Source organism: Canis aureus, chromosome 15 (genome assembly GCF_053574225.1).
Source record: "Canis aureus isolate CA01 chromosome 15, VMU_Caureus_v.1.0, whole genome shotgun sequence".
NCBI lineage: Eukaryota > Metazoa > Chordata > Mammalia > Carnivora > Canidae > Canis > Canis aureus.
The window spans coordinates 5,013,450-5,121,922 of record NC_135625.1 but is presented as its reverse complement, the minus strand read 5'-3'; the positions used below and the strand labels follow the sequence as shown (position 1 = coordinate 5,121,922).

Here is a 108,473-nt window from a genome sequence, read left to right as displayed (position 1 = left end):
CACGTCGACTTAGGATTCTTGCTAAGTTCGGGGGGGGGGCGCTGAGTAGGGTTTGCTCAAGGGGAGGCTCTTTGTCAGGAAGGCGTGGGTTACGGCCTTGGGGACTCTGCCCAGGACGGGAGAAGGCGCTTCTCTGAGCCAGGACGTCTGGCCTGTCACCCCCCGTGCGGGGGCCCAGCGGGGACCGAATGCCCTCGCTACCTTGAATCAGCGACCGGACAGACGGTTCCACCTCACTACACCCCTTGTCTCAGTCTTTGCGGTCGGGGTCTTTGGGGCACCAGCGAGACACACAGAGGGAAGGGCCAAGGCCCTGGAGGCCGAGAGCCCGGGTTGGGGGGGGTGCCGCACGTGGCCCCTCACAGCCAGGGGGCGCGAACCCCTGCAGGCGGCCCAGGGACCCGTCAGAGAAAGGGCTCGGAGGGTGTGGGCTCCCTACCTCCGTCTCCGCATGGCCTCGTCTGCGGCAGGTATTCCGACCTCGTGTGCTTCCGACAGAAGACGTGACCTGACTGTGGGCACCGGCCCAGCTCCCAGACGTCAGAGGCTACGCGTCTCTCCCTAGAATATTAGTAATCGCTTAAAAAATATTTTATTTATTTATTTGAGAGAAAGAATGAGCTGGGAGAGGGCCAGAGGGAGAGGGAGAAGCAGGCGCCCCTCTGAGCAGGCTCGATCGCAGGGCCCTGAGTCTGACCTGAGCTGAAGGCCGACGCTTCACCGACCGAGCCGCCCAGGCGCCCCTCAGTAGTAGCTTAAAAGCCGCTGGCTCAGCTCAGCACCACATTGTGCATCCAGTCTGTTGGCAGTACTGCCTCCGCGAGTCGCCCTCCCCAGAACTTCGGGCGCCCGTGTCACTCCGTGGTTTCGGCCCCAAGGGTCTCTCTCTTCCGTCTGCTGTTGCACCTGCCCGCATGGTTTCCTTCACTTAAGGCTGCTTCCCTTCCTTCGTGCCCCAGGAAGCCACACGGGGTGCAGGAAAGGGACTCCCGGCGTCCTTAAAGAGCTGGGAAACCCAGGCTCTCCAGAACCTGCAGGGAGTTAGGGCTGATGCCCGTGTTTGTGCAGCGGTTGCACGCTGCTTGTGGCAGCATGTGTCTTGGGGACTGAGTAAGCCGGTGGGTGGCGCGTGGCAGGTAAACACCCAGTGAGGGCAATCGAATTTCTAGTTTTTTCCTGGATGGCCAAGGATTGTACTTCCATAAGCAAAGCTTTCCGAAGTCCCATTTTGCTTTCATTTCTTCTTATTTTGCTTTTTAAAGTAATCACCGCACCCCGACGTGGGGCTTGAATTCACGACCCCCGAGATCCAAAGTGGCACGCTCCACCGACTGAGCCGGCCAGGCTCCCTCCGAACAAGCCGTCCTGGAAGCAGGTGTCCGTGGGACTGCTACGTGCCCCCTGCCTTTCTGGCAGGACAGCCTGTCCCCTGCTCACGTGGGGGAATCGTGAGTCCTGCTGCAAAGTTGTGGGGTGGAGTTCTGGAAACCGAGGAGAGGCACCCCAGCTGGCTGCATCTGCCCCCCCCGGGAGGGCGGCTGTTGGGCCCCGGAGAGCCCCTCTGTGCTGCTGGCGAGGACGCAGCCAGCCGCGGGGTGACCGGGGTGACCGGCCGGCAGCCCCAAGGAAGCGAGCGCCTGGCCCCTGCTCTCCTCCTACTGCTGCCTATGCCCGAGGACGGGAGGATGCGACCGAGTCCTGTGCAGAAGAGGCTCCCGCGGCCCAACAGGTGCAGACCCCCGTCCGGGGGGAGCAGAGTGACGCCACCATGCGCTCCCCTCGGCCCTTGTCTCTGTAGGAGTGCCCCCACCCCACGGCTGTGGCCACTTAAATATGCGTCTGCTTCTCATTGTCTTGCACCTTCTATCTACAAAGTCTGACTGCGAGGGGACAGATGAGATCATAACGGAGGCGAACGTCAAATCACCGTGATGTGCACCTGAAACTGATAAAACGTGTGTCCGGTTATACCTCGATGTTTACGAAAGCACAACAGCTTTGTGTCTTCCCATGACCTCAGGAGGGAGCCTCGGACAAGGGCAAGTGTGGAGCACCTTGTCACAGCTGCTCTGTAACACGCGTGGAGCGCTACACCTGCAGAGGGACCCGATTTGAGGAGGTGCGGGCAAGTTCGCACGAGCCACGGGTGCCGAAGAAACACGGGGGCGGCCTAAAGCAGCAAGCACTTGGGCTTCCCTCCGGGGCCCGGGGGTCCCCAGGGCTCTGCTTCAGGCTGCCGGTCAGAGGCCGTGTGCCCCACGTGCCCGGGGGAGGGGAACAGTGGACGCGCTGGCCAGAAACTCCCCAAGGACCGGGGGCATCGTGTGCCCTGCCAGTCCTGCCCACGCTCCATGGCCTCAACGAGCCGTGTGGCCAGGCCCAACGTCCGTGGGGCGGGGGGTAGCGCGGCGGTCCCCCACTGCTGCCTCGTGTCCCAGGGTCCTGAGCCCTGTGGCTGCAGCACTGACGACAGCAAAAGGGGTTAATGCACGCCTGATGAGGCTCTGGATTTATTTATCTTTTTAAAATATTTTATTTATTTGTTCATGAGAGGGGCAGAGACCCAGGCAGAGAGAGAAGCAGGCTCCCGGCGGGGATCTCGGTGCCACACTCGATCCCAGGACCCCGGGGTCACGACCCGAGCCGAAGGCAGATGCTCAACCCCTGAGCCCCGCGGGTGCCCCAAGGCTCAGAATTTATAAATCCAGAGGCAGATGCTCTGCATATCCCAAACCTCGGTGTTAGCGACTCCGGAGAGAGGTTCGATAGTCGTGTCCTGGAGAATCTCTTGAGAAGCCAGAAAACGAGGTCCCGCACAGCTTCCCCTCACCTCGCCCCAGGCCCGCCCGGGGGTTCCAGACCCAGTCCTGGCCCCACGTCCTGGCCCCACCGCGGCCGCATTGGCCTCAGTTTTGACGCTGTGTTCCTTCCCTCCCCTTGATCCCAGGCAGCATACCAGTCCCGAAGGGCGGTTTTCAGAGCCCTTGAGGAGGCAGCCAGAGCAACTGCGGGAGGATCCAGACGGGGCCTCGGGGAGGGCAGTAGGTGGGGGCTCAGGTAGCGAACCCCAGCTCCCAGCTCCCCCGGTGCGCCTCCGACTGCCTTCTCTCCCGCATCCCTCTTGCAGAGACCAGAGGTGTTTGCAGAGCAGCCAAGATACCGTGCAGAGGCCCGGGGTGCCGGAACCCTTGGCGGCAGCCTCCTGGGGGGGCCGACATCCCCGTGCTGTGCCTCCTTCTGCTTGTGCCTCCAAAAGACCAGAGGAAAAATTAAAATAAATAAAAAAAATAAAATAAAATAAAATAAAATAAAATAAAATATAAAATAAAAATAAAATAAAAATAAAATAAAAATAAATAAAATAAAAATAAAAATAAAATAAAATAAATAAAATAAAATAAAATTAAAATAAAATAAAATAAAATAAAATAAAATAAATAAAATAAAATAAAATAAATAAAATAAAACCGGAGGAGAGGTTAAGCTCTGAAGTTGTTAGCCAGCATCATAGTGGTTGGCGTGGTTTTTCACATTACATCGTGCCGCACAGTCAGGACATTCAAATGCTCTTTTTGGCTGTTTCCTGAATAAACAGCTAAATGCTGATTATACTTAGATATTTTAGGCATCAAGAAAGGATTGTACTTCAAACCTCTGTAAAACAGGCTAGTACTTTTCTGCCCTCCTGAATTTAATTCAATTTTCCATACTATTTAGGATGACCAACCATCCTGGTTTCCCTAGGGCTAGAGGGTTTTCTGCGATGCAGGATTTCAGGGCTGACACCAAACCGCCCCCAGGCCAGTTGGGATGGCTGGTCACCCTAATACCCTTCAGCCCTATTCACTTTTTGTCCTTGAACGTAGCCACCGGCCCAGAGAGCAGAGTCCACCCTCCCTGGCTAAAAATCTGGGAGATGGTACAAGTTTCCTGACACCAAATCCCTACCCCCTGTCCTCATCAATCTTGCCAAAAAATCATTTTGACTAAGATCCCCTCTTGCCCATCATGATCACCAGAGTCCATATAATCACCAACTTCAAGGTATCTGGATGCCAGGGGAGATCCTGCTCTAAAGTCAAAGCTATAATCCAGATTTCAAGCTCACATCTCTCAGGGAGGAAATCTCCCATGGAAAAATACCATGGAAAAATCCGTGACTTTGACCACACAGATCCATTCATTATGGCAAGGCTATAATCACAACATTGCCCGTCAGGGTTTCCATTATAAACGGGGTCTGAGTCCTGGTGGAGCACAATTCTTTCCAGCTGGAGTAAACCGTGGACAGGTTTTCAGCCCATTGGGGATTTTTCTGATTTGTTTACAAATTGGCAAGGCTGGGGTGGGGGCGGAGGGGGCGAGGGGGAAGCTGAGGCCAGGAACGGAATAAACACTATGGACTTTTGTTCTTACTGTGTTCTTTAAACTGAAACTAAGAAAACACAAACAGCAACCCACCGAGGTCAACTAAGGATGTCGTGTAGACCTGATAATTGTGCATTTAGAGGCAACACTTAAATTCACTTTAAAAGACAGAATGTTTGATAAAAGAACAGAAATTTGCCTTTTTTTTTTTTTTTTTTGCTTTTTGTCCTTACACCTGAAGTTTCGTCCGGCACAGACGTGAGCTTTGGGCTCTCTGCACCTGGAGCGACGCAGCGTGGTGGGGGGACCGGGTGGGAGATACTCGACGGGGCCTCCGTCTGGACTCCTTCCCTAATTCCCTGACCCTCAGGCTCCTCTCCTGTAGGGGGTACCATAGGTTGGCCTGGCTAGGTTATAGGATTCTCACTCAGGCCCACCGAGGCGCAGGGTGAGCCATCCTGCCCACGGACAGGAGCCTTCTGTTCCTTTCCATCCCTCACGCAGACGACCTCCGGAGAGTTGCACCCAGTCTGACAGGCCTCCTGGGATCACGGACCACGAGAGCCCCCTCCACCCCCATCCTGGGTGTTGACTGGTCCTCAAGCAGATGCGTCCTGGATCCTGATGAAGAGGCACGCTGGTTTTCACTAAAAGCTTCCCTGTAGTTGCTCCAAAGCCGTAACATCGTTTGGGGGCCTCTTGCTTTGGTCTCGTGACCTTGCTTGGCCCAAGAGGCAGAAACCTCATCGGTGGCTAGAGGGTGGGCCAGAGACCCTTCCCAGGCCCTGCAGGCCTCACAGGGCGAGAAAGTGGCCCTGATTAGATGAGCGGCACACGACATGGGAATCCACATGGTGTCAGGCGCCTGTGCCCCCCGCGTCGCCGGAAGCTCTGGGAACACGGAGGGGATCAGCTGTAGCTGTGGACCACGGAGGCGGCTGCTCGGGATGCCAGCCACCCCGGAGGGGGCAGCAAAGCTTCGGAGACCCTCGGGCTCCACCTCCCATCCTCAAAGGTCTCAGAGTCCGGGGGCCGATATCTATTTCCACCCAGTGGCCAGGGAGGAACGGGGCTCCTCTGAGTCAGGCGGACACAGACAGGTCCAGGGTGCATCTTGTAAGGTGCTAGAAACTTCCAGGATCTTGGGGCGATCTGTCTTAACTGCCTGCCAGCCGAAAGCTCCGTCTGGCTCGGTTTCGACTCGGGTTTGAAGTAAGTGGCCAAGGGCCTTCTTCTCTCACTTCCCCCCAAGGTGACCCTGTTGGGCCACAACCAGGGATGCTGGGTGGGAACCTGCAGCGCGCACAGGTGAGCGCCCTGGGAGGCCGCGGGCCTGGCTGACCCTGCGGGCGGAGGCGTTCTGTGCACCTCACAGTCCTGAGGCACTTGGGGTCCCCGGGGGGGGGAGGGGGGTCTGACCCCGACCCGGAGCCCAGCCCTGGGCGGCCCAGCCGCGGCCCCTGCAGGTGCACTGCCCACACCCCCCACTCCACCCCCGCACGCAGGGCCGCGCGCTCAGCAGGTGGCGCTGTGGCCCCTCCAGCCGCTCCAGGCTCGCCACCGGTGCTCCCCCTGCAGCATCCTCCAGGTGTCAGCGCCTCACCTCCAGTCACCCACCCAAGCACCCCAGGGCTGCACCCCGACCTTGCGGGCGCTCAGGGCGCTGGGGGCCTTCCGCGGGGGACCTGTCCTTGTCGAAATCCTGTGCTTAAAGGTTGATTGAGATAATGAGGTGCTCCAAACCGCGGTTATCCATTTCCCAGGAAAGGAGTCCGAGGAACTTCCAATTTCAATAGCCAGTGCCCTTGAATTTGAAGTCAGCATCTGTGAAATACCCTGCAGGCCCCTCAACTCATGGAGCTCAGCGTGCTCAGTCTTGATTCCAGACGTGCGGGACAGCGGCCTGCAGGTGGGTGACCTGCCCCACGGGGTGCGTTATTATCACGGGGACCTGTGGATCAGGCGCCCATTGCTGCTGCCACTGAGGACAAAAAGTCATTTTCCATGTCTCGTTAGGGACAGAGGAGTCCGGAATGTGCCCGCAGCTCTAGGGCGTTTCTGGCTCCCACGTTTAGTCTGAAGTCCACGGAGCTAGAGGGTGCTTCCCATTTCTGCAAGGGGAGACTTAACGCTCTTCTTAGCCGACGGTGCTGAAGACAAATGAGCCGTCAAGCCCTGAGGAGACACAGGGAAACCCGAAGAGCAAATCACTAAGTGGAAGGAAGAAGCCACACACTGCGTGATTCCAACCACAGGACGTTCTAGAAAAGGCAAAACTATGGAGACAGTAAAAAGATCAAGGGCTGCCAGGGGTCTGGTGGGGAGGGGTTAACAGGCCGAGCACAGAGGACGTTTAGGGCAGCGAAACTCTTCCGTATGATACTATATGGTGGATCCACATCATTAGACCTTTGTCTAGACCCGTAGAATGATGACATCAAGCGTTGTCCTGCCCTGATGGAAACTCTGGCCTGGTGATGGTGATGGTGATGAGTCGGCGTAGGTTCATCAGTGGTGACACGGTACTATCTGGCAGGGATGTGGAGAGCGAGTGAGGTTGTGCATGGTGGGGACAGGGGACGTGGGAAGTCTCTGGACTGTTCCCCAATCTTGCTCTGAATCTAAAACTGCCCTAAAAAATAGTCTATCAAACAACAACAACAACCATCTTAATTATGCTCTCTTCTCAGCAATGGACCAAAACTTAATTCCTATCGAAACAATAGATCAAGCACCTGTAAGTGCCAGGTGCTGGAAACATGAAGTCCAGCTCTTGGGTATGGAGCCCAGCAGAAGAGGGTTACACGAGAGGCAGAGGCTTCACCTCCTCTGTAGGCTCGCCCGGAAGATCGGATGTGGCACATCACGAACAGGTTCCATTAACTCATCACAGGTGCTTCGCAAATGTTGGCTGGGAACCCGAGGATCGTTGGAAGAGAATCCTGGGTGAATAGGATACAATCCTGAAAAGCCCTCAGGAGTCACACCATCCTCCTTGGGGGTAAGGAGGCATCTCCGTGGAGGCCCGGGCCGGTGGGTAGCTGGAGGCCCAGGCTGGTGGGTAGTGCACCATGGAGGCCCAGACTGGTGGATAGCTGGAGGCCCAGGCCAGTGGGTAGTGCACCATGGAAGCTCAGGCCAGTGAGTAGCTGGAGGCCCAGGCTGGTGGGTAGTGCACTGTGGAGGCCCAGGTCGGTGGGTAGTGCACCATGGAGGCCCAGGCTGGTGGGTAGCTGGAGACCCAGGCTGGTGGGTAGTGCACTGTGGAGGCCCAGGCTGGTGGGTAGCACACCGTGGAGGCCCAGGCTGGTGAGTAGTACACTGTGGAGGCCCAGGCTGGTGGGCAGCACACCGTGGAGGCCCAGGCTGGTGGGTAGTGCACCATGGAGGCCCAGACTGGTGGATAGCTGGAGGCCCAGGCCGGTGGGTAGTGCACCATGGAAGCTCAGGCCGGTGAGTAGCTGGAGGCCCAGGCTGGTGGGTAGTGCACCATGGAGGCCCAGGCCAGTGAGTAGCTGGAGGCCCAGGCTGGTGGGTAGTGCACTGTGGAGGCCCAGATCAGTGGGTAGTGCACCGTGGAGGCCCAGGCTAGTGGGTAGCTGGAGGCCCAGGCTGGAGGGTAGCTGGAGGCCCAGGCCAGTGGGTAGTGCACCGTGGAGGCCCAGGCTAGTGGGTAGCTGGAGGCCCAGGCTGGAGGGTAGCTGGAGGCCCAGGCCAGTGGGTAGTGCACCGTGGAGGCCCAGGCTGGTGGGTAGCTGGAGGCCCAGGCTGGTGGGTAGCTGGAGGCCCAGGCTGGCGGGTAGCTGGAGGCCCAGGCCGGTGGGTAGTGCACCATGGAGGCCCAGGCTGGTGGGTAGCTGGAGACCCAGGCTGGTGGGCAGTGCACCGTGGAAGCCCAGGCTGGTGGGTAGCTGGAGGCCCAGGCTGGAGGGTAGCTGGAGGCCCAGGCCAGTGGGTAGTGCACCATGGAGGCCCAGGCTGGTGGGTAGCTGGAGGCCCAGGCTGGAGGGTAGCTGGAGGCCCAGGCTGGTGGGTAGCGCACTGACATTCAGCAGCCTCCCTGAGTTGGAATCCCTGCTCCCTTCCTGGTGAGGTCCATGACTTCACCTTCCTGGGTAAAGTCTCCGTCTCCACAGCAGGGGTGACAGTGACAGCCGACATATTAGGATTGTGTGTCAAATCAAGTAGGCTAAGACCCAACATGCTTTTGGCCAAGTATTTGACACAGATTACAAGCACAGCGTGTAGTGAAGATTATTTTTCCAGGTGGCAGATATGTGAAGAGATGTAAGCCATGACCTCCTGGTCTTTGTGACTACATGTAATGACACAACTTTCCTCCGAGACGTGCGAGTCCCTCAAAACTTACCATACCCCGTCGGCAGCCTTTGCCTGCGCTGTCCTCTGCGGGAGGGCATGCCCCACGGTAGGGACAATGATGACACCAAGCCTCCGTCCCGCATCTTTCGGGGCTCACTGTCAACCATCTGGCGGGCACGGTCAGACTTTGCTAAGGCAAACGTGAAAATCCTATGGGACCTTTTTGGGCCAAAGGTAACATCAAGGAGCAGCTCTCATAGAACTTTCTCCTAGAAAGAAAAAAAAGGTTACAGGGTTTCTTGGGGGGTTTTTTTGTTTGTTTTTTTCCTGGTTTAGAGAGTTCCTGACGTGCTTCTTCTTGTTTTTCTTCATACTTGGGGACAGGAGAAATGATACACAGCCTCCCCGTAATTGTGGGGCGCTATCCGCTGGACCGTGATATATTTACTGAGAAATTTTTAATAAATAAACTACAGCCATGAACCCGTGTGCCCTTATAAACCAGCCGTTTCTCATGGGGAGAGTTCAGGAGTTTTTATGGAGCAATACTATGTTCTCATGAGAATTTTATTAGAAATCAGAGACTTGAAATCCATCAAGCAGGAAATTTATGAGGTTACATGGGAACTATCCTTTCATTGTGTCATTCTGGGTTAATTTACTTCTTCATATTATGTTGATTTACTTCGTAAAATTCGGCCATGAACGTTGTTCTGAATTTCTCAGCAGATTCAAGCCAGCTAATTGATTTCTTGAACTTTTCACTTTCCATTTTTATCCTTAAAAGAAGATAGATAATTATTGATGGTCTATATAAGAAAGCCCCCAAATCTGTGGGAAATGCATATTGCTGGTCAGAAACGTGTCCCAGCAGGTCTTTTCAAATGCCAAGGAATAAACAGAGCTTAGTGGAAAACATTTTTATAACCACTTGCAACTCTTAACGTCTCTAACTTTTCCGCTCAATGGTTTCTCCAAATAACTTTCTTTTAATTGTGTTTTGTGAAGTGCCCGGTTAAAATTTCACTTACCAAAAAAACCCAAAAAATAACAACAACAAAAAAAAACTTGTTTATCATCATGTAACCCAGCTTGGAAAACAGCCCAAACCCAGAATAGATGTTTGTGCCGGTGAAGTGGAGAGGAAGTGCTCTAAACAAGTGTTTCGTCTGGGCCTGGTCCAGCACTTCATTAATTGTCGTGTTAATGGTGTGAGGAAGGAGGCCAGGCCAGGGCTGGCCTTGAGCGGAGTCGAGAAAGTGAGTAAGAGCCACAGGAACCCGACTTCCATTAACCAGCTGACCCCTCTGCTGACATTTCAGCTTGACTCCCGGGGTGAAGTCCCAAAATTAGCTTAATTTCTCTTGCTCTCTGAATTTAATTCTGAAATTATAACTTGTGTTTTTCCAGCAAACGCTCGCTTTGGGAGTTAGACTGCGGTGAGCTGCCACCATGGCGTGTTTTTTTTTTTTTGTTTGTTTGTTTTAACCTTTTCTAGCCACCCATTACCCAAACGCTCCTAGGCCGCCTCTTTTAGGAAAAAAATATTTGTAAGAAAACAATGCAAGAAATCACCCCACTTGCCGGCTTCACGTTTCTTGGTATCGGAGAATGGTATCGGCTGCCCTGGCTCGGCTCAGCTCTTCTTTGAACTCACAGAATTTAGGTGTTCTTCCAAAAAACGAGCCATCAGCTTGTCCTTCCTGAGTGTGGCCCACGTGCCGGGCTCCGAGCTACGGTGTGTATATTCTTAGCAAGCTCTCTAAAGTAGGTCCTGTTATGCTCCCGTTTCCCAGATGAGGGGCTGGAGGCTCAGGTTGGTGAAGTAGTCTGTGACCACACAAGCAGACACGGCCCAGAATATTCGGGCCCAAGCTGCTACCTAGGCAGGAGGTACAACCTCTGTCTTCAGGAAGCTCTTGTACTAATTTCAGGAATGGAGAATTTGAGAACACGGCCAATATCCAGGTCCCGGTGACGGCCCAGGGCGACTCTGTCGTTGCATCTGCCTTTGTGTGGGGAAGAAGCTGTCCTGATGGCAAATAAGCCACGTGAAAAGACGCTCCACGTCGCATGTCGTCAGGGAAATGCCGCTGAAATCCAGGAGACAGCCCTCCCCACCCGCGAGCGTGGCCGAAATCTGGAAGCCGTGGCCACACCCGGCGCTGGGGAGGCCGTCGGAGCCACAGGAGGGCTCAGCCCTGGGGCGGGGGGTGCTGGGGAACGGGCCGCCACCCCGGAGGAGCGGTGGGCAACTTCTCACAGATTACACACGCTCTCACGGCGCCACCCAGCAGTTGCCCTCCTTGGAACGTACCCAAAGGGGTTTTCAGCTTACGTCCACACGAAACTCTGCGCGTGGGTATTTATAGGAGCTTCGCCCACAGTTGCCCAAACTTGGATGCAGCCAAGATGTCCTTCGGGAGGTGACGGACACAGAAACAGCGGTCCATCCAGACAGGGGAGGAGTGTTCCCGCTGCAGGGAGGTGAGCGGTCGGGTCATGAGAAGACACAGAGGAGCCCTAACCGCAGGTCACTGCGGGGAAGAAGCCCGTCTGAGAAGCCACCCACCGCGTGATCCCACCTCTGTGACAGTCCGGGAAAGGTAAAACGATGGAGACGGCAAAGAGAGCAGAGGCTGCCGGGGTCGGGGGAAACGAGGAGTAAGTAGACCCAGCACAGAGGGGTTTTAGGGCAGCGAGACTGCTCTGCATGATACCATGATGGGGGGTACGTGTCTTCATGCCTTTGTTTTTTTTTTTTTTTTTTTTAAAGATTTTTATTTATTTATGATAGTCACACAGAGAGAGAGAGAGGCAGAGAGAGAGAGGCAGAGAGAGAGAGGCAGAGACACAGGCAGAGGGAGAAGCAGGCTCCATGCAGGGAGCCCGATGTGGGATTCGATCCCGGGTCTCCAGGATCGCGCCCTGGGCCAAAGGCAGGCGCCAAACCGCTGCGCCACCTTTGTGCAAACCCAAGGAGCGTGCAACGCCGACAGTGGACGCGAATGCACACCAGGGACTCCGGGTGATGGTGACGTGTCCACGCAGGTTCATCGATCGTAACAAACGAACCCCTGTGGTTCAGGACGCGGGTGGTGGGGGAGGCTGCGAAAGCGGGTATGTGGGAAATCTCTGCACCGTCCTCTCGATTTGGCTACGGACCTCTAAGGCCTCTAAAAAATCAACTCTGTTAAGGAAACAAAACAAGGAAACAAGGATGTCCTTGACTTTAGGAAACGTTCCCTCCACTGGCTCGGGAGCGGGGCCCTTGGAAACGGGGTTTACCGTCTCGAGAAACGTAAAAACAGATCAGAAGGACAGATCTGGCTCATTGGCATGGAGGACGTGTCCCGGAGGGGAAAGAGTGCTGGTGACAAGGTGGAGAACAGCAGGAAGGCTTCCTGGGGGCGGAGGCCTGGGAGGGCCGGAGGGTGAGTGTCGGACTCGTGGCCAGACTAGCCGGCGCAGCCAGGGCCTCTCGCGGGGCCGTGGGCTTTGCCTTGGGGTTTTGCCTCTAGATTCTTGCCCTTCCCTCCTCTGGCCTCTTTTTGTGACATGTGTTGACCAGTTGGTTAACCCAGGCGAGCGGTGTTGGGTGACGGCCAAGGAAACCCCCGCGAACACGAAGCACCCCCAGAACAGGCCCGGGAAGGTGCGGCGGCCCGTGTTTGGCGAGGGCGACGGCAGCACCTCCCTGCCCTTCCTTGGGGCCCGAGGACCCCAGGGGACACACAGGACACACAGGACACACAGGAAGGACTCAGGTCTAGGCAGCGCCTCCGTCCCCCTCGGTCGGGACCTGGGACGGTTCCAGCATCACACCCTGAGACAAGTCCTCGGCCCTGGAGGAACCCCCCCCCCCCGGGAAGAGCTCCGGGGCGCGCACCTGCCAGCCCGGGCACCACCCGCTGGCCCCTGCTTGCTGGCAAGGCGAGGCCCGCAGGTGCGTTCCTTCCGTCTACAGCCAGTTCTGGAACCTTTGAAAAGGCTCTGAGTCAGCAAGAGGCCAAAGGACATGGGGGCTGAGCAGCGTCTTCTAAGGTGCTGACTCACCCTCGATGGCCCGTTTCCCTCCAACACCCTCTGCCCTTTGGTCCAGAGGGTCCAGAGGGTCGAGCTGAAAGCGGGACACGGGTCAAAGCCACTGCACCTGACACATTCTGACCAAACAGAACGTGGCACAGGCCCGGGCCCCAGCCCAGCTGAGGGCGAAGCGCTGCCGCTGAAAATCACGCTGACTCCTTAAATACGCTCCTGCTCCGCCAGGAGCCAGGGCCGGGCACTCAGGGCAGCGGGTTTAAGAAGGTCCTGCCGTCCGTGAGCTGCTTTGCTGCGCAGATGACCGTCGTGGGGTCCCCTCTCCCCAGAAGCTTCTGGCACCAGGGACCCCGAGGGCCCTGCACCCCTGCACCCCCAGGGCTTATGCCATGCCCGGGTACCCTGCGTCCTCAGTACATGTTCACTGAATGAGACAATTTTTAAAAAATATTTTATTTATTTATTCATGAGAGACACATACACAGAGAGAGAGAGAGAGAGAGAGAGGCAGAGTCACAGGCAGAGGGAGGAGCAGGCTCCATTCAGGGAGCCCAACATGGGACTCGATCCCGGGGCTCCAGGATCACACCCTGGGCCCAAGGCAGGTGCTAAACTGCTGAGCCACCCAGGGATCCCCTAATTTTTTAATACCTTTGTCTCTGCAGTGAAATGGGAAGGATCCTAAGCTGTTCCTCCTTCATGAGGCGCTTGGAGTGAGGAAACCCTGACCCTGCCGCCAACTGAAGGTCCCTGTGGGCTGGTGGCCCGGCCCGGGGGCTCGGGGCTCGGGAGGGGGGGCAGCACATGCTACCCAGGGGCCCGTCCTCCCCCGTCCCCATCCCTCCCCCTCACCCCCACCTCTTCCGGGCCACCGGGGGCCCAGCTGACTCAACATGCAGGACAGGCGACGGCAACACGGGCCTTCCGCTCGGCCATCGGCACCGTCGCCTAGGCTCCTGGGGAAACCAGCAGAGCGGAGGCCAAGCTCACTAGAAGTTCACCCTCTTGATTCCAAGTGAGGATCTTGGTGCTTTTTCGAAAATGCTTGATCCACCTCCCATCAGACCCTAGGACATGGCCCAGGACGTTCACCCCAACACCTTCCTCTGCCCTGAAGATAGAACGGGTCTGTGTGGAACCCCTCAGCTCCCCGCGTCTTCCCGCTACAAAGGGTTTGAATTTTCGCTCATCCTCTCCTCTCTCTCCTGTCCCTCCTCCTTAGGAAGACCCCAAACCCGGCTCCCACCCTGGCACTTACTTCACCCCTTCCTGCTTCCTCCCTCCCTCCCTCCCTCCCTCCCCCAGTGACCCCGTTTCTCTCCCTCCAGATGCTTCCCCTACGATCCCCCGGCTTGTCCGAGTGTCCACCAGGAAGAAATCTTGCCCTAGGCCTTTCCCCGGGCCCCTGCCCCCTTCCCCGGCCTCACCACCTCCGGCTCAGCCCCTGCCTCTGTCTCCATCCCGGGGACTCACCCAAGCAGGGGGGCCTCGGGCTGACACCCAGAAGAAATGAGAGGCCACGGAGCCCAACCCTCTCCTTTCCAGGCTGAAGGGCAGAAGGAGGGGACGGTCCTGCCCAACCCGAGGTCACAGGAGTCAGGGTGAGCCCGGGATCAGAGCCCTGGCCCCCTTTTCCCATTCAGAGCCCCTCGCTGGCTCCCACAGGGCTGCCCATCCCGGGGGCCCCCAAAGGCCACACGCTTGCTCCCTCCGTCGCCCGCAGCCCAGCCCAGCTGCTCCTCTTCCTGCTCCGACTTGGGCTGAGTTCTCACGGCCTGAGGCGCTGCCCTCTGTGCACAGACAATCCTTCACTCCCCCAAAGGTGCCCTGGGTTGGGCCTTCCAACCCCCCTTCTTGTTCCATTCCTGTAGGAGTTACGAAGGCCGTGTATACAGATGGCCCCCGTGTTACCCACTCAGTGGGGAGAGGGTTGAGGCAAAATAATCCAATATCCAGTTATGGGTTTGTTGCGCATGAGTATTTTCATGATTTCCTTTAAGCGGCATACGGGTCTCCTCCGGGAGGGCAGGCTCGGCAGTCCTCACCAAGTGCTGGCAGCAGCCTTCCAGAGTCTTGAGTTACAGGAGCCCTCTGGGTTAGTCCCGTGGAAGAGGGAACTGAGGCAGTAGCATCTGATTGACAATTAGGGTCAAGACCCCTACAGAAGCAACGCCTCAAAAAAAAAAGGTAGCAATGACTCTGGTCAGTTGCACCATTTTAGTCATTTGTTTTCCATTTATTTCTTTAACAAGTTGTGTTTCAGGGGGTTGGTTTCTGTCTGGGTGGAGCACAGGTACGTGCTGTACACACCGTGGACAGCCCCTGCCTGGGCAGCTGCTTAGAGAAGTCCCTTCTTCCTTTCCTTTCCGTCCTGTCCACAAGTCAGTCCTTATGCAGAAAAAGGAAGAAAAAACCCAATTCTAGAACCTGTTTACTGCATCCTAATAACAGAAACCATCAGCCTTTGTGGGATCAGCTGTAATGAAGCCTTTTGCAATATCATCTTTGCAAACACTTCGCTTTTTCCAAGATGCTTTCTTCTACTTTTGCATCTCACAGAAGGATGCTAATTTTTTAAACATTTACATAATATGCATAAATGCAGGGTGGAAAATAACACAAGTCAGTGAGCAGCAGAGACCTCCTTGGGCAGGGGTGGGGGTGGGGGAGGCGGTGGGGGTGGTGGGGAGCAGACCAAGTTCTCAGCTCTCCGGTGAGGGCCGTGGCCAGGTCACCTCCCTTGGGCCTGAACCTCCTCTTCCACAAGGTGGGCGTCATCAACACCTGCCCTGCCGTGAGGCTGTCAGCAATTTTGAGATCACAGAAGTAGGACACCTACCATGGGGCTTGGTGTATTAGATTCATAATAAATAGTAGTGACTGGAAAAGAAAAAAAAGAGAAGAGAAAGAAAGAAAGAAAGAAAGAAAGAAAGAAAGAAAGAAAGAAAGAAAGAAAGAAAGAAAGAGAAAGAGAAAAAGAAAGGAAGTGAAGGAAGAAAGAAAGAAAGAAGAGAAAGAAAGAGAAAGAAAAAGGAAAGAAGGAGGGAAGGAAGGAAGAAAGGAAAGGAAGGAAGAAAGACAAAGACAGAAAGAAAGAAATAGAAAAAGACAGAAAGAAAGAGAAAAGACAAAGAAAGAAAGACAGAAAGAAAGAAAGAAAGAAAGAAAGAGAAAGAAAAAGGAAAGAAGGAAGGAAGACGGAAAAAAGAAAGAAAAAGAGAAAAAGAAAGAAAAAGAAAGAAGAAAGAAAGAAAGAAAGAGAAAGAAAGAAAGAAAGAAAGAAAGAAAGAAGGAAGGAAGGAAGGAAGGAAGGAAGGAAGGAAGGAAGGAAGGAAGGAAGGAAGGAAGGGATCCCTGGGTGGCGCAGCGGTTTGGCGCCTGCCTTTGGCCCAGGGCGCGATCCTGGAGACCCGGGATCGAATCCCACGTTGGGCTCCCGGTGCATGGAGCCTGCTTCTCCCTCTGCCTGTGTCTCTGCCTCTCTCTCTCTCTCTATGACTATCATGAATAAATAATAAAAAAAAGTTAAAAAAAAAGGAGGGAGGGAGGGAAGGAAGGAAGGAAGGAAGGAAGGAAGGAAGGAAAAGAACAAATAGACCCTGGGAGAATCCTGACTCTGGGAGACAAGGAGGGGAAGGGGAGGCAGGCAGGGGTTGGGGGGGACTGGGTGATGGGCACTGAAGGGGGCACTTGACCGGATGAGCACCGGGTGTTAGACTATATGTTGGCAAATTGGATTTAAACAAAATATGAAAAAAAACAAAAACCCACTGAGGGATCCTCCCAGCTGGAGCTGAAGCCACCTGATGGCCACCAAGGGACCAGCTCAGCCAGACCCTCAGCTGCCGAGGACACTCCCTCCACACCCAGAAGGGTGTAAATTTGACCCAGCCTGTTACTGGGCTACGTCTCAAAAAATATTAGATGCTGAAATATTTGAGAAATTCGAGAATTGAGATTTTAGACAAAGATTCAATTACCTGCATCCCTCCCCCAAAAAGGTTTATGCACCAAGTGTTTTTTTTTTTTTAAGATTTTATTTATTTATTCATGAGAGACACTCACAGAGAGATAGAGAGAGAGAGGGGCAGAGACCCAGGCAGAGGGAGAAGCAGGCTCCGTGCAGGGAGCCCGACGTGGGACTCGATCCTGGGGCCCTGGGGTCACGGCCTGGGCTGAAGGCGGCGCTACGCTGCTGAGCCACCCGGGATCCCCAGATGGTGAAACGTTTCAGAAGCTCTTTCTTGATTGAAGTTATATCATTTAAGAAATGTAAGGGACACCTGGGGGGCTCCATGGTTGAGCGTCTGCCTTTGGCCCAGGGCGTGATCCTGGAGTCCCAGGATCGAGTCCTGCGTCGGGCTCCCTGCATGGGGCCTGCTTCTCCCTCTGCCTGGGTCTCTGCCTCTCTCTCTATGTCTCTCATGAATAAATAAATAAAATCCTAAAAAAAAAAAAAAAAAAAAAAAAAGAAATGTAAGCCTTAGGGATCTTCCATCTTAGACGACGGAAAACGTCTGGAGGGGCTCGCGGGGCATTTTGGATGCATGTCACCAAGGGGACGACGCCAGCCTGCAGGGCTTTCCACGCCACGGCTCCAGCCACGCGCCGGCCGGGAGCAAGCAAAGCCGTGGAGACCTGGCAAGGCCACAAGTTGCCAGGGGCAGGAGGAGGGATGAACGGCGCCGTGCGGGGGGCTCCGACCGGGGACAACGCTCTGTGTGGCACCACGATGACGGATCCTTGTCACCGGGCACGTGTTCACGCACATAAGGTGTGTCACAGCCACACGGAGCCCTGACGTGAATGCGGACTCGGGTGATGATGACGCGTCACCGTTGGCTCCTCGGTTGTTAACACATGTCCCGCTCTGCTGGGGGGGGTGTTGATCCGGGGGGAGGCTCTGCGTGTGGGAGGGCAGGGGACCCCTGGGAATCTCGGTGGCCTCTGCTCAACCGCGCTGTGAACCTAAAACTCCTGGAAAACGTAATGACTTTTTAAATTTTTTTTAATTTTTTTTTTTCCGTAACATCTTTTTAAAAGGGGGGAAAACAGTTTCTGGCGATGGGCAGTGATGCTGATGCAGAACAGCGGGACGGTGCTTGGCGCCACCGAACTGTGCCCTGAAACGTGGTTAAAGGGGAACCCACACAGCTCAACGGCAAGGGAAAAAAAATCTCATTTAAAAACAGGCAGAAAAAAAAAATTAAAAATAATAAAAAATAAAAACGGGCAGAAGCTAGACCAGTAGCCCCGGAGACAGAGCGGCGAGGACGAGTACGGGCCGCTAGAATGAGAGCCGTGGCTGTCCGCGTACCGCAGAAACGATACGGCACTTCACCTTCTACCCTAAAGAAAAATAATAATTAAAAAAAATTAAAAATGGGCAGATGTAAATAGGCATTTTTTCCAAAGAAGGCCTGCGGACGGCCAACAGGTCCGTGAAAAGACGCCCAGCGCCCCTCACCAGGGGAAGGCAAGTCAAAGCCACGTGAGGTCTGGCCTCACGCTCCGCGGGGCTCGTGTGGAAAACACGAGAAGTTACAGGTGCTGACGGGACGCGGAGAAGGAACCCCTGTGCCCCGTTGATGGGAATGCGAATTGGTGCAGCCACTCCAGAAAAGAAAATATTGTTTTTTGCGTGGAGGTTCCCCCAAAAAACTAAAGATAGAGCTCCTGTATATCCCGGCAATGCCCCCCCGTGTATTTGTCCCCGTGTCGCTCAGCGCCCCCCAGTGAAGGGGGAAGTCATGCCTTCAGGACAACAAGGATGTGATGCCGAGCAACCGAGGAAGAGCGAGGCATGTATGGGGGCAGCGGCGGTGCTTCCGCAGAGCACCCCAAGAATGGGGTCAGGACAGTCCACGGCCACGGCTCATGGAAGGGGAGCCCCCGGCGTCCCCGGACAGCCCTGGTGTCTGCACCGAGTCTCCCCTTCGCTTCCACGGTCGCGTGTTTATCGCCGTCTGCGCGGCCCGGAGGGTGGGGTCCCAGTGCGCCCCTCGGGGGACGCAGCGCAAAGGGCCCTCGGGGCTCGCCGAGCAGCACTGCAGGCCTGAGGACGACGGCCACCGGGCAGTGCCGTGTGCCACCCACAGCAAGGTGAGCTGCCCCGGGGCCTGGCCTTTGCCGAGGGGGGAAAGCGGGGCGTGGCGGGGGGGCTGCCGCTGGGGGGTGGGCAGGGAATCGGGGCGATGGGGCTGCAGTGGGGACAGGGCCCCAGTGCCTGAGGATGGGGATGGCCGGGGGCGCTGGAGGGGGCAAGCCGAGGGCGACGCGCATGTCGGACCCTGGGATTCTGGAGGGGTGGCTCCTGTTACCCGGCAAGGCCAGGGCGTGCCGGGCGTGAGTGGCCGAGGAGGAAGGCGGACCCGCGGAGAGGAACGAGGTGAGGGGCCCGGCCTCAGGAGCACTCGAACAGTGGGCACCCACGTAGGCTCTCATCCACACGCCCCCCGCTTGCCGTGCACGAGACGTAGCCCCCGAGGGCAGGGACCCGGCTGTCACACCCGCGGGAGGCTGGCACAGCTCCCGAGACACGAAAGGAGTCGGACGCGTGCTTGTCGATTGAATGAATGCAGTTCGGTTAAACAAAAGCCAGGTCGGGTGGAGACATCGGCCTCCCCCGGTCATCAGGGTCCCCTTGGCTGGTGCGCCCCCAATTACGAGTTGAGTCGGGTCCCGAGAGCAGTCATTTGATTGTGGTGACAAGTGTCTATTGGCACAGGAGGGAGGACATCCAGATGGAGCTGGTGTGAAAACTCTCTTTGGGGGGGGGCCCTGGGTGGCCCAGAGGGTCAAGCGTCTGCCTTCGGCTCAGGTCATGACCCTGGGTCCTGGGATCAAGCGCAGCATCGGGCTCCCTGCTCAGCGGGGAGTCTGCGTCTCCCTCTCCCCCTGCCCGCCCCTCTGCCCACTTGTGGTCTCTCTCTCTCAATCTCTCTCTCTCTCAACTAAATAAATAAAATATTTTTTAAAAAAAAATCTGTTTGACAAGATGAGTTCTAGCTGGCGGGCCCCATCAGTCTCCCTGGCGTTGGGGCGCCCGCGTGGAGTCAGGGACAGGCCCCAGATGGAGACACGGAGGCCGTGCTGGAGGGAGAGGGGAAGGGCAGCCCCGAGGGGCTCACCGCGGCCCTGCTCCCCTCCCGCCTGCCAGCATGGGGGGTGGCTCTTTGCCTCTCGAGAAAAAGCCAGGGTCGTGTCCTGAAACAAAACTAGGCGATCCTCGGCCACGCCAGTCACTCCCCCGCCCGCAGCCCGCCTCGGAGCCATGTGGCAATCTCCCGGGCTGGAGCCCACGTTGCCCGGCCGCAGCGTTCCTACCCGATGTCTAAAATAGGACGCAGGGACCTCAGGGAGCCGCGCTTCCCCAGAGGGCCGGTGGTCACCTGCGGCCTGCACCCTCCTGCCGCAGACGACCCCGCGTGCCCATGGCACGCTTATCCTGCCTTTGGTTTTTACTCTTTTTCCAGTTGCATGAGCAGAAGTAAGTCTTTGGGAAAAGACACTGATTGCAAAGGACAGCTCTCGTGAGGACACACGAGGACTCGTGAGAAGGAGGAAATGCCCTACGGCACGCGGGCCGGGCTGGGGGTGAGTGAGGTCCTCAAAAAGGTAACAACGGCCCAGGCGTAGAAACAACCCCAGTGTGCATCCAGGAGGGAAGGACGAACGGAATGTGCTGGAGCCGACCAACGGGGTAGGGACAAGCCTCGGAAAGGAATGGTCCCCCCTCCTGCTGCTGCGGCCGCGCAACGTTAGGGCAGGCGACAGGGCCTGGAAGGGCCAGGGCCGCGTGGGGCCCTTCCGCGACGTCCCCAGAGTGGCCACGCAGATAGAGCTGTTTCCAGCAGCTGGTGGAGGGGGGTGCAGGGCCAGTGTCCAGGGGGATGGAGGGTCAGTTTGGGGAAAAGGACACGTTCGGGCGGTGGACGGAGGTGATGGCCAACCAACAGCGCAAATGCACTGAATGCCGCTGAACCGTACACTTTTAAAGATGGTTAAGGGATCCCGGGATGGCTCAGCGGTTGAGCGCCTGCCTTTGGCCCAGGGCGTGATCCTGGAGACCCGGGATCGAGTCCCGCGTCGGGCTCCCTGCATGGCGCCTGCTTCTCCCTCTGCCTGTGTCTCTGCCTCTCTCTCTATGTCTATCATAAATAAATAAATAAAATCTTTAAAAAAAATAAAGATGGTTAAAATGGTAAATTTATGTTACGGATTTTTTTTTTTTTACCATAATCTTAAAAAGTAAATAAGAGAAGAAACAGGTACGCAGGGGGCGGCCCACACTCCCTGGGCATTGACCACAGGCAGCGGGCCTGTGCCAGGCCCTACACGGTGCCCACGCGGGTTCCGCACGCACCCCTCCCGGGGTGGTCTGGGTAGCAGGCCTCCATGGGGGTGTGCAGACCCGCTGATCTCCGCTGCCAACCTCCCACCAGGTGAGGGAGCGGAGACGAGGACGCCGGAGGCTTCATTAAGAGCAGGGGCTGGGTGCTGATGGGCTGCTGGTGTAATGGAAGCCGGTGCCAAGGGGGCCCGTCCCGTGTCGGGGGCTTGATGTGCATGTGAATATTCAACACAAGCCTGCAGGTAGTGTTCTTAGCTCCCACACTAGGCTCCAGGCTGAACTGTCCCCCTACACTCGTAGCTTGGAGGCCCGACCTCCAGGCCCTCAGAACGTGACCTGATTTGGAGAACGAGTCTCTGCAGAGGGGGTCAAGTTCAAATGAGGCCGTTGGAGTAGACCCCAATCCAACATGACCAGCCCCGTCGTTTCCCGGGGCCACGTGACACCCTGCCACGACGAAGGCCGGGGGCTTACACGGCCGGAGTGCATTTGTCACGCTTCTGCGAAGTGCGAGCGTAAGATTAAGGTGCTGGCTGACTTGGTTTCCCCGAAGGCTGTCTTTCCAGCTTGCAGGCGGCGGCCTTCCTGCCCTGTGCTCACACAGCTTTTCCTCTGTGTGCACGCATGTGTGTGGGTGCAGAGACAGGGAGCGAGCTCTGGTGTCCCTTCTTAGCGGGACACTCATCCTATGGGATCAGGGCCCCACCCCTACGACCCCATTTACCTGTGGTTACTTTCTGAGCGGACCCATCTCCAAATACAGTCACCCAGGGGGTTGGGGCTTCAACACGTGAATTTTGGAGGGACACAGCCGTTAGTCTGTAACACCGGTGTCCTGATTAAAAGGGGGAATTTGGGCAGAGAGCCCAACACTCAGAGGGGAGACTTTGTGATGAGCTACGAGCCAGCGACAGGGGCCCGCGACAGATCCTTCCTCGCAGCCCTCAGAGGGGACCGAGCTCGCTGGCCCCTCGAGCGCACGCCCCCAGCCTTCAGAACTGGAATTTAAACCCCAGTCTGCGGTCCCGGGTGGCGGCAGCCCAGCAAGCTGGGGCGGGGGACGGGGTCACGGCGGGGCCCGTCCCGTGATTAGCTGAGGATCGCGGGGCGAGCAAGCGGCAGGCGGCCCGCTGTGCGCTGGCAACACTAAACTACGGGCTCCCGGGCGGGGTGTGGGGAGCCCTGCCCCGCGGCTTCGGCCGGTCGGCGTGGCCTCAAGACCGCCACCTGCTTCCAACGACACCACACTGACCAGGGCGCTGGGGAGAAAGGGGGCGGGTGCTCCCAGCGATGCGTCGTGGGTGCTGTGGTGCTGCTGGCGCCTCGCTGCCGGGGATCCCGCTGGTTTGCCCAGGCCGTCCTCTGCAAGTGCTTTTGGTTTTTGTTTTCTGTTTTTTCTTTCACAAAAATGCTTTTATATGTATGGGCTGGATAGGGTAGAGATTGGGATAAAAACCTGGAGACTATTTTCCCATTACCTCCCCTTACACCGTGTTAAAACAAGAAGGACTTTGGGACGCATGGGGGGCTCAGCGGTGGAGCGTCTGCCTTCTGCTCCGGTCGGGATCCCGGGGTCCCGGGATCGAGTCCCGCAACGGGCTCCCCACAGGGAGCCTGCTTCTCCCTCTGCCTGTGTCTCTGCCTCTCTCTGTGTGTCTCCCATGAATGAATAAATAAAATCTTTTAAAAAAATAATAAAAGAAGAAGGACTTTGGCAGCTCCAAGGCTTAATTAACATTGAGACTTTGTGCAAGGTCTTGAATATCTTGTAGCTTTTCTGGTCATTTATCTAAAAAATAGGGTAGGGGGGAAATGGGGAGATGTTGGCCGAAGGGCACAAAGTTCCAGTAATGCCGGAGGAAAGAGTCCTGGAGATGCTACAGAGTGATGACGATGGTTAGCGATACCGGATTGTGTACCTGAAAGTTCTCTAAGATTTAAGAATTAAGATCCTGAATGTCCACACACGTGCACCCATGCCAGCTGGGCAGAGGTGATGGGTCGTGTGACTGTGGTGCTCATGTCAGGGTGCGAACCGATGTCAAAGCATCACACGGTACACCTTAAATACGTACACTTTTCCTATGTCGAAGATATGCCAATAAAGTGGCTTAAAATAAAATAGTAAAATAAGGCAATGGGGGGGGCAGCAGTAACAATTGTTAAGATAAGTGGGTGAGATAAAGTCTGCCCCTTGTTTTGGAAATACGAGATAAATTAGCCACTTAAGAGTGTCTCTGAAGTCTAGTCTACCCCATGCACACGGGGTCCTAGCATCATGAATCCCTGCCTCCATTGTGTCAAAACGGCCACATCAAGACGCGTGTCTAAAGGCTCCTGGCAGCCGCGTGGCTGTGTCCCCCGGCACCCAAATCACCAGGAGGGGCAGGTTCCCGTTGTCCACTAATAGCACCACATCTCCTGCAGGTCTGCACCATCATTTCCGTAACAGCTATGTCTCCTCCCGAGCTGTCCTCACCTATGTCCTCAAATAGCCCATCCGACACGTAGAGGACCTTGTCGGCCACCTCTGGGGGACCCAAGGACCCAAAGAATGTCTGTCCAGACAGGATGGAGACATTGGGGGAAAGCCATGTTTGCTGACCCGGCTGGCCCACAGTAGGTCACTAAGTGGCCACAGAACAGCCCACTCTGGCCTGCAGGTGCCCAGCAAGGATCTCCTCAGGCTTGGTGGCATCACAAGGAAGAGAAAGGAATGATCCGATGCTAACACGGTACCAGGCTTGGCAGAGAAGTTGCTTAGGAAACACCAGCTGCGTGAACACAGAGCGGGGTGGATGAGTGCATGAGCCATAGACTTGCAGGGTGACGTAGAAGGTGGCACCGCTGACGGCCCTGGGTCCCAGGGGTGGGGCTCTTCCGAAGCCGTGCGGAGCGCACCTGTGACCCGTGGCGGAGCATCTCTGGGGATTTTCCTGCTGCGTGTTGCAGGTGAATCCTCATCTAGGGCCAGGACTCTATTTCCCAGGAAAAGTCATCATGGAGCGATGGAGTGTTCCACTTGGTAGGAAAAGATGCAGCCTGCCAGCTGGAGGTGTCTGCCGTCCGCGTGCCCGTCCTGCGAAATCTCTTCTCGGTCTGTATCAAATGTGCTTAAAAGTGAGGTTTTATGATTAGTGTTATCATAATAACAGGAACCAAAACAATTCAGTTTTTCCTGAGATTAACAGGGAGATGATCTTCAGGGATGCAGGAAACGTTAGAGGGGACATGTTGAATGAACTGGTTTTTTTCTAGGAGGGTGAGCAAAACACTCATCAGATACATTTGCCATCTACGACAAACCCACGCTAGACTGAACTACTGATTTTCAGGTAACGCATATAATATAGTTCCTATAATTCATATATATTTACGTCATAGATATGCAACTCACATATTTGTATAAACAAAATACTATTGGTAACAAAGTAATCTAGAATTCTTTAGCAAGGTTACTATTTAAAGGCTTTCCACTCGGGGTGCCCGGGTGGCTCAGTCAGTAGGGCGTCTGCCTTCGGCTCAGGGCATGATCTCAGGGTCCTGGGATCCAGCCCCTTGTCGGGCTTTCTGCCCAGTGGGGGCATCTGTGTTTCCCTCCACCCCTCCCTCTCCTCATGCTCTCTCTCTTTCTCAAATAAAATCTAAAAAAAAAAAAAAAAACCTAAGGCATTCCAAACATTTTTAAAGCAAATGTTGGTATTTTGGAAGGAAATGATGATTTTTCTAATTTACCTGTTTCCGCTCACCCCAAAAACTACGTATATGTGAATCCTGCTACTTTACAGGTTTTGGTCTGAGCAGCCAACTTGCAGGGCTTTATCTATTGTTAGAAACCTCCCCTGAAGACTGTGTTAACTGCGTTTCAAAGTAAGTTCTTCGGTCCAATAATTTGACTACCCAGAAATGTTCCGGAATTGTTCATCGGACCTAAGAGAACCTCAACTTCTCCACTTAATTTTCTTCTCTGAAGAGTTAGAATTCCTGATCAAATTCTGAAAAGGAAGCCTGTCTCAAGATGACACGGTCTGTGAGCAACCCTTAGGGCAGCTTGTTGCCCGTGCAAAAGCGAACGCCTACTCATCCTGGGAGCAGCGGGCACGGTTTGCACGAGGAACATCCACGCGGCCAGCGCTGGCCCACCGAGTCCCATGGCCGTGGTTGGGGAAACATTCGAGTTCTATCAGATGGACTCTCATGTTTCCAACAGGGTCAACGGTCCTGTGGTCAGACTCCGGGGAAATGAAGTAGGAAATGCTTCTGACATCATGACGTGCGGAGGACTCCAGGGCTGTGATCTCTGCCATTCGATGCGGTTTTTCCATGTGGAAAGAAAGCAGTCACCTAGTCACCAGCCTCAGATTGCTCGGTGGCCAGTGGGAACCATCCTCACAGCACCGCAGACGTCACACGTGGAAAATCGTCCAGTCCCAGGAAGGGCATCTTGAATGACTCCACGGGCTGGGGCGATGAAGCAATGGGCTTCCACCCTGTCCCGAGGGAGGCCTGGAAATTTAATGACTACCCGCAATTGTACATTTCCTCTAGTTCATTTGCCTGTTTACGTTTGGGAAGAGGGTTTTGTGTTTTTGGGTTCTTTTAAAAAAAAAAAAAGCCAAAAGGAATTTTTTATTTTATTTATTTTATTTTATTTTTTATTTTTTTATTTTATTTATTTTAATTTTATTATTATCATTATTATTATTATTATTATTTAGCCTAAAGGTGATCGTTTCTCATTCATAGAAAAACATACCAGCTTAAAATTTGTATTGATCTCCTTGGACTTCTTTCAGTGACTTATACCGTCTTCAGGTAATAATGGCAAATTTTTGCCATTATTTGTGCCAAGCACTTGTTATGCGTCAGATGTAAGGCCGCGATCTCTCAGGGAAGGAACACTTACCTTTCTCGATGCTGCAAATGAAGAAACCAGAACTCAGGGAGACTCTTAGCAGGACCAAGCCGCAGGGGCCAGAAGCCCGCGCTCGTGACCGCAGGACATGGGAGCCAAAGTCCACACTTGGTCACCTCCCTGCCCATGTCGGCTTCGATCAAGCTGGGAACGGGCACATTTTAATCGTGACCCTAAGAATTATGAATTACGTTGCAGGTTATACTTGGGCCCCTACCCTTGTTTTAACGACATTCTGAAACGCTCTTCTGGCCACGACCTGCTTCAGACCTCGCCACGAGCTTTCGGCGGCGAGATGCTCCACCGTCGCGTGAAAACAAGGGGTGACCAGTCGGGGAACAGGCTGAGGCTTGTTTCTCCTCCGGGCCGCTGGCCTCTGAAGTCCCCGTCCACCCCAGGACTCAGAGGCCGGGCTCTCTGTCATCCCCTCTTTGCGACTCTCGGAAACTGGCCTTTGCTTTCTATTTCTGGCGAATAGCTTTCCCCTGAGGTCCAGAGAGAAAGCACATATATCTATTTCTGGGTATTTTGCAGTGAAAATCTGTCCGTCCCCCACATGTCAGCGGGACCCAAACCAGTTGTCCCCACAACGAGCAGTCTCCTGCTAAGAGCAGAGAGCCCCGGGCCCCCCACAAGGCAGCCCTCCCATCCCCCATCCTCCGTGGAGGCCGGGTTCCCGGGCTGTGAGATGATGGACGTGGCTGCCTGGGGTACAAAGTGTGGGGTGGACAGACACAAGCCACCCCTGTTCAGCACTGTCCTTACGGTGGGGAGCCATTCCCTCCTCCACGCCACCTGGGTCAGAACCACCTGGCAGGTGCTTACAACAGACAGGTGGTTTCTGGGAGCCTCCCAGACCTAGTGACGCAGCCTCTGCAGGATGGGCCCGGGGGGTTTCGTGGCCAGACCGTCAGGGACACTAACCCCATCCTGTCCCTTCCGCTGGCAGGCCGGGGAGTCGCCCTCTGCGGAGAGCAAAGCTGATGGAAAACTCTGCCTCTGTTCTGGCTGCAGCTGGGAGGCAGGACGGAAAGGGGAGGGATGCGGAAAGGCTCAGGTCCCCGCGGGTCAAGCCAGGGTCTCCCACCCACGGCTTCTCTTTAAAGCAGGGCCCACGGGGTCTACACTGCTGTCCCCACCCCAGTGCCGGGCTGACCCATGACCCCATGGCCTGAGCCTGGTGCCAGCCGCCCACCAGGTCTTGTGATTGTAACTGCTTTTGTTTTGCACCGCACACCTTTGTATTTAAACTCGTGGATAGGGATCCCTGGGTGGCGCAGCAGTTTGGCGCCTGCCTTTGGCCCAGAGCGCGATCCTGGAGACCTGGGATCGAATCCCACGTCGGGCTCCCTGCATGGAGCCTGCTTCTCCCTCTGCCTGTGTCTCTGCCTCTCTCTCTCTCTCTCTCTCTCTGTGTGTGACTATCAAGAATAAATAAATAAAGTCTTCAAAAAAAAAAAAAAAACTCGTGGATAAACACCTACTTCATTATTTTCCAGCCGGGCTTCAGCCTCAAGAGACCAAAAGGGGGGGGGTTGGGGTGCCTGGGTGATGGGCACTGAGGGGGGCACTTGGCGGGATGAGCACTGGGTGTTATGCTATATGCTGGCAAATTGAACTCTATGAAAAAATAAATAAATAAAAAGAGAGACCAAAAGCAAAAGGGGCGCCTCTCCGTGCACCACGCCACCTCCACCGGGTGGGGCCCCATCCCCAGGCTGGAGGGTCGGGGAGTGAGAAGCGAGAGGGACGTCAAGAGCAGACAAGATTGTTGGCAGGAACAAGGGGAAAGGCACCGAATACAAATGCACTAAATCTGGGGGCCCCTGTTGGATGGCCGCTGGGATGCTTCCCGTGAAAACCAGCACAGACTTAAGCCCCCCGCCCCCCGCCCTGCAACGTGCATGAGAACCGGGGTGCTGGGAACCTGCCGCTTTCTGCCCAAGGGCCCACATCGATGGTGGTTGTTTGTCTCTGGGCCTGGCCTCTCGGGTGCTCTGTCCCCCCGCAGGAAACCCCTCGGTCCCCGGGAGGGGCTTTTCCCCACCGGCCAGGCGTGGGCGCTGCGGTTACGAGGCTGGTTGTAAATCCTTCGGAGCCAGTAGGCTGGGCCCTCGTGGGGCAGAACCTTGCCACCCTTGCCCACGGTCCTTGTGGGCTTGCTGCCGTGACAACTGTCCACCCAGGCCAAGCAGAGCCGAGTGGCAGCCGCCTGCAGGGAGCTGGGCCGGAGGCGGGGGCTCAGACGCCGTCCCCCACCCTCCGCCCCTGCAGGCCTGGGGAACGGTCTACAGAAGCGGTCAGCCACCCTGCACTTTATCCCGGTCACCTTTGATAACGTCTTCTCAAAGGATAGGGGCCTTTCCTCGCCCCCTAAAGTATCCCCAGTTTGTTTGGAAGTAAAAGGGGCTGCAACCGTAGCCCCAAGTTTCAATGCCATAACCTCCTAGGTTGCTTCAGGCCTGTGGGCCTGGCGAATCCCGGGCATCCCGGCAGCTCGGCCGTTCCCCTCCTGCTGGGGGGACCCTCCTGGGCGCCGAGCTGTGCCGGGTGCTGCATGCGGAGCCCCCTCCGGGAGACCACAGCTCCCCTGGAAGCACGCAGCCTGTGTCCACAGGCAGTCGGCTCCAGAGGCTGTCACAAAATGCCACCGACCCGAGGCCTGAACAGCAGGCGTGTGTTCGCCACAGTTCTGGAGGCTGGAAGTCTGAGGTCAAGGGGCCAGCCGATCCGGTGTCTGGGGAAGGCCCGCATCCCGGTTCATGCACCCTGTCTTCCTGCTGTGTGTCCTCATGGGGTGGACAAAGCCAGCCCTGGTGTCTTCCTCTTCTTATCAGGATGCCAGTTCCAGCCCTTGAGCCCCGTGCTCGTGGCGTCTTCTCACCCAAGCGCCTTCCAAGGGCCCCGCCTCCGAAGATCACCACACTGGGGGTTCGGTAGGGCTTTCACATTAATCTCAGGGAGATGCATTCAGTCCATAGCAACCTGGTCATCAGGTTGGTTTTTTTTAAAGATTTTATTTATTTATGCATGAGAGACACAGAGAGAGAGAGAGAGGCAGAGACACAGGCAGAGGGAGAAGCAGGCTCCATGCAGGGAGCCCGACGTGGGACTCGATCCTGGGTCTCTAGGATCCCACCCTGGGCCAAAGGCGGCGCTAGACCCGGGCTGCCCATGTCATCATGTTGTTTAACAAAGAGTGATCGTGCTGAGGAGGGGCTACTGGGCTCAGCGGGGGAAGACGAAGCCCTGAGTTGGGTTTTGAGAGACGTTTAGGAGTTTTCAAGGATGTCGTCACAGACCTCATCTGTAATGTATGGGGACCCCTCCCAAGGCTTCAGGTAACAGCGATTATTCTTAATTGTTCAGAGTAGGGACACCTGGGTGGCTCAGTGGTTGAACATCTGCCCTTGGCTCAGGTCGTGATCCCAGGTCCTGGGATCGAGTCCCACTTCTCCCTCTGCCTGTGTCTCTGCCTCTCTCTCTGTGTCTCTCATGAATAAATAAATAAAATCTTCAAAAAAATTGTTCAAAGAGGGATCCCTGGGTGGCGCAGCGGTTGGGCGCCTGCCTTTGGCCCAGGGCGCGATCCTGGAGACCCAGGATCGAATCCCACGTCGGGCTCCCGGTGCATGGAGCCTGCTTCTCCCTCTGCCTGTGTCTCTGCCTCTCTCTCTTTCTCTCTCTGTGACTATCATAAATAAATAAAAATTTAAAAAAAAAAAATTAAAAAAAAATTGTTCAAAGAGTTAAGATTATGAACAAACCCCTCCAATAAATCACATCTCTGCAAAGCATTTGATTCACTCAAATGGGCATCCCTCAGTGAACAGCACCGGTAACGGAGTCCTTATAGACTCTCCAGAGCAAGCGCTCTGCTACAGCGGACCTTAAGAGGTCTCCAGATGGACGGACAAGTATTCAGAATGTCAGTACTAAGAGGTGTATAGATCCCGTGGGGCACCTGGGTCTTGATCTGGGGTCCTGGGATTGAGCCCCATGTCGGGGTCCCTGCTCATCGAACAGTCTGTTTCTCCCTCTCCCTCCAATTCTCTTCCTCCCTTGTGCTTTCTTTCTCTCTCTGTCTCAAATAAATAAATAATCTTTTTTTTTTTTTTTTTTTTTTAAAGAGGAATATAGATCTCAGTGATTTTAGGACGGCGGGGAAATTTGAAAGCCTCAAGGCCGTCTCAGTTCACCTGCGCCTGACACAAGCTCAGTGAACAGGTGATGTGCCTGCAGTGGTGTCCTCAACCGGTAACGTGGTAGGGGTGCGGAGGGAGCACGGCACCGGCAGACACGGAGAGGGGCAGGCCAGCCCCGCAGGGGCCCCAGCAGCCTCCAGGGAGGACGGGGCAGGACGGGGTGGCACGCTGCTTTTCCCCTGGAACACAAACATCTGGGGCGTGAGTCCCACCTCCAGACAGCGGGTCCTCCTCTGAGCCCGGGGTTGATTTCTCCTTGACCTCCGTCAGGCTGCTCGGGCTGCTGCGCTCACAAAGCACCACCCACCCGGAGGCTTAAACTACAGGCGGCTGGAGGTCCGGGGTCAAGGTGTGGGGCCTCCGGAGGCCTCTCTCCTTGATGCGTAGATGCTGCTTCTTGCTGTGTCCCTGCTGTGTGCCCCCCACCCCCGCCCTGGGTGCACACGCATCCCTGGGCTCTCTTCCAATTCTTACAAGGACACCAGTCAGACAGGATTAAGGCCCAGCCCTGGTGACCTCATTTTACTTCCGTCACCTCTTTGAAGACCCTATTTCCAAATAGAGTCACATTCTGAGGTTCTGGGGGTTCAGACGTCAACATATGAATTTGGGAGGACACAGTTTGAGCCATAACAACCCCCACAAGGCCGGAAGCACGTGCACACAGCAGGCACATTGGTGGGGGGAAGGTTGAGGCATATGATGCACTGAACCCAAACAGCTTTCTGCTCCCACTGGACTCCCCTCGGCCCCAGAACAACGGGCTGCCTTGTCAACAGTGGGTTTACAGACCCTGAACATGAGGGGACACTTTGCCAACAGGGAGATCTGCGCTGGACCGACATGCGGGCAGGCCTGAGAGCCAAGGAAGGAGGCAGGCGGAGGTGGGGGTGGGGGAGCTCCTTCTGGAGAAAGTCCTGCCTGGTGTCCCCCCTGCTGCTCAGCCCCCGGGGTTCACCTGGACCGAGCCCGCAGAGTGAGCCCACCCAGCAGGCAGATGCCCCAACCTGAGCGGGGATGGAGGGTTCACCGTCCACCCCAAATCAGTCTTGGCCTCTGGCGTCACCTGCGGTGGACAGAGAGGGAGCCCACTGTCTGGGCATCGTCCACACTCGCTTTCTTCCAGATCCGCGCACCCCCTGTCCCCCTCCAGGGGCCCGCCTGGCGACACCAGAGCCGCTCACAGCACAGGAGCCCTGGAGGAGTGGGACCCGCGCGGCCCGTCCTTTCTGGGTTTCTGGCTGAGCCAGGACAATGAGGTCATGCTTTCTGAGTCACAGCTCCCCCCGCCCCCCCAAAGGAAGACACTTGGTAAACAGGAAGAACAAGTCGGAAACAGGATGAACCGCCGGAAGAATCAGCTGGGCTTTGGGGCGCGGTTGGGCCGCCCGGCAGGTGCGCCCTGGGGCCGGACAGGTGAGCCTCCCCGCCTCCCCCTTGGTTGTGCGCGGGTGACCCGCCCACGTGTCCGGAGCCGCGCGAGCCCCTGCGGATTAACCGCATAGGTGGGAACCGACCCGGTCGGGGCGCTCCAGGAGCGGCAGGAAGGTGGGGGCAGACCTGCCTCTGCAGGTGGGGGGTGGTGGGGCTTGAGGCGGCACGGGCGCCCCGGGGAGCGTGGGGAGCCCGGGCTGCGGGGCCGCAAACGGGTGGCCTTGCCGGGTGCCCGGTCCTTGCCCGGTGTGCGTCCGCGTGCTCAGCAGCGAGGCCCGGGTGGGCCCCTGGGGTGGGAGCAATGGGCAGGAGCGTGCGCGCAGGGGCGCGGGGCCACGCAGGTGCAGCGCAGGTGCAGAGCAGGTGCAGAGCAGGTGTAGAGCAGGTGCAGAGCAGGGGTGCGGGGCCGCTCAGGTGCAGCGCAGGTGCAGAGCAGGTGCAGAGCAGGGGGCGGGGCCGCGCAGGTGCAGAGCAGGTGCAGAGCAGGGGCGCGGGGCCGCGCAGGTGCCGCACCACGAATGCCGGGGCGTGGCTCCCTTGCTTCTCCGCCCCTGTGCCGCGGTCCTCTCGTCCCCCCATCCCCGCAGTCACATGTCGCTGCACCCCTGGACCCCCAGACTCTGCCCATGGAACCCCTAGCTGGAGCCGCCCTCCCTGTCTGCCCTCGGCCTTCCTCTAGGTCTACGCGCTGGTCAGGCAGGTGGGGGTGGGGGCGGGGGGGCTGTCCCCTGCCAGGTCTGGGGCTTGGTCCTCTTGGCTGCCAGGTGGGAACCACCATGCCTACTTCCTACAGGGGCGCAGATGCGGTGACACGTGTGAAACACTTGCCGCGCGGGGGCTCGGGGCCTGGTGACCTGGTCAGCAGGTGCCCTTGCCAGTCAGGTTCAGCTCAAGATCCATGTGGCCTACGAGCCGGATTTCTTTTATTTTTTTTTTTTAAGATTTTATTCATTTATTCATGCGACACACACAGAGAGGCAGAGACACCGGCAGGGGGAGAAACAGGCTCCCTGCAGGGAGCCCGACGTGGGACTCGATCCCAGGACCCCGGGGTCATGCCCTGGGCCAAAGGCAGGTGCTGAACCGCTGGGCCACCCGCCCCGAAGCCAGATTTCTGCCTGGAAATTAGAAGCCCCTAGATGCAGTCCGACACTCACAGGTCGGGGGCACACCCCAGGCCGGTCACACGTCTCCCGCTGGGCTGTACGCGGGGTGCAGGGTCGGTGGCGGCGGGCGCAGGTGGCTGCACTTGAGATGTGAGGACGTCGCCACTCGGGGCCCCGCAGGCCAGATGAAGTGTGGCCGTCAGCGGCCGGCCTGTCACCGCCACCCCCAGCAGCCTCACCTGTGGTACCTTCTCCCAAGGGGGCCACCTGAGGCCTCGCTATGGTTTTGAGCGGACTTAAAATCTGGTGAGGAGGCATCAGAGCCGCTCCTCCTGTTATTCCGGAAGGTGCCAGACACCAACCATGGAGTCGACCAGAGTTCGGCTGGGGTTGTCCCTCAGGGAGGACACAGGTAAGGCCACACCCGGGCTGTGAAGGCTTAGGCATCACCTGCGCCCGTCCCTGGGCCTTCCCCGCAGGGTTAGCCCAAGGACCAGGTCAGTGCTGGGGGAAAGCTGCCGAGGGACAGCCTGGAGGACAGCCTGGAGGAGGATGGCCTGGAGGAGGATGGCCTGGAGGACAGCCTGGAGGACAGCCTACAGGGGGACAGGGGGGCTGGAGCCGCAGCCCCCGGGGGCCCAGCGCCTGGACCGGGCAGTGCCCTGTGGGGACCGCCTCCCGGGACAGCCCCGCCAGGCCCCGCTGTAGCTCCTGCTGGAGAGGGAGCCGAGGAGGGCCCCGAGCGTGGCAGGAAGGCCCCGGGGAGCACGGTGTCCCCGCCCAGGGCCCCGGAGCCCCTCCTGTGCGGACCCAGGGCAGGAGCTCGGGCTGGCGGGGGGCCCGGGCCTGGGAGGCACCAGCTCCTTTCTCGGGGCGCTCGGAGATCTGGGGCAGAGGGCCAGGGTGCGGGGACACGGTTGCAGAGGCCCCCGGAGCCGGGGGGTGAGGGCCTGAGAGCGCATCCGGCCCGGGGAGGGGACGGAGCCTTGGGGGGCAGAGGGGGGTCCTGCGGGGCAGCCGTGTGCTCAGGATGCCACCCACCGCTGCACCCATGTCCCTCGTCTGCTGCCTTGGTCAGGGGGCGACGGGCCTGTGGGACGGGTGCTGAGCATCTGCGAGACCCTGCTGTCCCTCAGCCGCCACCGTCCGGGGGACCGAAGCTCAGGGTCCCCATGGTCGTGGCTGTTCCACTACTGTCTCAGGCCGGGCGGAGGCCTCCCCTCTTCCTGCTGCTCCGAGATGGCAGTCACCTCGTCACACGGCCTAAGAGGGGACCCTGGCTCCAGTCCCCCCCGAGGAGGGGGCCCCAGGCCAGCGTCTTCTCCACTCTGGCCTCAGCCTCCTCATCGGGAAGTCGTGGCCCAGCTCCAGGATGTGGAGCGGCTGGGTGGCCGGGGGAGGGGGTCAGGTCCTGGAGGGTGCAGGACCTGGGAGCAGGTGCTGGGGGGCAGGTGGGGTTGGGTCCTGGGGGGCGGGGGCCGTGTGCTGGGGGGCCGGGGGCGTGTGTGGAGAACAGGCCGTGGGGCTCCGCAGCCAGGCGCAGAGCGTCGTGTCACCCGGGCCTCAGGAGACCGCAGCCGCACCTGCCCGCACCTGCCCGGACGCAGAGCCCTCCCCGCGGGTCGCTGCCCCGCCCCAGCCAGTGAGGATGGTGGAGATGCTGCCCCCCAGCCCTCCAAGGGTGTCTGCAGCGGGGGGGGGGCCGGGTCCCCAAATGCCCCCAAAGGGGATGCGGCCCCAAGAGAGGGACGTGGTCCAGGCAAGAAGCTGTGGGTTTGGGATATGCCTGCAGGGCGGCCCGGCCGGTGCGAGGACACCTTTAGGGCCACCACGGCAGCGAAGGAGGCTAGAGGTCCGTGGGACCGCACGTGAGGTCCTTCAGGGGGCGGGCAGGGCGAGAAGCCGCGGGGAGCAGCTGCTGTGTGTCCCATTACGCGAGGGCGCTGCAGGAGGCCTGCGAGGGTGCTCCCCCCTCGAGGGTGCTCCCCCCCAGGAGGGTGCTTCCCTTCCCCCACGAAGGTGCTTCCCTTCCCCCCCTACAAGGGTGCTTACCCCCCACGAGGGTACTCCCCCTACAAGGGTGCTCCCCCGAGAGTGCTTCCCCCCTCGAGAGTGCTCCCCCCACGAGGATGCTCCCCCCACGAGGGTGCTCCCCCCAGAGGTCTTTGTCTCACTCCGAGCCCTTCGCTGCCCTGAAGCGGCCACCAGGGGGTGGCAGACAATCGTGGCAAAGACCTGGATCCAAGGACATCCGCGGGGTCTGGGCTGGGGCTCCTCTGGGGCGCCCACACTCCACCTGAAGCCCAGCCCAGCCCCGCCGAGCGCCCGCGCCACTCCCCGCGCAGCCTCCACAGACACGCCTCGGGGGTCCCCTCCCTTTTGCAGAAGTTAGTGGTCATGGCTCTGGGGGCGTCCGTGGTCCTCAGCGCCCCCGCCCCGGGCCTCGCAGGAGGGGCAGCCGCAGGCAGTCTTGGGGCGCAGCTCCCGGCGGCCCCGCCCCGGCCCGGGCAGCGGATGTCCCAGAGGCCGCCCCGGAGCCCCCAAGGGCGCCTGCAGCTCGGGCGGGGGTTTTAAAACCAACCACTCCCCGAGGGCCGCCTGGGCCCCGTCCCGACTCGCCAAGGCCATCAGGAGAAAGTGGACGGCGCGGGGCGAGTGGGGCAGAGGGACCGAGCGCGAGGGCAGAGGTTGGCCCAAGCCTGCCCGTGGCCGGGAACACAGCGCAGCAGCCTCGGCGGCCACCGCGGCCGGGCCTCCGCCTGGGAAACGAGAAGGCGGCGCTCAACAGCCTGCAGGAGCCTCGCGGTCAGCGGGAAACATGTTCGCACACGCACACGCACACGGACACGCACGTGTGCCCCGTATGTGAAGGCGATTTCCGAATCGTGCACCTTCTCCCAGCCATAGTCTGTCCTTACCACAGAGTCCCGACCCTACTGGGTGGTCGCCTTCAACCCGCTGAGCAGCGGCAGGGCCGGGGCCTCCTTGGGTCTCCACGGCCCGTGAGATCCTAACCAAGCCCCATTTCCGTCTGCTGCGCCCGCGCGTCTGCATCTGAAGGTGGGCCCGGCCCGGCCGCCGTCTCACCCACGTCCTCAGGTTGTGGGCCCCTGGGCACCTGCCGGGCTGACCCACGGAGCGCAGGGGTCCCCCGGCTTCCCAGGCACTTCTCGGGGTTATTAGCTGCTGCCTCGCGGAAACTCTCGTGCTTGTGCTGTCACCATTGTTTTTTAAAGATTTTATTTATCTATTCATAACAGACACAGAGAAAGAGAGAGAGAGGCCGAGACCCAGGCAGAGGGAGAAGCAGGCTCCATGCAGGGAGCCCGACGCGGGACTCGATCCCGGGACTCCAGGATCAGGCCCTGGGCCCGAGGCGGCGCTCACCCGTTGGGCCACCCGGGCTGCCCCTGCTGTCACCGTTTTTAATATGCCTTCCGAGGCCACTATAAACAGTCTTGGCTTTCAACGCAGTTCATCCCAAGCAATTTCCTTTGGGAAGGAATGAAAGAGGCAGAAGGAACAGGGCTTTAGCCCTTTATTGCAGGCAGACGCAACAGCCAACAAGTATTTGCATTAATCATTGGGGATCGTAGAACCAGGGAACAGCGACTGACCACAGCGATTCAGATGCCGTAGCGTTCTCCGTCATCCGCACATTGGAAGACTCTGCTCATCCCCTTCACGCGTGGGCGAGGGGTCAAGGAGGAGCGGGGGTGACTTACTGAGCCAGCGGTGCTGCCACGCTACGGAATCGTCTTCATAGATGACATTGCTCCAGCAGGACCACCTGTGGGCCTAGATTTAACTTTTTTTTTTTTTTTGACTTAAAATTCAATTTAAAACACAAGGATGCAGAAACAACAGAGACTCGTACGAGGTAGGGTCCGCTGTCAGCCCATCCGAAGTGACACAATTCAGTGTTTGTCACATTTCTTCAGATTCTGTTTCTTGGTTGCGCTTTACCGTCGTGCACACCAGTAATTCCTCGCTGATCCTTCCGAGTCATGACTTCCACATCGCTTATTAAACATTTACTGTGTACACCGTGTACTTTTAAAAGGGATTTGTTGGCATCAGAGTGTAAAGTCAAAGCATCCTTCCTTCAAAAATCTGTAATCATTTATTCTGATAAGATGGTTAATCTAATCATAAGATGTCGGGCTTCATATTTCGAGCTATTGAATCAACAATAGGCTCTCCTGTTGGGAGCCTGACATGAGCTGGGAATTGTGGTTAAGTCTCCAGGCAGGGAAGCCCAATAGAAATATATGCCAGACGTCTATGGAACCTTTAATTTTCTAGTAGGTACATTTTTTTAATTTTATTTTTTATTTCTTTAAAGATTTTATTTATTTGTTCATGACAGATGCACAGAGAGAGAGGCAGGCAGAGACGTGGGACTCGATCCCGGGACCCCAGGATCGTGCTCTGGGCCAAAGGCAGGTGCTAAACCGCTGGGTCACCCAGGGAGCCCCAGGTACATTTTTTTTTAAAGGCGAAATTTTAATACATTTAATTGAACACAATATATCCAATGTTATTACAATAATGTGTAAGCAATAGAAGTTACTAATGAGCTACCTTTTCTTCTAATTCAACAAAGTCCGCTGTGCATTTTACTCTTCAGCACGGCCCACATTCCAAGGGCCACCGCGTGGGCAAGTGCTTGTGGAGGGGAAGTGGGGGGCTGTGTCCTGGCCTGGAATCTGGAGGCCACGGGGCCCGGGGGTGGGGGGCGGTGCAGGGAGGCGGTGCAGTGAGGAGAGATGAAGCTGCTGGAAGCACGAGGCAGCCACCGTCAGGGGGACTCTCCTGAGGACACAGGTGGTGGCGCATCAGGCCCAGCGGGCTGGGGCCACATGTGTGAGGGTGACAGGCGGGAAGGGGGAGGCTCCGGCAGCCGGGCCCGTCCGTAGAAGTGACCCCGCGCCCCCGCCGCAGCTCCGGGACCCGCCAGCCCCCTCCCAGGTGCGCTCGGCCCAGCAGCCCGTGCGCTGCGCTGCCTTCAAGCCAAGCCCGGCCTGGGCCTGTTGGCGCTGAGCCCGGCGGGGCCCGGGGTCAGCGGTGGGGCCTCCGGGGTCAGAGCCGCCACCAGGGGGTGCGGCCCCCCAGCCTGGAGCACCCGGGCCGGGACACGGGGTGCAGGGGTGGAGACACACGGATGCGCGGGTTGCCCTCGGGGTTTTTAATCTACTTTAGTTCATTTCAGGCGTCGAGGCTGCGTGGGTCACATGGCGAAGAGCGCGACGCACCAAGAAGCTAAAACAAGAACGTTCCTGGTCCTAGGGCAGAAGGAGCAAGTGAGGTGGTTCACGGCAAAGGCACGGGGGTGCGGGAACCGGCCCCAAGGGGAACCCGACACCGGCTCATGGCCTTCGTCGGGGCCCAGGGCGCCAGGGGAGCGCTTCCCTCCAAGTGGCAGGTGCGACTCGGGTCCTCCAGGTGCGTCGCTCCATTTAACCCTCCCGGCGGGACAGGCCACCAGCATCCGTGGCTCGTGATGGACGAATGAGAGATGGGCCAGAGCAGGTGCCCGGGCTGGCGGGCGCCGGAGAGGGATTCGAACCCGGGGCCGCACCCCAGGGCACGCTCTCGCCTCCCCACGTCTCCTTCACCAGCGACAGACAGTAAGGGGTGGGACGACCTCGGGGGAGCCTGGCTTCCAGCAGCGGGGCCACACAGTGGCCCGCGGTGGGGCCGTGCTGTGGCTCCGCTGTGCCCGCATCATCCGGCAGCAACTGCGTGGGCTCCTCGTGGCTGCAGGTGACAGCCACCTCCCGACCACGAGGGTGCTGGGCACGGGGGTCCCCCCGATGCGGGGGCTCCGGCAGGCCCACCTTTCACCTCCTCCCACCTGGGCCTGCTGGGCGCCCCAGGGGACCCCTCGGGAGGGGCTGTGCCCCCGGCTGGAGCAGCCACGTGGGGGCCGGGACACCCAGACACCCAGGACGGCCAGCGGGGTGCGGCTCCCCCAGGTGCTGTCCAGGCGGACACGCTCCCAGCTCCTCCGGACGCTCCGCTGCGACCCCGAGGCCCTGTCGTTCGTTTCTCCTCCCCGAGGGTCCCGGGCCGTGCTCCTCGAGCTCCTCGTCCGGGCCGGGCTCCTGCTGCCCCGTGGACGGCAGGCGGCCCCGCCGGGCTCCGCGCGCTCACTGACCTCCCGCGGCACGGTGCTCCGGGCCAGTGGGCCCGGGGTTGGGGACCGAGCCGGGACCCGGACAGACAAGCCTGAGCCGTGGGACCCGAGGCGCGCGCAGGGCCACGGGCAGAGCCGACCACGGAGGCCCCCCGTAACCGCTCACACTCCTGCTGACGGGGCATCAAAACACATTTTTAGGACCATCACCTCCAAGCAGTGTCCCCGACCCTGGGGTCGCTGCCCTCATCGGGCCCGGGTCGCCAGGGCACCTGATGAAGGAGGGAGCGGAACAGGTAGAGCGTGCTCCCACTCCCGGCTGGGCTCCCCCGACAGGCCCCCGTCCCATGGGCTGGTTCCAACCTTACCGCACCCCTGCACCCCGCACCCGGCGTGGAGAGACCTTGGGCCCTGCCGTCGCACGCCAGCCCTCGCAGGCCGGGACCGCGCGACCCCCCAGCCCTCAAGCCCACCTGGGGTCCGTTTGGAGACTGTGACTTTTTTTGAAGACTGTGACGTTTTTGAAACAAATACCGAAAATCTGTCCTTTTGCAACCTCTGTGTTGTTTGATTTAGGTTTTATTTTATTTTTTTTTAAAGATTTATTCATGAGAGAGAGAAAGGCAGAGACACAGGCAGAGGGAGAAGCAGGCTCCATGCAGGGAACCGACGTGGGACTCGATCCTGGGTCTCCAGGATCACGCCCTGGGTTGAAGGCAGGCGCTAAACCGCTGAGCCACCCAGGGATCCCCTGATTTAGGTTTTAAACAAAACATCTCTGCGTGGCCACGATTACAGTCACGACCGAGGCCCTACAGGCACCCGGGAGTCTGAGACACCGCGTCTCCACACCTTGGTTAAGAGGAAGAGAACGGGCACGCGTTTCTGCTAGAAGAATCAGCGTGACTTTGGGTATTTTATTCCAACTCTCCGAGTCCCCGTTTCCTCACCTGCTGGGAACAGGAGAAGTTGAAGAACAAGGTCTACTTACTAGCACCTGCCACATTTCACGAACTACAACCTGTGCTTTCGTAACTTACTGAGTCACCAACGACCTTTTGAGGTAAATGCAATTATCGTCAGTGATTTACCGATGAGAAAACTTAAACAGAAACAGCAAGCGGGAACAGAAACTCTAAGTAACTAGTCTAAGGTGGAGAACCAGCTGGGAGGACCAGGGCTCAAACCCCGGCAGTGCACTAGCACCCGGGCTGAGCGACAGGACCCGGGGTCAACGTGTGTGGAGGGCGGGAGACACCTGGGAGGTCAGCACACGGCCCGGCACACGGCAAGCACCCAACAAATCGCGGCAAGTTATCAAAACAAAACACGATTCTAAAATATTTCATCTCCAATAAAAAAATAAAAAAAATAAAAATAAAATGCATCTTGCAGCTATTTGGCGGTAAAACATGCACATGCACAAAGCATACGCACGTTTTCACATAGATGTGAAGTAACTATCACCCAGTAGATCTTTTGCCATCATGTATCACGAAGTCACTCTTGAGATTTATATTTTCCTTTTTTTTGCTGGATTAATGAAGCACCAGTAAAGCCAAGGACGTAAATCAGAATTTATTCTGAACATACCATAAGGAGACAAGAGGCTGGTCCAATATTCTCTCCTCCTGAACACAAAGGATGTATCAGTAGTATCTTCTTCTTTTTTTTTTTAAGACACAACGATTTATAAAACTGCAGAGCAGGTCTTAAATATTCACATATAAAATCATGAACCAACATTAATCTGGATGGAGTAACTGGCCATCAATAAACATTAACTGAGCGTGTTCTACAGAGGGTATTTTCTTTAGGACAGAATCAACGGAGCTTTCTATTTGGAGGGGCTGAGAAATGCCGCTCTTCTCTCGCCCTGCTTGGGAGAAGGGATGAGTCTCTGACCTCACCTCACCACACGGAGAACGACTCCCCAGTTAGTAAAAGTAATGGATTTATTTTCTTGTCCACAGACTGGAAAAGGGATCAGATGAAATCCTGGGCATAATGTTGATTCAGGGCTACTGTAAACGGAAATAATTTATATACCTGGGACTTCAAAATATCTGAATGAAGCTTTAAATTCAACTACGTGGGTATTTTACCCACCCAGTTGTCAAACATCTCCATGTTTCCAAATTACTGGTTTGAGTAAGGCCCGGCTCTCGTTCCAACGCTTGTGTTAGGTTAGTCTGTTTATAATGACAAAATACTAAATGGTAACGCGACATTCCAAGGTAGCTGATCTTTCATCTAAAAGTAGGTATAACTCATCATAAAGAAATGGTCTAACCCCTTCCCCACCCAAAAAAAAAATCCTACTGACGGGTGACCTCCTGCAAGGTGGCATTGGACGTATCTGCCAAGGCAGCCTTTTCTTCAATCCAAGACGTTAAGGACAAATACTATTATGGTTACAACCTACGATAGACATTCCTCTGTCTTCTTAAGTGTGAGTCAAATGTGTATCGGCAGTTACTTTGTGTCTGTAACCTGGTGGGCAAATTTTTTATGTACTGTATTTTTATAATGGTCCATTTTTTTTAAATGGTCCATCTATTTAAAAGATCACTTTATTGAGGCAGATCTTTTCAGTGAATGTAATAATAAACCATGAAACTTTACAAAGGAAAAACAAAGCCTATGTCGTCGCCGTCTGGATATAAAGGAAACTTGGTACCACTGTAAATGAAACAAAATCACATGGAAATGGAAGACAAGAAAAAAAATCATTAGTGTGTAGGAAGCAGGCATTACCCAGATTGGCACGTACTTAGCGGCCTGGCTGATTTTAGGCACTGGCCAAGTCTCAGTGGGACAGCCTCGATTACAGAACCGTCAAGCAGCTAATACTCGCTGCATACGTCGTCTAAGATACACAGATGAGTTTATATAATGAAACCAATATATTGCTTTGCGATTATGAGTACTGTAGTGTATTTTTTAAAACTTGCTCAACATTTACAAAAAAATATCATGACTTTGTAAGCTCGGAACGCAGGACCAGCCACAAAGCCTATCAAAGGAACAGAAGACCGCTGGGGAATTTCTGGGTCGCAAAATGTTAAATAGCACAGACATGAGAGACAGTGAAAGATTTTATTTTTTCTTTTGCTTTCATCCAAACACACCCTTTTCTGGAAAACGTAAAAGCATGCACATTGATGGCATTCTTATAAAGAAAAACTAAGTAATAACTAAGCTGCAAATCAACAATAATAGTAAGACAAAGGCTTAAATGATATGTGAAAAGATGTACAGGTAGATACAGGGCTCTTAATTTTAGAAAATAATAATTCAAGTCATATCAACACATGTTAAAAAGAAGCTTCTAATTTTCCAAATATTTTGATACAAAATTTTTAAACTAACAAATATATTTTATAGAACTTTTGTGAGAATATAAGTATGTTTTTAAGAAACATGATGTTCAAACTGATCTTATGCAGTTCACTGTGACTCCTTAAAATCAGTTATAATCAACATAATTCCAATGGTATTTCTTCTTAAAATTTAAATTTAGAGCATATCCATGATATTCAAAGTAAGTTATGCAACTTGCATTTACTTTGGTCTAATTAGAAATAGGTTCTAACTTTAGGGTTGTTTTTTTTTTTTTTTTTTAAAAAAAAGTATTAACAGAGACACGGGATTGATTTAAATTTCACCTTACAAGTAAGAGAAAACGACAATTGGCATGAGAACACTTTTCAGTTTTACCGACCCCACCACACTTAACCAGGCCGGCCGTATCCCGTGGGGATGTGTGCACACACACACACTAACGTATGTACAATTCCCGCCACCCGGCTCCGCAAAGGTGCCGACACGGCCTCCTCTCTGGGTCTGGAGAACCCGTCAGACGAAATCTCCCTTATTTATTATTTTCATTTTGTTCATCATGATTCAGCTGGTGTGTTTCATCTGGGGACACGGATATAATTTTACAACAAAAATCCATTAAGCAGAAATGTTATCTTAAGGGACTAGTAGGCAATCACGTTTAAGTTGTGACATAAAAACAGAGCAGATCCACAAAGGCCGTCCTCCCGCACAGGACAGATTTTATTATTTTGAGACTGAAAACCCAATCGCGTGATTTGGTTCCTGAAACACAGCTCTTGTGTGGAGGTGACGTGGACGGTGGTGTAGCCCCACGGGGACTCATGACAACTAAACACATCCGTCCAGGCCTGACGGATGCAGTCTCCCCGGCTCGTGGAAGGTGACCTTCTTGACGTGCGACAACCGCAAACCATCTGCCGCAGCCAGCGAGGCCGGCCCCGAGAGCGTGGAGGAAGGGCCTCTGCCACAGCAGACACTCCTCTCCCCGGCGTGTGTCCCGTGCCAGGCACCGAGCAGCACGCTGCCGGGAATCCAAAGGAAAAGAATCCAAACACGGTGGGAATCGACCGTGATGACATTAAAAAAGTGACTTCTGAATTAAAGGTTTTGCTAAACTCAAGAGTTACAGGCAAAAGGCACATGCTAGTGAATCTAGTCAGACGTCTGGAGGCTCCCATCACCTCAAATATCTGCGGACTCAGGTCCAACAACGGTTCACACTGATTATTTTGATATAAAAAATGATAGGAAACCTGCAGGTTTTCAAGTAGTTATGGCACAGATGTCGGGAAGCACTAAGAGCTTCGCTGAACTCTTCAGAAAGCCGGGCAATGGAAAGTTCTGCCACAAAGAATCAGGGTCACAATTCTAACTTAAACTTAATTCTCATATTTTATACATTATTCTTTTGTATACAATACAGGGTGTGCAAATTAAGCTGTTTCAATAAATATTAGAAATGTTAATTACTCTGCAAATATAAAGTAAAATCAGCTAACGATGCAGTCCACTAAAAGCATGCGCTACCCAGAGCTTCCTCCCCACGGACAACTCCTCGCCCTTTACCTTGTATCCCTCTTATATTTAAATACAATTTCTTTCACTCACTTGGAGAAATTAAGCAAACAGCAAAATATCACAGAGCTCCAAGATACTAAATACCGTAGCGAGAAAGGCTGGATTAGTCAAGTTGTAAAAAATTAAAAATAACAAATACAGTAAAATATACTGCAAATTAATGTTCATGAATGCAGCTATTTGAATTACAAAACAATAATCATACAATCCTATTAATCTTCTGTAGATGACGTTAGTTCACAGGAGATGCCAAGTGATAGCATACACTGCTTAGCTTTTCCCTTTCCAGCAGCTTCTGTTCTAAAGTCGTGAAACCACGTTATGTTTGCCCAAGACCAACTGCGTATTGGCTTTAATCAGAAATTCTATTTTATCCAATGTTCAATCAACAAGGCTTTATTTACACTTCTTATTAAATTCGGGAAACAATCTGACGTAAGGTGTGGCTGCCAACACTAAACCATGCAGCGCATCCCACTGCCTGCAGACGGCTGCTACCTGTTCACGCCTTTATACTAACCCACAAGCAGCCAATTAAGGTTCCATAAATCCACGTTCTCACATAGAGTTTCCTTCCAGCCTCGGTCATGAGCATTCCAGCAGTCAAGCCACTTAAGATCAACAACGATGGTAAAGTCTTCTTGAGACTTAATTTAGAATTAACACTTTCCCCAGGAAATTTGTTTCTTCTTTCTGGATCCAGTGAATCATAAAATTCAATAAGCAACCTGTGGCCAGAATGGAAAAAAAGAATTCAAGTTCAGGCTTAGTCATTTAATATTCCAACTAAACAAATAGCTACTGGATGCCTATCACATTCTGGAGAAGCTAGAGGTCCTTGGCGGGGGGGGGGGGGGGAGGATGAATAAGGAAATACCCAGAGACTTGATTTAGTTAGTTTCTGGAATTTAAAAATACCTTTAATATTCTATTGTATGTAATTCTTTTTAAAACATGGTTTTAAGTAATTTTATGGAGATGATTTTTTTAAGCTTTAGATTTTTAATAATTTTAAACAACCAGACTCACACAGGGTAATAGCCCATCTCACTTTGTTTCCACCTTCCCCATCTTTACTCTTCCTTCCTATAGCTCTCATTCCATCAGAAGTCAAAGAAAGAGCAGCAGCTCTTGTAACATACATGGGGTTTCTCCCCAAAAGCCCCTATTTGCATGGAATTATAAAAATAGGTACAAGAAGAGAAAAACAGCATAGTTACTTCATTTTCCTATCTAATTTTAAAACTGTAAAGTTATAACAGCAGAACAGACTCGGCATAAAACTCCCAAACCCAAGTACAAAAGTGGAAAGTCCTTCTATTACCTTAACAGGTTCCCTAGAGAGAACCACTGTTTTAAAAGGTCCAGACTCGTCCTAAGTATGTGTTGGCGCCTATAACACGACGTACATTGGATATCAAGCATACTGTTCAAGCTTTTTTTTTCTGAGAACTGATTTCCATGTCAAAACACATGTGTTTTACTTTAGAACTTTCTTCCATAACCACAGTGGGTAGCACTGAGCGGCTGGTGGAATTAGGTCACGTACATCTGACGCGACGAAATACAGAAATGCAGCTCCTTGTCTATACACTTCATAAAGCTTCATTTTCAATGCAGCACACTTTTAATAATTATAACTCTTTAAAGTGAACTCGCAAGGGTCAATGAGGAAGTAATTTTACTGTAATACAACCACGAAAGGGAGAACAGAGCAGTCTGCTGAGAAGCACATTTGAATAAAACAGGAAAGATTTCTGAACCTAAACCTAATTTTGGAAGTCTTACTTTTGAGTCTGTAAAAACTCCACATTTTTCAATGTGGTTTTAGTAAATGATGCATCCTATAATTAATGGATCTATTTTTTTTCAAAAAGAGGATAAATAGTAGAGATGTTTAAAATATTCTTTCAAAAAACAGGATATGCATCAGAAAGGATAAAACTCCCATTGATAGCAAACAGTAAATAATAAATCCTGAAGTTTTCATCCAAGAGAATTCAATTTCTAAGTATCATATCAAAACCTGACATCTACTTTTTATCTTCCTAAAAAGAGAAGAAAATTCTAAAATGTTTTCCTTTGGAAAATTGTATTAAATCCAGGGGGTTCTAATATCCTCTGCCGAGGGCACCAGCTTTGCTGGTTTCAGGTTTGCTCTTCAGTAAGTGGGACATCACGACCCCTCCCTCAGTTTGACCTCTTTAAGCTGTGCCTCACCCAAGAGGTATCTCAAGACACCTGTAATTTGCTTCCAGGCAACGCTCAGCAAGGGTCAACCCTGCTGTTCACAGTGTTGTTCGCTCTGAAGTGATGTTATTAGTGTGAACGAACTCAAGGTCCGTCCTAGAAACTGGTTAGGCCCCAAAGAACTCACGGCAAAAAGACCCTTTGGTCAGAACCACGTCACCTGCCCTTTCCTCTTCCGACACTTTCCACACGTACATCAGACACTCCTCCAACCACAGCCTCGCCTTCTGGGCATCGGGCGGGGGAGGGGGGGTGATGCCAACCAGGTCTCAAGCACGCACCACGTGGCGGGACCTGGGGCACCTCACAGTGGAATGTGTGTGTGTGTGTGTGTGTGTGTGTGTGTCTGTCTCTCCTCTAATTTCATATCTCACCAGAGTCCTGTCTAGGAACTACTGCGAATAAAAGCAGGGAGCCCTCCCGTAGTGAGTTCTCTCACAGACTTTGTAACAGTGAAGTTTAAAACCTGAACAGATTGGACCTGAGTTTATTTAAAAAAAAAAAAAAAAAAAAAAAGCATTCTTAAGATAATAAGACTGCTTACATTAGTTTCAAATTGTTTATTTACCACAGTGAAATTTAGCTGAACTCAAGTTTTTGAGGTAGGAGAACCGCTGTTACTCACTTATCTTTGATTTCAAAACGCTCATGAAGCCATCTTCTCATATATGCTTGTTCTTCGGGAACATCTTTTTTGTCTATACGGTCAATGTGGATATGAATTTTTGGACATTCTTTGCAGAGAAATTCTAACAAGAAACAAAAAAAAATCATTTTTTTGTTATTTTGGAACTCACGGGTTATGTAAAACAATTCAAAATGAGGTAAAAAAATATTTTTAAATGATGAAAAAGCATTCTTCAGCAAAAAAAAGAAAGAAAAAAAGCTAAAAGAAAACAAGAACTATAAACTGATTCAAGCTGAAGTGAACCGTGTGTTAGAATTTCCAGTCCACTGCAACTGCCCGCGTGGTAAGTGGAGTCAGCAGCCGGGAGGAGAGGCTGGGCCCCGCCAAGTACAAGCCCAGCCTCTGAGGGGTCCCCGAACGCCAGGCGCCCTGAGGCTCACTGGCCACCGGTTTCCAAGCACATCACTCTGCGTTCCCACTGGACCGTGGGCCCCAGCAGGGCGGAGATGGAGCCTGTCTGGCTCCCTCTGCCAGAGCGCTGGGAGCGCGGAGGCGCGTAGCCCGGCACCGACCGTCACACACCCGGACCCGGACGTGGGAACGACGGCCCCCGCTCCAGGACGAGCCACTGGTGTCCCCTCGCTGCTGGCCTCGGCCGCACAGTCACATACCACCCTCGGCTTAGGAACCAAAGTTCCTGGTGGAAAGCCGCGAGCTCTCGGATGCCAGTCCTCCGGCGCCCTACCTTGCGCACAGCCGGCGGTCCCTTTGCAGCCTGGCGTGCCCAAGCGACGAGGCCAAGATTTACTCCAGGACAGGAAACCCTGAGCTGGGAAACTCCCTTCCTTGGAGGCGGCTCTCGGCGAAGAGGCGAGGTCGTTCACATCCTTCATCCCTCGGAGAACCAGGAGGTGTTCCCGAGGGACGAGAGGAGACTAGGTTCCCTAGGTGAGCGTGCAAGGAGGCGGCGGAGGCCTGCTGCCTCAAGAGGACGTGTGTTCAGCCATCTAGAAGCGGTGACTCACAGGCTCTGCAGTTGGAGGAAGACCTTGAGCTCAAAGAAGTCCCCGTTCTTCGGACTCCGCACACAGCCCCTTTTTGCTACGTATTCTCTACCACGGTTCTTCTCCACCACTGGGGTCATCAAGCCTTAATACCACGCGGCCTTTCCGTCGTCAAAACTCTCCTACTGTCACATACTTTCCAGAGCGAGCTGGCTTTGATGATAAATGTGCAAAAGGCACTGCCAGAGGGAAGACTTCACCATTCGGTATTTTTGTCTTAGTTTTCCCCAACTTCTGTTTTCATGAATGTCATCGAATTGCCGCCGAAGAATATTTTAGCAGCGGAACCGTGCGGAGGGCAAGAGCCGGACAGGTGTGGGTGGCCCCTGGTCAGCCCTGGGCAGACGTGTGAGCTCTCGGCGTGCGTCTCCCGGTGTGTGAGCCGGAGACTCAGAGAAGGGGGTGGGTGGGGGGCAGCTCCCGGCTGACAGGGCTGCTGAGCCCGGCCTGCTCCGGGCGGGGCGGCGGTGCCAGCACACCAGAGGCCCGACGTGCCCCTCCGCATCGCCGGAACCACACATGCATCTACCCTGACAGCGCGGGTGCGAGGAGACAGAAGTGAGCAGACTTCAAAAGTCAGAACTGGCACGCGTGTAAACCACGGTGCCTGGGAAGTGACAGCAGTGTCCTTCGTGGGACGTCAGCTGAGGAGGGCAGAGGCACAGACCCTGTGAGTAGGACTCCCGGCTCCAGAGGGGTGCTTTCAGGGTGTGCCCCCTAACGTTTACGGGGTACTCTGGTGTTTACAACCATGTCGTGGGCGTTATTCCATCCCACGTCTGGGAGCCATGGAGCCAAGTGCTACCATGCTTGGCTCAGAGAGGACCCAGGGCGCACGGCGCTGGAGCCCATCAGCCGGCCCCTGTGTTGAGGACCCAAATGTAAACCATGACAATCATCAGATAAACACTACATGACTTTCAGGAGACATGAAAGAAGTGACATAAGTGGGGATCCCTGGGTGGTGCAGCGGTTTAGTGCCTGCCTTTGGCCCAGGGCACGATCCTGGAGACCCGGGATCGAATCCCACATCGGGCTCCCGGTGCATGGAGCCTGCTTCTCCCTCTGCCTGTGTCTCTGCCTCTCTCTCTCTCTCTCTCTCTCTGTAACTATCATAAATAAAAAAATTAAAAAAAAAAAAAAGAAGTGACATAAGTGTTTTCTTCAATATTTAATAAAACTCATGTATCTATACTTGTAAAAACTATTTTAGTTGAAGGTTATTTCATATTGTGTGAGCAAAAAATTTTCCCATAATATTTAGAAATATATGGTAAAAGTGTTCTAATTAAGGTATACTGTTTTCCTCCTCAGAACTTTCCTAGTAGAGCCCCAGAGTATACTGACATGCTAGGGTAATAGGAGTCTTCCAGGTACTCCCATATGTCACAAGGACTAGTCTCTGGAGAAAATGAGCTGCATTTGCTCTGTGCCTGGGGAGACGGGAGAGAAAAGCCGGGCTCAGAGAGTGGAGCAGAGGACGTCCACGTGCTGACCTGGGACAACCTGCACACGCCGGGACCTCACCTGGCCCCCACCCTGCTGGCTGGCTGGCTGACAACCCCTGCCCTCTCTTCCTCTAGGGCAAAAAGATGACCCAAATCCTAGAGTAGAAAGCTGGGTAAACTGTTGTAAAGTCACATCAAGGGGCATGATGTGGCATTTTTTAAACATTATAAAAGTGTATATACTGATGTGTAAGGATGTTTATGAACACCCTACTAAGCAATTAAAAGCAAGATATAAAGAAAACTATACAAATGACCTCATCAAAAAAAAATATCCAAAGGCACAAACATACTGCAACATGGAGACATTATAAAAAGGAAGATTTTGAGGAAAATATCTCATTTGTTAACTGCATCTGGACGGGTGAGCCTGTAGCATTTCATTCCTTCTTTGGGATTACCTGTAATTTCCCCCTCTAATAAGTCTGAGTTTCATATAAGAAAATAGTAACAGAAAAAAGCTACCCAGCACCCTATTAACTGATTTAACAGAACCTTAGCTTCACAATGTATTGCGCATACCACCCACTAGAGAAATGGATTTTAAATAAGCCAATGATCATCAGACTGGCCTCTCTCTCCTCTGCCCAATGGACATGGTCCAAGGAGGACAAAGACCTGATGACAAGACCAGAGGAACCACTAGGCATGCCCAGTGGGCTCTGGTCAATACTCCCCTTACAAGGAAAGGCACCACGAAGTGAGAAGCACAAGCGGCACTACTGCTGCCTCTCTAACAGGACGCCTCGTTAAGGCCCAAACTGGAAGACTCGTGAGCACAAGAGTTCACGGACACTGCAGCTTCTGCCCTCACCTGCAGCCCGTCCACCTTAGCAGTCTAGAGTGGAGCTGAGGCCCTGCACGCTCAACAGTCATCCCAGGTGACTCCGATGGAACTATAATACTTCTACCCTGCGCTGAGAAAGGCTGGCCTGGGGCATATAAACGCACAATCGAGCAACCACGGGACTTAGCCAACTATGGAAATAATGTTTTTAATTGGGGTGTCAAATACGAATCTTAAATGACAGTCCACTATGTATGGAGATAATATTCAATACTAATTATACTCACCCACCAAGTACTTACCATGTTCTAAGGTACGGAATTTTATACCTAATGCAACTTACATCATAAATTTAAAGTGGATCTTAATCTACACTAGATTAATGTAGGGCAGACTATCAATCGATTTACAAGGTAACGGGAGCAAGGACTTTCAAGCTACGGGTCTCAAACTCACAATTAAAATCAACACGGAACACGGAAAACCAGATGTCACCTCTCATGTGCACAGGTACATTGGTGGAGTAATTTCTCAGCAGTGGAAATGCACGAGCACTTGCAAAGCGGGCACACGCGCCAGGGCAACTTCTACAGAGGCTGCACTGTCCTACATCTCTAACAGCAAAGTACAGACGTGACTCTTCTACTTGAAGTTCACCCACAGGGTCTGTCTTCAAACCTGATACTGGGATTTTTGCCAACGTGATAATAAAACATGTTATCTTGCTATAAATTTTAATTTGCATTTTTCTTATTATGAATGAGATTGAGCACTTTTTTATGTGAACTATTATGCAGTTATTGATCATCTTCTTATCAATTTGTAGAAGCATTTTATACATCAAGGGAGTCCGGCTTTCTTTCCTGTGATCTAAGTTGCAAGTATTTTCCCACTTTGTCTTCAGTCTTCTGATTTTACAATGGTGTATTTTTCCTCGTGGAAATATTCACCCTTAATTGACTGAAATGACAAGATTTATTTTCCACATGGCTTCTGGGTGTGATAATTAGAAAAGCTAACCTCCTCAAAAAGAGACAATTTGTAAGGAAAACACAAAGCCACTGTCAGCTAATGTGTATGCAGTAGAGGAAGCAGAGCAGTGGGAGGGGGTGCTGGGTTGGAATCTAGACAATGCAACTCTAAACTGGTTTTCTTCCTCAAGGCTTCTCACCCCGTTGGGGGAGGTAAAGAATCACCATATGCTGCGTGCTAGCCTTGTGGCATAAGCACGTAATGCCATGGGAGAGCTAAAGCAAGAGAAAGCAACTGAGCTAGGGGAGAGGAATGCTGGGCGGAGGGCAACAAAGGGAAGGGGTTTCACTTGGAAAGGAGGCCTGGCCTGCACACAGCCTTCATTCCAGAAGGCGAGGGAGTGAAAGAGAGCGGACAGCTAGGATACAAAGTCCTCGGAGGGCAGGCTAAAGAGGTGGGACTTGGCCTGTGAGCACTGCCCAAGCCAGGAGCTCTTACGACCGGGACGGTGGCATAATGAAAGCATTTTGCAAAGGTTATTATGGGAATATGTTTCTCATGAACAATAAAAACATGTTCAATAAATCTCATTTTTTAAACAATGATAAACTAGTGATAATATTGTTGAACAAGTAAAAGCATGTCAGTTTTCAAATGTAAAAATAGGTCACTGACTCCTTGGATGGTTGAATAAAAGAAAACTATTAACACGTTGCCTTTTTTATAAGAAGGGAGGGACTACAGGGTGAGAATGTAGACTTAATTTTGAACATATGATACACAAAAAAATTAAGAAAAGTGGTTACCTCTGGGCTGGGGAAGGTGGACCCAGGTGGATGGGGACTTGGTGGAAAGCAAGCCATTTCACGGTATGCTTTATATAGTGTGGTTTTTAAACTGTTTGATGTATAATATATTCCAAAAAATTCCATTTAAAGTGAAAAAAGTCTTCAGCTTCCTACGTGACAACTGCTCTGTGTTAAAGGCAAGTGTGAGAGCAATCAGTCTCACTACTTCAGATTTGTATTTCCAGCCACTGTGACCACTGTTCACCCCATCTGGCCCCCACTCACCCCCATCAGTGCTTCATCCCTGTCCTCTCCCCTGACCTCCTGCTCCGGGCAGCTACTCTCTGTGTCTTCTAGACAAGTCTGAACATCATCGGAGGACCTACTGACCGAAACACTCTGATAGACCTGGTGTTTCGACCTTCCACAGCCACCAATGTGGCACGAAAAACCCTGTTCCCTCTCTCGATCACAGCTCTACTGGGCACTTCCTTGTCTCCCTAATCCTAAATTTAAATTCCTCTACCAGCCGAGCGTATCTTTATGTTTAACTAGAATACTCTGCTCACTTAAAATTCTATTTTTTCTTGTTATATCTGACATACACATAGACAATAGCTAAAAGGTCTTTAAAGCCCAGCACAGGTTGGGGGAGCCCGAGTGGTTCAGTCAGTTAAGCCTGTGACTCTGGATCTCAGCTCAGGTCTCAGATTTCAGGGTTGTGGATTCAGGCCCCTCCACACTAGGCATGAAGCCTACTTAAAAAAAACAAACAAAAAACCAAAAACCCTAGCACAGATTTGAAAAAAAGAGTCACATTTACCTGTTTCTTCTTGACAAAGGTACTAAATTTTGTAAGTATCATGTAAAAGTACATAAAAGATGAATGCTGACCACTGCAGAGGTGAGCACTCTCTTCCTCATTCCCTCCCTTTGATTTGCATAGCCTTCCATTCTTATGGGTAGAAAGAAGCTAAATTAATGACAATGGGCAAGTCCAAAGGCCTAAAGACAGCAACCAGGAAATACCAAACTTAGCAGGACTCCTGATATTCAAACTGGTATGAATCAGTAAAAACTACCTGAAAAATAGATCAAATATATACTTAGAAAGTATATCAAGTAAATGTTATGAAGTACACTCACCCATTAAAGAGAATAATTACACATTCACAAATAAATGACATAATTCAAAATTTACACTCACCAGCCATGGATGGCGCTTCTTTCCGCTGCCCCTTATCATCAACAGTCCCTTCAAAAGCCACTGTCACATCATAAATTGCATCTAAATAATTCTTCATAGAATCAAAAGCAACATGAGTTGCCTTTATTCTTGGTGTCAGCACATGTTTTAATACTGCAAAGCCTAAAAAAGGAAGTGGATTCAGTGTGACCATAAATTAGTTACAAAACTCTTCATCAGAATATAATACCCAAATTGTTTTTAAATTCCCAGGAATAGACAAGAATATATTAAAAGCCATAATCTCCTACATACAAGACTTGAGGTTTAGAAAACACTCTTATGACTTGATCTATTTGAATCAACATTCATTTATTTATTAAACATCTATAGATACGAGATGCTGGGGAAAACTCAGAACCCAGGCCCTCAGGAAGCTATGACCTATGAGAAACCCTTCAGTTTGGTAAACCCTGACAAGGGCGGGTATTACAATCCTCATCTCTGGCAACAGAATAAATGGCATCCTGCCCTTCGCCACTTCAGATTCAGGAGAACGATGTGTAAGTTTTGACTCCTAATCCACGATTTAATTTTATTTCTATTTAAACAGGGAGGTTGGGCTGCAGGAGCACCTAAATGACCCCCGCTGTGTAGAGAACCTGAAGTAAGAGCTGATGTGGTCTATATAATGTGGAACACCGGGCTTGATACCTACAATACTGCTTATTTAAAAAAAAAATAAATTAAACCGAGAAATAATTTACACACCATAAAATTCATCATTTCAAATTGTGCAATTCAGTGGTTTTTAGTATATTCATAAAGCTGTGCGGCCATCACCACTATCAAATTCCAGGCCATTTTCATCTCTCCAAAAAACACTCTGGACCTTCTGCAGACACAGGACATTCTCCTTCCCTGGATTTGCGTGTTACAGATATTTCACATAAAGGGAATCAAACACCATTGGGGGCTTTTGTGTCTGGCTTCTTTCACTCGGCATAGTGTTTTTGAGGCTCATCCATGCTGAGGTATGTTATCAGTGCCTCGTTACTTTTTGGAGATGAATAATACTCCACTGTATGGATATACCACATTTGTTTATCTATTGATCATTTGGGTTGTTTCCAACAGGTGGCTACTATAAATAATGCTGCTACGAACATGCACATAAACCGTATGGGAATGCCAAACAAGTTTCCATATGAACATAGGACTTCAATTCTCTTCGGTATATTTGAGACAGATACATACACACATATACTGTATATACTTTTCAAAGTTTCTGTAACTGAGAAAACACTGCACTTTATATAGGATAATCAATCGTATCCGAGTGCTCCACTAGTGTTAAGAATTTGTCTTTCCCACCCCCTTCCTATTTCCCACTGTCTCCCTTTCTCTTGAATAGAATATTTACTGACAATTTAACAGACTAGAGTAGCTTTCTGAAGTGACATGAGAACAGACTGGCCTAAACTTGATTTGGATTTTCTCCTGCCTCTCTCCAGGGAAAGTTAGCTGCATCAGGAAGAACAGCTATAGTATGTTCAGATCTTCCTGCAGAAGAATTTTTAAAATGTGAAGCGGTGTGGGAAAGGAAAAGATTCCCACAACCACATATCTGACTGAAGTCCCTAGGGCAGAGGCAGCTTAATTTATTCACAAACTTATAACAAAATGCTGAATAGTATACCAGGCTGGGAAACATCCACTTGTCGATTAAATTAGTTAATACTTCCTTCTTTGCTACTGGAGTTCATCCAATTTTATGAAGTCCAAAGTTCCACAGATTCACCCTGCGGTATTCAGTGAGAACAAATTACCAGAATCCACCAAGTTAAGATAGGAAGACAGAAAAATACTAGTTAAAAAAAATAACGAAAGCCTGAATAAATCAGCTTTGTGACAGATGAATAAGAAATGCCCGTCACTAATACATAAGAAAAGCTAAGAAAAAAAATCTCACTGAGGAATGCACCAGGAGCCTGACTCCTCTAAACATGTTTTCTAGATCCAATCCACATCCTGCGTATTTCAGCTTTTATCTTCCAACTCTTGAAACAAAACAGCCAAGGAGGAGGGAGAAAAACAAGGAGACCGAGTGACACAGAGGCCCCCTGAGAAGAAAACATCTCAAGAAGGAACTGGTCAAATATGCTGAATGAGAGACAAGGAAAGACCCAGAACCGAGAAGTGACCACCTGGCCAAACAAAGGTCACGTGTTACCTGGGTCAGTATTTTCCGAGGAATGGTAGGAACGGAAGCTCAGGGAGGGGGTGGAGTGAGGTGAGAAAACAGCAACAGCCCATCCTTTCTTGTGTGGTTACTAACACGAGGTCCACTGACCTCCTAAGGCTCAGAGGCACACAGGACACCCTCACTGTCGCGGCAGACAGAGGCCGGCCCTTCTTGGGTTGGAAATCACTTCGTGCTCCTAGTCTGAGCCCACGAACTCCTCCAGTCCACGTGGGGAATAACCTACCATCTCTGACGGAGGGGTCTTCAACTCTAAACCATGAGAGGGTGCTCCCTATCCCCAAGCCCCGGGACATTATCATAAAACCAACTTCTAATGAACATACGGAGACCAAGTAGAATTTCAACCGAGAGCGCGTGCCAGGAAACGGGTGCTCACGATCAACTGCTGGAGCTGGAGCTGGAGCCCACTGTCCTGACACCTGACTCTGCCTCCGGGGATTTGCACAAAGACCCAGAGCCCCACACGAGAGGAACGCGGGGCTTCATTAAGTCTCCTCAAGATTTTTTTCAATCACTTGTCTCTGATTGGTGAAAGCCTCAGGAAAAAGAAGAGCCTGGAGAGAGGCCAAGAGGGAGGGACGCAGCGTAGGAAGTGGGGCCGAGACGACCCGGGGACGGGGAGGAGCGGGGGCCCGTGAGGTGCGCGGAGCAGGGGTTCGGAGCCCGCGAGGAGGAGCGCTGAAGGGCAGGCTGGCGTCCCGGGAGAAGAGCTGCACGTCCACAGGCGCTGGGCCCACCTGGCCTCTGGGACTCCTCCGCGGATTTTAGACCAAAGCAGAGACAGAATCTAGGTGCTGAGAAGAACATTTAGGGTTCTGAAATGCCTTGGGGCAGCAGGTCAGAGGCAGTCAAGTCGTGCAACCTGAAGAGAGAAAATGTCGCCAGGTGAGGTTATAAAAGCCAAATGCACAACGATTCAGCAACTGACCGAATGTGGTAAAAAAGGAGGAGCGAAACACAAGCAGCCTCTGCCCCAGAAGACCCGTGCAGGGCGTGCCGTGCGCCACGGGAAGGGCCGGGGGAAGAGCTGCGGGGATGTGTGCGCTCGCTCGCCTCGAGGCACCCGCGTCCAGCAGCAGCAGCGACAGAGCAGAGGCAGGGACAGAAGAACAGAGGAGTTCAAACTGGGCACTCTGAGGTTGGAGCTGGAACGAACACTCTAGAAGCACTGAGAAATACGGTCTGTAAAACGGCAAGAACCATCCAGAGACAAATGGATCATCTGAATAGACACACGGCAGCGGAGGTACTGGCTGTGGCTGAGATGAGAAGACGGAGGGGGACAAGGCCGTCCTGAATAATGTCAACGCTGCATGTCCATGAATAGATACGAGGTGTGACAAAAACGATGATTGTTTGGCAAGTTGGAAAGGACTAGGTAAACGAGGAAGGTGGGAAGATGGAAGGGGAATAAACTTCTGGGGAGTGGAAGGAGTCAAATGGGAAGATAAAAGGGGCCCAAACTTCTCCTTCGGCATCGCCACAGGTGGGCTGCCTGTGGACACAAGCAAGCACACACACGGTTGGTTTATGTGACAATCAGACTGTGTCGGCAAGCCGGGGGACACCCAGCAGACAAGAGCGTGGGGGTGAGGTACGCAAAATAAGTTATTAGAGCGATAACATGAAACTCTTGAAACCAAGGATACACATGATTGTATGATGCAATCTTATCAGGAAAACAAAACTTCAAGCAAAGACACCCTGGGATGTGAGGAGAAAAAAATCTGAAAACAAGAAGAGCTAGTCCAAAAGGGAAACTAGAACTGCTAAACGTCCCCAACTGGCAAAGAAGGGAGGAGGTAAAGCAGGTGACACAGGGCTGAGAACCAGCAAGGCTAACACACATGCAGGAGCGGGGGCTGCAGGGCCGGGCAGACGAGGGCTACTCAACACCTGGAAAGCTAAGGAAGGGCCAAGGAAAGGGAAGTTCAAGCTGAGCCAATAAACAGGCTTCGGGAAGGAAGAGCGAGGAAGAGGCAGGAGCAGAACCGTCAACATAATTTGCAGGACCTAGGACAATTTCGAGACTGTGAATGCACAGCTGCAAAGCAAGCCTCCAGAAAGGCCTGCAGGCCTCCGCTCACTTTGACTCTAGCCCGGTGAGACCCAGGTCAGACTTCCAGCCTCCTGAACTGTGAAAGAACACATCTGGAGTGGATGTGCCTCAGCAGCCACCTCAGCTCCTAGCTGAAGGGACAGTGTTCCAGCAAGTCTGGGTCAACACTGGCCAGTAACTTTCTTTTTTAATGTCTGCCAGGTTGAGCTGCAGGAAGGAAGAACGCTTGTTCATGTGTATGGACCATTCTTATCTCTTAAATTTCCTATTCGTGCACTTTCCCCGTTTTTCTAGTTTCTATATTTTCTTAACTAGCAAGCACTCTTTTTATACTGTTATTAATCCACCATATATTGCAAATTCTATTAGCTTGCATTTGCCACTTAAGTTTGTTAATATGGCATTGCAGGTATAATTATAATTTTTATTAAGTCTACAAAGGAAAAAAAAATTACTATGTTTTAAAAGGTCAATTACACCTACACAATAGGGACGCCCGGGTGGCTCAGCAGTTTAGCTCCTGCCTTCTGCCCAGGGTGTGATCCTGGGGTCCTAGGATCAAGTTCCACACAGGGCTCCCTGCCTGGAGCCTGCTTCTTCCTCTGCCTGTGTCTCTGCCTCTCTCTCTCTCTCTCTCTCTGTGTGTGTGTGTCTCTCATAACTTTTTTTTTTTAAAACCTACACAATAGCCAGTGTTATTTATAGGATAAAAGCTAAATTTTACCCATAAATCCTAGAGAGTTTTTTTTTTTTTTTAAAGACTTTATTTATTTATTCATGAGACAGAGAGAGGCAGAGACAGAGGCAGAGAAAGAAGCAGGCTCCAGGCAGGGAGCCCAATGTGAGACTCCAGGATCATGCCCTGGGCTGAAGGCAGACACTCAACCACTGAGCCACCCAGGTGTCCCAAATCCTAAACAGTTTTAAAATTACAAGGATCTTTTTGCTTGCTTAATATGAAAATTTGAGGTATTTGGATATATCCCTAAATTTAGGGTTACCAAGTCTAAATATGTCATCTTGGTAGCTGCTATAGTTAAACAAAAACAAAAACACCATGGGGCTCACTTTGATAAGTTCTAGAAGATTTATATTTGATTCCTAATTCCTTAGTAATCACTGAAAAGCAGTATATCTAAAGCGACTCTAAGGAAACTTAATCAGAAAGAAAACACTTTGCATACGTGAGGGGGCGTCAGCTATTCCAGCAGCGGTGCCTGGCTGTTTACAGGGCCCACATGGAGAGCCTCCCGGTACCGTCTAAGTCTCCTACAGTGGCATATAACTGCTACCAAATTGCCCTAGCTTTTAGTGAAACCTAAATATAAAATGAAGGCTTACCAATAAATATTAGATCCGCATGTTTTAGAAAACCCAAAAAACTGACCCAACGAACCTGCTGAGCAAATGACTAATCTTATTTAAAAGTGATTCTAAAACTTTATGATGCATCAGAATCACGTGGAAGACAGCAGAGCCCTGTCTGATGTAGTAGGTCTGGGTGGCTCCTGAGAATCTGTATTTCAAGCAATTTCCAGGACAATGCTGACACTGCTGGTTCAGGCACCACTCACTTTAAGAACCACCAACTTAGAACTTAGACCGTAGCTTGAGCTGATCAAGATTTCACAAATGGGCTGGTGAAGGAGTGAAAAGGCTGGAGGAATAACGGGTATTATTATTTTGGTAAAAAAATGTAAGTAAATGGGATGGAAATGGCCTCCAAGAGGTAAAACCAAACCCTCCAAGTCTCTGGACATTTGCTATGTCCAAAGCCCTCCATGAGCATTACGGTGGTGCCTAGATTCTCCCAAGAGCATCTACCCCCCACTGCTCCCCATTGTCATCTCTAAGGCTGTGACCTGACGTCGGCGCCAGCTGGAACCATGCTACTGAAACAGGGGAGAAGAGTTGGCCAAAGGAAGAGAATGCAGTACAGTGCTAATCCAGACACCGATGGAGAGGTCGGTATGCAAAGTCAACCAACCAGTTTCTTGAGCATCACTACAAATACAAATATAATTTGAAAGCTTCCTCACTCCCTTTATTCATCCCAACTCTGTTTCGAAAATGCCTGGCATACACGAATAAAAAAATTCTGGACCGGGGAATACCAGTCCCATTGTGGTTTTGAGTGGGGTCTTCCAATGTGATTCTTTTCTGTTTTTATATCCTGAACAATCTGTGATCTTTCACTCCAATGTAATCAAGGCCCGTGAGATTTAGTTTGCACCTTCCTAGCAACAGGCAGCATCTACACCCCACAAATCACTGCAAAGATTAACAGATGACTAACAAAACTGCACGAATAGCTAAAAAACTGACAAAGAAAGGAACTGCCAAAGGAGGTCAGAAGAGAAGAGGTCATTCCTCAGTTTGTTGGATTTAAATTAAAATCATCTAATTGGTCACTTAACAAAACAAACATTTTAGAAACACAATTAGAGAATTTTACCAATGATACCATTTTATTTATATTTATATATTATATAATACTGTTATATTTACATATTCTGTTGCAGCTTTTCTTACTGTATCACTACTGATTATATTTTTATTTGAGAGAGAGAGAGAGAGAGAGAGAGAGAACATGCACCCATGAGCAGGGGTGGGGTGGGCAGAGGGAGAGGGAGAAGCAGCCTCCCCGCTGAGCAGGGACCCTGATGTGGGGAGGGGGGGGGCTCCATCCCAGGATCCTTAGATCATAACCTGAGCCCAAGGCAGATGCTTAACCCACTGAGCCATCCAGACGCCTCTCACCATTTATTTTTTTAAATGACAAGCTCCATGTTAGCCTTTCTAAAAATAAAATTCTCTTTTCCGTAATTTGCTATTACAAAATGGAGCAGCTTTCAATATATACCTTGCTTACTTAACATGCAATAGTTTCTTGAAGACTCTACCCATATTTCAAGACCTCTCAAAATGTTAATTTTTGTCTTGGAGAGATTGTAACTAAAAACAAAATCTTGACTAATTGATTTAGAAATATAAATAAGTCTTCTTTAAAGAGATAACTAACATTCAGTGTGAAGTGAGAAGGAAATTTAGAAAGCATTACAATGACAACCTTTGAAGTGAACAATATTAAGAATTCATTATACTATAACACAGACATTACCTTAAATAACAACCCTAATACTGAATGGACAGTTTGTGGTTAATGTTTTTGTTAATGTGTTAATGTTTTTGAAGTAAAACACTTCTAGGAAATAGCAATAACCAGAATGTTAAAATGTTTAGAGTTAAGACAGCAGACACACCCATTCCCATCACTGTTACTTTTTAAGCCAGCCAATACCACTGCCAGCAGAAAACTGAAGAGTATAAGGTATAATTATTTAAATACATGAGCACATACCAAATTTTAAAAATCTAAATTAAAAAGCTCGATTTTGGTGTTTGTACTTATTTTTTAGGTCAGATGCAAAGGAAGGTAGTTTAGGAGCAATATTAATGTTTTAAATACCACAAACTAACAAGTGCTATTAAGTTTCAATTTTCTTGATGAAAAATTAGCTTAACAGATGGAGAAACAAGTTCTTTCATTTTTATTTTCAAGTTATCTCAATTAGTTGTGACCTAAGAGGAAAGAAAACAGGAAATACTTCTTCTAGATACATAGCTCACAAATCAATTTCTTTTGTATATGGTAGAAAATAATCACCTTTAGAGTCACAAGAAAATACAGTTCTAGTAGAAAACAATAATTTTTCCAGTTATAGAATTTAAAGAAAGAACAGTTGGCAACTAAAACTTATATACCTGTTAAGACAAATCATTCATTTTTTTCCCCTTTTGGTGACTTTAAGATCTACAACTCACGGAAAAATGACAGAACAATAAATGATCAATTATAGGTGAGTCGAGTATCAACAGATTAAAAAGCTAGAGAATATATCATTTTTTAAGCTACTTTAAGAATTACTTAAAAATACTTGATCTAGCATTACAAAATTAGTGTGGATTTTTAAAACTAACTTTTAGAAACTATATTAAACAGTCATCTCAGTGAGACTGGATAATACAAGGTAAATACTCATCTTAAACGGTTTTAAAAACGATGAGTTAAGAAATACTGGTATTAAATATAATTACATACAGAAAGATAATTGAAGAGCCTGTTATGGACTGAAGTGAGTCTTGCCCATCCCCCCCAACTCACGTTGACGCCCTAACCCCTATGTGACTGTATCTGGAGAAAGTAATTAGGTTACATGAGGTCCTGAGCATGGGGCCCTCATCCAATAGGACCGGCATCCTTATAAAAAGAGAAACAGATATTAGAGACCTGTCTCTGCGAGCATACAGAGAAAAGGCCATGTGAGGACACAGCAAGAAGGTGGCCCTCTGAGAGTCAGGAAGAGAGGTTTCACCAGAAACCAACACTGCTGGCACCTGATCCGGGCTTCAGAACTGTGAGAAAATAAAGGTCTCTTGTTTAAGGCCCCAGAGCGGTGTCTGGGTACGGCAGCCCAAGGTGATTAACCCAGGCCCTAGAACTTGGACTGAAATTACAACTCTGAGTAAGCATCACATAGTAAAACATTTATTTGCATATAAATGTTTGTTTTACCCAATTGAAAAAAAGTATGTATTTTTTTTAAAGATTTATTTATTTGAGAGAGGGAGAGAGAGAGAGAGGGAGAGACAGAGATTGAGTGGAGAGTGGGAAAGAGGGAGAGAATCTCCAGCAGACTAGCGCTGAGCATAGAGCCTGACAGCAGGCTCTATCCCACAACCCTGGGATCATGACCTGAGCCGAGCCGAAACCAAGAGTCGGACGCTCAACCAGCTGAGCCCCAAAAGTATGGCAATATTTAAATAGGAACACACACAAAGGTAAAGTTTACAGAAGAAGTCAGAAGTCCTTAAATTCTAAAACACACAGTAATTCTACATTACTCTTCACATAAACACAATAATCTGGGACAATACTCATTCTGTAATGCGAATTTATTATAAATTAACAAGTAACTAGTGATTTGTCCAGCAACAAGATATAATAAAATGTCCACGGCTAATTCTGTCTTGCTTAATATATTTAAAATTGAGGAATTAACCCATCAGACATTATAATAGAATTAAAGAGGCACCTGGGTGGCTCAGTGGGTTTAGCATCTGCCTTTAGCTCAGGTCCTGATCTCAGGGTCCCGGGATCAAGTCCCACATTGGGCTGCCGGCTCAGCAGGGAGTCGGCTTCTCCCTCTCCCCCAACTTGTGCTCTCTCTCACTATCTCGGTCGCTATCTCTCTCTCCCAAATAAATAAAAATCTTGGGATGCCTGGGTGGCTCAGCAGTTGAGCATCTGCCTTTGGCTCAGGGCATGATCCTGGAGTCCTGGGATGGAGTCCCACAATGGGCTTCCTGCATTGAACCTGCTTCTCCCTCTGCCTATGTCTCTGCTTCTCTGTGTCTCTCATGAATAAATAAATAGAATCCTTAAAAATAAATAAATAAATAAATAAATAAATAAATAAATATCTTGAAAAAGAAAAATAGTATCCTAAAGTTTTTGGAAACTGGATCATTACTGTGAAGCAGAATCGGAACCTCAATCAGTTGGACTCCTCTACTCTTACTATCATTAACCTACTATTAATCACGATGAGGTCACTTCTACAGTTAGGTCACAAGAAGACTGTGACTTCTGCCTTGCTCCACACTACTCCAGGTGCTCACTGTTCCACTACCTCTCCCATGCTGTCTCTCCACCCCATCTCTGCTCAGCAGATCTCCGCTGTCATGTCCTGGGGAGCTAGCCCTATGCAGAGGCCCACGTGGCAAGAAACAGATTCCAGCCAAGAGCAGTGTGAGTGAGCTTCTAACAGACCCTGCCCAGGGGAGCCCTGAAATGACTGCAGCCTGTGACAGGCACCAGCAAGAAGCTCCTGGCTAACCCACACCAGGACTCCTGGCCCACAGAAACTGTCAGGTAGTTAACTCTTTTTTTTAAGCCACTAGGGTTTGGCATCAATAGACGATAAATACAATCCTGTTTCATTTCTCCTATTAAATTACAAATTCCTATGAAACATTAGAGTTGCTTCTCCCACCTTAGTGGAACGTTTTACATATTAGATATCTGACAAACATTTGTTAATATTTAAAGGTAGAATATTGTATTATTATTATTTTTTAAAGATTTTATTTATTTATTCATAGAGACACAAAGAGAGAATGAGAGGCAGAGACACAGGCAGAGGGAGAAGCAGGCTCCATGCAGAGAGCCCGACATGGGACTTGATCCAGGATCTCCAGGATCACGCCCTGGGCTGCAGGCAGCGCTAAACCGCTGCGCCACCGGGGCTGCCCAGAATATTGTATTATTTTAAAAATAAAATCAGCAGACTCCGAGGATCTAAAGCATTTTAGTAAACCTTTCCCAAGGCCAGCTCTCTGGTCAATTAAAAAAACACACGTGTTTCAAGATATAATTGATTATTTAATGACAATAAAATGCCTCAGATTTTACAGTACACATGAAAAGTAGCAAAAAAAAAAAAAAAAAAGAAAAAATCCCCGTATGTTTACTATTTCCCTTTCACCTTATCTAATCTAAAACTGTAATTTCTGGGCAGCCCGTGTGGGTCAGCAGTTTAGCACCTGCCTTCAGGCCAGGGTGTGATCCTGGAGACCCAGGATCGAGTCCCATGTCAGGCTCCCTGCATGGAGCCTGCTTCTCCCTCTGCCTGTGTCTCTGCCTCTCTATGTGTCTCTCATGAGTAAATAAATAGAATCTTTTAAAAAAATAAATAAAACTGTAATTCCTAAACAGAATTAAAGTGCTATAAGAGATGACACCAAAGAGTAGCTGAAAATACATACACTTTAAGGTCTACACTCACATTTATTGAGAATCCCACACACACACAAAAAATCCCGTAACTAATTATAAGCTATTTTAAGCTTCAGAGTAAAGTCAGAGCTCGGCTATATAGAATCTTTAGAGAAGGAATCATTTCAGAGAGACATAATTATCTGGAACCCTAAGGATTTACCCCACAAAAAATCCCAAATTTTATTTAATAATTTTTGATCACTGTTTTCTTTCTAAAATATATAAAATCAGAAAACAGCTTAATGAACAAAATCAGACCTCTTAATAATTGGACCTGAGACTAATACATAAATGTGAACTGTACCTCCCGAAGGGAAGGAAATCAACATTCACTAAACACTTTTGGACATAAAACCCTTAAAAAAAAAGATCATGGGTTCTGTTGTAGAATTTTTTAAATTTTTTGTTTTCGCTTGATATCTTTTTCAAGTTTTTATTTTAATTTCAGTTGGTTAACATACGGTGTTACATCAGTCTCAAGTGTACGATATAGTAATCCAACACTTCCGTACATCTGGTGCTCATCACAAGTGCTCTCCTTAATCCCCATCGCCTCTTTTCCCGATTTCTCCATCTCCTTTCTCATAACCATCAGTGTATTCTCTAGAGTTAATAGTCTGTTTCTTGGTTTACCTTTCTCTTTTTTCCTTTGCTTGTTTCTTAAATTCCACATACGAGTGAGATCCGATGGACACCTGGGCTCTTTTCATAACTTGACTATTGTTGATAATGCTGCTATGAACATTGGGGTGCATGCATCCTTTTTAATTAGTATTTCTATATTCTTTGGGTAAATTTCCAGTAGTGCAATTGCTGGATCATAGGGTAGCTCTATTTTTAACTTCTTGAAGAACCTCCATACCGAGGTTTTCCAGAGTGGCTGTACCAGGTTGCATTCCCACCAACAGTATGTTGCATTCCCACCAACAGTTCCCTTTCTCCACACCCTCACCAACACCTGCTGTTTCACGTGTTGTTGATTTTAGCTATTCTGACAGATGTGAGGTGATCTCTCATTGTGGTTTTGATTTGTGTTTCCCTGAGGATGAGAGATCTTGAGCATCCCTGGTCTTTGGGCCAGGCAAATGAAGGTCTCTCCTGGGCAGCTACACCTACAGGTCTAGAGTCAGACAGATATGGGTGGGAGAAAGCTTTTTGTGAGTCATCAGCAATCAAATAAATGGTAGCTAAACCTATGGATCTGGATAGAGGCTACAAGGAAAAACATGAACATGAAATGAAAGAGTGAAGTCAGACAACAGAAACAACATACATATGAAACAGGACAGAATGAAGCAGCAGAGGAGGTTAGAAAGGAGCCTGACCTGGAATCACCAGGGGTGGGGGAGGTCTAGGGAAAGAATTTCACTAAGGAAAGTATCGAGAATTTTGTCACAGTGAATTAAAGTTAACAAAATTAAAGACTTATTTCCCCTGATGTACCAGCACGTGTGCGCAGGAGCTACGACGCTGGTCAGAGCAGGTACAGAACACTACTATTGCTGCAGCAAGTTCTCCTAGACAGCACTGCACAGACCCTGGTGTGAAGTCATCAACAAGGCATTTGTTCAGTAAGCGCCTGGTGATCAATGTACGGAGATGGTATACTAATTCATAGTTAATATTCAGGGCAACTTTGAGAACGCAGCACAGCCACTGTTTTCTGTTTCTATCCCAAATTGGTGAAACTGAATAGCTTATAGGTGTATTAGTTATCCGACTTCCTAAAATATGGACAAAGGAACATTCCTGTCATTGGGGACTTTTGTTAACTTCCAAGTACAAGTAAGCCAACTTTGTGTCACATTCTCCAAAAGCAACTTCACACACTTCTAATGTATTTCTTACACAGAGCTAGGTATAGGTATGCCTAGGAGGTACACATGTCTTCAGAGATGAGGAAACAAGCTCAGTTCGTGAGGCAACTCGCACCCACACAGCTAAGAGATGTCAGAATTTGGATTCCACCCAGGCCTGTCAGCCCACAGAACGGAAACTCTTTCCATCACACAAAACCCACAATGTAGAAAAAGGCTCCATCTACAAAGTCAGGTACCCAGCCAATTTTAACTAAATCCATGGGACTGGAATATGGATTTTAGCAAGCATTTGAACTTAATCTCTCAGATGTATATAATATGCATATGAATTAATGAAGAAACTTTCCAAGAGAGAATACATAAACTGAGGAAATGAATACATTTATTCATTCCATTGTTGTCAAACATAAATATCCTCTCCAAGAACAAAAACCAAAAAGGTATTTATCTTTAAAAACTATTTTTTCAAATACAGTCAAATTTTTACTTACCTTCTTGAGCAGCAAATGTTTGACTAGCTGAAATGACTTTTGTTAGTTCTGGATTATACCTTGTTCCCTCTGGAAAAATCACAAGATACATCTGTGAAACATAGAGAAACTTGGTTTGTTTTGTGTGAGCTTTTTTTGTTGTTCTTGTGAACTTACCAGTGCCAACCCTATTAATGCGAAGAGACTATTTCCTAAGGTGGGAAAAATGTACGTTCATTTTATGTAGGACCTTCATTTCAAGTGGAGCAGCCAAAATGCAATTAAATCTTTACATCAATTATATTTAAAATGCAGTCTCATGCACTCACTAGGTCAATTGTTACAATTCTAATGTTTCTAATTATACACTAATATTCATTAATTAAAAATTTACCCATGAAATGCTAACTTATATAAAGCCTCAATTAATTAAAGAGCTTTTTTCCCCTAAGATTCTGAAAAATGACACCTTTAAAAAGGTGCAAATTTTAGACATCAGTCTGTTAAGTTTCAATAATAAAAGCATATTTCACTCAAAACAATGTCTACATTTCCACAATATAGATTACAGTAAGTATACGTATTTCAAAGATTCCCATATTCTTATTTTACACAGCTCATTTAGTGCATTTTACATAATTCAATTTATAAGCAGCTTCATAAACTGAAATAATGCACTTATAAATAAAGGAGAAAGCTAGATGTTTACTACGTAATCAATTAGCCTAAGTTTTTACTTTAATCTTCTTGGGAAAATAAAGACAGAAATAGCAAAACTATAATAATGAGAAACTTTAGAACTGAGTTACCCAAACTGCGCCAGCATGGTTCCTTGATAGCCAAAATACACAACTAAGGCATTCATATCAAATCTTATCAAATGCAAACAGAATGCAGGAAACAAAGGGAGAGGAAGATAGCAGGAAAGAAAATTATGTTCATTTTATCCAACCTTGTCTGATCCCAGGTAATGCTATCTATACATCTGGTACAGAAAAATCCCCTTATCTAAATGATCTATGATTTAAAAACTCCTACGTAATAAACCTATATGACAGTTCATATTTTTCATTAGACAAAATTGTGATTAACCTCTTCCAAACTTTCATCTGAAAAACTTGTATTAATTGTGGCTCTACAATTCTGCATTTTCAACTTCCCTGAAAATATATGTTTTTTATTCATCCAAATAAATTGTCTTTGCCTATCTCAGAAATTAACAGATTTCTATGTATCCTAATATTTGATAAGATTCATCAGAGCTGCCATGGAAATGTGGAAAAATGGATACAATTGGAAAAAAAATGGAATTAGTTCCAAAACCCACAAATTCATTATCATGCGAATATATTGCAAATCAGCTTATGGGGCACCTAGCTGGCCCAGTCAATAGAGCATGGGACTCCTTGTTGTGGGGTTACAGCCCAACAATGGGTATAGAGATTACTTAAAAAAATAAAAATTAAAAAAAAAATAAAATCTTTAAATCAGTGAAGTTTTATTTGAAACCATGATAGCAATTACTGATGATTTTTGGCTTCTGTTTAGTACAAGGATTCAAAAATAAAATGATACATAATTTGATTGGTTATTAATAATTCATGTGGTATTATTTTCCCATCTCTTACATATTTAATTAAAAAGAAAAACCACTGATGGTCAATAAGAAAGCAAGAATGAATGTTCCTTCAGGGTTCTTTTTTTTTTTTATTTTATTTTTATTTATGATAGTCACACAGAGAGAGAGAGAGAGAGAGAGGGGCAGAGACATAGGCAGAGGGAGAAGCAGGCTCCATGCACCAGGATCCCGATGTGGGATTCCATCCCGGGTCTCCAGGATCGTGCCCTGGGCCAAAGGCAGGCGCCAAACCGCTGCGCCACCCAGGGATCCCTCTTCAGGGTTCATTTAAGAAGTATTTCTTATATACGTTTATGTGCCAGGAACTAGGATAATGAACTAGATATGGTCTTTAGAGATAAGTGAGAAAAAGTACATTAAACAAATTTTACAAAAAAAATAAAATAAAAATAAGCAAATTTTACAAATGCAATTATACTTATATGATTGTGAAGAAAAAGACCACAACGTTACAAAGGAGAATAACAAAAGAGTAACTGGAGTAGATAATGGGTCTAAGATTCAAAAACTGGTAAAAGAATGAGTGTTTTCACCAACATATGGGGAACAAAGGAGGGACACCACTCCCACCAGTTCAAGGTTGTACTAGAGGTTCTAGCCAGGGCACTTAGGCAGGACAAAGGAACAAAAGGCATTCATATTAAAAGAAAGAAGTACAATTGTATTTATACACAAATGACATGACTGTCCATGTAAAAAATCTAAGAAATATTACTATTTTTTAATGTTACTAGGTAATAAGTCTAGCAAGGTTACAGAACAAAAAAAAGTCAATATACTGCATGTTAGATGCTAACAACAATCATAATATAAAGTCTAAAAAAATATTGCCATCTACAATAGCATCAAAAAATATGAAATTAAGAATGTATTTCAGCAAATGCGGAGACCTTTTGCAAAAGATGTGTAAACTAACACATTTATAAAAACCATAAAACGCTGCTGAGAGACATTAAAGAAGTCCTAAGTAAAGACTGTGTTTGGGAATCCAAAGATTCAATACTGTTGTAACAGCAGTTCTTTCCAGATTCATATATTCTATAGATTCTATAGATTTCTATAGATTCAATGCAATCCAAATAAAGAAAACCTGTAAGCTTTTATGCAGAAATTGACAAGCTGGTTTTAGAATTTATATGGGAAATGCAAAGGACCTAAAACAGCCAAGTGACTTTGAAAGACAACAAATTCAGAAGATTTAACTACACCAGATTTCAAACCTTATCATAATAAAGCAAGAGTAATCAAGATAGTGTGAGTACAGGCATGGAGATATCCATGTAGATCAGTGGAACAGAATAAATGGTTCAGAAACAGACCCATATATATGCAATCAATTTATCTGAAACAATGGGGAAAAGATAACTTTCTCAGTAAGTGGTGATAAATGTCCATATTTAGATACACAAACACAAACCCTGACCTCACACCATATACAAAAGTTAAATTGAAATGGGCCGCAGACCTAAATGCAAACCAAAAATTTAAAACTTCCGGGAAAGCAAAAAAAGAAAATCTCAGTATCTGACTTTGAAGCCTGCTAAAATAGGACAGAAAAAGTAGAAGTTTTATGAGAGAAAAATCAATTAACTGGACTTAGGCAAAATTCTTAGAACTTGTGTTCTTTAAGACTGTGTTCTGATATGAAAAGGCCAGTCACAGATGCAAAGAAAGACTCAAACAGGAATATTCTTAGGAGTTGTATTTTAATAGCCCCCAACTGGCCATTCATCTTCAAAGCAGGTTATTTTCTACAGGAAATCATATATACAAGGACTGTAACTAGAGAAAGAGCACAGAACAGCATGAATACTTCCAGACTCCACTTACAGGCCCTGATAACCAGGATAAACTTCTTACCCTCTCGGTGCCTGAAGCTTCTTGTTGACAAAATGAAATGACAGTGGTACCTATACCTCACAGAGATACTATAACGATAAAAGGTGATAATTTATGTAGTCTAATTAATATGGCACAAAATTATAGTGCAGTTTGCTGTTATTAAAATTAAAACAGATCTGCTTTGGAAATGTGAGATGACGCATCCGGGGCAAAGAACAACAACATGACATGAGCAGCTGTGACTCGCCTTCCCCAGAATCGGTTCTGCATGCTGCGTTCTCAAGAACAACGGCCTCGGCCTCGGCAGGCTATGGGACCAAAGCAGTTCTCCTAGTTCTCTCTCAAATGTGAGCTGAGCCGAGAGAGAGCACAGATGGAGAGTCAAGATTTCAAAGTAAAACTTTTTTCCTCCTTCAGCTGTTCGCACCTGATAACTTCCCCACCATTGCTTTCACACTGCTGACCGAAAAAAGGCAGCTATCTTCTTTAGTTCCCATGGAAATGGAGAAGGCAGCGACAGAGGAGGGAAAGGACTAGAAATGGAGCGTCAGAGCAAGAATTACTCCAGGGCAGTGTGTCATCTCTGGACCCACTTCTCAATTAAGGAAAATCCCTGCTCCAGTACAGGATGACAGGAAATAACTGGCAAAGAGTCACAAGCAAACCAAATTACGTACAAGATTATTGCTCCTATTCATAGAAATCTTTTATTCTGCTAAATTTTCATTTGGAAGAAACCAGCTTCTGCATTCTTTGATGAGGGCTGACTTTGCATAGAAGATCTATACTCAAGATGTGGTGTACCATTTAAAGCACAGATACTTCAGCCTCGAGTGGAAATCGGCAAGCGATTTCATATTAAGATTCTATTCAAAAAGAAAAGAGCTATTTAAGACTTTAAAATATATTCATATTGCAACCAGTTATGGAACGGATGACTTTCCGTTAGAAACAGCCTTTTCTCCATGCTTTGGATAAGTTGATTTACTTTTAATTGAGTCTCAGTTTCATTCCCAAATGAAGACTCGGGGTAGCTGTGAGCATTAAAGGATGTGAAATCATCCAGCGCCGTGCGGCAGGCACTTTGTATTGTTTCCTTCCCCTCTGGTTTTTAACGATTCTGTGTAGTTCACTAAAGAGTTTCAAAGCAGGCACATTTATATGGAAATAATATCTCAGAACTTAATAAACTTTGATTAGCTAGACATCTTTTAATTACCACTTTCTCTTTTAAAAGCCATTTCATATTTAGATGCACAGAATATAAACAAGATAGTTCATCTCTGCTTTCTTCCCCTCAAATTAATCCAGTCTAGCAAATCACAACTGCTCAAAAGGGTTTTTCTACAATTACAATCAGAAACATTCAACTCATTAAAAATTCCATCATACATTTACAGAGGGGAAAAAATGCAAAAAAGTGGTGGGATACAAAGTAAGAATCTCTTTCCTCAAAGAGCTTATTATTTAAGTATGGAAATGCTACATGAATGACCAGAAGACAATTACGAAGTCACACAAACACATCCGTGAATGTGGCAGGGAGAGTAATGCCCCTGCCCAAGAGGTCTGCAACCTACTCCTCGGAGTCTGTGGCTACATTACTGAACACGGCAAGGGGGATTGAAGATCGCGAGCACTGGACTGCAGGTTGAGGAGATCAGCCCAGAAGTCCAGGTGGGCCAAGGTAAACACCAGGGTCCTCAAGAGGAAAGAGGAGGCAGAAGAGTCAGGACCAGACGATGGGTGCAAAAAAAATAAAAAAATAAAATAAAATAAAATAAAATAAAATAAAATAAAATAAAATAAAATAAAATAAAGCCCAAACCAGCCATTGCTGGCTTTGAGGACAGAAAGCAGCCACAAGCCAAGGAATGCAGGCAACCTCTACAATCTAAGAAAGGCTAGAAAATGTATTCTCCCTTCAAGTCTCTAGAAGGGACTTCAGCCCCAGAGACACCACAATGTTAGTCCAGTGAGACCCACCTGCACTGCTCATCTCCAGAATGGCTAAAGTAATAAATGTACATTGCCACTTCTCCTAGCTTTTTAAGGGTATCTTTGACAAAAATTGTACACATTGGAGGTATACAATGTGGTGTCTTAATAGTCATAGACATTGTGAAATGATTGCCACCATTATCATTATGAACCTATCCATCACCTCACATAGTTGTCCTGCTTTTTGCGCGTGGTAAGAACATTTAAAATCTACTCTTTTAACAAATTTCAGTATGCAATACAGTATTATGAACTACAGTCACCGTGCTGTCCCTTCTGTCCTCAGAACTTACTCCTCTTAGGACCGAACGTTGGTACCCTTTGCCGACATATTCCCACTGCCTCCACCACTAAGGCCCTGGTAAACCACTGTTCTACTCCCCAGTTCTAGGAATTCAACTTTTTAAAATTCCACATGCAAGTGAGACCACGTGGTGTTTGTCGTTCTGTGTCTGTTTGTTAGTGTGATGCCCTCGAGGTTCATCCATGTTGACATAAATAACAGGACTTCCTTCTTTTTTTGACACTGAAAAATATTTCATTGTGTATACATACTACATTTTTTAAATTCACTCATTCATTGATGGACATTTAAGGTTATTTCCATACCTGGCTATTGTGAGCAATTCTGGAGTGAACATGAGTACAGGAAATAATCCTATTTCCTTTGGACATATACCCAGAAGTGGTATTGCTGGACATATTTCTATTTTTTTTTTATCTTTTGAGGAAACTCCATTCTGTTTTTGGTAATGGCCATACCAATTTATATTCCCGCCAACACCGACTAAAGGTGCTCTTTTCTCTAAATTCTTAACCAATCCTTAACTTGAAAACTATTCGAGAACAGTCATTCTAACAGGTATGAAGTGTTAACCTCATTACAGTTCTGCCCAGCATTTCTTTGATGACGAATGAGGTTGAGCGCCTTTTCATATACTTATCAGCCATTTATTTGTAGGTCTTCTTTGGAAGTATGTCTATTTGACTCCTTTGCCCATTGCTTAAATTGGGTTATTTGGTTTTTTGCTGGTGGGCTGCCTGTTAATTTTGAAAATTAGCATCGGATATGTGGTTTGCAAATATTTTCTCCTGTTCTGCAGGTTTTCATTTTGTTGATTATTTCCTTTGCTGTGCAGAAATTTTTTAATTTGGTATAGTCCTACTTATTTATTTTTGCTTCTGCTGCCTGTGCTTTTATGGTCAGTGAGTTTGTGGTAATCTGTTACAGCAGCAATAAGAAACAACTATAATAAGCAGACTTTTCAAACATACTATTTAATCCTAGCTATCAAATGAAATAATTATTAACAGATTTAACATATAAAGAAAACAAGCTTAGAAAAGTCAAGTGACTTGGGCAAAGTAATAAAGTTTAAATGGCAGATGTGAAATTTAAACCCAGATCTGATCTGGCCTCAAAGTGACAACCACTTATGGCACTGCCAATCTATAATTCAGCATTCTTGCATAAACACCAAAAAGCTAGACTCCGGTCCTTGAAAAACAGAGAGGTTCTCTGGTAGCCCAAGTAAGAGACCAGGTTATTTGAACAAGCCTTCCCACTAAAAACTTTAAAAGCTGGATATAACGTCATAACCTTATAAGTATCAAAGAGCTGAAAAGATAAAAACATAAAAGAGCCCCAAGACCTTCTATTAAGAGTGGAAAGAAGTGAAGGGAACCCCAGAGACTATACTCTTAGGGCAAAAGTAAACCAGAAGCCAAGTGGTCTCACAAGGACTTGTAACCTTGGTCCAGTGAACCTCACACTTAGAATTCGGCTTGGGTGGGCTCACCCTGGAGAAGCCTTTAGGGGCCCAGCTAAAACAAATGCAAATATTGTGTGGAGGAAGGTACTTTCTATGCTTTGAGTTGATTTCTACAGATAATTTTCCAAATAGAATCAGCAGCAAATAAAGATAACCAAGTATATAAGGAAAGAAAGTACCATGAGCAAGAACTGGAAAAAAAAAAAAACAAACAGGCCTTCACATACTGAGATCACTAAACACATATTTACTCAATGCATCTTTTAAATGATGCATTCAATATTTGAAGAAACAAAGCTTGAAGATTAAAAGAAAAATAAGAGACCTGACAATAACCACACAGTACAGCATACCATGAGAAATACAATAAACATAGGCATTAAATGAATTTGTGGTACAGTGGATTGCATCTTGAAACCAAAAAAAGGACATCAGTAGATATGAATAGTTTGTAGAGTTCAATTAACTAGTATGACACCAATGTTTCTTTCTTAGTTTTGACCAATGTACCATGGTTAGGAAAGACATTAACATTAAACGTTAACATTAAAACTAGGTGAAGAATAAATGGGAAACTCTATACTATTCATGCAACATTTTTGTAAATATAAAATTATTCTGAATTTTACAACACATTAACATACAAACAGGAGGAGGCTTCCATTTAGGACAAAGAATATTACAAGAGTATCGCTCCCAACCCAAGAAAAACAAGTGGAGAATCTGCAAACTGAACCCTTCAGAGTTGAGGCCGCAAGGTAACCAACTTGCTTGAACATCTAAGGGAAGAAAGGCAATTTAGGAGAGAGGAGATTCGTGCACTCATTTACATTCACTTGGGACACATGCCAACAGATGGCAATAAAAAGATTTACGTAAAATTTTAACAAATTGAAAAAGGCTGAGTGTGGGCTCATTCAACAGAAGAACCCCTGGGGCTATAGAAACAGGATCATTTACCACAATTCACAAGCTCTACTCCAGGGACCACTCTTTGTGTGTGCATGTACACATACCACACATGCACACACACCCCACATACGCAAACCAAAAAGAAAAAAGAAAAAAAAAGAGAGAAAGAGAAGAAAAACCCGAGTCAGAGGAATGTCCTGCAAACTCATCCTGATGATGATGACGACGATGCAGGCTTGGGGGAGTACAGAAGCCAGTGCTGGGAAGGCACAAAGCCCAGCACAGATCCTTCCCCTCTGTCTCTCCTATGGAACAACATTCTTAAACTCTCAGGTTGATGAAAATCCAATGCAGCTGGGGGAAATGAACAGAAGGTTAAAACTCCCTACAGAGGATAGGGCAGGAACACCTCTAGGCACAGACTGGAAGCTGAGAGCAAGGAAGGATCAGAGAAGGCTCCACCCCAAGACCCTCCCTGAGATTTAGAACAACAAACCACCCAACCTCTCTGCCCTCTTTACCCTCCCGACTCCTCCTCCCCACCAAACTAACAGGACTTCAGGAACAAGCACCAGAGGACACTGGAGAAAGAGACATAACATAGAGAAGCAAGGGGAAACTGCATAGAGAACACTAAAATCCACATAGAGAGGGCCCTGTATGCATCTGTTTGGCATATACAATATCTCCAGAATCCCCAAGAAACCTCATGGCAGCTACCCTGCCTGGGTGACTGAGAGCTAGAGGGCAGAAGAGGGATGGACTCTTTAATGTAAGTCAATGCTGAAATTTTAAACAATTTTTTGAAAAGACAGTAAATATATATATTGCCAAACTATTCTGTCTTGTGGAGATCTGCAAACAGAGCCCCCCCTTCTGCCCAAAGATACCAAATTGTTCAGTAAACAGACCCTTCCAAAGAGTACACTTTGTTCTCAAGGGTAAAAAGTAGTAACGGGATAAAGGAGCACTGTTTATCTCCCTACATTCTACTCCAGGTCCCCAAACAGAACGCAATTTCCTAACGTCAACATGACTAGAGTCATGTCAGCAAAGCTTGTAAGCAAAAATCTTGTAGGACACTTCATCAGCTGACTGTGGAAAGCTCGTCTTTAAACATGAGCTCTGGCTGCCACCTATGAGCCCTGGTGAGGAGAGGAAAAGAGAAAGGAAGGCAGAGAAAGAGGAGGAGGAGGAGGAGGAGGAGGAGAGAGAAGGAGGGAGAAAAAACCCCCTTGTAGCCAATGAGCTAAGTTCTTGAGCACTGGTGACCAAAGCTCAAGCAGTCACTGCGATGGGGTGTGCTGCCGGGAAACAGGGCAGCAATTAGCATTCTTCGAAGAGAATACCAAGATTCCTTTTTCAGGGAGCAAAGTTTTATCAAACAATATTTACGCTGAATGACTTTTCATTTGCCAATATTCATACTTTTTTTTGACTTTTCAAATAACTCAATATAGACAAGAAATCCAAATTTATATGGACACACTGAAAAGTTGTTTCTTCTGAAACCATACATGATCCTGAGGACGAGGAGTTAGCAGTTGAAGTGCAAGGTCGAGATGCACTTCCACTCCCAGAGCACAGACTCCCACTGTTCCTGCAGCTCCCTGGAGGTCCTTAATGAGGCCTCCACCAGAAGACTGAATCACCTGCACCCTCTTCCTGATGGCAACAACTGCTCACCTTTATCGAGATAGTTTTTACGGTCTCAACAAAGCTCTCAAGTATTTATTACCCATGGAATAATACATTTTCAAAACAATTCTTAAGTTCTAATTTAGTTCTTAAATTAAAAACTGGGGATTGATAAGGAAAATAATAAAAATGAGCATGTTCTTACTGGAGTTCCTGCATTCATGTAGCTCTGCAGCTTGCTTCTCATTTCCTTTTCATTAAATTTGGCACTTCGCTTTACATAGATCCCTCCGTGCTGCCACATTTAAAAAAGAAAATGGGGGGGGGGGGTAGTATTTACTATTAAAATATCCAATGGCCAGTCATCAAAAAGGTAACTTTTCTCCCCAAAAGTAAAGAACAAAATTACATTTTAGGAATTAAACAATATTTAATACATTCAAATATTAGTATCTAATAAACATTTAACTGAAAACTCTCCCAGGTTTCAATGTAACAAATAAAAACTGCATGCTACACTGTAGCGGAAAATACATGATCATTTACTTAAAAACGCTTTCATTTTCTAAAATAAAAAACTCGGTTGATAACAGTTTTTAGCTCTCAATTTTTCCAACAGCATAGAATCACTAACGGTGTCCTTGACCGGTCAATATTCATGATCTTTAGGGATTTTTAAAACTGACCCAGCTATAGATGTTTATGTGGTATTGTTGTGAACTCAGCTGTGTTCCCCCCAAATTTATATGTTGAAGCCCTAACCCCCAATGTGATGGTATCTGGGGATGGGGCCTTTAAGAAGGTAATAAGGTTAAACGAAGTCATTAGGGTGGACTCCAATCCAGGAGAACTGGTGCCTTATACAAAGAGGAGATGAGGACACACACAGGCACGTGTGCACAAAGGAAAGACACTGGGAGAAGGCAGCTGACTGCAAGCCAAGAAGATAGGCCACAGCAAAAATCAATCCTGATAACACACTAATCTGGAACTTCCAGCCTCTAGAACTGTGGGGAAATAAATGTCTGTTATTTAAGATCCAGCTTGTTAGGGCAGGCCCAGCCAACAAACACAGGCATTGTCATAAGAGTTAAGGTATCCTTAACTAAACTTTGGAAGTGTACTTCACCAAAACTTTGCATCAAGTCCCCATATTATTTGCACTTGCTTCTGCTAATTTGAACTCATCTGTACAATAAACTGACTGGCTGAATTTGACTTTGTCTTAACTAAGACTCTGAGTAAAAGGAAATACACAGACAGAAGGAGCAGACAGTATAAGGAACACAAAGAGGAGAGGAAGAAGGTGGCCTTCCATCCTGGTTGTGGTTCCTTCCACTGTGGTTCCTACCCTGGCTTGCCTGAGTGCAGAGGAAAAACTCAAAGTGCTCTACAGGATGTATGTCACTGTTTACCCAAATAGAGAGGACTGATGAGAATGAATCCATTCTTGGCTAACTCTTTAGAATTAAAAGCCACAGCACACATATACCACAATGTAAAATTTCAGCCCAGCTGTAGCAGACGTGATACCTACTCTTTACACACTAGTTCTCATTTGTCATGTAACATGCTTATTAAGGTCTATTTTAATTCAAAAACATCTGGGTACTTTCCCAGGTATATGGAAGCTACAGAGGTGAAGACCAGGTATCTTTCCTTAGGAACTTAAAAATTAGTGGGGAGGTGAAATATGTATAGAAGTGTAATTTCAAGAGAATTTGATAAGCGTAATAACAAAGACAGTCCAAGACAAGAGCAAGGTGGAGGGAACCACCAGGCCCAGGAAGGGTTTCATAACAGCATCTAAACTGGGCCCTGGAGGTAGAGGAAAGCATATTGCTTTGAACTAAAGCAACAGCTCCAAGGATGATAGGAGGGAGAAACCAATTCAGGCTAGAAGGAGAAAGGCAGGTTTTCTAGGGAGATAGGAGATAGGTCACAGCAGACCATGAATGCCGCACACGGGAACTGGCACGTGATGCAGCTGAGAAACACATACTTTGAGCAGATAAGTGGCTGGACCAAATGTCTGCTTGAGAAACAAATTAAGGGCATTTTGGAAAATATCATATAGTAAATGTTTATTATGGGCTTGACACTCATGCTCAACACTCTGCATGATAACCACACTTTTATATCCTAAAATCAACTTTTACTATTAGTTTCTTAAGGTAATCATCTGTCAGATTCTATGCCTGTAAATTTTCCTAGTCCTTTGCTTTTTGTACACATGTACTCTTCCTATTTAACTACCCGAGTGATCACACAGGTACACGAATGCACGCTACTAAAAATGCCCAAGGAAAATTACTTCCGTTTGGAACAAGTCAGTCAACCATGAAAATAAAACAACCTACACAGTCATATTAAGTGCATGTTAAATCTCCAAATCTAAAGTTTTTATAAACTACATATATAATGAAGCATGGAAAAAGTTACCTGAGAAAAATAACACCCATACAGTGGGAGCCACTTTAACCCGTCTTTCAGGACGTAGCGTACATGTCCAAGAGCATTCTGCCTCACGGCTAGAATATCAGCAATAATCCAGTCAACTGCAAAGACACAACCCAATTAGTGCGAAAATGATCTGTATGTGAACTCTGGCATTCCCTTCACAGAAACAGAGAAAGCCTCTTCACTAAGAATATACTTTTGGAAATATGAGTAAGAATTCTAAAATTTCTTTATATCAACTGCAGACATTTAAAAATTACAAATTCTATAAAAAAAACTTTTGTTGGTGTATTTTTTTTTTTGCATTTCTTAAAAGGCCTTCCAGAGGGTAAAATGCAAAAAGTCAAAACCACCAATGATATGAAAGTAGCACCAACAAAAAAATAATGCACCTCTAATTCTTAGTCTAAAAAAACCTAACAAAATTATAAGCAAAAAGTGATTAAATGAAACTGTCGTATGCATCTAAGTACTGTGTATATGCTAATATGTTCAACATAAAGCAAAGACACTTCATCTTTACTGAATTTCAGGACAGGACCCCACCCAGGTTACCATGTATGAACAAAGATCTCCTGAAGCTCACAACTGTGCTAGACAGATATGTGCCCCTTACAGGAATCAGACCACGTGTACCCAGGTGGCTAGTAACAGTCATTACATGGGTATAATTCTACTAACGAGTCACAAAAGCAAAAACAGGAAGACATGAGCATGTTGCTAATAGCAACAACAGTTCTACAAGAGAGAAGGAAATCTAAATGGGCTAGAAGAACTAGCCCACACGGAAGCAAAGAACCAGACACCAGGCAACTGTGCAGAAGGCCGCAGACAGGGGAGATGGTTTAAAGAGTCAGAGGAATTGATAATACAATGAAGCGTGCAAATAGTAAAAGGTCTTAAAGACCAGAGACGTGGGTTTGAAAGCAAATGGCTATAACCTACTCCATCTCTTTGATAACACTGAAAACTGACCTGGGGGGTGGGATCCTTGGAGAGGGGGAAAAAAAAAAAAAAAACCTACTGATAAGAATCTCTGGAAAAAAAAAATAGTCCTATTATAACATGTGTATCCAGGGGCATAGAAGCCAGAACAAAAGGACTGAATTAGAGGGGAAAATGTTAAAATAAAATCTAAGGAAAATAAAAGCCTGGAAATTAAAGCAGTTAACATAGCAGTTTAAACCAAAATCTTCTGCAGGATTACAGCTCTGTGACATCCTTTAGACAATACTAGAGAGAATATCCCAAAGAAGACTTAGCCAGCTAAAGACTAAAAATTGTGAAAAATCATTTTACAAGTTCTTTCTGGATGTGTTACACTTACACACATTATTTGTATTACAACTCCTTTTAAGTAGAGTGATGCAGATACTCTTCAACCAGGGATCCCGAGAAACTGCACCTGTCAGCTGGAGACACTTACGCTACAGAATAATTATCACTTTACTCTCAAGTATGTAACTTCCTTTGGAAGCCACCTCCTTAGCCCCTTCCTTCTAATTCAAACCACCTCAACAATACTGAGAAAGGCAGCTCTTTCTGACTGTCTTGGAAACCAAATGATCCAGCCTGTTATAGCTGTACCTAACGTAAATAAATTGTGAGAACTAAATGTGTGGGTCCTAGGCTATCGCACATCCTAGAACATAGCGGGGTACAAGGCTAAAAACAAGCTATAGTATCGTTTCCTGGAACAATTATTTTTTTAAAGTTTGGAGGAATTTTTAATAACGTATTTTTATATTGAAAGAAGCACGGCTACACATAGCCTGGGATGCATCTTCCAAGAACTTTTAAGATTAAGTGCAAAATATGTCATGTTGGTATTAACTCTCCTGGGTTATGACCCTAAACCTTAAACGTGTGCAAGTTTTAGTGGAAAAAGCTTAAGAACTAACTTAAGTAGTCAAAACACACACACTTTGTGCCATCCATTTTTGCTACTCAATTACCGTTACTTTTCTTGTTTGTTCTCAACTAGGTTTCTGATGGGAGATACCAGACTACAGCTGAGTTGCTGACAGCTGAGATGGGAATATGCACCTCGACAGTAATTATTCACAGTCTGTGTTCCAGCAGGAATACTTTAATTAAGAGATCAAGGAATGTGGCTATGTAAGATTTCTTCAATGGTAATCCAGCTACAGCAGTGTCATTGATGCCATTAGCTCCGAAGAGAGGAGAGGGCTGTGAGGAGAGACAGCAGAAAAAGCAAGGCTTTCCTCATCTATGTTATTATGTAACACGAGTCCCTAAGTCACCAGGGTACTGTGTAGTGGAACAGAGATCCTGGGCAGGAAGCACTTTAACACTGCCTGCTCCTTGTTAGCCACCACCACCACCCCCTGCTGTTAAATGCCCCCCATAAACCAGGCACACTGAGAGACTAGGGCTAGCCTCTCTGTAAATTGCCTAAAAATTCTGAGCAGTAGACATTACTCATACCTATGAATAAGGCTAAGAGATAAGCTGAGTAATCTGCCCACTGTCTCACTGCCTACTGCAGGACAGCAGATGAACCACAAAGCCCGCACCGTTTTATGATAATCTACTCACCACACATTCTGTAAGTCAAGATGAGTATCAATGAAACCAAGAAAACGGTGCATTTCATGAGATTAAGGTAAACAGTATCAAAAGTAGGTGTTTGAAAAGGGCGAGAGGAAGGAACAAGAGCCACTGCATCCCCACAGCAGAGAAAGAAGTTCGAGGAGACTAAGAATACAGAGACAGCAAGGACACATTGAGTGAAAACAACAGGGAAGAGAAACTAGAACATCAACCATTTGGAATGTGAGGCGTAGAAGGGACATGTACTCTGGCAGGCCTCGTAATGGGCGAACCACAAAGTCTAAGTTGAACGGAGTCCTAGAAATATTCTTTCTGCTAATCACATTTTTAGACACTCATCTGTGGTTCTTAATATCTTAGGAGGGTCTTAGGATAGGGTACCCAGACAGCACTGGCCAAGGCCCTGTGACCACGTAAGCTTCACGGGCCTCTGGAGCCTACAACTACACACAAATTTGTGTGCACCCGTTTTTCTGGCCATAATCTCTCATAGTCTGGCTACAACCCGCAATTCTAAAGTAACTTTAAGTCACCATCTAGTTATGTTCCTAAGTCATGGGCTTTTAAAACGGCATTCAAAAAAGCACTTGCTCAAATCCCAAAGGCCAACTGGCACAGGTCCTGGTATCAGAAAGTCCTGGCCTTTGCGGTGAGGTAAAGGGCCGAGGAGACGGCTCTGGAACCTAAGAAGTGAGACACGTTCAGGTTATAGTGGACTGACGATGGAGCTCTACTTCCCAGTACCTCCTAGTTCCATACACAGAAGTGGGAAACAGAGTGAAACTGTTTTCTTCCAAATGTTTTCCCAAAAGTCCTCCCTCTGAAAGACTGCATATAAAAGCCAACATGTAGCCGACACACAAATGACAGCAGCATCCTCATGCTATTGCTGATGTTACTACCACCACCTCCAGCAACGTCAGAGTACTCATCCACATGGGTGGACTGGATCCATAGCTCTGGTCATACAAGTATTTCCACACTGAAACCTGGCAGAAAGAAAGTTGGCAGGGAGCCTGAACAAGGAATTTTGAGAGCGAATTCTCTTCAACACAGAGAAGACTTCTATAAAGAAACTTTGTGTTGTCATGAGCCACTCCCTTCCCTGGACCCGTAAATCCTCTGCATTTGGATATTGGAAGCCTGATAGAAATAGGCCATCAGCAACAGGACTCTTGTCAGTAGTTGAAATCCAGTACGTTTGCAGAAATAGTCAAAATACAGGAAGAAGTAAGGTGCTTCACAGGCCTGCGCTGAAAGCAGACACTGACCCTGTCGGGCTGGTTGCTTTGCTAAAGTCAAATGTAATTAAATCGTCTGAGGAGGTCACATTCAGAGAGGCAGGGAAAGACACAGATACATCAAAATTCCTATCAATCCTTTGTAGAATCAACTCTTGTCCCATAAAACTGAATGTAATCATTAATAAGCTAAATTGAGAAAAATATATGTCAACTTCTTTTACTTTCTCTACTTTTCTTTTGGTGCAGGTGGTAATAAAAGCAATAAAATCATGAAGAGATACAGTTGACAGGAGGAAGATAAAAGCCACAGGCTTAAGTGATTTTTCCATTATCCTATAATCCATCAGGTTGTTTTTAGCTTTAAATTTCTGGGTATTCTATTTCTTTTTTTTTTTTTTTTTTTTTTTTTTTTTTAATTTTTTTTTATTTATTTATGATAGTCACAGAGAGAGAGAGAGGCAGAGACACAGGCAGAGGGAGAAGCAGGCTCCATGCAGGGAGCCCGACGTGGGATTCGATCCCGGGTCTCCAGGATCGCGCCCTGGGCCAAAGGCAGGCGCCAAACCGCTGCGCCACCCAGGGATCCCCTGGGTATTCTATTTCTTAAATAAGAACGGAATTTAAGAAGAGTATATCAAAAGCAGTTAAAGGTTTGAAAAAAAACATGAAGTGGGATTTTCCTTGGATTGAATAATTTGTAGAACTAAAGAAGTACTTTAACCAATGTCAGTTTCTTGGGTTTTGATACTGTACAACAGCTTTATAACATGTCATCGTTAGGGGAAAATTTAGAGGTCATGGGACTTCATAGAGTATTTTTGCAAATTCTCGAGAATCTATAATTATTTCAAAATAAAAAGTTTTTTAAAAAGTGCCTTAAAGTATAGACTGCACTATAATTGAAGACCAGAGTCTTCTGTGAGTCTTCTGACAGAACAGCAAGCTATAATTAAACCAAAACATTTGATGAGGCAAAAGGGACTGCAGACATTAGAGACTGACACTGCCTGTAGGCAAGGAGTAGTCATGAGGACAACTTGCCTGCTTAACAATCAGAAAAGTAAAATGTGTATACACTTTGACCTAATTTTACTTTCAGAAACAGAACTCACAAAAAGAATGCATAATTCATTTAAAGAACTCTACAAGAAACAAAATAAAGACAATGGCTCTTTTTCACCCATCAGGGGGAAAAAGGTACATTTGGGAAATTTGTAGGTTTACTTTTCCTGACTTTCCAAAAAAGTAAAATTACAAAAATACCAGGTCATGATTTAATACCTGCATTGAAAATTCATGTTTTAACAATACCCCCCAAAATTTCATTTAAATAAAAACATTACTTTGAATGCCCATCTACCTTCTGTAGAAAACCTAAGTTTCATGCAAATGAAATACAAACCTGTGCTTTGATGATTTGCTAAATATATTATATTTTCTTTATTTTTTGGCAAATCTCCATATAGCAATATCTAAAAGATAAAACAAAAAGAAACATTATTTTAACATTTCAAAACATGCACTATTGTAACAAACAAAATAGGACGATGTCAAAAAATTGACAATACCATGAATATTTCCATCCATGATTAACAAAAATGAGATTTCTCTCAGAAGCATCAGAGACCATCAATGGCGCATGTTTATAAAGTAGTTAAGTTCAGGGCAGGCTGATGGTTAGAAAGTGAAACAGAATGATCAACATCCTCATGAGAAAAATACGACAAGCATTTATTTACTGACTGTTTACAATATCTGAAGCTCTTTCTGTAAGATGCATTTTCCTTCAAAAACCCTACAGTGCAGTGGAAGAGACAGCCATGTAAACAGTAACCGTATAAGACATAACACATTTTCACATTACGAAAATAAGGCACACTTTATATTAAAGAACTGTCAAGGGCAGAGCAGAAGCAGTATTCATTAGGTGTGGTTTCAGCAGATGAGATGAAGGAAGGATGTTCATGAAGAGGTGGACAAAGAGATGGAAGTGGAAGTGTCTGAGGCCTGTGGAGGTACCCCCAGCAGGATCACAGTCAAACCACGGCTGCATGCAGAGTTGGTGAGCTGGAGCAAGGAGACCCCAGGGAGATCTGGACCAGAATGGGAAAAGACTTTTGAATACCTGGACCAGAATGGGAAAAGACTTTTGAATACCAAATTGAAGATTAAAACTTTATCTTGTAAGTAATAGGGAAACATGGCTCACAAACAGGACTCTCTATAACTCTGTAAAGAACAGAGAAAGTTCCCTGAGGCATCTGGCTGGCTCAGGGTTGTTAAGTTCAAGCCCCATGTTGGGCATAGAGCTTACTTAAAAAAATAAACACAATTAGAAAAAAAACACAGAGAAAGTTCAGGATATAGGTGACCTGTAGGATAGGGGGAGGATGTGTCTTGGGAGGGGCACATGGTGGTTTCAACGCTAGCGGTCATGTTTCATTTCTTAAACTGGATGGTGCGTACACAGGTATTCATTATAGGAGTCTGCAGTTCTGTGTGTCTTATATACTTCATACAAATTATTTAAAGGAAAGACTTTTTAAAAAGATTTTATTTATTCATTTATTTATAAATGAATAGAGAAAGAGAGGCAAGACACAGGCAGAGGGAGGAGAAGCAGGCTCCATGTAAGGAGCCCGATGTGGGACTCGATCCTGGGAATCAGGGATCAGGCCCTGAGCCAAAGGCAGACGCTCAACCACTGAGCCATCCAGGCGTCCCAAGGAAAGAATAATTTTAAGGATTTTAAAGAAAGGACTGTTAACAGTGTTTTGTTTTGTTTTAATTCAGGGCATTTTAGTTTCTGTATCTTGTCATCATGGATTATGCAAGACTACGAATTAACCAAAGGTTTTCGGATCTGTGTTTTTAGATGTCCAATCAGATCTTCTGGTCACAACACTCTTCATTAACAGCCTAACAACTGAAGAAAGAAAATGACATTAATGCAGCATCTCTGTAGAAAATTGGAACTAGATGACACAACATTCCGGAGGTCAGGGACTCAGACTGAGGTCTCTATTATCTTCCTTAGAACACTATTCAGTGCTAAAGATGTAGTATGTCTCTAGATCCTTGCTCATTTTTTTATTAACAAAGTCTATCAGTACCAAAAAACAAAACCAAAAGGCAAAACCCTAAACCAATCGCTTGATCTATGCAGGATTAAAAAGGGAGTTCTTGCTTGTGAACGATCCCCACTCTCTCTCCAGAGCACTGGGTACAACGCACTGCGCTTCAGTACTGCAGCTACACAACCGTCCGTGTTTTGGCTTAGGTTCCCTGGATGTGATATTCGCATTTAAAGTCTCAGTCTAATTGATTCAACCTGTCCACCACTCTTTGGAGACCTGCCTGCCCCCAAGCTGAAGCCAGCACTTGAACCATCCAAGGAGAGACTCTCCTTTTCCTTCCTTGCTCTGAGCTTGTTAATAGACTGTCGGGCTGCAGCCTTTGAAGGCAGATAACAGGTTATTAAAAGGCATTTTTTAAAGTTTGATTACAGTTATGCATATTCCAACTGCATAGTGGTCGGCAGCACTGGCTCTGAAAGAAATCGCCCAGGGCAGAGCGTAGGAGATAGAAGTTTATTGAACACACCGCAAGATAGTCTAGGCATGGGTAGGACGGCCAAGGAGAGACTGTCCGCCTGGAGGCAGGGGTGAAGGGTTGTAGCTACAGGGTGGAGGCATGCAGACACATGCAATTGTCCCTCTTTTGGTAACAGTGCCAGGTTGGAAGCAGCCCTTTGGTAGGTGAGGGCCCACGGCCATTTTCAGGTGGGTGGTTTAATGAGCCTGTTTGCACTCAGCTCAAAGGTCCCAGTAGGCTCTTGGCCTTGCTCACGTTTCAACTGCTCAAGCCTGCTGCCTAAATGTGGGCAGTATGTAGAGAAAGTAAGTAATGAATTTAATTGCGCAAAGCAGATAGAGAAAACTGTTCTATGGCTAGATCACTGTGAAGATAAAAATAACAGAACACCTAATGCATAGCCACTGAAAGGGAAAGACACGCATACATCTTTCATACTTTTAAAGATTATTCAATATGCATAGTATCTCACTGAAATAAAAGGTATTTCCTAATAAAACGCAAAAAGATGGGGGGGAAAAAGAGGGTAGGCCTTTCACAAAACATAATTTATTTATTTTTTTTTTTACAAAACCTAATTTAGTATCTTAAAGTAAATATTTGGATTGATTGGCTATTTAGATTTTTTCATTTGCCACTATAACTTGGTTGGAATTCAACAGAAATAAGAAGTTAGAAAAAAGTAGACCTTCATAATTAAAACCTGAAAAGATCTAAAAGCAAAGTAAATGAATCTATGAACTACAAACCTTACTGTAATAGCTGTAAATCATTATTATTTTGAAAAAATGTTGATTAACCAACACAAAGAATGCATAATTACAATTTTAGGTATCAAATATATGCAGTTCTAAGGTCCTTCACTTGGTTTATTCCCAAGGTTGCAAAGAAAATGCATTTCATTCTAATTTTAAATTGTCAAATTTCTTTCATTCATTCAAGTGGAAAGTTTGTTTTTAAATTTACTATCATGGAGGGGAAGAAAAAATTTGTATTCTTTTAAGAATGCTGATTCTCAAAATATTTAATTATTACTACCTTATTAACAGATACGTGGTTAATTAGATAGCTGTAGTTTCTAAATTAAAAAAAAGCTAAGAACTTCCAGAATACCCATACATATAAATTCTTAAATGATTCTGTAGGGGCCAAGGGCAGGCTGCCCCTGGATGGGCCACTTTGGCATAAAGATGAAGTTAGAAGTAATCAGAACCCAGCAGGAAAAGTTCTCTGCCTGGCTCTCAAACGCCTAAATTTGCATTGAAAAGGAGAGCCTATACCAGGAAGAGATCTCTTACCAGACTTCCCTCTACCTAAGAAACTTATCTGCATAATAGGGCACTTCCTTTCACTTTCAGCTAACAGCCTTCTCCAGGTTGTATCCTAAGGACGCCCCTTCTTATCTCTCGTGAGCTTCCTGTTGACTCAATGTCCTGGACATCTCCTGTGTGTGGAGTTCCCATACATACACCTATTAAACTTGGTTATCCCTGTGAATCTGTCTCATGGCAATTCTATTCTAAGTCCAGCTAGAAGGACCACAGGGCAGTGCAAGGTCTTCCTCCCTGACAATTATAGGATGACCTATAAGTCTACGGCACAGTCTCACTGTAATCATCTTACATCTGCTCATCCTCAGCACGTATTTACCTCTTCTCTTGAAGCCTTCCTGCCTTCTAACCCAGAGCCCAGAATTAATCACACACCCCCGCCTTTGCTCTGGGACAAACCCTGTTCACACTCCTACAGGAGCATCAACCATGTGTTCTGTACACTCATCTACAAGTTGAGTTTGTGTGCCTATCTCCCTACCCCTCGGGTTCATAAGCTCTTCTGTGGCAGGGTCTTCATAATTTTTCTACTCCCTGAGCCTAGCACTCAGTTTTCAGCAGAAGTGTACTGAATCATTAAGTTGCACTCTTATTTTTGACAAGTAAATAAAGCTATGTCATTTCCAGCAGTAAAAGGTTTTGGAATAAACCTAAGTAAAATACTCTAAGTATACCAGTGACTTTTTAATGCATTCTGTGAATCTTCTAGTATGTTTGTAATCACATTAATCAGGTTTTCTGCAGGTAATCTATTTGTTCCTTCAAAACAAGGCCCATGAAAAACATGGCTTTTTTGTTCTTCCTAAGTCTTTAATTTTAGGTTCATTATAATTCCTCATCCATTTTGTAAAAGCTCATGTAAAGTCCCTATTAAAAAAAAAAGTTTCCTTTTTGTTAATTCAGAAGAAGACAATAAAAATGGTCTTTGAATAATTATCTTCATTGCAACTGATCCTCTAGTTACTATTCCTCATTAGTCAAGCAAACTTGTTTAACATGCAAAAATTGCCTCAGAAGGCAGCCTGGACATACATGTGACTTCTTTCACCTCATTTTGACCATATCTTTATATTTTTTGAAATTTTCTCCCGTGATATGCAAACAACCTAGAGACTCTTTTGTACCCTAAAACAGGTAGTAAAATGGAATCTATAGTAATCACATGTTTAACACAGTAGAGCATCTAAAGAATACTACCAGGACAAAAATGTACAATATTCTTTTTTTTTTTTGTGGAAAAAATAGATGGTTAAAGATTTTATTTGTTTATTTGACAGAGGGAGAGCACAAGGAGGGGAGCGGCAGGCAGAGGGAGGGAGACACGGGCTCCCGGCTGAGCAGGGAGCCCGACTTGGGGCTTGATCCCAGGACCCTGGGCTCACGACCTGAACCGAAGGCAGACACTTCACTGACTAAGCCACCCAGGTGCCTGAAAAAAAAATAGATTCTTCATTTACCTCAATGATATCCATTTTCTTTCAGCATGCAAAATGAAATATTTTTTAAAAAACTTTTTCACTGCTGTTAAATAGAGACTTTGTTGAGGGCGATCAGAGTATGCTGTACCCGAAAATATGCCACATTGGCATAAGGATATTTTGAGATGAAGGCAAGTGAGAAACAGCAGACACAGGAAGACCTCTCTGGCCTCTCCCTTTCTGTCTGAAGCATAAGCTTTCCTTTGTAAGGGTGACCTTAATACCCATTCCTAAAGGTGTTCCCTTCTGGAGTGCAAGGAAGACCAGAGGTAGCACAAAATATCCTTATCTATCTATCACCCATTCCCTAGTGACCTGCCCACAGTTTACCAGCCCTAACAGCACAAAGTCCTTGCTCTGTCTAGTTATGTTTCCACAAGTTACTGCTCCTTGTTAAAATGAATTATATATAACCCGCTCCCGCCCCCCTCCAGGCTGATTCTATTCACTTCTTTTGGTTTTCACTTCTTTTCTGTGAGGCACTAAATGCATTGAAAAATATTAACATGAGCAAAATGTTTATGTCTTTTCTGTTGTTTATCTGATTTTTGTCAGTTTAATTTGCAGACCTCAGCTATGAACCTACGAGAGTAGTTTTTCTTCACCTACATTCAATACAATAGTCACTAAGAGCACAGGTTAAAGCAAAAAAAAAAAAAAAAAGGTCTCTTACCTCTCCACATCTATTTCTCTACATGTAAAATCAATGTCCTAACAGCAACTACTGCCTAATTAATAAGACCAGTTAAACTACTTCACACAATGCCTTGAACATAGTAACCATCCCCCCAAAAGCTAGTTGTTATTACTGTCCAATAAGGTGAGATTTTATTCACAACTGTGTTAAGTGGGGAAAAAAAAAAAAAAAACCAACTGTGTTAAGTGATTAACGGTAAGAGAAAAAAGTCTCTGATTACACACAAATGCAGCTATAAAGAGTTGTTTTTAATAAGGTTACATATATAATTTACACTGTATGTTTATAATCATTTGAAATGGATTTTTAAATGTATTTTGATGCCAATGAAATATATAACAAGCTAAACAGTACAAGATTTCCACTGTAATGCATACTAACACGATGCTCTTTTTCTGCCCAATCTCAAACAACACTTCACTGAACAGGAAAATTACAATGCCCTCTGAACCAAGATCAAAGTAGAGACATAGTCATTTGTCTAATAGGCAGTATGCTAAAATAATAATCACGCAACATTTAAAAGGAATCTTACAAATCACAAAGCTTTCTCCTTTTTTAAATATTTTTTAAAAATTTATCTATTTGACCGAGAGAGAGAGAGAGAGAGAGAGAGAGAGAGAACACGTAAGCAGGGGGAGTAGCAGAGGGAGAAGGAGAAGCAGGCTTCTTGCCGAGCAGGGAGCCAGACATGGGACTGGATCCCAGGACCCCAGGATCATGACCTGATCCGAAGGCAGATACCCACTGACTGAGCCACCCAGGCGCCCCCAAAGCTTTCTTACACATTCCTCATGCTTGTCTCCTTGCACTGTCCTTCTCTATACGGTGTTTTGCTGAGCACCGACAATGTGCCAGTCACTGAACCCTTGAGCTGAGACGCTGACTTATTCAAGTGAATACATACTATGGTGGAGAACTAGGAGTTACACTCAGGTTTCTCACACCAAGGTCCAAAACTCTTTTGAATGTTACACAACTATTTTCTGCAAAAATTCCAGATACAAACTTCAGATGAGAAAATTTCCCATATATCAGAAGGTTATATGATTTTTTTTCAGTCTGATACTAAAGAGAAAAGAAACTCATGAAAAACATTAAATAGACATAAAAAATTTTCCTCCAGAAATACAAATGAAGACTTGGGGGAACGAAGCAATACGTAGGCCCAGGAGAGCACAGGCTCCCTCCTGTGAAGGCCCTCCAGGGAAGCCAGCACTAGGAGGCAGCTGCAGCCCTCCTGTAGCCCCTGGCTCGGCATTCAGTTCTTTCTCTTAGAGCTTATCTCATACACGCTTTAAAAGACGTCCTTCTACGCTGCTGAACTGTGTGTTACTTGAGGTAGAGACTATTTTCTCAGGCTAAAACATGCGTGCCTAGCTTGTGGTTGGCACTTTAGGTGATGCCTGGAAAGGAGCACCTAGTTTCTTTTTGCTCCTGAAATTCCCACCCGGAAACCAGGCAAAATAAAGCTGTCTTCCAAATGCCACTTCCACTTCTACACACAGACAGTCCTCTAAAATACCCAAGCAACGCTTGCTCATTCGGGGTTTCCATTGCTGGCTCCCACAGAGAAAGAGGAAACAAAACAAGCCTTAGAGAACTGCTAGGTTCCAAAGTAGCAATAAGTACAGGTTTTTATTGACAAGCAAACAAAGGTTTCTCTATATTGCTGGCTGTCTCAGAACTCCCTCTTTTATAAGGTCTCTCTCTCAGTCTTACTTCTGAGGGGTACAGTTCGTGTTTCCTTCCCCCTTATCTATTTAAGTAAAGAATACAGTAAGAATCAATTAGACTCACTAGACCTACAGTCTCTAATGAATCAAAACCTGTCAATCAGTAAGCTCATTCAAGAACCCACCCCCCTAAACATGAGATTCATCTATATTTCCACAGAAACTCGGACCAATCTCCCCTGTAGACTCCTCGGCCCTTTTGTTAAAAGAGAAAAATTAAATCATGCTCTCCTTTACTGCCATCTCTGAAAGGTTACAATCGTAAAGAGGACAACATAGACATTAAAAGATGCTGTTATGTTAATATTACATAGGTTAATTCCATGTGTTAGGTGACCCTAACACCCAGAGGGAGTGAGGGAAGGCTGGGGCTTCGGCTGGAACAAAGTATACAGAGAACAGTCCAAAGGCACATGGCTGAAAATACACTGGTGACTTGGGGGGCTGGGGAGGAACAGCAGTTGGGCTACAGTGAAACCAATAAATGGGAAAATTAGCCAGGGCAAAATCTGGACAGCTTTGAAGGCCACACTTAAGAGTTCTCATTTCCATTCAGTTATCCACTGAGGGCGGACTTTTCCTAAACATTCCACCGCCCTCGCTTCTGTTTGAAGTAAAGATTCAAAGCAGTTCAGAATAATTGATACAGCCTTCTTGAAGAATCCAGGCAAAGTTATTTTATCTTTCGGTCGCAAAGCTAACAAACACAAACACTCCAATTTCAGTATCATCTTCTACCGGAATTGTTTGTTGGTATTTTTCCTAGTATGAATAAATTGACAGCAGGGATCTCATTTCAACCAACATAACCACACCACTTAGCAAAGCATCTTCCGAAAACGAAATTTTTTTTTAGGATTTTATTTATTTGAAGAGGGGGGCAGGGCGGGGAGAGCACAAGCAGGGGGAGCAGCAGAGGCAGAGGGACAGGGAGACCAGGCTCCCCACTGACTAGGGAGCCCGACGCGGGGCTCCATCCCAGGACCCCGGGATCATGGCCTGAGCCCAAGGCAGATGCTTTACCGACTGAGCCACCCTGACGTCCCCAGACAACAAATCTTGAAGCTAGACTAGGGTGCCTTGTACTGAATCCTGCCGAAACACCTACAAATGTGAACTACTGCCTCAGCTGTCATCCATAAAATGGAAAAGAATGGTGCCTACCTTGTATCGGTGACATGACCGAACAGCATCTGGCACACAGTCCGCTCTCACTAAATGCCAATTGGTTATGAACCCCTTCTGCTCCTTTTCCTTCCACATCCAATCACAAAGCCCTCTCAGCTACTTCGAAAATAGCTCTGGGAATCTACATTCTGTCCGTGTCCACTCTGCCCATTTCTCTGACCAAATTCTCTTGCCTGAGTTACTACAACTCCTCCATGGCCCTTCTTCTGAGCTCCATGCAAATGTCACTTGTCGGGACAAACGTCCTCAACCCCCCCACCCCCAGTCTAATAATCTCACAGAGCACAGTACATTTTAATTTTCCTGCTATCATTTGTGTCTCACTAGAAGGTGAACTCCAGAAGGGTGGGAATCCTGTATACCTCATTGTATCCCCTAGTGCCCAGCTAAGGATCTGGAACAAGGTGCATATGCCAATACTGAATGAATGAAGGAATGACCAGGAGTTTCTAGGGATTCCTTAGAAGTTACTACTTAGTTGTGGATTGTATTATCAACGTGTTTAAGAAACCACAATAAAATAAGAAAATATTGGGATCCCTGGGTGGCTCAGTGGTTTAACGCCTGCCTTTGGCCCAGGGCCTGATCCTGGAGTCCCAGGATCGAGTCCTACATCGGGCTCCCTGCATGGAGCCTGCTTCTCCCTCTGCCTTTCTCTTTCTCTCTGTCTCTCATGAATAAATAAAATCTTTAAAAAATATATTAAAGGAAAACTTAACTTCTAATTCCATTTAGGAAGAGTCAACTCTCAGTTCATTCAGCTCCACAAATTCGGACAAATTCACAAAAGAGGGAAAGTAAATTATGTCTATAGATTAAATTTTCCTTTCCCTATCATAACAGCTCAGAGGTGTCCCCATAGGTCACAGACATAGTGGGTGTAACTATAAAACCCATCCGAGAATTTAATTTGTTGGAGGAGTCTTCCCGCAATTTACATTTATTTAAAAGCTCTTAAAAGAAATCTATAGTTACACACCAAATTGTTGCATACCTGGGAGACGTGTGTGTAGGCAGAGGGACCTTTAATTTTCTCAAAATATTTTGGCAGTGTTTGAATGTTTTATTGTATCTGTGATTTAAAATAGAAAAATAAGACATTAAAAAGAATCCTACACCAAGGCAACCAAAAAAAAAAAAAAAAAAAAAGCTTGCTCCATCAGGGATTTTTATTTATAGAAAGTATGAAAACAAGGTTCTAATTACAGTTCTCTAAGATTTTCTTATAAGCCTATTCCCTAGTCAGATTTAAATGTGTTAGACTGCAATCCTATTTGATTTGGGAAATGTTTAATTTCCTCTATGAAAAGCTGGTGTCATTCTTAAACATGCACACACAGAAGCACAACCAAATCTGCCCGGCTCTGCTGTGCTCCAGCTAAACTGAAGGAAGTAACTTAAGGTCTTTTAAGGTCTTCACATGGTTGATAAATAACCAGAGGAAAAGGAAATTAAGGATACAAAGTATTTATATCCTTTTTAGGACTACTGACATTCAACTCTGGGCAACATTTTAGAAGAAATGCAGACAGAATCCAGATGTGGTTAAAAAAAAAAAAAAAAAGGAGGTGGGCTTGCAGGTCTCTTCTCCCATTTTTAAATAAACATGTTTCATTGGAAAAGTTTAGCTGCCTTTAGCTACAAGATACAGAATACAAATTTAACTAAGAGTCTAGAACTATGTTTGATGAAACAGTGCTACAGAAAGAACCAGTTACAAATGGTCTCCAGATATGAATGCCTTGGTTGTTCCTGAGGAATTTGAAACAATGTTTCAATTAAATGTGTGAATTATTAGAGAAGTTAAGAGTATTCTAACTGAACACATTAAAAAACCATCAAAATCTTAGGCTTTAATTCTGTATCTTATTTCCAGTGTTTTTTGAACTATTTCATACCTGAAGTAGGTCAGTTGAAAAACTAAATTTATCTTTTCTCAAAGTCCACATTTTGTTGTTCTATCACATTAGCATTTGCATTTGAGGAAGAGCAAATTAGAAGATAGGGCCATTAATGCGAAGTACATTTGAAAGTAAATTCCAAGTGTCACAAAATGATTTAGGCAGGAAAAACAATTGACTAAAATATTTATGAGTGTTAATGAGAAAGTATGTATTATTAATACTTAATGTTTTTGTCCTACAAATATCAATGATCAACTTTTAGTGCATTCTGTTTGAAGGAAGGAAAAGAGCAGAACTTTTTATTGAAAATGAGAAAAGAACTCTGACATTTAGAAAAAAAAATTTCATTAACTTTTAATAGCTTCCAAAACCACATGTTAAGATTTTTCATTACCTACCCTATTACATACAATTATTGTTTATGCAAGAATCTCAACACTGAGGGATAGCATCCTGGGATAGAACTATGGTAAATCTGGTTCCCCCCAACCTTCCGCTGGAGTCCTCACTGCTGCCTCTACCAGTATGCCCCACTTTCTTTTTAGCTTCCTACAGGTTTTCCTTGCACTCCAGCTCCAAGAATAAGCAGGACTGAGTTAAGTTACTAATGTGTGGGGGTTGAATAGTGATCCCCACAAAAGACTGTCTATGTCTTAAGCGTGTAACCTATAAACGTGACCTCACTTGGGAAAAGGGTCTTGGGTTAAGGATTCTGAGTTTTGGAGCTCATCCTGGATTATCTGGGTGAGCCCTAAACCCAATGACAAGTGTCCTTAGAAAAGAAAGGCAGAGGGACATCTGACACAGTCAGAAGAGGGAGAGGCAAAGAGAGCATGGAGGCAGATTGTGGAATTACATGGCTACAAGTCAAGGAATGCCCACAGCCACAGGAAGCTCAAAGAGCCAAAAAGGAAAGACTCTGCCCTAGAGCCTCAAGAGGGAGTACAGCCCCACAAACACCTTGATTTCAGACACTGGCCTCTAAAATTGCAAGAATCAATTTATCTTGTTTTAAGCCACTAAATCTGAGGTGATTTGTTTGGCAGCAACAGAAAAGAAGTACAATTATTTGAATCAGTGCCCCCCAAAATAATAAAGAGGTGTGTGTTGGTTGTCAGGGGTCAAGGTAAGAGAGATATGTGAAACTTTTAAAATCCTTATCGCTTATTCCAAAGTAAATGGTGAAGGTACCCTGTTGAGTTTCAGTACTTATAAGATTCTAGAACCTAAAGGGATAAATTATAAAGTCATTTTAGCAACAGTGATTGAAATGCTCCCGTGTCAGAAATGCACGTGAAAATAAAGTTGTAGAAATAGGAAAGAACAGATATTTACCTAGAATCTGATGGAACATTCAAGTGTACCTGTTGGAACAGGTTTACTTGTCAAGCACAGATCACGAACTTCCTACTTCTCTTCAGCTTAAAAATTCTATACATAAAAAAATATTTTGTTACCCTACTATGAACCATTTCTTTTTTAAACCTAGACTTAAAAAGCATTAAAACTGCATTTAAAAAATTCTACTAACTAATCAACAGGCAAATGCAAATCAAAACCACAATAAGTTATTACCTTACACCTGTCAGAACGGTTAGCAGGTTAGTATCAAAAAGACATTTGGTGAGGATGTGGAGAAAAGAGAACCTTCCTGCACTGTTGGTGGGAACAGAAATTGGTGCAGCCACTGTGGAGGTTCCTCAAAAATCAAAAACAGAAATACCACCTGATCCAGTAATTCCACTATTGGGTATTTACCCAAATAAAACAAAAACACTAATCAAAAAGATATGCACGGTACTGTATGTTTATTGCAGCATTGTTCACAATAGCCAAGACACAGAAGCAACCTAAATGTCCACTGGTGGATAAAGAACATGTGCTACACACACACACACACACACACACACTGGGATATTACTCAGCCATAAAAAGGAATGATCCTGGCATTGGGGACAACATGCATGGACCTAAAGGGTATTATGCTAAGTGAAGGAAGACAGACAAATACCATACAGTTTCAATTTATATGTGTTATCTGAAAAAAAAAAAGGAACAGGCCGATAAATACAGAGATCAAACTGGTGGTTGCCAGATGGGAGGGGATGGAAAAAATTCTAATTTAAATATACTTCTACAATGTATATTATTTAATGGTGAACTTCCTTTCATTCAAATTGCTAACACTTCTTCAGAAATGAATCAACATTCTTTTATACAGAACAAAGCTGAGGATCATCTCTGGTCTTTGCAAATTAGAGGTGATAAACAATTCAAGTACAGAAAAAAAAAGAAGTCCCCTAGCAAAATAATTTTTTTTTTTAAAGGCTAAAATGTTAATCAGAACTTTACACGGACAAAGTCAGTGATGAAAACTAGTAAGTAAAACTAAGAATAAGGTGACAGGATACCATCGTTCATGCATTTGTAAAGGGACATCTGATGGCCCTCAAGGACAATTCAAAGTTTTACTTGGTGTGTGTTCTTTAAAATTTATTAGGAATTCTAGAACTGATTGCTCACTGACCATCAACAGATTGAATTTTTTAAAAACCCGTGTGCGGATACCTCAATAATTAAGTTGGAGATCTACCCTGAACAGGGTACAAGATAAGACATACAATTTAGAAACACTGAATTTTACAATCATTTCGAAAATAAAAAACTTGCTCAACACATAGTACTTCGCTGGTGTATGTTATACATTATATTGCATGGGACGTGCTATATTCTTTGAACAAAAATGAAATAACCCACCAGAGGTAGTATTATTTTTCTAAAAGGAAGCCCGCCCACTTTGTCCTATATTTTGTCTGCATCCTAGCTCAGGTCAGCTGTCACAGGACGTGAAATTATTTAATCATGACAAAACCCTACATTTAAACGAACGCAGTGAAGTAAGAGCACAGGAGAAAAGGAGTGGTCTGAATTCCTGAAAATCTTAAACGAAGCCCCTCTTAAAAGTCAATCAAAAGGAAACAACCATCTGGAAGAGTGATCTTTCTTTTCTAGGAAGCACTTACAGATACTGGTTTAAATGTAGGCCCTGGCTTCTCCTACTTCCCTTCCCCCAAACAACTTCCAACTGGGGCAAACTCAGTCATCAGGGATCCACAGCAGTGCAACTGCAAACTGAAAATAGTAGCTGGTTGACAACAGGGTGAAAACAGCTGCTCAGGGGGGAAAAAAGGCAAAAAGACAAATCCAATGCCATTTCATTCCCTTCAACTCAACCCCACTAGGAAAAGAAAAGGGGAGGGGGGGGAGGGGGAGAGGACTAACTGGAGATAAGGAATAACCAGGAATCCAGCTATCTTTTTATTTTATTTTTTGCAAATTTGGAAAAGGAAAATTCAAAATGGCTATTTTTGTCAAATAACTAAAGTGAAGGGGGTCTTCTACATTTTCTTTTTCTTTCTTTTCTTTTTTCTTTTTTTTTTTACAAATTTAATCTACAGATCCAATCTCTACAGATACAGTAACAGAAAGTAACCAGACCAAAAAAAAAAAAAAAAGAGCCACTCATTCAAGCCTGGAGGTTGGCAAGAACTTTATCTACAGTAAGGCTTCTACAGTAACAAATGTATTCATTTCCTCGCCCAGCTTTCACTTCTACTGCCGAAGAACGCAAAGCAAAGTTGTACTTCTTGTCCAGACAGCGACATTCGATAGTTTGAAGAGGTCTCCGGTTTTTGAAAGCGCACTTCTGACTTCAAACACTACCAACCCTGCTTAGACCAGACGCCAAAAGCTTGTCAACCGCTTGCCCTACTTAGGCATTCATCTGCACCTACTTACGCTGAGCTCCCAGATTGGGGGGGGGGGGGGGGGGGGCGGACCCCACGTGTGGCCTCCACACGGGAACCGCAGCTTCTCGGTGACCGGGGGTACCTGGCAGCGAGCATCCCGGACCAAACCCTACCAAGGTCGCGAACCTGCCCTCTCGGTGGGAGGATGGGACCATGGCACGTGTCCTCCCGCCACATCTGCGGGGCAGAGCGGACCGATCCTAAAGTACCCTGGGGGGAATGGGGCGGGGGGCGGGATGAAAGGTGCCCAGCGCGGACCCTGCTGGGGTGGGGCTGTGGGGGGCAGGTGGAGATGGGGGGCAGGTGGGGATGGGGGGCGGGGGGGCTGGGAGGGCAGGATGAAACGTGCCCAACGGGGACCTGCTGGGGGTGGGGCTGGGGGGGCAGGTGGAGATGGGGGGCAGGTGGCGCTGGGGGTGAGGGGCAGGTGAGATGGGAGTGCTGGAGGGGGCTGGAGGGGGCAGGTGAGATGGGGGTGCAGGTGGGCTGGAGGGGGCAGGTGAGATGGGGAGGCAGGTGGGGCTGGAAGGGGCAGTTGAGATGGGGAGGCAGGTGGGGCTGGGGTGCAGGTGGGGCTGGAGGGGGCAGGTGGAGATGGAGGCAGGTGGAGATGGGGGGCAGGTGGGGCTGGAGGGGGCAGGTGGAGATGGAGGCAGGTGGAGATGGGGGGCAGGTGGGGCTGGAGGGGGCAGGTGAGATGGGGGTGCAGGTGGGGCTGGAGGGAGCAGGTGAGATGAGGAGGCAGGTGGGGCTGGAGGGGGCAGGTGAGATGAGGCAGGTGGGGTTGGAGGGGGCAAGTGGGATGGGGAGGCAGGTGGGGCTGGGGGCAGCTGGGGGTGGGGGGCAGGTAGGGCTGGGGTAGCAGGTGAGATGGGAGGCAGGTGGGGCTGGGGGGCAGCTGGGGGTGGGGGGCAGGTAGGGCTGGAGGGAGCAGGTGAGATGGGGAGGCAGGTGGGGCTGGGGGGCAGCTGGGGGTGGGGGGCAGGTAGGGCTGGAAGGGGCAGGTGAGATGGGGAGGCAGGTGGGGCTGGGGGGCAGCTGGGGGTGGGGGGCAGGTAGGGCTGGAAGGGGCAGGTGAGATGGGGAGGCAGGTGGGGCTGGAGGGGGCAGGTGGGATGGGGAGGCAGGTGGGGCTGGGGGGCAGGTAGGGCTGGAAGGGGCAGGTGGGGCTGGCGGGCGGGGCAGGCGGCAGGGCGGCGCGGGGCGGCCGTGGCTCACCTGCACGCCGGTGTAGTTCTCGAAGAAGAAGAGCACCATGCTCTGATAGACGCAGTAGAGCCGGTCGTCCACCGCCTGGTAGAGGCGCGCGGGCAGGAAGGCGGACAGCAGCCGCCAGGCGCCCCAGGCCAGCACGTAGGTGGGGGCCGAGCCCAGGAGCACGGCGGCCGGCAGCACGCAGCGCATCGAGTACATGTGGAGCACCAGGGACAGCAGCATCCTCCCGGCCGCGCGGACCCCGCCGCCCGCTCCCCGCTCCCCGCTCCCCGCCGCCGCCGCCAATCACCCGGCCGGCCCGGGCCCCGCCGCCGCCGCCGCCCCCGCTGCTCCCCGGGCCGCCCGCCGCCCCCGCGACGCCCCCAGCCGCATGGGCCGCGCCGCCGCCGGACGACACGCGGGCCGCGAGTGCGGGGCCGGGCGCGGGCGCAGGCGCAGGGGAGGCCGCGGCCGCCGACGCTCCCGAGCTCAGCAGCGCTCACACCCCATGACCCTCGCCCGTCACCCAGCGCCCCGGCCGGGGGGCGGGGCTCCGCGGCAACAACGCGCCGCCCCATTGGCCTGCGGTTGCCATGGTCCCCCACGGGCGGGGCTGCGTGGCACCAACGCGCCCCCTGATTGGTCGAGCGCGTGACAGCGGAGGCGCCCCTGCCGACCCGACCGGCGGGCGGCCCGGCTCCGTCCACTGCGCATGCTCCAAAGCTCGGCCTCGCTGCGGCCGCGGGAAGCGGGGTCGGCGGCGGCGGGAAGGTGGGTGCGGGCGGCTGGAGGAGGGCGCCCGGGTGGCTGCGGGGCCCTGGACCCGGGATGCGCCCGGGGGCGGAGACGCCCCGTTACTTGGGGTGCAGAGAAACGGCGCTGTCTCACCTGCGCGGCACCCTCCCATCTCCAGGCGGCGGGACTCACGCAGCTTAGTCCGGGAGGCGGGAACGGCGAACCGGGGCGGCACCGACGCCTTACCTCCCGCACTCTCCGCGCCTTTTCGCGGAGACCCCCAGGGCTGCGCCTCCGCCGGTCCCCCCCCGCAGGTGCGCAGGACCCCGTCCCTCCCTTCACCGCCCCCCCGCAGGTGCACAGGACCCCGTCCCTCCCTTCACCGCCCCCCCCGCAGGTGCACAGGACCCCGTCCCTCCCTTCACCGCCCCCCCGCAGGTGCACAGGACCCCGTCCCTCCCTTCACCGCCCCCCCCGCAGGTGCACAGGACCCCGTCCCTCCCTTCACCGCCCCCCCCGCAGGTGCACAGGACCCCGTCCCTCCCTTCACCGCCCCCCCCCGCAGGTGCACAGGACCCCGTCCCTCCCTTCACCGCCCCCCCGCAGGTGCACAGGACCCCGTCCCTCCCTTCACCGCCCCCCCCGCAGGTGCACAGGACCCCGTCCCTCCCTTCACCGCCCCCCCCCCGCAGGTGCGCAGGACCCCGTCCCTCCCTTCACCGCCCCCCCCGCAGGTGCACAGGACCCCGTCCCTCCCTTCACCGCCCCCCCCGCAGGTGCACAGGACCCCGTCCCTCCCTTCACCGCCCCCCCGCAGGTGCACAGGACCCCGTCCCTCCCTTCACCGCCCCCCCCCCGCAGGTGCACAGGACCCCGTCCCTCCCTTCACCGCCCCCCCGCAGGTGCACAGGACCCCATCCCTCCCTTCACCGCCCCCCCCCGCAGGTGCACAGGACCCCGTCCCTCCCTTCACCGCCCCCCCGCAGGTGCACAGGACCCCGTCCCTCCCTTCACCGCCCCCCCCCCGCAGGTGCACAGGACCCCGTCCCTCCCTTCACCGCCCCCCCCCCGCAGGTGCACAGGACCCCGTCCCTCCCTTCACCGCCCCCCCGCAGGTGCACAGGACCCCGTCCCTCCCTTCACCGCCCCCCCCCCGCAGGTGCACAGGACCCCGTCCCTCCCTTCACCGCCCCCCCGCAGGTGCACAGGACCCCATCCCTCCCTTCACCGCCCCCCCCCCGCAGGTGCACAGGACCCCGTCCCTCCCTTCACCGCCCCCCCGCAGGTGCACAGGACCCCGTCCCTCCCTTCACCGCCCCCCCCCCGCAGGTGCACAGGACCCCGTCCCTCCCTTCACCGCCCCCCCCCGCAGGTGCACAGGACCCCGTCCCTCCCTTCACCGCCCCCCCCCCGCAGGTGCGCAGGACCCCGTCCCTCCCTTCACCGCCCCCCCCGCAGGTGCACAGGACCCCGTCCCTCCCTTCACCGCCCCCCCCGCAGGTGCACAGGACCCCGTCCCTCCCTTCACCGCCCCCCCCCGCAGGTGCACAGGACCCCGTCCCTCCCTTCACCGCCCCCCCGCAGGTGCACAGGACCCCGTCCCTCCCTTCACCGCCCCCCCCGCAGGTGCACAGGACCCCGTCCCTCCCTTCACCGCCCCCCCGCAGGTGCACAGGACCCCGTCCCTCCCTTCACCGCCCCCCCCGCAGGTGCACAGGACCCCGTCCCTCCCTTCACCGCCCCCCCGCAGGTGCACAGGACCCCGTCCCTCCCTTCACCGCCCCCCCGCAGGTGCGCAGGACCCCGTCCCTCCCTTCACCGCCCCCCCGCAGGTGCGCAGGACCCCGTCCCTCCCTTCACCGCCCCCCCCCGCAGGTGCACAGGACCCCGTCCCTCCCTTCACCGCCCCCCCCCGCAGGTGCACAGGACCCCGTCCCTCCCTTCACTGCCCCCCCCCGCAGGTGCACAGGACCCCGTCCCTCCCTTCACCGCCCCCCCCCCCCGCAGGTGCACAAGACCCCCATCCCTCCCTTCACCGCTCCGCCCCCTTCCCGCATCGCTAGGAAGGTGGTCACCGAAGTCCAAGCCAGCTGAGTGGCCTCTTCACGAGGCTCCTTGCACATCTGTCAGACCTTTCACCTCCCCGGGGCCTGGGGCTCTTGTCTTCCTCTTTTTTTTTTTTTTTTTTTTTTTTTTGGATAAGGAGCCTCATCTTTTTATGTGGTACTTAAAAGCATCCTGACTATACATGCACAGTAGGTGAAGGACTGACATACTTGTGAGCTTCACAAAAATCTAGGAAGGCAGAGCAGTTGCTTTATTGATGTAAAAACAGATCCAGAAACCTTCTGGATCCTTCTGCTGCCCTTTGGCTGCAGAAGAGGTTTAATGTGTAACCTGTTCTGGGGACAGTTGTACTTCCAAAGCGTGCCAAATGCCTTGAGAAAAAAAAAATTCTTTTAATTATTATTTTTTAAAGATTTTATTTATTTATCCATGAGAGACACACACAGGGGCAGAGACACAGGCAGAGGGAGAAGCAGGCTCCATGCAGGGAGCCCAACTCAGGACTCGATCCCACGTCTCCATGATCACGCCCTGGGCTGAAGGCAGGCACTAAACCACTGAGCCACCCGGGCTGCCCGAAATTATTATTTTTTTCTTAATGCAAGCCTATGGGGTAGGTTTATGCAGGGAGCCGTTCTAATGGGGAACTCTAGCCAGAGCCAGGACAGTGGCTGCTTGCTTTCCGTGGCTATATGTGATTGACATGATGCAACAGGACTGGTGGCAGATGGTTATCTTAAGGCAACAAAGCCCAGGTGAATGGAGTTCCCAAGGAAGAAGTATTTGGACGAGCATTGCCAACGGGAAGTGTCACACAAAAGAAACTTTGAACGGGGTTTCCCCTGTCTTGCCATGGAAGGCAATGGCCTGTACAGTGAGAAGAGGTAGGTTTCTTTTTGGAGGGAAAAAGTCCAGGGTGTGGGTAGTGTGCATATGCTTGTGCCACTCCTGCTTCCTTTAATGGAGACCACTGCAATAAGGAAAAGAAAAAAGTGTAAAGAGATAAAGCAAGCTTAGGGCTCACATTATGACCTCTGTGTATGAAGTTAGTAAAGACGTGTGATGTGTGCAAATAACGTCACTTTTGGCGAATTACCCCCCAGTCACTGTCCACCAAGTGGTAGAGCCCTGTGCCGTGTGGCGGCCTGCAGACGCCCAGAGCTGAAGCTGCTCTCATCCGCGTTTATATCCACACCCAGCCCTGCCCGCCCGGTTACTCCTGAGCCCCCCTCTCTTCCTGGGAACAGTGGCTGATTTCACTCTCCCCTCTGGCCACCTAGCCCCCTTAGGAACCTAGAACCAACCCCCATTCTCTGCTTCTACTTCCTTGCCCTGTGCATTTGTTTAATCCTTTGCAATCTGAGTTCCCTTTTTACCATTCTAGAAAAAAGGGCTGTTTTAGAGAAGCGCACACAGCTACCCCTGGCCTGCGTACACTGGCTCTGGGGCCTAGCAGTGAAAAGACCGGTTCTGCTGGGGCCTTTCAGGTGTCAGGGATGGTGAGGGCTTACACGTGGGATGAGAACATAAGGAGGAGCTCCATAGAACTGTGGGGACATCTATTAAGGAGATTTCATTTAGCCTGGGACCAAGAAGGCTTCTCAAGCAGAGGGACGCTTAAAATGAAACTTCACAGTGGAATCAGCTAGGCGACAGCGAGGGAAGGAAGAGGCTGCCAGGCGAGAACCGCATATCCGGAGGACAGAAGCTGAGAGTGTGCATTGTGCCCAAATGCTGATAAAAGCCCTGTGTGGAGATTGGAATGGACCACACTTTTTTCTTTTTTTTTTTTTTTTTTTTAAGATTTGTATTTATTTGAGAGAGAGTGAGAGACCAAGTGCACAAAGCAGGGAGACAGGAGGGAGAGGGAGAAGCAGACTCCCTGCAGAGCAGGGAGCAGATGCAGGACTTGATCCCAGGACCCTGAGATCATGACCTGAGCCAAAGGCAGACGCTTAACAGGCCGAGCCACCAAGTTCCCCATGGAATGGGCCACATTGAAAGTCCCTTGGGCAGCCTGGGTGGCTCAGCGGTTTAGCGCAGCCTTCAGCCCAGGGCGTGATCCTGGAGTCCCAGGATCAAGTCCCGCGTCGGGTTCCCTGCATGGAGCCTGCTTTCCCTCTGCCTGTTTCTCTACCTCTCTGTGTCTCATGAATAAATAAAATCTTAAAAAAAAAAAAAAAAGTCCCTTAAAAGAATTGTATTTCCCTCTCACATTTTTAAGTTAATAGCTAAAATTGTTTTTATTTTAAGCTTAGTTACAAAAGTTCTAATAATTTATGACATTTAAAAATGATTACAGATATCTGTTAAGTGGTCTGAATGGATCATGAATACCATGGTGATTTATCACCCATCACCATCTGTTTAAATGCTTAGGATTTTTACCAATTAGAATTTTTCATTGATCCTTTTTCTCCTTGAGAACATATTTCACTCCACTTGTGCCACAGAATTTAACTTCATGGAATATCGTTTTATGATTCGAAGTCTTTTATTGGTCAGACTAGATCATCAAGTATCTAAGAGTAAAAATTTGTCCTGGATTGAGCTATTACTGTTAGCAATATACGGTGAATCAGTGTGTATCTCAAAATCTGATAATTAGTGTAAATAGTTTTATCAACAACTGTCTTGATGCCTTATTCAGAAGAAATTTAAATTAACTTTTGGTGGGCAGCCCCGGTGGCCCAGTGGTTTGGCACCACCTTGGGCCCGGGTATGACCCTGGAGACCCGGATCAAGTCCCGCGTCGGGCTCCCTGCATGGAGCCTGCTTCTCTCCCTCTGCCTGTGTCTCTGCCTCTCTCTCTGTCATGAATAAATAAATAAAATCTTTTTAAAAAAATTATCTTTTGGTGTCATCGAGTTTGTTACACCTTTCCACGTCCACAATGCAGTACCAAGTAGTAAGATTTGAGGTGGACCAGGTGGTGGGAACGGTGAAATAGTGAAATGCAAGGTGGGTCTGGACTCGCAGGAGTCTTCACAGGCAGATCAGTTTCAGGAAAGTCACACTTCTGAAAGTTGGGTCCTTTAGAACGACTCGTGACCACATCTTTACATATTCTCAGGGATACCCCCATGGAGTAGTTTGAAAACAACTGGTGGAGAACGTGGCACAAGGGAAGGAAACAAAGATGATAGTGGTTGAGTCAGGAGAGATCAACAAGAACCACCTAACAGTGGGGCTTATGAGACATGTAAAGGATTTTAGACCTTATCCCAAAGGATCTGGAAAGCTACTGAAAGGCTTAAAAGGGATTTTTCCTTTTTTAAGTTGATCAGGCAGTGGGAGAAACAGATCGGGAGCAAGTTGGAGATGTTGCTAGACTCCCAGCTAATGTAGGCTCAGACTTTCTTAGTGACCCTGTATGGAGAACAAGACATTAATTCCTCAAGTACAGCCTTTTGGGAGGGAAATTTGGATAGTATCCACCAAACACAGACGGATAGCCTTTGAATCAATACATCGAATTAAGTGAGTGTCCGTAGTAGAATGATCACATGAATTCACGAAGATGACAAGTGAAATGCTCTACTGCAGGTGGAAAGAAACAGATGGAAATGTATTGCCCTAGATGTCCAGGACATTAGGTGAAAGAAAGGTTGCTGAATGATCTATGCACTACCGTCCCATTTCAGTAAAAACTGAAACAGTCTATTTCTACATACAAAGGTCTAGAAGCCACTGATGACAGGGATTATGTCTGGGGCAGGGAAGTAAGCTCAGATGAAGTGCAGCTGGGCTGGGGCGGGTATTGTTTCAGGCTTTCACAAATACTGATTCAACAAATGTATACGCGCTAACTATATAGCCCACCCACTCTGTTGGGGTTCAGAGAGAACAGATGACGGCCCTGAGATCATGACCCCCGTGAGGTGCGTGTGGAGGGGGGATGGGACTTCCCTATTGCACGGGCAAATAAAACTAAGACAAGAGCTGAAAGGTGTGATCATCCACAGGAGTTAATTAACTGGTGGTGATAAACGAGAAGGAAGGAGGGGAGAGGAATGCCTTCCAGGTTTACGCTTGAGTAACCGGGTGGAATTTCATTCGATGGAGTGGAAACAGGTTCTGTGGGGCCTGTTCAGAAAAAGCACAAGTTTCCAAATACAAAAGTAGATGTGAACATGGATATTCATTTAGAATGAGAAAAGAAATCACACACACACACACACAAAAAAATAGCTGTCAGGTCACAAAAATAAAATAGCCAGGAAAATAACATTTTATTCTCTGTCGTGGATCTGTACAGTTTTCTTTCGATTGTGCAAACCATCTTATATTTTCTACATATAGCAAGAAAAGTACTCATCTTTCCTCTAGTGTGATAAATGGAAATTTAGTTTTTATCACTGTTAGTAGTTATAAACTACTCAACCTTATGCTATGACTTTAATGCATATTCAATACAAATCTTTTTTTTTTTTTTGGTGGGGGCAGGTGTGAAGGGGCAGGATAATAGTATAGTGGGACCTTGACAACTTCATTCTAAAACTCATGAAGGAAAACAAGTAATTTTTTTAAATGGAGGAATACTGAGTGGCAGACAGAATGATACTCATCCGAACATACCAACATAATTTCTGCAACTTGTTAATTAGTTTACGTGGCAAAGGATCATTTGGGACACATGGAATTCAGGATTACCAATCAGCTCACCTTGACAGAATCCTAGGCTGTCCAGGTAGGCCCGTGGATTCACCAGGGTCCTTAAAAGTAGAAGAGGGAGGCGGAGAGGGAGCTCAGAGAGATGCGACCAGAGAGGACCGAACTCCTGTTGGCAGGCTTTGAAGACGGAGGAAGGTAGCTGAGAGCTAAGGATGGGGGGCCGGCTGCAGAACAGATCCCCTCCCAGAGCCCCCAAGAAACCAAACCTGCTGACACCTTGACTTGAATCCAGGGAGGCTCATCTTGGACTTCTGATCTCCAAAACTATAAGATAACAGATTTATATTACTCAAGCTACTATGTGGTAACTTGTTACAGCAGCAATGGAAACAACATGCTGATGGGGGGGGGGGGGGGGGTGCCTGCCCCAGTAGGCTCCAAAGCTACAGGCAAAGCATTTTCACTAACGAAGAAATAAATAGTTCAGAGCAAAATGAAGAGCCCCCAAACCCATGTACGGTGTGTTTTATGGAGTTTTTTTGAAAGTGGCATTTAAAACCAGAGGAAAAAAAGAATGAGTTAGTCAAAAGGTAATATTAGTACAACTGTCCGTCTTTTGGAAAAACGTAAAATATGCCAACCAATGCCAGAATAAAGGCCAGATGGGATTTAAACAAAAATATTCATGAAAAAAATTAAAAACACGGATATATTAGAAAAAAATAGAATACTTTTATGATATTCAGATAGAGGAGGACTTATCTGGGATCATCCTGAGACCATACTCCTATAGTGTAGATTCTTGAGAGATCTTGGAATCTCCACAGGGTAACCTGATGGTGTTGAGCAAACAATAGTGTCTGTGCTACAAACTACAGAATGTTCACCCTGAATACTATGAGGTTTTAGGGTGTCCTTGGGGGCTTGAGGAACGTCCACGTTGTATCTACGTGAACTCAGGTGTGGAGTGTCCTTAAAGCTGTAACCTGACCACCGAAGTGCAAACTGACTGTGCAGGTGGTAACATGGTGCGGATCTGGGGTGGGGGGGGAGTTGCCCTTAGAAACAAAGGAAAACACTTGCCTCATTGAGTGCGGGAAGGGTCTCAACACGGTAACATCGTAGCCCAGTGCTCTGCCTCTATTGGTCAGCTACCACCCAAACCTTTATTTTTACTTGTAAAACTAAAACAGCCTTGTTCCAAAAGACCTAAACACTACTAAAAAAAAAAAAAAAAATCAGATGAAATCTGAGTCTCTTTCAGTGTTGTCCCAAGTCCAACTTTCTCGCCTAGAGATTAGCGTTGGAATAACGTTCTAGTTCCTCACCTTTGCTTCTGTTAGTCGAGGTCTGTGTGTCTGTTCCCCTCTTGACCTGAAGACTTTCGTTCGGATCAGACGTCCATCCCTCCCCAACCAAGGTCCTGTCTGGGGGAAGCTGACTTTAACCCGGGCCTGTAGATGGGCCATGATTAGCATCAGGCAGTGGTGTCTGAAGTGTGGGCCTGGAGCCTCTGAGGCTCCCCCCCCAAGACACATCCAGGTGTTGTTTAAGTGTCCCCAGGTGAAAGGTTTCATAATGGCAGCAAATCGTGATTTGCC

General features: G+C 48.3%; 1 protein-coding gene and 3 long non-coding RNA genes across 15 annotated transcripts; 1 reads left to right on the top strand and 3 right to left on the bottom strand.

The window, feature by feature from the left end:
- Positions 1 to 41,966: 41,966 nt before the first annotated feature.
- Positions 41,967 to 99,759, bottom strand: AGPAT5 (1-acylglycerol-3-phosphate O-acyltransferase 5). 7 transcript variants are annotated; one of them, XM_077848546.1, is made up of 8 exons: positions 99,481 to 99,743; positions 83,928 to 83,997; positions 78,690 to 78,805; positions 76,453 to 76,542; positions 66,465 to 66,573; positions 53,009 to 53,170; positions 46,680 to 46,803; positions 41,967 to 44,532 (listed from the first exon to the last, which is right to left on the bottom strand). In XM_077848546.1, the coding sequence occupies exons 1-8, from the start codon at positions 99,697 to 99,699 to the stop codon at positions 44,307 to 44,309; spliced, it is 1,116 nt and encodes a 371-aa protein (XP_077704672.1). In that variant the 5' UTR covers positions 99,700 to 99,743; the 3' UTR covers positions 41,967 to 44,306. The 7 variants fall into 7 exon arrangements, 6 of the variants coding, with proteins under 6 accessions (XP_077704672.1, XP_077704673.1, XP_077704674.1 ...); XM_077848547.1 differs by having other exon boundaries at positions 66,465 to 66,555; XM_077848548.1 differs by lacking the exon at positions 76,453 to 76,542 and having other exon boundaries at positions 66,465 to 66,555; positions 99,481 to 99,742.
- On the top strand, positions 79,441 to 88,092 carry LOC144284226 (uncharacterized). 6 transcript variants are annotated; one of them, XR_013352577.1, is made up of 5 exons: positions 79,441 to 80,163; positions 80,692 to 80,825; positions 84,468 to 84,708; positions 85,401 to 85,523; positions 87,508 to 88,092. It is a non-coding gene; the product is annotated as an uncharacterized LOC144284226 (long non-coding RNA). The 6 variants fall into 6 exon arrangements; XR_013352575.1 differs by having other exon boundaries at positions 87,478 to 88,092; XR_013352576.1 differs by lacking the exon at positions 87,508 to 88,092 and adding an exon at positions 85,741 to 86,626.
- Positions 88,668 to 95,604, bottom strand: LOC144284227 (uncharacterized). The gene is made up of 2 exons (XR_013352579.1): positions 93,544 to 95,604; positions 88,668 to 88,879 (listed from the first exon to the last, which is right to left on the bottom strand). It is a non-coding gene; the product is annotated as an uncharacterized LOC144284227 (long non-coding RNA).
- Positions 99,760 to 102,681: 2,922 nt separating the features above from the next.
- Positions 102,682 to 108,086, bottom strand: LOC144284223 (uncharacterized). The gene is made up of 4 exons (XR_013352570.1): positions 107,604 to 108,086; positions 107,139 to 107,196; positions 106,924 to 107,049; positions 102,682 to 103,228 (listed from the first exon to the last, which is right to left on the bottom strand). It is a non-coding gene; the product is annotated as an uncharacterized LOC144284223 (long non-coding RNA).
- Positions 108,087 to 108,473: the final 387 nt, after the last annotated feature.

Coding starts and splice junctions, on each gene's coding strand:
- AGPAT5 (XM_077848546.1), bottom strand. CDS start 99,699: ATGCTGCTGTCCCTGGTGCTCCACATGTACTCGATGCGCTGCGTGCTG. Junction 76,543..78,689: donor ATGGGTGTTATTTTTCTCAG/GTAACTTTTTCC, acceptor TAAATGTGGCAG/CACGGAGGGATCTATGTAAA. Junction 66,574..76,452: donor ACATGAATGCAGGAACTCCA/GTAAGAACATGC, acceptor AAACAAACCAAG/TTTCTCTATGTTTCACAGAT.